Source organism: Osmerus eperlanus, chromosome 9, assembly GCF_963692335.1.
Source record: "Osmerus eperlanus chromosome 9, fOsmEpe2.1, whole genome shotgun sequence".
Classification (NCBI taxonomy): domain Eukaryota; kingdom Metazoa; phylum Chordata; class Actinopteri; order Osmeriformes; family Osmeridae; genus Osmerus; species Osmerus eperlanus.
This window is the reverse complement of record NC_085026.1, coordinates 11,237,647-11,380,345: the sequence shown is the minus strand read 5'-3', so window position 1 is coordinate 11,380,345 and position 142,699 is coordinate 11,237,647. Positions and strand designations below refer to the sequence as shown.

Below are 142,699 nucleotides of genomic sequence, written 5' to 3'. Positions count from 1 at the left end.
TGTTTGTATGCCTGAAGGAAAATTCTAGCTGCTGTTCGAAATAAAGACATTTGATTACAATACTGTTTTGGCCTTTGTTGTTTGATATTTGAATTATATTTGAGCTTCAAAAAATGTATGCTCAATATTAGTCAATATTTTTTTTACTCCAAATATAATTTAAACAATAACCATTGATTTTAATTTCAATTCATTTCTAGAATGCTAACAAATATGTAATTAAAAACTGTACATTTCAATAATCAAATTCGATCAAATGTTATTTGTACAATCCTTTTTACAAGCTGAGTGCTTCATATATGCCTATAAAACTGTTCCTAAACCAATCTAAAACCCCTCAAAGAAGAGGAAGGAAGGAAAAACTATCGGAAAACTTGAGAGAAAAATGTAATATACCTTGGGAGGAGCAATTCAGTGAGGGATCGCTTTCTTATTTCATTGAACCTTTTATTTGTTTTGTTATTATTATGAATTCTCTCCACCATTCAAATACAAAAATTATTTTGTATCATATTCATACGGATGAAATATTTTATATAAATGAAAGCTGAAATCCCGATAAATGTATGGCATACAGTCTATGTAGAATACAACTATAATAATAATAATACCTTTTATTTATTATGCACTTTTATTATACTCAAAGTGCTAACATGTAGAAATATCCTTCTTTAGAAAATAAATACATAAAAGTATCTGAATACGTTAGAAAATGAAAAACCTTAAGAATCTGAATTATGTTTGGCTTGGTTGATTTTATTTTACTTTATGTAATAATGCTTTGCAGCCAAATTGTAGCCAAAAACAGAAATAGTTTTTTTCTTAAGCTAATTAAGAATTTTTCCATCAGAAAACTTAACACGTTTTTGTGATTTATTTTTGTTTCATTTTAAACATAATAAATGTATATTACAAATGTTCACATGGTGCATGGAAATATGTGGCTGCTACAAGAATTTCCCTATTCAAGTTTTAAAAAACAAAGAAGTTCCTTGCCTTGAGTTGTCAATTTCATTAACAGCCAATAGATGTTAACCAATTATGTCTGCGACCACCCACTTAGAGCTACAAGAAGAAGAAGATAGTGATGGCTGTGACTGTGGGCTGGCCATGGACTACCATACAGGTGACAAAGGACAAACATGGCCATGGCTGCAACTTATGGCAGATGACCTGAGAGCCAGGAAACATAAACACTGTGTGAGTGCTCTCTGACACATATTACAATACCACGGTTAGCCCAAGGTTGACACTGCCTGGCGTAATTTGAGGAGCCTTGTACGTTTCAGCTTGTATGACTCACTTGGTCTTTCTCCACCCTTGAATGCTGGGAAAATTGTAGGTTGTACAGAACCCTAAACTGAAGTCCTTAGAAGTCATAAATTACACGGCTGCCGACAACCTTAAGCGGTGTTGAAATGTCTTGAACGAAGCTTTATTTCAGCATCAGTGGAGCGTGAAGCCGAGAGAGATGCCAAACCCAGCAACACCCCACAAGTAGCCTGGCTCACACAGTCCCACAAAATACATTTATTTATACCCTCAATACCTGAAGGCGGACATGCTTGCTGAACAATTGTGAAAGACCATTTGGGCTATTACATATAAAACACTTACTAAACTGTTTCTTAATTAGCCTCTTCTGTTGAGAGAGAGAGAAAGAGAGAGAGGGAGAGAGAGAGAGAGAGAGAGAGAGAGAGAGAGAGAGAGAGAGAGAGAGAGAGAGAGAGAGAGAGAGAGAGAGAGAGAGAGAGAGAGAGAGAGAGAGAGAGAGAGAGAGAGAGAGAGAGAGAGAGAGAGTGGGCTTGCATGCAAAATGTGTATGTATGAGATACATACACATTTACACCATCAATTAAAAAGATATTGTTCATTTTCTCAACTGGGAAGTCCTGGTCCTCCAGTTTCTGCCAAGCAGACTTTGGAAGCATTGCGTCTGAATACACATTCAACCTAGAACTGGCCAATGTAAATGCAAACACAAACCAACAAACCAAAACAATAGAGCACAACATGGATCCTTATCTCAGTCAGGACTGCCATTTGGATTATTTACTCTGCCGTCAACTAACTCAAGTTGGCATAAGGTCATACGGCCGCATCTCATCTCTCACTCAAGGGCCGCCTGCAGCTCTCAGAGGTGGGCTAGACAAGGATCTCATCTTTCTCAACGTCTAGAAAGTGATTCCTGGGTGTATATTCCTGTATTTCAGTCTTTAAGAGCACATGTCCCTTTTTTAATCATGTCAGGATATGTTTTACTTCAAAATTAAGTCTGTTTTTTTGCAAGACATCAAGTGTTCAATTTTTCCACGTTCTCAGAGCACTTGTGTGTTGTTATTGCACCCCACGCTTGACTTGTGCTGCCCCCTTTATGGAGAGAAGAGGGGTCAGGTGTTATCCCCCTCCCCAACCAGTTCCCTGCTGTTTATCGCAGAAAGAGGGATTCATCTCTTAAACGACTGCACATGCTAAGGTGAGCCGTTAGCCACGCAGATACATGGTTGATAACCCATTCAATTAGGCAACAATGTCATGGCAGGCAGTATGAGGACAGATAAATGACCATACAGTACTAGCCTACAATAGGAATTCAAAGTATAGGGCAGCTGGGCCCTTATCTGGCTATGGAGAAGAAACCGAGCAACAAAGGGAAGCCTAGGACTAAGAGGCTTGATGCATGGGAAAGCCATGGGCCGGCCATTGTGGCTGCCCTTCTGCTGAGCAAATAGTCCAAACTGTTCATTCCCCATCTCCCATTCTCTCGGCGGTACATTGTTTGTGTCCTTGCATTTCATTCTGACTGGGGAAGATTGCTCTCAGGGCCAGTGAGCAAACAGTCCAGAAAAGAGCCGGCTATCTCCTGCCGTTCCCAGGAGAACTAGCATTTTTATTTCAGCTCCAAGCTGTCAAAGGATTGGAGAGTTTATGTCAGGATCCTGAATTAATTGCTTTAAGCCTTGGGGCCGACGGGCGTTTTTATCACCAAATGTTCGGTAAAATGTTTCCTAGCAAATTATGCAACCCCCTCCCCTATGCCATGCTGCACATAGGCTTTTAGAGGCCAAACATTTGTTATTGGATACATACTGGATGGTTTTCGGAAACACAAATGATGCATTTAGTTGTGACGGTACAATGGTATGAATGGTGATGGGTCATGGCGTCTGTCGAGGATTTTGTGGACTGCTCATGAATAGAAAACTTTTGTGCTGCTTTTTAAAATCTGTGATAGGTGGTGCACAAGCCACTCTTGGCAGTAAATCGAGCAAGCTTGCAGATGCCTCCATAAAACATAGCCGGTCGGTCATGCTGAAAACCTCAGTCCAAACAGTTAAATCATTCTCGAACCTTCTGTCAGTCTCAGTAAAAACAAAATCACAGCTCAGTTAGTCATTAATTAATGTATTTTCGTATTCTCATGTGCAAAAATAGCATTGAAAAATGCTGTCTTATTATGACAATTAAAAATGTAATGCTCCTGGGTTATTTTTTATAAATGTCTATTTAACAATTCCTCCAATGTAAAGACATTTTTATATCCCACAGTAGATTTATAAGAGGCTTTTTAAGTTCTAAACATTACATAGTTCTTGTTTGAAATTATAAACAGAAAGGAGATGAGACCATGGAATAGCTGTAGGTACATCTGAGTCTCACATCTAAAATGTCAACAGCAGCCAACTATAGTTTCGGCTTCCATCCAGAACCAGTTCTTTGAATAAACCGGAGTGTTTTTCTACTTTTAACTTGATTTGCATTGTTAAAGCATTAGTAATATTTCACCACAGCGGATGATGCAGACCTTTGTATGGATTCATTTTCTTATACAGCTTTCCTTTATGAACCCGTCATGCATGAAATCAATCATTGCGGTGGTCTTCCTCTTTAACTAATACTTTGTTTTGCATGTGAAAGTGACTCCACCTAAACTTTGCATCAGCATAGTAACACAACTGTTAAAGAAATTATGACCTCAAAGATGGGTTGGTTTTGGAAGGTCTAAGAGCACAGCTACAGTGTAACTGTAACCAAATTGATTATATGGAAATATATGGAAATGTGTGTTAAATATCATATATTTAACAGACATATAACCATATATGTCTCAAATCATAAGAAGATGGATTCATGATAAATCTGCTGTCAGATTTCTCAGTCTGACAGGATGTTAGCTGATACAACACATACTGGTACTGTCAGAGTTGAACAGGCGAGGGTTAAATTGTGTGTATCAGGGGACTACTCTGTATGGGGAAACATACACCCCTTTAGTAATCTGCTCAGATGCTCTGCAGACACCATCCAGCTTCTCCAGACCCTTCAACTGAGCATCCCTCTCCTATGTGATGAACGACAGAGGCCATTTATATGGGATTAAATTGGGGATTTATTTAATTCAAGTCAGGGTATGTGAATTAATTAAGTGGTTGACAGTGGTGCTATACATGGGGGGAATTTAATTTGGATCCCCAGGGGAGAGTATGATGGGGCATGGGGGCTGTTAAAAAGATGGAAGTCAAGAGAAAGCGGGGGGAGGGGGGGGACATGACAGAACATGATTGTTCTATGTTCAGTTTCAACAATGACACTGGGTTACAAGCACCGCATTGGCACTTTATCACTTTTGATTGGTTGTTAATAAATGAGAGTGTAAATAGTTTAAGGTAAGGGCCTCACTTTGAAGAGAGAGACAGAGAGAAGCACACCATAGGATGAAAGAGCTTGTCCTTAATGTACCGGTAGTCTATCTTCACAGATCAAAACATCTCTCCACCCTGTCATGCCTGTGAGGATGAACAAATAGAGGTTTTCACACAGATTTACCTCTCACTCATACCGTATTGAAATGAGCACATTATTTGAATGTCAGTGATTCTCATGAATGTTGAAATGGCATATCTGTCTGCCAGCCTTACCGACAAGCAAAGCTGTGTAAAGCAAAGGTATTAAATTCAACATGGAAGCAGATTACAGAATTCACCTCTGCAGAACAGTCTTGGCGGGTGGCAAATTGGAGTCCCATCGTAGGACAGCCTATCGCGAGGCACGTCTGCATAGAAGAACATATGCAAGGACAAAATATTACGTAGTTTGTTATTCCGAGAGCCGCATTGGGGGCACACAGGCTTGTTTGCCTTTGCTGGAATCGGAGATTGGCTTGGGGGTTTAAATGAATCGCTGGCGCACCGCTTTTATAGGTTTCATTAACTTTTAATGAGTTGGGTGTCCTTCGCTGTGACTGGCCAGGGAGGCCCTGTCTCTCCACTTCCAGGGATAGGAGACGGGGAAAGGTTGGCATGCATGTGATGGACATGTGCATGTGAATGTCTTTGCTGGGTTGAAAAACTGATGGGGGAAAGGCATTGAAAAGATGATATGATTCCATGGCAGGGAAGCTACAGATATCCTTCAACACTGCCGAGAACTGTGACAAGCCTACTCTGAGGTCTGCAAGCCTCAGGGGGAATAAAGAAAGCGTGTCCGATCAATCCCAACCAGAGCTGGTTACCTTTACCACTGCTGAGTGGCATATTATTTGATGTCGGCTTTGAGGACAAAGCTTGATCTCTGTGGCTCACGTCAAACCCCACTGGGATACGTGGCTGTGGATTTCCCTACATGTTATAAAAAATGGCAATGCAGGAGTATAAACATGGCACTTATATACACACACACACACACATTTCGTTTTTCTATTCCAACCTAGGTTAGTGTCATACTTTTTACCCCCACTAATCTTGATCTATTAAAGTGTCTTGCTGCATGGTTGATCACACATGTATTATCCTGCCACAGCTCTCCTGTGCTTCGTATACAGTATCGCCTGGAGGAGATAATCTTCCTTCCTAGAATGCTGGAGCCTCCCTTAACCCCTCTCAAGATTACAGCCTTGTCTGTCATCACCACACACTATCCTTTTGTTTTACACAATGTGCAGGGAAAAACTACTGCATATAAACATGGTTTCAAATGGCTGTGAAAGTCTTTGGATGTCCAATATCAAATATATATTTTCATGACACATTTTGAGTAGACAATAGTTGGTCTTCAGTCAGTATTAGTGAACAGAAGGGTGTCAGGTTTCTCTTTTGGCAACGACGGAGCACCTACAGTGCAGTACTTTACATGGACAAACATTGACCATCCATCCACTTTCCAGTATACAAAAGCAGAGGGGTAGTGAGAGGCACCCCGTCCTGCCCTGAATAGGTTGCCTGTAGGTCACTGCTTGTCCCACCAGCTGCTGCCTCTGTAGTCAATGGACATTGTTGACTAGACCCTCTCTCTCTCTCAGTCCTTCCATCTCTCTCTCTTTCCTTTTCATTTTCTCTCTCCTTACTTCTCTCATTCTCTCTATCCCTCTCTCTCTCTCTCTGCTCTCTTTTTATTCTTCTTTCTCTCCCTCTCATGCGGACACTCCCTTTTTTCTCATGCTCCCCATCTTTCTAACTCTATACATGCTTCCACTCATCTCTTTCTCGCCATCTCTTCATCACACCAATCCTTTCCTTCTCCTGCTCCCCCTGACTCCCAGGCAATTCCTGTCAGGACGGAAGGACCTCCAGGTCTGGCCTGGCCTGGCCTGGCCCAGGGTAAGAGGAATCTCTGGTCAGGAATGTATCACAGCAGTGCCAGAGGAGAACAGACACATCAGAGCCACCGGTCATACCCTCCAACCCACATCCATCCTCCGTCCATCTCACACACGTGTCTTTTTTCCCAGCGTAACAGTCCTGCGGGCTGACTCACTGGCCTTCACCCATCCCTCTCTACTAGACAAACATGGAAGTCTGGCTCGCTGAAAAAGGAATGGAAAGTTTGTTGAATGGAGAAAAGTGAATACGAATCATATTCTCCTCCGAAAGCAAGAGCCAACAGTACATAGATGAATCCCGCATTGTTACTCCCCAGTGTCAAGTGGAGAGGTATGGTTGGGACAGTATGGGACACACAACAAGACTCTGTTAATCCCTGATGGTTATCTGTGTGGATGGGATATTTCCCCCAGTATCAGAAGCTTACCACAGATCTTTGTCAGGAGGAGAGAAAAGGTGGGCTCTTTTTTTACCCTGAGAAGTAGGTAGCATATGTGTCTACTTCGGTAGCCTATTACCAGGATAACGGTGACATTTGTAAATGGCCTATACTCTGCAACTATAAACTATATTTCGAAGAAGAAGATGAAGAAAATAAGAAAATAAACGTTTGTTGATAAATAATCACAGTTCATTGTAAGAAAACGAAGTTATTAAGATTATAACCGGTGCCATGGCACCCCTGGCCTGTAGCCACGTTTTATTCCGAGCACAATATCATGTTGCCTAATTTCGTGTCAAATTAGGCAATGCCATTAGGCTATTATGCTATTTTGCTGTTATTAAATAAGCTTCTCACAATGCACATTGTTTACAAGTTTTCTTTCTCAAAAATGCTGATTGAATAGCTCTCAGAAATAGGCCTAGGCCTATTTCAAATCATTTTCTTTACGAATATAGTCGAATGTTTTAGCACTCGGTCTGTCACTATTTATAAAGGTTGGGTCTATTTTCCACGAAATTTATTTTTATAACAAAACAATACAAGCAATATTCTAACAAAAAATATATAGATATTTTCCCCAGGGGAGAGGATGATGGGGCATGGGGGCTGTTAAAAAGATGGAAGTCAAGAGAAAGCGGGGGGAGGGGGGGGATAATAAAGGCTAATAATACCATGGTGACATCAAAACAATGGTGATGAAATACTAGGTTAAACTGCAAACAGGCTAACACTAGGATACTACTAATATTAATAATAAGCTATTGTTTGGATAGTGTTTTACAACAACAATAATGATGAAATAACGTGGCCTAGCAACATTTCGGAAAGGCATTTAACGATCGCATTTAACGATAGCCTAAATACATTCACCGTTAAAGGCGTGCATTTCATTGGTTTGAAATTCAGATTATGCACTGAAAATAATTCAGGCCGTTGTCAATTAACTGAGAAAAATTGACAAAGATAGAACAATAGAATTAGCCTAATTGAAGAACGATTGGTGGACATGATGGCCGTAAATCATGAGAAACTGACTGCTGAGAAGCCATGGGTGGCTTTGAGTTTTGACTTTGTTGTGCTTTAATATACTGTGGGGTGGCAGTTTCCCTTGCTAAGATATGGGATTAGGAGTATTTTTCGTGAAAGGGGAGTTAAGTCGCGGTAGTGTGGACGGTCCCACCCCTGCAATAGGCTAAAACAGAATTACAGCTTGTTAGACTGGTGTCGCGCGGTCACCCTGGAGACCATTCTACTTGGGTGTTCCAGAGCCCTGACAGTTCAACCAAAACTGGTGGCGTGGAAGCCCTCTAGCCAGGACAGACTGGCCCACAAGATCTGTAGACCACAGGCCAAGTCCCATATTTGCCTCACATTTTATAGGCAGATTTTATGAACCGCTGTGGAAAGTCAGTAGCCTACATTGATCAACTTTAGATAGCCAAATAAAATACAGCATTCAAAGGCTGTAATAATTAGCAAATAGTCTTACTCTTAATAGGTAATAATTGTCGAGGCTATACGGCCTAATAAGCTCTCCCACCAGCAAAACTGTTTAGCCAATATTTTAGTTGGGTTTCCAATGGTCAGCGCATAAAATATATTTGCAACAAAAAAAAATGCGATCGTGCCTATGACTGCAGTTTTGAATGATGATTTCCTAAAGCCTAATGATTTAGCTACTATAAATCATTGTACTACAAAACTATAGACCATTCAGCACTGATGACTGGGAGAGAAAAGTTATTCAAAGAAAGACCAGACTCGAGATGGATAAACGAAGAAATCCTGACAGGTAGCCTAGCCTATAGGCTAGGCGAAGGAATTTCTATCAAGTTTGGGGACATCTTACTCCAATGCCAGCAAAGCTAAACGCCATTGTGCGAGTCAGAACTCAAGAAATATGCAAATGGTATGACTGGTATGAAATGTAAAGCAATGTAATTAAATTGAGCTTGAGTAAACGGATCAACAAGCAGCACCATTTCTGATCTTGTTGCTATAACAACTATAAAGCTGTTGCATGTGATGGTGAGGACCATTGCAGAGGCATCTCCCTGTGTTGCTGACATTTGAATCCCCCCCCGTGTGTGTGTGTGTGTGTGTGTGTGTGTGTGTGTGTGTGTGTGTGTGTGTGTGTGTGTGTGTGTGTGTGTGTGTGTGTGTGTGTGTGTGTGTGTGTGTGTGTGTGTGTGTGTGTGTGTGTGTGTGTGTGTGTGTGTTAGCGTGTGTAACGTCTACTTAATTTTTCACAAAAGGTAATGTTAGGTAGTCCCAGCCTAAAACACCCTAGCTCAATACCATGGCAACCTGAAATGAGACCATGTATTTTGCAGGTAGGCCTAATAAATTAAAAAGATAAACGCCAATTGTAGTGACGCGCAATCCCCAAGCACCTTTGGTGAGGGTGATCTCGTGCAGATTGCGACCAGTTACCTTTGAACCAGGTCTCTAAAAGGGCATTCTCATTTCAGTCCGCACTGAAGAATGCTTGACTGGGGTCATCTCCTCCATCAAAGGATCAACGGAGAACAGCGGCGGCATACGCTAGTTTAATAATGGGTAATATGTATTTTAAGGGCTCTATATCTATGTAAGATAGGAGCGAATTAATTATTCAAAAAGGTCCTGGGGGCATCCGCTCAGTTTGGACTACCTTGTTGTATCAAACTGTTTAGGTAGCCCATATCAGTGCTGTTTTATAGTAGGCTAGGCCTAATAAAACATGATTTTATTATTATTGAAGGCGTGGTTTGATAATAAACATTCGAAGTTATAAGCTTTTGCATATACCTACTTCAACTCTATCGGCTTCGATATTAGGCATGTCATTGTTTTAATTAATAAGAATAAAAAAATACAAAAGTACTCTTCTGATTAAAAAACTAGGCTATTGGAGCAGCAATTGACACAATTTTCCATTGAAACATCAACGAATTGTGTGAAATATTCGCTTGACAATCATTATTACAAACAAAGTATTGTAAATCGATTCTTTGCTGCTCGACTAAAATACCAGAATTATAGTATAATGCAATTTATTAAAACAAAGAGCTAAAGCCTTCCACAATACGCATTGGCTTAAAGTTCACTGAAATAATGTGTTTCATAGGCTATGGGCCGGTGCAGTCGTGATCTGAGACCTATCCATCAATTGCGATATATTTCTGACAAGTCATTGAAAGTCACCGAAAATCCAAATCAACCTGTTAGAGAACTTGCAAATCATCTCAGCCTTTTAAATCCTTTGACCTTTTGTCGTGAAATACAATACGGCCTACGCAAGAACCCTTTCTCGTTTTTGAGCCTACTCTCAATCCACAGCTCCAAAGATAAAATTGAAAGCCCATACCTGTAACACAGTCGTTGCATATTGTCAAGCTACTGCAGCCCATGGTACAACCTCGCCTTCATCCTTCTGCACAAGGCTAGAGACATCACGGCATTTATTTGAGCTCAAACTCTGTCACTGTTGACTTTAGCACAAAGCAAAGATTTCACTGCCCCGCTAGTTTAAAAAAAAGAAGATTATTTTACAGAGATATCGATCAGTGAGCTATAAAAAAAATCTGCTTACTTATGTCTAAAATGAATTGAACGAAATTTAATGTCTGTGCAAATTTACAGAGCTGTGACGTCCTCCAAAGTTTGCACTCCCGCAATTTGGTTGTGCATGTACACTTCTTATATGTGGCGGCATATACTTTGTTTACTGTCTATGTTTATTTGCAGATCATGGGTGTTTAAAATACGATTTGAGAGTGAGACTGGAGAGTAAATGCATGCTTTAGGCCTTTACTGTACGTGTTCAGAAGGGGAAGACTACCATTTTCCCAGGCACAACACAAACCCTCTGCCATTTGAGTTGAGATCACCCCAATGATTCAACATTGATGGGGGAGAAAACCCTTGTGATTGGATGTGAGTATTTGGATGCATTTCGGCATATCTTATCTTTAGATTCAATGAGAGGGGAGATTCTGAGCAGTTTAAAAGTAACCCCGGACAATACTCCAACAGAGACAGGACAAGGCATCGCCTGTTCCCAAATCTGCTACTCCATTCTCTAACGCCACGGGAGATCCACAACCGTTCATGTGTGTGTATGTGTGTGTTTTTTGTGTGTGTTTGTGAGACGGTATAGAGAGAAAAAGAGAGATAGATTGAGAGAGATTATCGAGGCACCTAACCAGTCTCTTTGTCTTAATGTTGACACCTGTAGCCTATGATATCAGTAGGCCTACTATTCTACGAATGTATATATTTGAGACGGGACAGGCCATAACTAATCATGGTTTTACACAAACCGGATGTGCAATGAATGCAGGCTATTGTCAAGGGACTTGCACTCATGTAATTGTGCACTTAGGATGTTGTTATTTATGCCAGTATCTTGACCCCAAAGATGATCTCCATGAATCCAAGAAAGCAGGTAATCATGTGTGCACTGTTATTCTTGGTGGGCTACATTTTGTGCCCCAAACTGAGTAATTCTCGGTGTGGATCATATCTCTCTCAAGATCATATTTGTGGCTATTTAGACTTAATGTAATGTGGGTGTATATTGAATCGGTTTGCAACGTGTAGGTGTTTATAGTGAAGTCAATCCAAGACTTAAAGAGTCCCGTTGTCGGGTAATGGATCGATATGTCGGCTATCAGTATTAAAACAACACAATGCATTCATCCACGTTTTTAATTTATATTTCGTAATCTCTCTATTTAATTATCTAAATGATGTTGTGTTGCAAATACTCATATAGGCCTACATACTGATGATTGTGCAGTGCATGATATCATACCCCCTTCATCCATGACCAAATGGAAATAGAAACAGTCTACAGTTATAGAAAATGACTGTTGCTTTTCTGAACATTCAAGTAAAATTGGAAGAATATAAATATTGATATTATTACCTTAATTATCTATATGATTGTTTTTATTATTTTATTATGATATATTATAATGTTGTTACGATTAGGGATCTTTCGAAGTGGAACCATATGTTATAATATTATTTTCATTATTGTAATTAGTTGCTAGCCTACGTGAACCAACTGCGCAGGCTAACCCATGTAAGAAGATTCACCATATGTTCAGATAAAATTCAAATAACACTTTAATATAGATTCTGTTCTTGTTGTCAACTACAAGAATACACATATACAAGCCATAAATAGGAATTACACAAATTATTGAAGAAATCCTGCAATCCATTTAAATTCATTTAGCAATCCAGTTATACAGATGTATTTTACAGAAATTGTCTTTTGGTCCTTTCTCAAAGCCGCCGTTTTGAACAGATTTTGTCACATTATTAACATCCCCTTTTGAAATAATCAGGCTACTAAACAAAATTGACAACTAAATCAAAGGGAAACATCAAAATATCTGAATACATCAGCACAAACTATATTTTTACAAATGTACAAATCGCTTTCAAAAGTCCGTAGATGGCGCAAGGATTTATGAGGAGTTCATGATTGGCCTTGAATATACGCCTTGATAGTACGATGTGTCAGTAGGTATTGATGAGGAATCTAGACCCGCTTTCCCCGCCATGGAACCCATGGACAGAGCCCCAGCCATGGGGGAGCCGTAACCGGAGTAATGCATCACCTGCTCGTACGTCTTTAGGTCCATTTTGTGATGCTGTTGCTCCGACGACATGAGGTTGTTGATGGAGAACGGGTGATTAAAGGAGTAGTGGTGCTCGGGCTTCAGGTGTGCATCGTGCGCCAGAACCGAGTGATGCTGGGACATGAGATGTTGCGCCTGGGACACTGGCGAGGCCGCGTGTTCAGGGCTCATAGCCTGGCTGGACTTCATATTTGACAGTGATCGTTTGTGGTCGTTGGAGGACGAGTTGGAATGGGGAGACTCGTTCCCGTTGCAACTCTCCGAGCTGCTGTTGGATCCACCTTCCGAACTTTTACGGCCAGACTCCTTGCACATCTTCTTGTCACACTTAAACCGCTTTTGCCTTCTCAGATAGCATCCGTTCTCGAACATGTTTCCCGAATCAGGATGAAGGGTCCAAAACGAACCCTTGCCGGGCTTATCCGGAGATCTAGGCACTTTGAGGAAACAATCATTGAATGACAGAGAATGGCGAATAGAGTTCTGCCAGCGTTGCTGGTTCTGCCGGTAAAACGGGAAAAGATCCATTATCCACTGATATATTTCTGCCAGCGTTAGCATCTTGCTGGGGGACTGTTGGATAGCCATAGTGATGAGAGAAATATAAGAATAGGGGGGCTTTGCATGTGTGTAGCTCCTGCGGTATGTTTTGGGGTCCCTTGATCTGTTGATACTGGACTGTCCATACATTGGGCTCATGGCGTTCATGTTTGTGTATGAAGTTAGGGCGTTCATTGAGGGGGGTTGCGCTGTCATAGGGCTCATGCTAGGACTGAGAGCGGCACTCATGGCGGTCATACCCGCGCCCATTCCATTCATGGCTCCGGCTCCGGGTGACATGCCAGTCATGGAGGGGCTCATGCCAGTGTTGACGTAAGACATGTTCATGGTGTTGGCCGTCATGTTGGCAGTTGAGCTCATTCCCGACATACTCATGTAGGTGTTCATGGAGTTCATTCCCAGGCCAGTATTCATGTTGCCTACCGAGGTGTAACACTGAAAATGTCAGAAAAAAACACGTGATTTAATTAACGTGAATTTCATTCGTATTGGAAATAATTATTTTAATTGCAATAGCATAGGCCTATAGGCCTATATACACTATAATTCATAAAGCATTAGAGCGGAGAGATCGCAGGCCTGTGACCTAAAATGTGCCTGAATCCGTGCGCACAGTGCTGTTGGTTTGATTCGTGTCATCTGCGGACATTTCTGAATAAATGTTTAGCTTAGACTATGAAGCTAAATATAAAATAGGTCATCCTATGATATTATGTCGTGAATAAGATAGATAAGACACATAAATTAAACTAAACATTACCACGTACTATGTTGTCGTAAATAGGAAGACAAAATCGAAACAGTTGTTCTTGAGATCGAGTTTGAAGTGACTGTGTGACTGCACCGTCGTTTAAAGTTAAAATATTTGAATCCGTCTTCCTACTCTAAATTGTTTAAATGTTTGTTTAATATAAACATTGGAAAATATTATTCCGTATGGATGTAGACTTAATTATAATCCGAGTTAAAAGTTTCTCCTACATGTCAAGCACAACTTTGTTAGGATAGTGCAGTGCGTAGAGATGGGGGAGGATTTGGAGGCGCCTCAAGTCAATATTTGATCACAAAGTTAATATTATCTCAGGGCTAATATTGAGTTGTATAAAATGGGATCGGCTTTAGACGAAAAAATATATTTAAGGTACCCACCTCAGGCTCTCCGTAGTAGGTGCTCCAGTCTGTATGCTCGTGTCCTTCCATTTTAACTGCTCCTAGCATCATGGAAGTTCCGAATAGTTTACAAACCGTCTCCCGCAGAAGAAATGGCAAAACGTTCTCCAACAGACGGTGACTTGGGACCACAGGGTATTGGGTCGTTGGTGTGTTCCTTAGTGAAGGACTGGTGCATGTGTGTCTTTGAGCCAGCCGTGCCCACGGGCGCTGGAAAGCGTCTGATGATGACTGGAGTTCAAATGACGCTCAGTGGTGGCTGTAAACGCGATGATATAGCTCTCTGCGCCAGGCGAGCCTCCAATCCCTACTTCTTAGCTTACCCTATTTGAATAATCTCCTCACACCTAGACGTGAGACTCCTCGATTTGCCCCCCAATTGTATCTTACACCTGCATCGTGTAAAAAGAACAGTCATTTATGAAAAGATTCATTATTGACTAATCTTAGCTGGAAACAGAATACGAATTCCAAGAACTTTCTTGTCGATCTTTTCTGCCTTTTTTCGTATTTTTTGTGTCTTTGTTTTGTTGTTGCAACTGTTATTGGATGTTCTTATGTTGTTTGGACTATTTACTTGTGGCCACTAATAAGGTTGTCTGAGGTTGAATAACCCTCTTTTTTATGAAATAGCCTAATTATGTAATTATTTTTTATGTGGGCTACATTACATCATATTTCTATATATGCTACAACCTATTTACGGCTGTGACTAGGCTTCAAAATAATATTGATTTTGTGAAAGTGATAGATTGTGAAAACAGGTCTTACACAAAATTCTACCAATGTAGCATAACAAAAGAAGCAATTAGTTAACAAACAATAATTCGCATTGTTCTTTACAAGGCTGGTTTTCATGACATTCGTCTACCAAAAGCTAGGTTTGGCCTTCAATATTATTAAACTGACAAATTTCGTTTGATTATTATTTAGGTTTGAGGATATAAATAGTCTATTTACATGCTGCAAGATGTTTTGTGTGTGAGGGCCAATGTGTGGACTATTGATTATGTATGGTCGCTTATACGCACATTGAACAGAGAGAAATTTGTTTGATCACATATTATTGGCATAATGTTCAATGAGCTTTGATATAAAGCTGAATTGCAGCAGTGTGGATTGGTGTCCAGTGAAATATCTCAAGGTTCGATCAAAACTTTCCAATTCCATGGCTTTTATTATAGTTATAGGATCAATTAAATGTGCTGGTGTTGTATTTAACTTATCTTTAAATTCAAGGCCTTTGTTCTACGTAATTTTTTCAAAAGAGTATATTTATAAATGGTTTATGATCTTTGGCCAAGAATAATTCACACTTAAATTCAAGTTTCATAGCGCCCTCTTATGGTTGTTTTACATTCTTAATATGATTACGGTGACGCAGCACGTGACCTAGCCTACCTTCTTCCCTCATAATATTTTTTTTTTCGGTTTACATTTTCAAATAGACTATAATAATTGTTATACTTAGCATATAAGAACTCAAACACAATAAAGCATTTGGCAACTGCAGAAAGACAGAGAGCGGGGTTAAAACATTGTTGATCTACAACACCGCACCAACATCAAGGTGAGTGTGTGCAGAGCGGTGCCAGCCACGTGCCGTTGATTGTACATCTATTTGACAGTATATTTACGTTTGAACATAACTATGAGTGGAGCCCATTATTTAGGCCGAGTAAACCGTGGTGTGTTGACGAGGGGCTAACAGAGAGTTAACTTGGAAATTAGATCATGAGAACCTCCGAGCGTGCATGTGTTTGAGGTTTGTGAATTCCATCGTCTGGATACATTACAGTCCGTCTTAGAAGGCGGAATGGCCTACATATCTTTATGTGACGACAATTTTTTTTAGATCTGGGGAAGGTAGTGACTAGGCACCACGAAGAAGTAACAATCTAGCTATTAGCGGTTTGCCAAAATTACACTGAAATGAGTAGGTTTATGGTATGGCTAATGAAAGCTTGCGATTTCCGTTATTGTTGGTCAGCTGTTGGTGCGCGCGCATGTGCGTGTGCGCACCTGGAAGAAAGTGTCCCTCATTTGGGGTTGAGAAAGTTGGCAACCCTACTGTGCATCTAAGTTACTATGACCTGTGGGTTGGCATAGTTGATGGCACAATGTTTTTCTATGTAGCTGATATTGTAGTCAATCAGTTACATAGGACATAGTATCCTCACATGTCCATTTGGGTGAAGGTAGCCTGGCATTGCCAGACCAATTCGCAAATTAGTATTAGTATCTCAGTTAATTTTTTATATCTAACGTCAAAGGGCGCAGACCAAAATACATCTGGTTGGCGACGCAATTGTATAGATATGTACAGTTTGGATCTATAGATTCTTTTTTTTTTTTTACGGAAATGCCTTGATGGCGCTTCTCTGTTTAGTCATAGTATTAAACCCGCCTCATATCAGAAACGTTTGTGATTGGACCGGCACTTTGCTAGTCAGAGGGAAATCTGTCTGAATGGGAGGGTGGCTAGATCCATCTGCCATAACAAATAAATCATGAGCTTGCATATTGGTCAGGTTCCCAAGCTACAGCACTTACTCTTTTGACTGTGCAGGTGATGAACAAACATTTAAGCACACAAAATCCCGATAATGTGTTTATGATTAGTCAGTCAGTTCCAGATATAGGTAACCAGAATGATTATGCACTCACATATTTTCTGAATGTATAGAACTTTTTAGGTCTTCTCCGCAAGCAGGCATAGAATGGTCCGTTCAGTTATCTCCAAAAATGATTGATCCAGTTGAGATGGGAGTAAATGTTTCCATTGTTTGAGCTTTTATCCTTTTATAAAATCTTCATGTGATTATATGCAGTTATGATAAACATTCTTTAGGCTGCTTGACAAGTCTCTGATTGTTCCTTGTGTTGCTCAATGGAGGTTGTGCAGAGTGTGTAGGCTTTGCCATTGCAGTGCTACTTCCCAGGATCTAGTTCTCACTTGTCTGCTAGCATGTATGAGGAATGCTGGCTACATGTCATCCACACTATGTTGCACTGAATAATACTAACTACTTACTAACCGAACGGTCAAGGTTAGTAAGTTGTTTATTATATGGCATTTTTAGCTCTTTTCATTTAAAACATGTCGTTTTGTTCAGCTCTCAAGTCTTCTCACGGTGTGTTTCAGGTGTTGCCTATAGCAACCAATCTGAAATCTGAACAACCAAATCTAGCAATCTGCCTAGCGCTTGTCGTTTTTCTCTCTGTGTTCACACTTTTCTGCTCTTTAAGAAAGTTAATAATTTCCTCGTCGCTGTTGATGCCTTCATTGTCATCTGGATAGTAAAAGTCCTCGATATCGCTCATTTTGAAGATGACATCAGAGGGCAATAAGTATCTGCATTAGACCTCAGATGACGTCAGAGGGCAATAAGTATCCGTATCAGACCGCAGACCACTTTCTGCTTGTTGGTACCAAGCATAAACACACTGACAATTACAAGTCTTAACAGCATGGAATAGGCTGATCCTGTGTATGAGGACTGCAATTCCACAAGTTTTTGTTTCAATAATTGATCCATTAATGGCAATGATTCACATGTTGGTTTTCACACATCCTGGGACACATTCCCTGTTTATAAGATGACACAATAATAAGGGCCCTCTAGCCCTGCCATACCAAACATGGGTTTGAGAAGTTATGGAAGAGTTTCACTTGACTATGAATGTGTGAACACGTCTCAGTACGAGTGTCAAAAAGACAAACATGCAATGACAACAGTAAAGACTATAGCATCTTGGGAATATTCCAAGTTTCTCTGAAGCCAGTGCATGGGGGTGCAAACTGTGTGTGTGTCTGTGTGTGTCTGTGTGTGAAGTGGAGCAGTTTGACATTCCTTCAAACACTAAGTAGTTGTTGGCAAGAATGTGTTACTTAAAAGCTTCATTTAAAAAGTAGGTATTTCTTTCCCTGTGAGCTTCTGAAACAAACTCTTAAGATTCACTTCAGCTTCACCTCCTTTTTAGTTTCTGTTTCCGAGTTTCTCTCATCACACAAAACATTGCAGGTCAAAGGGTTAAGCTTGCGGTTTGTCAAAATAAAATAATTAATGAGAGCCCCTTTCTTTTGGAAAGTGCCAAAAAATGTTTGCTGCCTAGGGAGACAGTAAACATTCCAGAGCTGGGGCTGGAGTTTGGACTCGCCATTATCTGACACAGCTGTGACAACGCCTATTGGCTGCAGGTTTGCGGCTTGCCACAGTATGTTTACCTGGAAATGAATCTGAAAGCAACTGGACTAGGAAGGCACACACACCCAGCTAAATAAAAACGAAGGGCGGCCATTACTGTGGGGTGCAGAGGGAGGAGACCTGGGTCTGCAGTTATTGGGCCCACCCCACTGGGTTTGGCTGCAAACACTAGCGTAAATGGTCTAAGGATTTCCTCAAATACGCACCTTTTGATATTGAGAAGGATGGGGCTCAGGAATGTCACGCAGTGTGAGCTGTATCTAGGGCCTGCCATACACATTTTATTTGTCGTACTTTTCTCTTGTCTTGGAAAAGGGCATGACTGACAAGTGGCCTGGCTGTATCAAACAAGACAACCGTCCAAAGGACCACAGGAGGAGAGTCTTGGATCCCAGGTTTTCAGGGGTACTAGAATCAGTTGATAGTAAACAATGTACGGTGTGAATCATGGTTTTAGGAAGTGGTAGCTGAAGCATGGCCCTGTATTGCTAAACCGAAGCATTATGCTGGCCACACAGGTTGTATGTGCGTCTCTTCCCACAGTGAAAATAAATACTTGTTTATTGTTAGTGATTTTAGCTGGCATTTGAAATATAACATTGTGTTGATATGTAAGCTGGGGAGAAGTGTGTGTATGACTACGACTGGTTTCCAAAACTTTGAAGTGATACAATGGTATGTGTATTGGAACTGCTGTAATGCAACAAACTGCCACATGGTTCCCTAAAGTCATGTAAAGCCATCTGAATGGGATGTGTATTGGAGCATAAGGGTTTAATATCACAGAATCAGCACATTGTTATTCATTAGCAGGCCAACTGCAGAGTCAATACACATTTAATCACAGACTGAAGGCAATTAAACTTGGCTGGGGCCAAGTAGTGGTATGTTAATTAAAGTCCTGAGCTCCCATGGGAAGAACTGTGTCTAAATATCACTACAATCAGCCACCACCATAATCCATGATGAGCTACTGTCGTTTGCGCCCAGACATCATGCTCCCACATCCCACTGCTGTCAAGCCCAGACGAGAAGGCAAACTTGGACTTTGAATTAGGCAGATTGGAAATTGAACCAGGGCCTATCTACCGTAATAATTAATACAATTACTGAAACTTTACGTTAATTTTGGCATCCTTGCTGTGTTAAAGGAAGTTACTGGCTGTACTTAATAACTTTCAAATTTTTACAGTTTAGTACATTCAACAGTATCTTTACAAATGAATAATTCTACAAAATCTCAGTGAATGCCCCTACTCCTTACATTGAATCATACAAAGTGCGTTTGCTACGTATTTCTGATCCCCATAATGACAGCATGTCTTTCACACATTCATTGAGTTTAATCAACAATCTTTCCCTCTTGGGAAAACTAAAACGTTTCAGTTCTACATCAGTTCTACATTCCCTTTTCCATCAAGCACTCTTTTCCATTTAACCTTCTGGCACCTGACTACCTTATCTGTATTCCAGTGTGTTGGCAAGTTTGGGATTACCTCTGACACTGTGACAGCTATGCGGTGATCTTAACCTGCCTTAGAGCTCTCCACGATATCTCTGAGGAGGAAAATAACTTTCATCCGTCTCTGGACTTACCTTTTTTAGTGATTATATTAAACACAAGGAGGTAATATTTAAAAGTTGATATGGTTGAGAAGAATTGGTACAGTTTGTATGACTGTCTCCTCACTGTATCCAGGGGTGGCTCCCATGCATATGTAGATGACTAATTTGTAGTGTTTACCAAAGACTTTTGTGGGGGCTGACAGCCCATGAAGAGGGCTCAAAGAGAGTTTCCTACGTGTCACCCCAGGGGTAGAGCCCTGGCCCTCCCATCCAGAGCCACAACATAAGTGTCCAATCTGTGTTTGCTTACCCGTGAACACCCTTGGCAGAGTCTTGGGGAGGCCCCGTAAATTGTGCCTTTTTACAGGCCCTGACAGCTAACAGGCTATTGGCAACCAAGGCCCAATGACACAGCCACTCAACAGATTAGCACCTCATCAGCCTCCTGCAGCTTCGAACAAATATGGCCCCCGGTTCACATAAAACACAATAGGGCCGCCAGCGCTAAACAGCCCCCCGACAGGGGAGCCCCCCCACAAAACTTCCTGGCCCGGCCTTTCTCTGGGCCACAGCTGGCCAAGGGGACCAAATCAGGCCAGCACTTCCCACCAGCCCACCCCAGCCCCAATTGGCAAGATGTGTGTATTTCAGGTGAGCAAATATTGCCACTTGCCTGAGAGTTCAATGGCCAGCCCTTTTCAGGGGTGCGTATTGCCCCTGGTTGCGGGAGTACGAGTGGTGGCCCAACACAGTAACCTAACCAGGAAAGGGGGATGCTCAAGGCACAGCTGGGGTCAGCAAACCAAACATGTCGATATATAGCTCATCTGCATTTCCCAGATGAGGAAACCATTCCAGGTTCCCGACAACAACAATGGACTGATATAATGCCACCCACCTCAGTCATAATCACAAAAAACTGAGTGAAGTAAGATAAGAAACCAACAGTGCATTATGTTACACTGTTTAAATGGCATTAATGTAAACATGGCTCATGTGACCCATGTAGAAATCCTAATTGATCATTTATCCACTAACATACATCTAATTGTATTTACCTAAGTTTTGTTTAAATGCAAGTCCTGAAACTGCTGGTTTAGATGATTGGTAAACAGTGCAGAGAACTGAAAGTTGATCTTGTCAGTGACTTGCCATTTTTTTAAGCATCTTTGTCTCTAATACACATAGGCTATGGTGTAAATATATCTGCTATTGCCTTCAGTTGTCACCTGGGCCTAAATGTGGAAAAAATCTGATAGGAAAAATAAATAATGTGAGCAGAGAGATTGTATTAAAGATAGGAGATAGGAGTTTCTTATGCCATGTGTCCTCAGAGAAAAACAGACACACACAACCAGGACCGAAAAAGTGGAATGTGATGGGTTGAAACTTAATTTAACCACTTTATTTAACCACCATCTAGGTGGTTCTCTTTTGTACATTGATTTATAAAATTGGTCCATCCTCATGTTAGTCACAAGATTGTCACAGAAGGTATGCATTTAATCGTATGATAGGATGATAGGAATTCACCAGCAACTCTGGAGTGGAAGAGTCCTGTTGATAACTTCTACACATTTTTGATCGGGCTTAGATAAATGCCACCCAAGATAAAAGTTAAGGCCAGACTCCTACTAAACCATGTATAGAGCTAGAAATGCACCGTGATATGTGAACTGGGGTGGGGGGACTATATCCCTGTTGAAGTCAAATAGAGTTCCGTCTGAGCAGAGCTGTCCTCAGAGGCCTCCTATACCATCACGATGAAATACAACTGACCCAGAGAGTCAACAAGATCTCTGCCCATCTCTCCCCAAGCCCTGATGAATCTCGTCTGGTGAACCACTTTCACTGTTGTTGTGTTTGTTTGCTTGTTTGGTCTGGAGCAGCATGGGAACCCAGCATGGAACAGGAGGAAGGGGAGAGGAGAGGAGGTGGAGGAATGAGAATACATCACACAGACCTCCCCAAGAGGGGACAAGAGAGCTGCGGTCAATGTTCTGAGCAAAGCTGCTTCACAAATATACACTGACAGGGATCTGCCCCACCTTGATAGATGTCTGTGTGATCCAGAGAAAAAGGGGTCTCACTGTAAATGATTAGGCATTAGACAGTGAATTGTGCATTGAAAATCAACAATAATCATTGTATTAGACAGCAGTGCGGTTGAGAGATTTTACTGTGCAGTCATCATCATGTGATAATCATAAAATTATTATTATGTGATCATGACCTTTCACAACATTTCTGTCGGATACAGCTGTATAAATTCTATTCTATTACTTTTTATATTCCATTTGATGAGATTTTCCATTCTCAAACTGACATGGGAAGGGAAATTATTTAACTGACAATTCTCTATTCAAAACCCTTATTTCTGATGATATAGATTTTGTTTTGTAGATCTTCTAATCCTCTTGTATATAGTGACACTAGGTGGTCATACAGTGAACTGTTCTCCAACAGACCTGAATAAAATCATGGAGTTGCATGTCGGTCGTTGTTCAGTATCTAGCCTGTGGAGGGAGATGGTGTACTTTCATAACACACAGCTAACTGATTGGACCCACATTAGGACCTTGTCTGTAGGCCACAGACTGAGCCCTATGGACCTGTCTCTCATCCATGTGTTACACAGTCGACTACTGCTATAGTTAAGAGGAGGACTTTTCAAGCTCACACCATTGCTACTACTAGCACCACTACTTCTACACCTATTACAACTGAATCTATTAGGACTTCTGCTGCTATCTCTATCTATACTGATAAGGTGTGTGAAATGACTACTGGTGCCTCTCGTCCTTCCTCCCTCCCTCGCTCCCGGCCTCTCTCCCTTTCTTCCTCACTTCCTCTTTCCCTGCCTGCCTGCCTCCCTCCCTCACCTCCTTCCCTCACCTCCCTCCCTCACCTCCCTCCCAGAAGGTCACCGGGGTCAGTAGGCCTTGCGGTGCAGCCAACATCTTGAAACAATTTCAGAGGAGGAGACCGGCTAGAGAGCACTTGAAGATCCCCTCCAGAGAGAGAACAGACCTGACTGCTGCCCCCCCCCCCCCCCCCCCATCAGCAGTTATTAGCAGATGAATATCCAATGAAGCAGTCTTTATGATCAACCCTGGTCAGGCTGGATCTGGCTGATGAGTGCCTTCAGAGTTGAACCCATCAAAGGATCTGCTAAACTAATGACAGCTGACCTTTCTATGAAATGGAGGTATTGAGAATTTAACTGTGCACAATGGGCCTGTTGAGGGTAGCCCTATTGGAATACTTTGAATGTACGACTCAAGGTCGAACATTTGCTACTTTAAGGCTGACAGCATCTACCATGATTCATATCAAAGTCGTCCTAAATCCCCCCACCTTCTTTAACGATGTCATTACTTGCTTGTGGTGAGGCAGGCTGCTCAGCTCTCCGGGACAACAATCACATCCAGCTGCTCAATCTGGGATTTTACTTGGATAACCACTACGTGCAGACTCACATACGTCCACACACTTATATACACAAACTGTACATAAACACACACATACGCACACACAGCATAGACCCACAAACACTAGCATGTGCACTTACATAGTGCACACCCAGTCTCTGGTCAATTTGCATTTACGCTTGTATATAACTTTGTTCTTTTCTTAAGTTGGTACAAACTGTAGCTTCAAACTCGAGCCAGCAAGATCTCCAACTGTTGATACTGTATGGGTCCAAAGCAAACTTGAATTATATGCATAGTTGTAGAGTAGAAATCATTTCAGAATAATAACCCCCCCGCCCCTCCCCAAAAAAGAGAAGTTAATTCAAGAAGTAAAGTTTTTATTCAATTTGTATGTACTAAAATATACAAAACACACCTGCCAATCCAGCGGCAACACAAACAGTAAAGGGATAATGGTGAGAGTACCCTCTCCTTCCTTTCAAAGTACTAAACTTATGCTAGAGCTCCAACCTGGAACTACACAGTATTTGCCCTGGGAAGAGCTTACTGTTACTTACTACTGCACTGTATGTCTATTCACTACGTGATATGGGCCATGGCTTGAAATGTAGTGGGTGGCCACTAGAAGAAAGAAAAGAAAACTGTACTGTTCTGTTTTACAGCTACTTTGGTAATCTCAGAGGAGACTAACAACATTATCAACAGAACACCACACAACATTTGATTCTAGACCTGGAGTCAGTGAAGTGGACACACTCAAGACCAGCGTACAAATATAATAAAAACATGGAAAATTGTAAAAAGATCAGATCAGTATCAGTACATTTAAACGTCTTTGTAATCTATATCTCTCAGCCAATTCCTTCCTAAAAAGTTGCTTAGGTTTTATAAAGTATTTGACTGTAAACCTAAACTCGTATTAGTTTGTGAACCATGAAGGGTTTCCACAGTTATTAACTCCTCACTCAATCCCCTTAGATCCTTTCACACAAATGCACTGGAACGCCACAGTGAGCCTTTTAAGATATACCGTAGGCACTGTGCATGCTTGTGCAATGTCAAACTAAAAGCTTTTCTGTTTGGAATGTATGAAGTATAACATTGTAAATTCAAGTGGATTGAGAGACAATCTTAAATATAGTTTATGTTTTGCTATGGTACAATTTCAGACACGTTGCCATCTTTTGAATACCTTTATATCCTTTTACAGTAATTCTCCTATGTGAAGTACTGTAGCAGCTACAAAATGTCAGTATGTCTTAAAATTGTTAGGCTCAATGATAGTATAGTGCAAAAAATCTACCCAATTAGTAAAATACATGTTTAACACTGACATACAAATGATAGTTCCAGTTTCATGCCATCAAAAGAGGAAAACAGTATTGGGAGGGAAACAAGAGTTAATTAATAGTTAATAGTTGTAAATAACCCACACATTCTTCTCTCTATGGATTTAAATCCCTTGTAATAAGTGCCCTTTCCGCTCCTGGGTCCAGCTCACTATTTCAGCCCCTCACAGATAAACAACATACAAATTATTACTACAACAGCTATGTTTTTGGATTTGAGAGCTGTTGTATTCCCCCATAATGAGCAACAAACGTGACCTTCAAGAAATCCACTGAAAGGTTTAAAAGGTACTAAAACAAGAATGACGTAATCTCAAATGTCCATGTCTCCCATGGTTTGCCGCTGTTCCTTTATGTGCACGTACAGTGCCACCTGTCTGCCCCCTCGGGCAGTACACCTCACTGCTGGGTTCTGGCTCTGTGTCCAAATCTCCCAGTAGGGCTCAGCGACAGGTATCTGGTGTCTGACTGTTCCCACGGCAACCTGTTTTGGAGGCAAGCTATTTTACCTCCCCATGTCTATAAAATCAACAAGCAGAAAGTCCTGGAGAAATGTCCCTCTTATTAGCACAAACGCGGTGCACGGCATCCTCCAGCCCACTAGGGGTCCTCCTCCATGTCGTCCAGGTTGGGGGCCATGATGAAGTGCTTAGGGTAGGTCAGGTAGTGCTCGTCGGCGTACTCCTCCCAGCGCGTGTCGTCGCTCTCGTGGGTGATGTAGCGCTCACCGCGCCGCGTCTCAAACTCCCTGAGGTCCAGCCAGGTCTGGTAGTCCTGGAGACGAGGGGATGAGAGCCTCAGTACAGGCAGAACACTACCTCTGCTCTAGTCTGGAGACGAGGGGATGAGAGCCTCAGTACAGGCAGAACACTACCTCTGCTCTAGTCTGGAGACGAGGGGATGAGAGCCTCAGTACAGGCAGAACACTACCTCTGCTCTAGTCTGGAGAAGAGGGGATGAGAGCCCCAGTACAGGCAGAACACTACCTCTGCTCTAGTCTGGAGACGAGGGGATGAGAGCCTCAGTACAGGCAGAACACTACCTCTGCTCTAGTCTGGAGAACATCCTGACGTACGCTGGTATCAACCATCTTGTATTCCAGTTAACGAGTAGATATGGCAAATACTTTTTAATATCAAGTTGGTATTAAAAGTAACATTCTAGAATCAATACTACTTTAAAGCTGACAGTGACGGTGGACATAGGATAATTGAAGGTGATCAGACCCACTGGAAGTAAAACACTGTCCTGCATGTATTACACTGTAACGTTTGCTGTGCTTGTCCGGCTGGGTGTGTGTTACCTGAAGCCAGGGATGGCTGAGAGATTTGTCCACGCTGTACCGCTTCCTCATCTTCACTTGGAGCAGGTTGTTGATGAGATCTGTCGCTGTGGAACACACCAAAAATAGCTATCAGTGACAAGAACCTGACTACTATAGAAGTCAATCAATATCTTGTGGAATTAACTATGACCAGAACATGGTAGTATACTTTGTTCGTAAGGGCATGTTTTCAAGTAGGCTGAACCACACAGCAGAAAGGTCAGAGAGGGGGTTTCAAACCCTAAGCACTTCAGGAGGTGAAACCACACTGGCAGGCCCAGACGCGTGGGTGGGCAATGAAGCAGTGAGGCTGCATGTCTGAAGCTGCAGTGGCAGACTTACTTTTCCTCCCCAATGCAGTACTAGTGTCTGATATTTCAGTACTGGTCTACCACAGATACATTTTAAACCATCTTCGTCAAGATTTGGACACATTTCTTTAACTATGTTACATAGAAAGGTCCAAGGTGGACTAAAGATTCAAAAAAGGAGGGAAAGAACACTTAAAGGAATGAATGACGTTCTTTCTGGAGAAAATAGAACTGGTCCTGCCTCCATACCTTCAGCTGAGATCTCCTTCCAGGGCGCAGGAGGGTACATGAAGGCAGCGTTCTGGATCTGGTCATTGATGTCCTCGTCCTCGTTGAAGGGGAAGGTGCCGCTCAGGCTGACGTACACGATGACGCCCACGGACCACATGTCCAGCGAGCGGTTGTAGCCTTTGCTCCTGAGCACCTCGGGCGCCAGGTAGGCCGGCGTTCCGACCACCGACCGCCGAAACGACTTCTCGCCAATGATGCGGGCGAAGCCAAAGTCGCAGAGTTTTACCTGTCGAACAAACACATTGGCAACGCATGTGTTAGCACAGATAAGCTGAAGAAGGACAGGCACACAAACGCACTCACACATACACAGTTTACCTGAGGGAAGGGTTCAGCTGAGGCCAGCAGCACATTCTCAGGCTTCAGGTCACAGTGGACAATGTTCTTGAAATGTAGATGTCTCAGAGCCACCAGAATCTACACAAAACAACAATCCAAACCCCTGTTAACCCACTCAAACAGTATGATGTTACATAAATCCTTAATTAGATCGAATGCTAAGGATAACGAGAGTTGCATGAATACTAAAACCCTTTTCAAGTTAACCAGTCTTTTTCCATATGGATGTCTCATCTCAACATCTCATCTTCCCAAACCATATGTATAGCAGGCTAATGCCAGAAGTATGTTTAGCAAGGGCCTGCTACCAAGCCACAATGTGCCTGGCTCTGGCTATGACAGAAGTCTGAAGGAGACCACATCAGAGAAGGGCCTACTGCTGCTAATTGTAAAGTACAGGGTCGTGCCTAATAGACCTGCTCCTGTTTGGCCCTTGGGCCCCTCTCTCTCTTCTGTAATCAGGCCACAGAGCCACCAGAGCACTTCAGGCTGTAACACAGGGTGGGACGCCGCCACAAAACCATCCAGAGCTGGTCCGTCTCGTAAACAGTCTCCCCCACCCCCCCGATGCTTGCACCACAAGAATCAACAGACCCGGGGCTGAGACTGAGGCTCTTATGTAGATAAATGTACCACAAATCGGACAAAGTGAGGAGAGGGAGAGGAGGGAGGGAGGGAGATAAGGTGAAAGAAAACAGATATATACAAAGGGAAAGTCGGAAAAGAGGAATAAAGAAAAGAGAATTAACTAGAGAACGATTGAGAAAATAAAAAAGCCCAGAATTGAGAACTGGGACAAAGAGAGAAAAAGAAAAAAAAGACAGCGAGAGATTAATTTAGAAGGAGATGGATACGGACCTGTGTGACCAGAAACTTGGTGATGCGTTCTGGAAGTTTGCTTTTCTCACTGGACAAGATCATCTCCAGCATATCGCCATGGAGCTTCTCCATGACGACAAACACCCTCTCTGGGGTCTCAAACATACACTCCAGATTGACGATGCCTGGATGGTGTAGGTTCTAAAAACAAACCAAATTAGCCCTCTTTGAGAAAAAAACGATAACTGAACTGATCGTAAATTGAACATTTCTGACTATTCTACGTAACTACCTGTAAAATGGCCACCTCGTTCCTCAACTGGCTCTCTTGCTTGGTGGGGAACCTCATCTTATCAATCACCTTGATGGCCACATCCCTGCCAGTCTTCCTGTGTTTTCCTACACATCGACATATAATATAAGGTTTTATTAATGTCTCATTAATGCAGATCGAAGTGAGGTAATTGTTTAATAGTGCCCTACAGTAAGTGTTCCCAACAAAGCTAGATACATACCTCCATACACAATTCCAAACTGGCCTGACCCCAGCACCTCATCTGAAAAGATCTGGTAGACAGAACTGATATCCTGTAGGAACAAATACAAACCAGTTAGTTTGGTAGGACTTCATGTTTATGTGCAAAAGTTGGCATGCGGACAGCAAAAACAGTAAAGGCTACTGCTGTAGTTGGTTTCAGTCTGGTTTATTTCAAGAAATGCAGAAGTGTAGCAGTCAAAAAAAGAATAATTAATAAGTATCCCTAACTTCCAAAATTTCGTATACACATGTTTTTAAATTTGGTATCTGTATTTGGTATCTGTATTTTATGCTCAAATGGGCATTGGAAAACACACGTACACACAAAACACAGAACACATACATACAGTGTACAGTGTTGGGAAATTGTTGAATATTGTCAGAAAAAAAGTTGTACTCACCACATTCTCCTGTATCTGGCAGTTGGATACAGATATGCTGATTGACAACTCTTCTAGAAAGGAGAAATATGAAAACGAATGTATTTCCTTAACTAATTGCAATAAGAGATTCATAGCTAATATACATTTTCCAGCTTATGCAGGTGTTAGCAAAGACAACCAGTAGCCCAAAAAAACACATTTTCTTGTGTGATAACTACATTTACATTTAGTCATTTAGCAGACGCTCTTATCCAGAGCGACTTACAGTAAGTACAGGGACATTCTCCCCGAGGCAAGTAGGGTGAAGTGCCTTGCCCAAGGACACAAAGTCATGTGGCACAGCCGGGAATAGAACCAACAACCTTCTGATTAATAGCCCGACTCCCTATCCACTCAGACATCGGATTTTCAAATCAATTAGGGAAAATATGTGTAATTGAATGTCCAAAATATGTGTAGAATTTCATTCCAGGGATAATGTATGAGTCATGAGGGCATCCATATCATGAGATAAATTATAATGTATTCAGTTTTATTATTATGATAATTCAAAGATCAAGTACATTCACTTGACAGAATCTTGCCCTGAACATAAATATTAAATTGGAATGAAGACAACAATCCAATAATCTTTTGCATCTCTCCTAATAGTCCAGTTAATATGCATTGATATTTAAAGACCAGTCAGTGGTTGAGTAAATGCTGCATGTAGGATGGCATTAGCTATGAACCTCTACATACAATAAAAGTATGTCACTGAGGAACCAAATGGTCTCCAGTGATATGGTTCAAAACAATACATGTTTTCCTCTCCTTCTCTTCTCCTGTCACAGGTCTCCACAATCCCATCATCTAAAATAAGGTTCACTCCACTAATGATAACAACATTTTGTTGAAAAAAATGCCTATGAAATCCTCTTTGGCTCTCAGGAGAATTAAACTGAGGTGTTTTATGGTACTATATAAAATGTTTAATCATTCAACAGATAACACTACTCAATAGTCACGCTTATGGAGTAGGTCTAAACATCTGACCTCTACAACAGAGAGTGAAAGCTGTGATAAACTGCTCATCACCATCACCATCATTATCATCATTGTCATCAGCTTCAGACACCAGCACCACCATCCTCATCACCATCATCATCACCGTCACCATCATCACCATCATCAACACCTTCCAGAGACTACAAAAAAAATCCTACCACGACTTGTCTCACTCCAAACCTGCATTCAGACCAGTCCTTTCAGAGTGCATCAGCGTTTACTGCCTACTCACTGCAAGCTATCACCTCACTTGACCTACACTTGTAAAAATCACCTAGGACTAAAGGGGGAAATACACTGCTTACTGACAGCAACTTTCAAGAGGGACTCATACGGGCCAAATCCAAGTCTTGCTCACACATAGTGGTCTAAATTCCATGACTCATTTGACCTCATTTTGTGCCCAGTGCTTGCTTCAGTGGTTACTTACATTTTCATGACAAAACCACCCCCTACTTTTTGTCTGATGTTACTGACACATGATACATTCCATTAGCAGCTTCATCCTACTGTATGTCCAACTGTAGGTCTATGTAAATACAGGCTTGAATAAAGGTGTACGTGGACCCTTAATAGAAGTCACTATTTTGATTTATTACTGGGGAATCACATAAACAAGAAGCGAAGCAACACATGAAGTGACCAACCACTAGGACTAGAAACAGAACTATCCTACTCACTGTGATCCTTGCCTTGCCCGGCGGCGGTTGCCACGCTGGGCTGGGGCGTGACAGGCATTAGGGCCTGCCGGATGGCCTTCTCCCAGCCCTGCGCCACCTCCACACCCACGCCGGAGGCTGCCAGCGCCGGGCTGTGGTACAGGCCACCGTTGTTCTCCCCTACATAGTAGACCATGGTGGAGGTGAGGATCTCAAAGCAGTGCAGGTTGCTGCCCTGGGCCAGGCTGTTATAGTCTCTGGCCTGCTCCACCTGGAGGATCTCTGATAGGGGGATCTCCTGAGGGGACGGAGAAAGAGAGTGGAGGAAGGGGGAGAGGGTGGAAAGTTAAACACAAGGCAGGTGGGTAAGTCCTAGTCCTCTTACTGCAGAGAGAGAGAGAGAGACAGAGAGACTGAGAGAGAGAGAGAGAGAGAGAGAGTAAAACAAAGAAAGTATGAAAGGAGAGGAAGAGAAGATGAAGCAACATCATATCAGAGATAACCAGAGGTTGAGACAACCAGATCTACAGAGGTCTGTAGAGTAACAGGAACAAGAGACAGACAGAGCAAGACACCGCTATCCATGATAAAGACGATAACAGAACAAGAAGCCCTTAACCACGAACAAAACCTGAAAATGTTTCGGTCTCGACTAAGACTCAGCCACGAGTCAGCAAAGACACAAACTGAGACTCTGTTTCAAACAGAAAGCAAGCTGAATCAGTCATAATGTCGCAACAGAACAAGGCAGGCATACACAGACTAGCAAAACAAGCAGGAATCATTTGTTATTATTACCTATAGAAATGAAGCTTTTAAACAGGTAGTAGTTTGAAAGTATAGCCCCTCTTCAGAGTAGCACCCATCCAGACAAAGTTGTGCTGTGGAAGAGTGCAGTCTACAACTCTGTATCTGTATCTCTCTCACACACACACACACATACACACACACACATACACACAATCTGAAAGAACGCTCTGAGAACACTTTTAAAAGTCCCCCCTTCTCCTCAGACTCACTCTGTCAAATAAAAGAGGGAAGGAAATAGAGGAGGGAAGTCTCAAAGTCCCCAACCAATAGAAGAATCCCCTTTTCTCCACCCCACTCCCTCTACCAACCCCCTATTTTTGTTTCCTGGTAGCTCAAACACAGGGTATCAAATGAAGTGATTGTGGTTAGCGGAGCCCAGGTCACATGACCAGGGGCTCTGTGCCGCTCTAAAGCTCCAGCATCGTAGCCGCAGTGATTAAAAGGCAGGGAGAGCTGGAGGCCTCATCTGAAACACAAGCAGCCAGGGCTCTCATCAGCCGCAAGACCCCGCGCACACAGCAACAAGACACGGCAACCATACTCTTACACAGTCCCTCGAGAGAGGAGTGTGTGTTTGTGTGTGCTGGGGCGATAATCACCCAGAGACAGAAGGAAGCCCCCAAACCCCTATTAGAGGGTCTTGGAAAGAAACCACAAGTACAGGGGTCTCATCTTCAAAAGGATTCGCCCTTATGGCTTCCAAATGGAGAAAATGGCTGCCATGCCTGGCGACTTTGTGACTACACTGCCACAGCTAATCAAATTAAGGGTATAGAGAAGAGTAGAAGGGAGCCACACGCCAGTCACTAGAGATTACAGAGAAGAAACCCTATATGCATTCTAGTAGACGTTTATGACAGATAACCTACCAGTGTCAGTCCAACTGAATGTGGATGGCATTCAGCTAGCAACAAACTAAAAAGATAGACCAGCCCATGTAAGATTTTGAAGGCGGAACTAAAACACATTTACAAAGAAAGGTCTAGTCTTCAATTAGCCTTGTCAACGTCTTACGCAGTGCCGAGTGCCAAGTTGATAATAAAATACCCTATTACAGAGCCTTTAAAAACACCCTGGAGCTGAGCAAGAGTGCTTCACAGGAGGGTGTGTCACCATGGTAACACTGGGAGACTAATTGAGTTCCCTATGTGACTGTATGAGTACAGTCCAGAACATTCAAAGTAGAATATTGCTAGAGGTAGTTTGACAGGTTCAGTTTCAGACAATTGAATATATATACCTGTAACTACAAAAACATGCAAATAAATGCTAAGTGTTCATTGTCTGGATGACAAAGAACACACACACGCCTACGGAACTTGCTATGCATCTACCACAACACCATCGATAAGACTGTATCACATCTCTGTGCTCTGTGGAGGTGTAAAAGTCAAACAGCCACACACACAAACAAACACACACACACACACACACAGTAGAACAAATACAGATATAAAGAAAATACCCAGCCTAGAGGAACGGCGCACACACACACACACACTTGAGCACATGTGGAAGCATTTACCTAGCAGGAGTGAGGTCTGCTGTCTCCCTCTGTCCCCTGGCGTCTAATTACTCAGGCTATGAAGTCCCTGTGGCAGGATAATGACTAGTTTGGCCACTGGCACAGACAGGGAAGTGTCACACACTCTCAAGTTGAAGTAACAGCCTTGCAAATACCAAATGACACTGCTTTACATTGTGCCCTGATGAAACACACACATAGTAAAATGTATGTAAGACATTTTGGGCTTGACAAGAAGTTGAACCTGTCTTATGTGGGCCATTTTATGTTGATGCAAATGACAGCTTCTAGAACTTGGATTCAGATAACCAAGTCCTCATGTAGGGATTTGGATTTATATTTAATAAAAGGAAGCACTAGACTTTGTAACCCATCTGACATCAATGTCCTCAAAACATCCACCAAAGTGACCATTAAAGGTCTGGAGATCCCTTAATATCAAAATCAGTCAAGATTAACCCCCTTTGGACTTGTTACTGAGAAAGATACTGGCTAACTATGGCAGCAAAACTTTGACTTTGTGAGCTGTTGACTGTGACAGGGCTGTTAAGAGAAACCGCAAGGTTCAGACTGGGGGGTTTTCATGGCGTGTATCACTGTACACTGAGTAGTTTACAGTTGCAACACTCTAGCCTCGCCTAGTCACCTCAGCACGGCCACACTTGGTAGCTCTACGTGCACACCCTTACAGTGACTAACACTGTTCAAACCTCCTCACTCAAATGATGTTGGTTTATTTTGGCACAAAGTATGGTCCTTTACAATATTAGGTTTTATGTACTCTTAATAAGCACACCAGATGCTTACATTAATTTAAGATAAATTAATGGACTATGTATTTGTACAGAATTTTGAACCTCCAGGGTTTGGCATAGAGTCCATACTCTCAGACAGGGTGATGGAAGGTCCTTCTCACCTTGTAGAACTTGGCCCCGGTGTCGTTCTGGAACAGACTCAAGCTCTTACTGTCCAGCCTCCAGTAATGTCTCTTCCTCTGTGGACAACCAGCAGATAGCGTTAAATGTTCAATGTTTACATTTAGTCTTTTAGCAGACGCTCTTATCCAGAGCGACTTACAGTAAGTAAAGGGACATTCCCCCGAGGCAAGTAGGGTGAAATGCCTTGCCCAAGGACACAACGTCACAAATATTGGTTTAACAGCAATGTAAGGTTGTGTTAAATGGATGTGCTGCTTATATAATCATAATAATAACAATGCATTCATTTAGTATTCATCCAAAGCAACAGACAGAAGGGGATTTGAATGTACGACTAGATCTGTAGTCAAATCCTCTACCACTAAGCTATACCCATCTCCTTGTTATAACACATTTGATATATTCATCAAATGTCTCGGTGTGCCAGAGTACAGCAGTCCTACCAGGTTGTCTCTGCTGGTGTAGTGGACCATCCAGCCCTCCCTCACCACCGTGGAGCTGCGTCTCTTGCAGTGTTTGATGGACTGGACCACCCGCATCAGGGGGATGTTGCTGCTGGTGGAGGGGCTGGAGAACACACACACACATGTGGTATGAACGCACACGCACATATAAAACAATATACTAAATGATTGAAATGTACTGTACATTTGACTGAATGTCCCTCGATGTGACCTATACTGCCTGGACAGACTTACCTGATGGTCTTGATGGGTTCTTCGTCCTTCTCCTTGTCCAGGAACGGAGGGTCCATGTAGAACATCTTCTCATCTGGAGTGGAAGGTTCCTCTGAGTCATCCAGACCACGCCCACTGTCCACATCACTGCTGTCCACCTCCATGGTGCTGTCTGAGTCTGGCCCTGGGCTGGCGGGCTCTGAGGACACACACACGTCACACACACATAAACACACAGACATATGCACTGACACACACATTCACCCATACAAAAACACACAGATACAGCTTACCTTCATTGAAGAAAACTTCACCCAAGCACTCTTTTGGTACCTTTGATGCACACCGCTTATGGCAGTTGAATCTACAATCTGGAAAGAAGAGACTTTACAGTCAGTGAAAGAGATGACAACAATGAATCCTATCACATTCATTTAAGCGCTAGGTCTAGAAAGAAATTAATACAGAGAGATATTTAACACTGTACAAACACACACCAACCTTTGCACTGCATGCCCTGTCTGAAGAGGCCTTTGAGCAGGCGTTTGCAGTACTGGCAGATTGTGGGGCGTGTGTAGGTGTGGATGGCGAAGGTGTGTGGCACCTTGACCCTGCCCAGAACCAGCTTCTCCATCCAGATAGGCCGGCCACTCCAGGACAGGATCCGCTTCCCTGCCTCTTGGTGGGAACGTTGCTATGGCGCGACAGGAGAGGAAAGGAGAGGAGGTGAGGAGGAAGAGAAGCAAGAGGATAAAGGAGGGAAGTCACACAGACAGCCATATTAACCGGACTGCACTGTAAAGGAACTGAGTGGTTCTGTTTAGGATGCTCTAGACGGTATTACTAAATCATCCAGAGGTCTGGAAACCATTAACAGCCTGGAGAGCACAGAAGCCTCCACACGACAGTCCACTGTACATAAACATAATCCAGGTTGACCCAGGCCTTAATGCCATCAGACTAATTACTTTTCCTAATGACCTTTCATAAGCCAAGGACACAAAGGAAAATATTCCATATCAAACCAGAGCTTATGCAAAAAGCATTTCATAAGCCATTAGTACTTAGTACTGCATGTGATGTTCATTTGGCTAAATTAAATACTTTGCATCGTTGTGGTATTTCAGAAGATACTCTGAGAGATTTGAGAATCAAAAAAAGTCAGTTACTATTTTGGCTTGGCCTTCCTCAGAATGTGTGGTTTCAAGGGCTGGAAATTATATTTTGTGCAGTCTCAATCGAATTACAGATATCAGGTCAAAGTAAATAATCAACAACAATAGTCAATTTTAATCAACATTTGGTGGACATAAATAAGGTTCTGCTGGAACAGCGTACTTTATTCACAGTAACATTACGAATTAGGGATAAAAAAGCTTGCCTGAAACTATAGATTATTTTATACAATCATACCAAATTCACAAGTAAAATTTACCAATCAGAACTCACCTCCTCCAGGACGACAACAGCATTCTCAGTGGGGATAGGCCGAGGAATGGAGAGGGAGGGTCCAGGTAGAGACACATTGGACAGACGTCTCTTCCTCACCCCGCTACAGTTGTTGGGGATCTTGAAGGCACAGCGCTTATGGTAGTTCAGGCCACATCCTAGGAGCACAGAGAGATGGTCATGCAGCTATTACAAGAGATAACTGCAGCTCATGTTAGCGCCTTTCATTATCATTACGATTATATATTCTCCGGTGTCATTATCCTAAATGGCCACAAGGGGGCCTTATTGATGAGACCTCATCATAAAAAGGGCGTTACTGTTAGGTAATAACACACAGTCAGAGAGCAAACAGTCCTGAAGTTATGGCCAACATTAAAACGTTCAAAAGTCTTCATTCTATCGTTCCCACGTGAATATGTAGTTCCTTGGGTGCTGTGCCATACAGAGCCTCTTCTTTTATATCTGAGGGCTCGCTGCATTCCAGTTAACCTCCCCTGAGGAAGGTTGAGTTGTGTGTGTGTGTGACAAGCTGAATCCACCAGGGCCTGAGGAGTAGCACATGGTCTCTGAGGACTCTTGGAAGGATGAGACCTAGGTTTGGCATGACTACACTAAGCTTCCCCCAACAAGACCATCTTGGGTTTGCACTTCAAAAGGCCTGCTTCAATAACGTGAGGAAGTCACACATTTTCTACTAAGAAATGTGCAATCCAGTTTCCCTTGCCCTCAAAAGCATCTGTCTCCGCACATGCATCTGTCTATGTTTATGTGTGAGGGGTTTTGTGTGCAAACACGCATGGGTGTGTGGGTGTGTATACGTGTATCTACGTGTGTAAGTCTGTGTAAGTGTGAGCATGAGAATATTTACTGTGAGTGTGTGTGTGTGCGCTCGCATTAGCGTGTGTGTCTGTCTGTGTGTGAGCATTGGTGTGTGTCTGTGTGAATGCTTGCGTGCGCGCTCACCTTCACATTTGAGGCCCTGCCTGACGAGACCCCAGAGCATCTCACCACAGTAGTCGCAGAAGGTGGGGGCCTTGTAGGAGTGGACATAAAGGGCGTGGGGACGGATCTGGAAGTCTTCAACGGTGGCTAGAGCTGAGAACCACAGACAACTCAGACCCCAAACATGACCCAACTGAAGGAAAAGAACATGAACCCCAAAATCAAACACAGAGACCCCAACTCAATGAGGTAGGCTATAATTGAGAAAGGAAATCGCACAGACGAGAATAGAACAAACCTAGCTATTAGAAGGCAATGCCGTGCTTTCTGTTGAAACAGAAAAGGAATGTGCGCGGAATTCAAGTCGTTTTATCGTGAAATTACCATCTTCATCTTACATTAAATAATAATAAAATGGGGACCTTTTCAAACATTGCACATGGTTTCCATTCATGGGTCTGAGTGTTATTGCACGATCTTTCAGTAGAGGGCGCCACCACAACAACGGTACACACATGTCATCCTCGTCACCTGTTCCTCCAAGTGATCGGGCTCAAGGACACAGTCGAGACCAAGAAACACACATGGAGCCAGCGGCGGTGGTCCGTCACACATTCAACGATCCCTAGGATCCATTTAAAGTCACAGCTGAAATCCAGCCTTAATACACAGAAGCACATTTCTCCTTCATTTTCCATCCAGAGGAGCACAGACGAGGCCTGGGGAGCAGGAGAGCTGTGCTCCATCTGCTAGTTTGGTTTGGGTCTGGAAGCCCTCTGAGTTCATCCTTGGACGGGACTGTTAGTTCATAATGGGTGTGACTCATGTGAGATGGGCCTGTGTGAGTCAGACGTCTCAAGCGAACCTCTGTGATTGCAGTCTCCATAGAGAGCAAGGCTGGACTTGTGATGCAGGTCGTCGTTCTCACAGTCCTCAGCAATCATTTATTTGACTGCGGGATTCGGTTGACCAACAAGGGAACCATTAACTTTCAAACTTGAGTTTAGTTGGAAGTTTTGTTTAACCGCCCTGCTGTGATGCTATAATTGTTTGTTTATTTGCTTGTGGTTGTATGTGTGATTGTGAGTGTGTGTACGTCTGTACTACATGTGTATAAATGTGGGTGGGTGTTCATTTGTCTTCTTGATCCCAACACCAGGAGGTTATTCTAAACAACAAATGTGACCTCCATCCAATTAGATAGTACAATTGACGTACGTGAAAAGCTCTGTATACCTGTGAAACCATCATCTTCAGGAGAGAGCATGAAGACTGAGCAGAGACAACGAGAGACCCTGAGAATGCGCAGGAGAGTTCCCACTCCTTAGTTGCAGGACCAATGCAGATAGTCAATTGTGAGGTCAATACAATATATAATGGATCCTGTAGTTACAAATGAGAAGTTACAACTAGATATAATAAACAATTTACGGAGGCAGCGACAGTATGTATGTAAATCAAATACAAAATTCTACTCATCTTCATCCTGTATGACAGCTTGTGTTAACAGTAATGTTCTTTTCAAAGCAACCTTCTGTACCATTTACCAACTGTAAACAAGTTAACAGGCACAGACACCCATCCAAACATGAGAAAACAAAAAGCAGAGAAACAGATTTTCTCAATTCAGGAAAATATGAAGGCTGTTGGGCACATTTTGGGTCCGACTTCAAAGTAGGGAAAAGCTGAAGAAAGTCACATGCGATCAAGCTGAGCATAGCTCCATGGCACTGGGACCTGAAAGAGGGCATTCATGTTCCATCCCAAACACAACTGTGAAACAACTGGTCGACTATTTACAGTCTGTACTGCGTGAAACGCCTCAGGAGCTAGTTTGCATCAAACACAAAAAATTGAGTGAATTTCGTGTTTTTCCATAAGCTGTAAGGCTAATATGAATGTTTTCAGTTTGAGGGCAATCCATAACTTCTAAGTTTCCACGCGCTGTAAATGTGAGTTAAAACCTGCATTGTTGAGCAAGTACTGCTGTCGTCAAGAATCTTCTTTAAGAAAGATCGGGTGGGGATTCTGGGATAGTGAGTATGAAAACAGGACACACAGACCCCCCAGCAGGGCCATGGCTATTCAGTGTCTACTCTGCCTCCAGATCTGGCCCCTGCTTCTGAGCCTGTTTACACTCAGTAGGTCCTCCACAATCACTTACTGCAGCGAAAACAAGCTCTCGCCTTTGAGGCCTGTGCCAAAAACAAGCCCCTCTTTCTCCTCCTTCTCTCAGGGATGGAGGTTTCAGATCCAGACGAACACTGGTTCTCCTCTCACACACCAGGCCACAGAAATAAACAACAGGTTCCCCTCAAACAGATGAGAGACAAGCTAAGCCCACGATGAAAGAAGACAAAGTGTTGGATAAGATGGTTGATGTTTGCTGGAAGATATTTTCGGTTGTTTAAGAGCAGAGAGATTCAGGGTCTGCTGTGGCGCTGCACCAGTTTGGCACATCATAAACCCCCCCAAAAAAAAGACATAGGAAAAAAGAAGGCTACAGGAGTGAGGGTGAGATAAGGTAATACTGTTCGTCGTGACTACTGCGCTGTACATGTAAAATCCCACAATGCCTCATATGCAAAAGTGAGGCTAACACCTGTTGAAAGGAGTGGGAGAGAGAGAGAGATGACCAGAGGGAGAGAGGATGAGAGAGAGAACGAGAGAGAGAAAGAGAGAAAGAGAAAGAGATAGACAAACAGAAATACACAGAAAACCAAAGGAAAAGCACAAAAAGAAAGAGGAAACCAATGGTCTCCTGACTACATCCTCTACTTTATGGGATCCAACAGTCATAGTCCCTCCCCGTCTGAATCCAACACAATGCTCCAGTCCCCCAGAGAGAGGGGGATATCCAGAACAGGTGCGGTCAGGTGCCTCCCAATGGAAACCGGAGCAGACCAGACTGAGCTTACAGCCACAACGGGTTAGATGCTGTCTCTAACAGGAAGCTGAATCACGGGTGACAGGAAGTGACTAACTGTCACTAACAGCGAGGAGAACAGGAGACAAGCTGTCAAAGCCTTCAGCTGTGAGGTGAAATAGCTCCGCACCACAGGTTGATGTGAACCACATAAAGCACAAAAAGTCCTAAACACAAAAATACAGTACAGACAATTGAATGAAGAACAGAGACCGGATTGAGGAAATGCAGGAATACTGTGAAATACACAGCATCATTGCTATGTACTGTAGAAAACCAGGGGACACAGACCAGCCAATCCGGCACAGAGGGCTTAGATAATGGGAGGTGATAGGAGTCTATCTGCCTGTTGAAATGCTGCAGCCACTTGGCATATGGCACTGGTCACACCTGCAGCCCATCAGGTGATCAGGGGAGGCATGTAGGGAACCAGCCCAAGGCCACATGGGGAGATAAAGGACCAGAGAGACAACCTTTGAGGAGTGTTGTTCAGCAAAGAGACTGGCTGGAAAAGACTGACCTCTCGCTCTGCTTTTAACCCCCACAGGACCACATGCCATGAAGGCCAACAGACCCCGGACGGGAAGAATCAAGATTTAAAGTTTGTCCCACTACCCTTACCCTGAGATCCGTTATTAAAGGACAATTTATGTAAACGCCAAATGTCTCAGAGTCCTATTTCATTGTGCATCAGGCCTTCAAGTCCCCTGGGTTGCTACAGTACGCGAACAGTAATGGTACAGTAAGAACATATTAGACACAGCCAACGGTCCTGACAGGGTGCAGAACTCACCAGAGAGGACCACCTCTATCAAATCCCCCTCATGGATATCCTCCACTGACATCAGCCTCTGGAGGATGTTCTCAGAGTTCAGGTCATGGCGGAAGAACAGGATCTTGTCGTACATGCCAAAGAAGCCGCACTCTGGAAACTGGGGAGGAAAAGGATGAAGATTACATTACATATGACGTTATTTTCTCCAAGGGATGGTCAAATAGTGCATCTAGAAAGTACAGCAGAAAATCAAGGATCTGTGCATATTTCTAACAGTATGATGATGATGAATACATGGTGATGTATTAAACATGTAAATGAAATTAAATCAAGTTTATTCATCAAATACATCAAATACAGGATGAATACTTTGCAGGATGAAATCCTTGCTTTGCAGCTCCTTCAACAGTGCAACAAAAGTAACATAAGTGGCTTGTGCTAAAGTCAGGAAAATTATCTTTGAGGCCATAGCCGTATGTAGTGCAATTTAGTCATTGTGCGCAAATAGGCAGCAGGTAGTACTGTCAGTACTGTTAGTAATGATAATTTGAGTCATCAACACCACAATGACTACCACACACATGCACAAACACATGCTCACTCCCGCTCCCATTATGAACCTCTTCCTGGTTTACGTCATGAGTCAACGTGGTCGATGGAGAATTCAAAACACACTCAGTCAGGAAAAGAGCTCATGTCCAAAACCTTGTACACCCTTTAAAGGAATGCACAGACCCAAGCTGCAGGAAAGACCATGAAAATGGTCATTCAATACAGGATCACACTTTTTCCGACACACTGCCAAAGCAGTTAGCTGACAGACTGCATTAATTTGATATTTTCCCAGACCCCAAGCTGCCTATTAGAAAGCTGTTACTTAACAATCAACATCAAAGAAGAGTTGTCTTAACATCTCTCACAGACCCTCTATAACAAGGTCACCTGCTTCTCCTCTGCCAGATGGATCTGTTGGAGATTTTTAAATCATGTTTAAACTTCAGAGAAAGCCCAGAGGGTCCTAGTCCTCTATCTGTTGTGTAACGACAGTGACTAGTGTTCTGATTATGAGCTGAGCATATGAGGCCAGTCTAGCCAGCCCCAATTCAGTGGTCTGGAGTGTGGCTGGGCTGCTTGGCTCACAGCACCCATTCTGAGATAACATAAAGAGCTCTGTCCAGTAGCTCTGATGTAACCAGCGGCCAGGCCAGGCCATGGTCGGGTCACTCTGCAACTCTGGGGCTGGGTATGAGGTAATGGCCCAGTTGACAGACACTAGTGTGTTAGAGAGAGAATATGAAAGAGTGGGAGAGAGAGATATCTAACTATAAAGGCAGGAATCTGTGTGTGTGTGTGTGATTGTGGCGCAATTATCTTGAGAACGGGGCACTGTATGAAGTTGAAATTTTCCAGGTATTGCTCAGAATGTGAGCAATAAAGAGAGATTTAGATCACGAGAAAAAGTATATAAATGTAGTAGTGTGTGTGTGTGTGGGGGGGGGGGCATAAACATCCTGATAGATGTGAAGGAGAATCAGTAGCCAGGAAGTGAAGAGAGTCACTTCCTGCTCCCGAGACCCACTGATCATGTCAAGATGCAAGAGTTTTTACCCATGCACCCACACACACTACAGTATTTGATAACACTTTAGATCCAGGCTTGTAATGAGTGTTAGGTAATAAGGCAACACAATTATACAAAATATGTTCATGGTTAATAATACCACAAAAACCCAAAGTGTTTGTGTAGCACTTCATATTACACTAAACTGTGTCCTGACTGCTGGACACAGGCTGGAAAATCCTACCCACAACTCTGTGCCAGGCGTAGCATCACCTGTCTTCAGTCCTCCCCCCCCCTCGTGGAAGGACAGTGACTTTCCTTGACCCACTGTCTGCCAGTCGAGGGGAGGCATGGCTCATCATCATGATCTCCAGCTTGGGGCTCAGATGAAGAGAGAGGAAGCGGAGGGATTAGATGGATGTTTGGATGTTAGGAGGCTATCCTGGGGCTGAGCTTCAAAGGGGTCTTGGCTGCATGACGACACACACACATACTGTGCACACGCAAACTGGAATCAGGGCACACACCCACTCGCACACAATAACATCACCCTCACATAAGACATGATCCTCTCTGTATCTCTGCCAAGCTAGGATAATGGAAGGTCCACCTTGTGCAGCTGTTTCCCTTGCCAGGGTCACGCACACAATGACCGCTGAACAATGCCAGCCGCACCATCATGGCCAATGAGGCCCCTGGGCACAGGGGTTGGCACCAGGACTCAGCACGGGTGATAAGGACACCTGGACCCCCTAAAATGCTGAACCATGGACACAGACTTTGACAGCAGGAAAGGGGGAAGCCAGTGGTGGTGTGTGTGTGTGTGGGTGAGTGTGTGTGTGTGGTTGGGTGTGAGGGGTTACGTCCATTATTTGACAACATCATCGAGATCATATGCGGTCTCTCAGCTACTGATAAAACAAATCTAACCCCCTTTTCTAAGCACCATGCCATATTAATATTTAAAACCTCTATGCCAAAACCTCAAATTAGGCTGCGTCAATAGATCAAAATTGTGATCATGTTGGTTCCCACCAACACATGGCCAGGACTCAGAGTCAGCAGGACTGTGTGAAGCAGCAGTAATTGACCCATTCCAATAAAAACAACACTTACGTCTAAAAAGCCTCCCTTGTCCCTAATACGTAGCGAACATGAAAGACCCTGTTGTGAGGTCTTATGTAACTGTATCCAACACCCTGCACACGGTTCCCCAGGGGCCTGGTGTGTTCGGCCAGGCTGACCAGCCTGACTGCCAGGCCGAGGTGACTCGGGGACTGGAGTTGTACACTGTGTGAGTGTAGGACTTTGGGGGTGAAAGGGTCTAGGACAGCGGAAGGCAAGGACACAGACCCACACACTCACACAAACACACAATTACAACAATGTCCCTATTGTTAAGTTCTCTGCGCCTATGTTCGTGAGATAAGACATGGTTATGCAGATGTCGTCGTAGAGCAAGGAGTGTTGAGAACTACATAGATAAGATTCCAAAAACAGAGAAGCCACTGTGTGTGTGTGTGTGTTTGTGTGTGTCTGTGTGTGTGTGTGTGTGTGTGTGTGTGTGTGTGTGTTTGAGAGAGCGAGAGAGAGAGGGGGAAAGTTGCTTTCTTGTGCTCGCTTCTCCTAAAAGGTCTTTGCTTTACAACTTTATTGAAAAGGACACTGGATGGCACACACACATACACACACACACACACACAATCAACAAGGACACGCGCCTCAGAATGGAACATTTCCAAAACCAACCCCTGCTGCCCTACACACACACATCCTAACACCCTGTCACACTTTGAAGTGATTAATGGTATATGAGTCTGTCCACCACTGTGAGGGGACATCCTTCCTGACACCAGTCAAAACTCATAACAAGGCTTTCCTCTACACATCTGACATGCTTGCTCTCCAAACACACACACACATACTGTACATGCGCGCACATTCTCTCACGCAAGCACACACACAGACACGCACACGCATGCACACACGCACAAACACACACAAAGACACTCACGGAAGCACACACGTGCGTACACACACACGCATACGATATACACGCACACACTTCCCCACTCCTGCACCAGCAACCCTGGCCCAGACCTGTCCAGATGGAGTCACCTCCTGTTGGCTCCCTACTGCAACACTTTCCACCCTACATGGTTCCTCTTCCAGCAGAGGAGCAGCTGCAGGCCAGACAAGAAGACTGAGTATCGGAGATACTTGTTTGGGCTACACAAACATAACAGTAGCAGAGAGATGTGCTTCATTGATCTGGTTTGAGGTAGGTACTGCAGAACAAAGCAAGATCTCAGGATTGGTCAAAAGATGAGGGGAGTGGATAGTGTGGATGGTCTGAGGCTGGATTCCTGGTAAATTAAGGCTGGGCGGGGTTTGTGGTGAAAAGAGTGTTTTACTGGAAGTGTTTTATAAAGCCTTGTAACATGTTGTGTTTATAAACAATGGAGTAGTCCCCTGCTCGAAAAAAAAGTATTGATGAGCTGTAGTGGCTATGTGGACACAAAACACAGTTGACATTTGAAAGTCAGGCATCTCGACATCTCTCTCACACACACACACACAGCCCATAAACACATCCACACACATACAAGCACACTCACACACACATACAAGCACACTCACACACACACCCATACGCACGCGTACACAAATACACACACTCACACACACATTGCTCAAGACCAAGTACCATTGTGACTGAGCAGCACTTAAGTCTTCCCATTTTCAAACCGTAGGTCTAAAGCTCCACACACAACCATTGAGTCCCACAGCAGCACAAAAGAGACACAGCGCGACCACACACACGCCAAAGACATCGGCATGGCCCGTCTGTGTGTGAGGTCCGGGCATCAGGCTGGAGAGCAGAGTGGAAAAAAGCTTTGCAGCGGTAAGCTTTTCTTAAACTGACTAATCTGCCATTGATATGCTAAATCCTGTTAGTGGAAGAGGAGAGGGAGGGTGGGGGCACATGTGAAATATGGGTCCATTTCATTGAGAGCCAAAAACAAATAGGCTTGACAACAGACATGGAAAAACGACTTCTCCCCGACAAGACTGATCTGCCATGAATGAAAAACGTCTGGAGATTTCATTCCTTTTTCGATTGTGAAAAGGAAAACGGAGACTGTGTGTCTGTGAGCGAGACTGCCTCTGTATGCCATGTTCGCCATGTGTGACTGCCTATCTGCGCTCATTGTGTGTGTGTGTGTACATACGTGCGGCGAGAGAGAGGTCAGAAGGTGTCAGCTATCACAGAGAGAGGGTGGGTGGTAACAGAGTAGCTCAGCTTGAGGGCTGTGGTGCGCTTTGACCACACGCAAACACACACACACACAAACGATTAGAGGGAGGAAGGGATGCTGCCTGACCCCAGCAGGCTGACACCTTTATGAGCCTGGAGTCTAGCCAGCTCCACAGTGACGGACAGCCACTGCAACACAAGCTATGTTAACACCATCAAACCAAGACTTGTAACCAGAGTGTGTGTGTTACACTAGGATCACAGGAGTAGGAAATATATAGAAAATGCACTATGACGTCCACAAACTGGTTTCTAGACATTTGTATTTATTTATTAGTGAATGAATACAATGCATTGGAAGTAAGTATGCAAGAATGCAAGTTGCACCATTACTTCCATACAATAAAATGTCTTCAGTACAATCTGGCTTCAATACCAGCAAAGGTCTGGGTTCATCAATGTAGAGTTCTCTGAGCCACACTGCCAGAGGACGGGGAGAAACAGACAACGTCATAAGACCCGGGTGTTACACAAAGTGTGTCTATCCCCTGTAAAAGCACCCATTAATAGATGTGTTGTGTAATTGTTTATCAGGGCTAGGTAACCAGACCACACAGAGCTACTACCGTTCTTGACTGGAGTGATAAGGAAGTCATGGTTTAGGACTACCAGTAAGCATAAATACTGGATACATACCGTCTATCAGGCAGTGAGATCATTCTTGAATTGATGAGGGCTTTAAAAATACTCAACAATCTCACCGGGTACAGATCGTATTCCAAACTTAGCATCAAACTTTGAAGTAGACAGCTGTCGTCCAGAGCAACATGCAGTTATGTTTCAGTGGTGTTAAAGTGTTTTGGCACTCGAAACGAAATGATGGCCATCAATGAAAAAAGAGCATAAAACCAATAGGACAATGGTTTTAATGTTGAATAAAATGTAAAACTTGGCACCACATCTGTGGAAAATGTATTGAACTTGTCCAAACTATGTATTGGAAAAGCTGTTTGAGCATAGGTGACTCACAGGGAAAGTAGGCCTAATTGGTTTGTGTGACGTAGTTAATGTCACATTAACCACGTCTAGCTGAATTTAGTTTAATTTCTAATGTTTCCCTGTCTCCAGGGCGGTTTGTTTTATTCTTCATTAGAATATTAATAAAACTGGAAACAATTGGAAGCAATTGGAAACAGCTTTTCCCTTTGACTTTACATTAACATAAACCCAAAACATATTATTTTCTGGACGTTTGAAAAAATTATAATAAACTATAGGCACTTTGTGATTGACAAGTCCAGCATGTTCAGTATTGTATATCTCTCGCACATCTTACACTCAGTTTTAGAAGAAATGTAAAGAGGCAGGAAGAATGGAAAAACACTTTGAAACATAAACTTATGGTTTGCCCACAAGCAACAAAAATGACTAGTACACAAACTGAAAATATAACATCTCAATTGGCTGTCTGGTTGCCTTGGTCTCAGTTCAGATCTGTTATGCTGCACAAAACCACACCACACAGCAGTCTCTCTACAGTGTTCTGTTGACTGTGCTTTTCTGTCAACCAGAGAGCACCATTTTTCCATATCATTCATTTAAGTGCAACAAGAACGATTACAGAAAAAAATATGTGCACATTCCCTAACATGCACACACACCCGACATGCGCACACACACACGCACACACACACAAACTCAATTATCCTTTGTGAATGACAGGGCAAAACTCTTCTTTCAAAGCTATTCTTTCAACACCATTGTTGACAGGGTACGATGGGGCAGCCATTGTTTAAGATGGGAGAATGTTCCACAATGCACCCTAACACTGGGTGTGGTAGTTGGCATCCTGAACACACAGCTATCAAAACAACAAAAGTCATGACTTTCAAAATCACTCATTCCAGAGATTACTGTCCATTCTCCAAGATAGGTGCCTCGTTAATCTGATAATCACGCATGTAACGTATACGCATTCCGCTTCCCTAGGCAAGGACGTATTTTGTAACAAAGAGATTATCTCCAGAGGCCCATCTCTCACTTTTAACAGATCCTTCCTTCCCTTACTCCATAGGAACCAAGCAGCCATGTTGCAAACCCATATCATCTGCTATAGGCCTGCCCCTCTTCCCCTGAGTCCATGGGTGGAAAGACAGAAAGGCAGGCAGGCTTCATTTGGACACTGCATTACATAAAACGATTTGCTCCCTGTTTGCAGGCCTGGGCCAGGGCAAACACCGTACAGCTGGAGCAGAGAGGCAGGTTGTGGAGTGCACACATGCCCATCTGTGATATACTGTGATACAGGCCCATATGGTTCCTATTTGGTTCGCAAGCTGTAGTAACACTCTCTGGACCTATCCTTTCTCTTCTCTACTTCCAATGTCATCTGTGTTTACTACTCTATGTTGCTCTATGGATTTGACCCTTCGTGTAGTCTCTCCCTCTTCCTCCGTCTCACTTACACAGACACTCTCACAGAAAGACTAGGCCTAAGCAGCTACTTTTCCCCACCAGTGGAAGAAATAACAGAGAGAACATCCATCATGGTACCAGACTGGGTCCAGTGAAGCGATGTGGTGGAAAAGAAACTAATGTCCTGAGAGACTGGCTGTTTCTTTCAGACTGTACCATGAGGGACATGTCTTCGACGTGGTGTGGTGAATCAGACACACAGCTCATATGACCATCTTATCCGAGAGCGAACTGGTGCTTAAATTGTTCAAATCAAAGAAAAAACAAACAAGTACAATATTTGGAGTTATATTGGACACAATAATGTCTCTGTGTTGCTGGGTATCCAAATGTAAGCCTTTGTAAAAAAAAAAGTATTTTTAGAAAAGCCCATCAATTTTGTCAGATAGCACGAGTGCTAGCTCTATTCAGCTGTAACGCTTCCCATTTATTTACTCTTGACAGGACTTGGGGAAACACAACGGGCCGCATTTGCACATTCCTGTCCTCGGAATCAAGGGTCAACATAATGACAGAGTAACTTATTGTCCGACCGACTATCGCCGGCCGCTCTCTCGTCTTCTCATTTTGGCCCCTGGTCCGAGAACAGTGTGATCACCACAACTCCGTCGAGGCTCCTCCTGCCCCGCGTGATGGGAAAAGCAGCCGCACATCTTGAAATCTCGCCAGGATTTCATATGTAACTCATTTGTTGCTGGTGTGGCGCTCTTTACGTTGCAAACTCTAAAAGGTATTAGTACACCAAGCGCTGACAAGGTGAAAGCCCAGCGCTAACCGCTGAGCTTATAGGCCTAGGCCTTCCTCCAAACCACAAACCAGTGTTGTTATAAGGAGAGGCCATACACCTGCCAAAGTGGACCTGCTTCAGCTATCATGAGAAACCATTTGGCCACATATCCCTTACCTCATTTCCATGAGTAAGAATGATACTTTTCATCCTGTTAAGGACCCAATTCCAGTATGTGGGGGTCTCATATTGTAACCTTGTGAAGTACAGTTTTAAAAAGTAAAACCACAGCGCATTTCACCCACATGGATTTCAACTTCTAGCCTTACAGCATGGATATAGACAAAGAGCTCCATACTACTACTGTGGTCTATGAGCTTCCAGCGCAATAACACAGCTCTTGGCAACTGCTATGCACTTGTGATGAGGTCGCCACTAGGTCTTCAGACACTTCAGACACACTTTTGTCTTTACAAAAGAACTCCACTCTTTGGAGTTTGTGTGCGTGCGTGTGTGTCTGCATGTGTGTGTCTATGTATGCGTGTGTCCATGAATGTGTGGATGTGCGTGCATGTGCGAGTGAGAGAGAGAGTGTATCCGGAGGCTGGGAGGAGAGGAGGAAGGATGAGTCACAGGATCTAAACAACTGGCAGAGTGACGGCCATGTGATCTCAGTCACTGCTCCAGCACAGGCCCTCAGCTCCTTGACTTAGAGCCCCTTAGTGACCCTCCTATAGACTCCCACCAAGATGATATACCACTTCTTCATCAGTCCCCTCTGGCTGCAGCAGAGCCAGGGGATCCCAGTCAGGTGGCTGGTCTTCACACAGAGGACATAATCAGGGGAAGGAAGTTTTAGATTTATGCGGCGATGACACTGGCAAATAAGGAGATTTTTCTCCTGGTTTGACTACGCTTCAGGTCATGGGGTTTATGGTGAAGTGTTAAGGCCCAAATTGAACACAGGAATTGGTTTCATTTGTGGGAAGTGACTCCTAGCCAATGCTGTCTTGCTGCTCATGTGCTGAACTACCTGTGATGGCTAAACAGTGTAGCATTTCCAAGGCATGTGTATGTGGGGTTTGAGGCTCTGTGTGCTGAGCGTGTGCATCAGCCATTCACTTTTGTTCGTTCACTCACTCACTCACAGAGGCAGAGGGAAGTTCCTCCTGGCGCTTTGAAAACACTCAACCGAAAAGTGGTCGGCAGAGAAGCCATGTGGACCAAGCCACACAGACAACTAAATACACGACTGAACACACTGTTCTCTTCTACTGACCACAGAGGGAATATTGTGGAAACTGGGAGAGGTTCTACTCTTAAGTGTGACGGAACTTTCTAGTTGGCGGGACACAGCAACCAACAGTACAACTAATCACTCATTGCTCCAAAAATCGTAATGAAGGAAACAAAAAGTAAAGTCAGACAATACCCAGAATCAGAATCAAAATTCGGTTTATTCGCCATGTATGTTATACAAACACGGAATTTACTGTGGCAGGGAGGTGCAAACACTAAACATATACTAATCTTAAATTAAGTAAAGGTACAGAAGTCAACTCAACTGGTACTCAACATATTCTATATTTCACCTTGCTTCTTGTTAAGAGATCGCATCAGCAGTTTCTCGGTGGCAGGTCCCAGCCGTTCCAGGCCCCCTCACTCTGTTCTGTTTAGACACAGCAGGGTTTCTGCTAGCAGGGTACCGAGGCATTTCCTCTGCCGTCTCGTTATCGGCGTGACAGATCACTCAGTGAGCCCACAGACAGGAAGAGGCAGGCAGGGCTGAGAAAACACCTCGGAGCACTGCACGTTCAACCTGCTGCAGGGATCGATCATACTGCCGAAGGCTTTCAGAAGCCCCAGGCTCAGGGGGGGGGGGGGGGGGGGGGGTAACAGCTCCCCCATTGTTGTGAGTCAATGACACTATGACATCTGTAGATTCCCTTCACCTCTTTAGTGAGTTTGAGGGGTATAATATAGTTACCGTGTGTTTCCACTGTAAAGAGATATGGGCATTTAAGGTCAGACTCCTGACTTTGGTCTGACAGAACAGCTAGAAGACCAGACAGGGCGCCACAGTTAAGTACAATAAGTGTCCTCAGCATTAGTCATAGGCTGCATTCCTTTAAGTGAAAAACCGTAACTCCAGACAAAAGGAAATGTCTGTCTTTGCAAAAGATAAACTGTCCAATCTCTAGGTTTGACAAATGTATTTTCATCCATCACTGACCGTAAAACTCAGGTCACCATGTTTGAGTCCAAAACAATGCAATTTGATGTTGATTATGTAGCCGCTACATCAGTGTAATTACATTTTTAACAGATTTAATCTGAAATAATTGAGATTTTAGTAATGCTAGATTATCTCCTTCTCTAGCCACCATTGTTCAATTTTACAGGCTGGTGAAGGGCGTTCCTGCAGCCCCCAGATGCTCCCCATGTGTAGGGAACCCACACTGGTGGTGGGGTGAATTCCACGGCTGGTTTTTGAACCAGCCATACTCCAAGACACCAGCGGGTGTATGCCCACAAACCAGGCCCCAATGCCTTGCCTGCCGCCAGGCTGTCCTCCCTCTCCAGGGAGAACCTCTCCTCTCCGGCCTGTCATTCTCAGCGAGTCTTGTGGCTGAACATTCTGCTCTGCCTTGCCGATCTGCATTTGAAGAGACTGAGTCTCCAGACATGTGAACCGCAGATGGGACAAATGACTCAGTTCATTTTAAAGCTGCACTAGGTAATATTTTTAAATAAATTCAAATGAGAGAAACGGCGCCCTGCAATTTTTGTTTCAACTACCGCACTTAGCTCAAGTTTGATTGACAGTGGTTTCACAAAATAAGCCAAGGAGGAAAGCCCGCCTCACCGAAGGCGGTTGGCTGAAACAGGATTGCTGAAGCATAATTGGCTAGAAAGTAGAGGGCAGCTACAAAAGAAAAATATATATTCCACTTCAGCACTGACCTATCTGTGTTGCTAAACAACTCTCACAGTGCCTCATTAGCTTACACAACATGAATAGGGGACAAAACATTTTCTTACTGAAAAGATCTTACCTATTGTACCTTTAAAAGTAGAGTTTGCTTTTTTTATATATTCCTCCTCAAATTATCGACTCACATATGTCCTTATAGCACAAACAAGCTCATAAGCCAGCAACATACAGTAGGTTGGCAAGTTACTTTGCCACGGAAAAACAAAATTTCTTGTACAACTACTGTAGGTTTTTCAGATACATGTGAAAGCATCTTACCATACATCTATTACTGTGTTTCTATATTCCCATACTGTAACCATGGCTTCTACATGAAATATGTGAATATGCTGACATATGAACTCTTCACACGTTAGGCAGAAAAATGAGCAAATCCAATATGTCTTAACGCTGACACTGTTCCGACTCGAGGGTGAAGCTTTATATTCTCTCTGAGAAGAAGCTGAATCTGCTTTCCAGGAAATGTCTGGCCTCATGTATATCACACATAGGGCTCAGAACGGCCGGGTCCCCAGGGAGAAATATGGCGGCTCCATGAGCGTGCAGATGTGGGCTCGGTTGTCCAAGCCTATGTGTGGAGGAGAAGGAGGTGATTTATTTCCTGTGTGTTTCAGTTAGTCTTGGCCAGTGGGAGCCTTGTACTTGCCAGTTTCCATCTGTTCTCCCTCCACAACTTCTGCTTCACCCTTTCCTCCTTCAGCCAGTCCTTATTCACTCTCTCTTTCATCCTCTCTCTCTCCCTCCCTCCCTCCCTCCCAGCAATCAGTACCAGGAACTAACCTGTTCCCTAGTCTCCGTTACCAGGGCAACAACCCAACATGTTGGTATCTTTCCCCCACATGACCTTGTAGGATGATCAAGTGCACCAGAAAAGTGTTTTAACATCCTCACAGCAGTGTTTCTCTCCAATATTTGTGATCATTCCTCTTATATGGTCATTGTGGTAAATGAGGTAATTAAAGGTGATTAACTTTCAAAAGCATACACCAAAACACCAAAATAAACTGTTTGACCACATAGTGTGGTTAGTAATGTTCCCTTAAAGCAAAATACAAAAAACATACTCCCTAACAAACAGATCAAAACCACAACTAACTATAGATGTTTGTGCTGACCCACTTTACTGACTGTAATCTGTAAAAGTACCACTTAATGCTACTAAAAGGTCTACTTTCTAAAATCTTCAAAATACCTTGCTGTTTCATGTTGCGCAGCTCTGAGGTTAAGGTATTTTCCTTTCTCAAAAGGTCTTTGTTTTGGTAATTACAGAGACAGCTGTGCAACCCTCAGTCCCAACCAGACACTGGGAGTTACTGCACTGACCAACCAGACCCTGGGAGTTACTGCACTGACCAACCAGACCCTGGGAGTTACTGCACTAACCAACCAGACACTGGGAGTTACTGCACTGACCAACCAGACCCTGGGAGTTACTGCACTGACCAACCAGACCCTGGGAGTTACTGCACTGACCAACCAGAAACTGGGAGTTACTGCACTAACCAACCAGACCCCGGGAGTTACTGCACTGACCAACCAGACCCTGGGAGTTACTGCACTGACCAACCAGAAACTGGGAGTTACTGCACTGACCAACCAGACACTGGGAGTTACTGCACTAACCAACCAGACCCTGGGAGTTACTGCACTGACCAACCAGACACTGGGAGTTACTGCACTAACCAACCAGACCCTGGGAGTTACTGCACTGACCAACCAGAAACTGGGAGTTACTGCACTGACCAACCAGACCCTGGGAGTTACTGCACTGACCAACCAGACCCTGGGAGTTACTGCACTGACCAACCAGACCCTGGGAGTTACTGCACTGACCAACCAGACCCTGGGAGTTACTGCACTGACCAACCAGACCCTGGGAGTTACTGCACTGACCAACCAGAAACTGGGAGTTACTGCACTAACCAACCAGACCCTGGGAGTTACTGCAATGACCAACCAGACCCTGGGAGTTACTGCACTGACCAACCAGAAACTGGGAGTTACTGCACTAACCAACCAGACCCTGGGAGTTACTGCACTAACCAACCAGACCCTGGGAGTTACTGCACTAACCAACCAGACCCTGGGAGTTACTGCACTAACCAACCAGACACTGGGAGTTACTGCACTAACCAACCAGACACTGGGAGTTACTGCACTAACCAACCAGACACTGGGAGTTACTGCACTGACCAACCAGACCCTGGGAGTTACTGCACTGACCAACCAGAAACTGGGAGTTACTGCACTAACCAACCAGACACTGGGAGTTACTGCACTGACCAACCAGAAACTGGGAGTTACTGCACTAACCAACCAGACACTGGGAGTTACTGCACTGACCAACCAGAAACTGGGAGTTACTGCACTGACCAACCAGACACTGGGAGTTACTGCACTAACCAACCAGTAGGAAAACATGTGCGAGGCAAGCCTTCCACATTACAGTATTTGCAGCTGCAGTGAGTATGTTCAAAAATGTGCACAGGAATATCCTAGGGACAAGGAGTAAGGTAAAAATGTTCATAAAACTGCCTTTTGAGGGAAAAGTTTTATGTTTTTTTCCAAGGCCTTTGCCAAAAGGACTTCAAATTTCCTTCCTTCTAGCAAGCTTTATCATCCCCTCTGACAGAGAGAGAGCACTGTTAACTTGGAGGCCAAGGTAGATTGTAAACTCTCCATTTTACATCAAACACTGAAAAGCTTCAACCAGTTACCAACCCTTGCCCAAACCAAAAAACTCCACAAGCTATTTAATTGCACCGTTATAGGATGTAAAGCATGCCATAAATGTAGAATATGAAGCTATGTGGCGCATGCCATGAACATTACAACATCCTTTAACATTTGGCAGATGTTGAGAATTGCAGAAACAGTGTTATGTTTCAAATATTTTAATTTCATGGCACCACAAATCCACCCCATCCTCAAACAACATCACATCATCCTCCAGAAATGCCTGGGTGAGGAGTAATGTCTTCTGGCTGGGCTGGCCAGCTCATTGCTGGCTGGCTGATCTGGAGTCATTCTCAAAAAGTCGCGAACTTTTGTCCCACAATTGCTCCCTCTCTGGCTGCACGAGAGGACTTGGGCTACACCAAACAGGAAATGTCGGCGAGCGGATGCTATCGCTGTTTATCCCCAGCCATTCATCACACAGAGAGACCCCAATTCAACAGTATCAGCAGGGCCAGCAGAGTCGGAATCGGCATTGCAGCCTGAGCTGGATGGGTGCCATGGAAGCTCATTTCTGGGCCGACAGGTCCCTTTCTGGGTGTGTCTCCCTGTCCCACTGCCATGACCCCCCTCACAATCTCCATTGTCGCGTGGCATGACACTCGCACACCGTATTGGCCACACGGGTCATAGCCTGCATGGTCTGAATCATTCTGAATCAATCTAATTCCATGCATTAGTTCAGAAAACACTGTAAGATTTCAGGAAAATCACAGTAACCTGAAGTTGAATCAGAGCCCTATTGTGGATTTAAACCTTCAACCACTGGGAAGCAGAAGCCATCCAAACCTCTGCAATCAAGATGCTTAACAGACTGGCCAGCCTGTCACAGTCACTGTGACTGTGAGGAGGGGAGAGGGTCATCCCACACCAGAGTGGAGGCCAAGTCATGAGGTCTAGCCGTCAACTGAAAGACAAATGAGCAGTATGAAGTCCATACAAAAAGCGGCTATTATAACGCACACAGCATGTGCCCCCATCAAACAATGAGTTGGGTTCAACATGGGAGGGTTCAGCCAGAAGATGACATGCCAACAGTGAGACATTGAGGGGTTATATGCAGTACAGTGTGAGACCACCCACTAAACCCCTTCCAGACGTCTGACGAATTCTCCAATGTATATCTGTGTTAGCGCAAATGCTTCATTCGAATGTATAATTTGGCTACAAAACTATACTGAAACGCATTTGTCATAACTTATGACAAATGCGTTTCAGACTGTCTACTTACTACCTTACAGTCTGAACACACAGGAAATGCCAACATATCAAACAAACCTCAGACTAAAGGCTTGGAACTGAACTAGGACCAAGCACAAGATCAAGACAGCTGAAAATTCATAACTGGGAGTTCAAAATTTGCTGATGGTGGGAAAACGATGTGCTGTACTATCATATCCAGACGCTGACATCCATCCATGCTTGTTGCATGGCTCAGTGGCTGGTGAATCACTTACCCTGCAGACCCTCCCTGGGCGGAGGAAACACTAACTACACACAGGACCACAGTTCCGCCATGACTCCTTCTGCTGAGATATGAGCAGATAAAACCATGTTCCTGTCCCACTCCCTGCAGGCACACAAACCCGCCAGCTTCTGCTGAGTGGAGGAGTTCTAGGAAGGCCAGAGTGGGGGTCAGAGCAGCTCAGCTGGGAAAGCTGGCGAGGGCGAGGGCCAATGGTCGTCATGCATATTTCAGAATGAGAAAGAAGATGAGGATGGAATGGATGGGGGAGGAAAGAACACAGTCATATTTTCCATTAATATCAATGCCATATGGGAGGATCTATTAAGAATTATACAGAGCGGTGCACTGCTCATGTTTGCAGTCAGGCAGAACCAGTTTGAGTTAGGAAGAAAATACTGAAAATATTTATATAAATATTAAAAAACAACTAGATTAATATTGTAAAGCAATTAGTCTATTAAGTAGACTGATGTAAATAAACTGTAATTAGAGGTTGTCATGGTATCATTCATAACAAAGTTGTAACATGAGACAAATAATAAATGTGACCCAATTCTGATGCAAGCAGCTGATACAAATTCCTCAGTTTAGAGCACAGATAACTCAACAATTTTCTTCAAGCATTTTCTTCAAATTATCATATTTGCAAGGTTTTTCCCAGCAACTGCTTTGTGTGACCAAGCCAGTACATTACGAGATCCATGTCAATATCAGCGCTGATCAGATTTTCTGCTCTCTAAAAGCAGAGCAGCTTATAAATGGCTAGCGAGGATCAGCAGACCCCATAAAGAACAACAACATTACCCTGCATCCCAGGAATGTGAACTTGGCCTACACTGAACTAAAGGACACAAGCAAGGCACGCCAAATGAATCCCACAGTGTTTTTCACTTTGTGGTACTGCTCAATTAGCAGATAGTCTGAAGCCTACAGCAGGCCAGACATTACAGCATATAACCTGGTTATACTACTGCTTAGCTCTCAGTATGATAATACAGTAGGTCATGACAGGTTCAGTTTGACCACGTCAGCTGAGCACATTGTAGCATTCCTGACTGTGCTTTCTGTGCACTAGGAGAAGAAACAAGGTTTGCATCACACATAAATAGTTCCAACTGTACTTTAGTTCTGGGTTTCACAAGTATTTCATCAGTGATTCCCGCTGCATCTAATCTGATCCAAACAACTGATCTCACCTGTTGGACTCTGAACTTCCATGTTCATAGTCCATGTTCTCTTCATTACTACTGATGGAACAGTGCATGTGAGATCTTTAATCTAGCCCCTCACTATATTAATGCTGGACGCAAATAGACCCATTTCATCATTATCTACTGTACATAAGGTGATTACGTGGGGGTGACTGACGAGTCAGATGAGGGAGATTTATTTGACCATAATCAGTAGTTTTATAACCTAATTGGGGGAGGGGTATAGCTCAGCTGTGTATTTGACTCCAGATCAAGAGGTTGCAGGTTCAATTCCAGCCGTATATACATCCATTTGAATAAAACCATCTGCTAAATGAACACATTCTTATTATTATTGGATGGGGCTTTGGGATCTACAGTAACAAGCAGTCCACAGAGCAGTGCCAACTATAAGCTATCTTAGGACATACTGTTTAGGGCATACATGTTGCTGTTACAAGACCAGCTGGGAAATATGGATGGTCCAATCCTCTTAACCATCATTGTGAAGCAAGTCCCATAGTCTCTGAAATGTGTTATTTTACCCTTTATCGCCACACAATCGTCTCATGTATTCATTAAGACACAGACACACACACATGGTCTGTGTACTAATATGCACAGAAGGCACACACAAGGCACACACATGTAGACACACTTGTAATCTATGATAAACATGCATAAATTAAGTAAACAAACTGTTGTTTTCTCTACTGGCATGCCCTGGGATTCATCTTGTGCTTATTTTTGCCAAATGGTATACTAGAGACACGGCTGATTAATAGTCAGTCTGAATATGAGTGGTCCAAAGCTTCCTCTAAAACAAGGGTTAAATTCCACTGATGTTACAGCAGCCCACTATTGTCATGGAAAATAACCTGGATGGTGCCTGACATCATAGATGGCTTACAGCAGAGTAGACCACAAAGTGGCTAAGTGTTTGTCTCCCCAGTGAGAGTGCACCACAATGTAAATAACTGTAACAACTAGACCATGCCCAGTAACTGGAGTAGGCTTAGTGCACACTCCTGTGGTGCTGAAGACCCATTTTGTGCATGAAACACAGATGTTTTCTGCTTTGCTAACTGCTGCTTTGCAAACAAATAGCACTGAAATGACAACTTGAATGAGAAAGAATGTCATTGTTCCAGTTCTATTAACAGTTTAATTTTGACTTAAAATGACAGACTATCTTGATGTTTGCAGTGAATTGTTTGTTGAAAGTTATCATTTTTAAATATTAATTTTAGTAATTTTATTTCAAATCCATTGGGCCAGGTGTGGATCAATTACCTTTTGGTCGACTATGGAGCAGACAAGATCTTTCACAGCAGACAGCGACAGGTCATTTGCCTCCAGGTTAACCGTCTCCCTGGTGAGGCCAATTTGAAGAAGAAACGACACTCCGTGGAATGAACTGCGGGAGTTAGTGGGACTTGGCGCGCTGTGACTGCCGTTTGACAGTCGGCTGTAAATCGGTGCTGGCGGGCTTGGGGACGGGGTCGGTGGCGCAACTGGGTGATGTGAAAGGAGGTAAGCTCTTGGGAAGGACGGAGGAGAGGAGCTGCTACAGGCAGACATTAGGTTTCTTCCAATGATACTCTTTACTGCAATATAATTCAGACAAATATGTCAGTGATGCTTCGCTAAAGAAGGCACTATTGTACCACTATGAAATAGTTGGTACTCAGTCAAAGGAAGATGTCCAGAGAGCATCAAAGGCAATGGTCTTGTTCTTCAATCAATCAAACCGACATTTCTTTCCAGGAATTTTTGCCGCAATCCAAACTTCTCAGTCCGACGCCTGACGGCCCATCAATGCGCACAGGTTGGCGGGTCCAATAGCGGAAACTCTGGCCTAAGAGGAAGCCAGATAATTTGACACTTAGAGCAAACGACATCCCCTCCAGATTTCATATTCTTGACGGATCTCAATTCGCCTTGTTAGACGTCTCGGACCCAACCGCAGGAAACCTGAACAAGAAGACAACTGTATTATTGGGTGGAAACATTGTTTGAAACCGGCCTAAGAAACAGTAATCCATTGTAAACTATTTCAAAGAATCGGATAAAAGGCTCACCTTTAAGTTTTACTTCATAGTAGACAGTAGGCTACATTAAATATTCAGCTAGGCTATGCACATGAAACAATCTGACCGTTGAAAGCAAGCCAAATTATATCGTATTATCCTGCACTTGGGAGACCTCAAAATCAAAAAATGTGGGGACCTGTTGTAGTTTTATCTGCGTGTTATGTTTACATATCCCTGCACAACCAACCAACATCTGGATTCAAGGCTTCTCAACATCTGGACCCTCCCACTTTCAATTGGGATTTCTGGCAGAAGACTGTCCACGAATGCCAGCAAAACAAGTTATACAAGCCCAGATTTTGAAAACTGCAAAGCTGTTTGAAATATTCTTAACTAGTTTATTTCAAACTCAAAGTAAGTGAAAATGGTTTACCTTCACTGTCTGCGATGAGTGGTTTTCTATCCATGGCAAGTGGACAACAAAAACTTTGCAACTCCAACAATCGAAGAGAACGTACACTGGAGTTCATTCACAATTTAAAACTCACAAAGCAGCGCCAAAAATGTAGCTAAAGAAATGTAATGGAAACATTGTGCTGAACGCACTGTACATTGCTGTGTTTCCTGCGCTTAGAAACTTTCTCTCATCGTTTAGATAGTAAATTCATGCGCATCTTATTATCCCTCCAGCTGTGACTACTCCCCCTGTTTGACGAGAAAAGAGAGAAGTTACTGGGCTTTGGAGTTTCATTAGCTTCGCTAAAAGGAGTTTTCATCAGTGGAGATTCTTGTGTGAACTACAGTCTCACAAAGGCAATGGCGCCTCCATCAGACTTCATTCGTTTGCGCATGCTCTTTTTTGGCTGTACTTCTTTTCCGTTAGACGGCTTCACAAAATGTAACCTCTGATGTTGGTTCTGTACGTTATTAAATGTGAAGGAAAAGTTCACTCTGTTGAATAAATTCATTCATGCGGTCATAGGTCTAATGTGAGATGGATTAGGATCTTTACAAACTGTAATCATGTCAACTTTTTGTAAGATTTTGGTAGGCTACTGTGTTACTGCCAACTCCGTATTCCCTATCGACCAAATTAACATTTGGCAGCGGCAACCCTAATCAAAATCAGGGAACGGCACCTTAAACCACGGAAACACTGTTTTTCTAATCACGCCATATCTAAACAGGTATATTACTGTCAGCTCCTGAAGAATGCGCCCAGATGTTGCCTATTGTCAACACATAGATTCAACTTGTGCTGGCTTTTCTACTAATAGCGCTGCTGATGACACTTGGCATTTTAAAAGAAAGATTGCAGTTGCACACACATTAACGAAAAATAACTTGGAAGAAGACAGACAACTAGTACGAAAGAAGAATACTTTTATTAGAAAAAATCATCCCAATGGAAGAGCAGAGGAGCTTCAGCTGAGTTAATACTGAGGAAAGGTGGGGTCCATCTTCTGGGCCCAAGCCATCAGGCCTCCAGAGATGTCCTTCACAGTGATACTTTCCACCTCAGTGCCAGACATCTTCTCCAGGACCTGCACAGCCTTCTGGGAGTCATTACCCATCTTACAAATGACATAGACTATGGAAAACAGAGAGGAGAGCGAGGTGTATGACGCTGAATGACGATGAATTTGACTGAGGTCTCTAATTATGATGTCTGGACTACTAAAGGCAATAAAAAGCAGTTGTGTTTTACAATGAAACCACATGTATTTTTTTAATCTACAGTAAAATGGGTTTTATAAATAGTTATTTTGGACATCTCAATACTGTATGTTAAAGTTTTTTTTGTTAAAGGAGACAGACTTCCCTTTAATGACATGCAGACACACTGAATATACACTCTCTGTCTGTCCTAAAATAAAATCTTGAATATTAAATTCTAAAAGGCTGACCAGCTGTTCACAATGACAATACTTGTTTTGGAAAAGGATCGCTTAGCAACCCCATCACCTGCAGTCATTGGCTGTCCAAAATAAGCGAAGACTCTGGGAGTGCAAGACTACACACTGACCTAATCAGCACTCAGATTACTCTTCTTAGTTTAGTGAATATGAATACCTAGTTATATCTAGCTGCTAAGGGCCTGTGTATGTGCTGACCTGGCTACATATGCTGGACACATATTACCTGGGACCTGGGATCCACTCAACGTCTGCTGCTTTACTTGGCTAATTTTCTCTTTTAACAGCTGAACGTGTTCACTTTTTCTGTCTTCTAAACTTGAGAGAGGGATGTCTTACAATGATTTAAGGATGATAAACACATAGGGATATAAACTTGAGTTAATAACAGTACATTAACATAGGTGACACAGAGAGCAAGCATATCAGTTAAATTGAACACGTCATTCACTGTGTTAGGAACCACTATTAATATAACTACCTGGCAAGTAAACAAGCTTAAATGCCAAAAGGGCAGTCTGACATGTAAAAGGATACTGATAGAAAAGGGTAGATGGCACATATCCACCTCCACAAGAGGGCGGACATCTAACAGGAGATGGGAGCATGGACTGTCCAATATGGATTTATATTCCTGAAATTTGATAGACTAGATTATATACAACAGTTGATACATTACAGAAGACAATAACATAACTGCTCATTTAAACCTGAGGTACAGTAAAGAAAGAATAAATGGCCTGTAATAATAATGTTAAATTGCTTTGGATGTCATCATATCAGAATATTCTGAGGTATACTTTAACGGGTTATCCTTTGAGTTGGGAAGGGGCTAGACGTTTTTTGTGCCGCTTCATTTAAAGGAAATAAAAAAAAACAAAATGACATACCCTCTGTGACAGTCCAATCAATCCTGATTTACATCTTATGCCTCTAAAAGGACTAATTTCTCATTAAAGTTCCAATTCAGCACAACACAAACGAATCTAAACCACCGTCATTATAGTCAGTGCCAAATAAAAAGACGTGTTATTCTTTCACATAGAAAACCTTACAAACAAGTTTCTAGTCATTTCCCATTTAGGGCTGGGTCCAAATTGAGATATAATCTGAGTTTTATGAATGTGCACAAATGTTGAGAAAAACCAGAGCAATCATGCAATAATCATCATTATAAAGCAGCAAGTCACGACATGGTCAGTCTCATACTCTACCTGCACTGTGATTCTCTGGTCACTGGAGAGGAGGCTCAGTCTGCGGCACTGGGAAGCAGAATGGATTAGGTAAACATAATAGACTAAATACTTAGATTTTTATCCTATAATGAAGGGAAAAATCAAGAAAACCTACTTTACTGTTAGACTTAAGAATCTGCACAGTATATTTTGCCTAAATAAAAGACAGATGGAAGTATTTATTGGGGCTGGCAACATCATATGTAGAAGAATGTTTCACCAAGGTGAGAGGAGACACTGTCAGCTATGCAACCCAGAGAACACAGATCTCCTGATGCTGCAGTAAAGAAATACATTACCCAACATGCTTGAACCACAGTCTGGTTTTCCTAGTTCGACTGACCTTGTCAGTGGCTACAGACCCACAAAAGGCCTCGTAATCCGCCAGGTGTGTCACGGTGGGGGTCTCCCCACACACATGGCAGCCTGCCTGCCTGGGCCTCAGCCTGATGGAGCGAAATCTGGCCTCCTGGGCATCCAGCATCAGCAGCTGCTGCCCACAGGAAGCTGTCACACCCTGTCAAGGAAGGGACTATTTCCTGGTACGTTTCACTGTGCGGAAGGACTCAGAGACGCTGCACTCCTCACAGTCTCGTAGATGTAGCCTATATTTCCTTTGACTTATCAGAGGCTCCAGTACTAAAGATTAGATTTCTACATCTTTCATATGCAGAGCTTTATCAGATGGGCATGGCCATGGAGAAAAACACCCCTTCCTTCCCTTGCTTTGCCACAATCGAATCTTACAGTCTGCCTGCTTAATTCAAGCTTGCATTCATTGATTCAGTAAGATGACTAAGCAGAAAATGCTATTTTAGACTGACTAGCTTGGCCTGACAAGGGGTTGGAAAGACGAAGGATACAGCCCTGTCCAGAGGCGATCTTTAGAACCTCTAAGGCCTGGAAGCATCCCATAATGCCTGGTACTGTGACAAAAGAGAAAACAATCCAATGAACAACCAAATCATTTACATTACCTTCACCCCATCTTGAATAGGACTAAGATCTAATGGACCAGATAGGACGTACCCACTCCAAGGACCCCTCCATCAGAGCAGTTGGTCACAGTCTCTGGAGGAGGGGGGACTGGGTACAGACACCTGTAGCAGGGGCCTCCACGGTAGTTATATACAGTCAGCTACACACAGAGGGTAAACAAAACTACAACTATTGTCAGTGCATCACTTCACATCCTAATAAATAACAAAGTCTGAGATGTTCATTTGCTTTTTTCAGTTATGGGATAAGCCATGGAAGTCCCATGAAAGAGGATGCTTATTACCTGTCCTTCCATTCTCAGCGCGCTGGCAGACACCAGGGGCTTCCCACTGAGCACACAGGCATCGTTCACCAGGTAACGTGTTGGAACGTTGTCTGAGCAGTCAGCCACAATGTCATACATGAGGAGGATCTCATCAAGGAGTCACAACTAATCACATGGACACATTTTACCAGCAGTTCATTGTCCCTGAGAATTGTAGTCACAACCCGGGTCTGGAGGATACTGTTGAATTAGTTGCAGTGCATTCTCTGAGGACAGCTGAAGGTGGTAGGGAATGCATTCTACTGTAGAGTTCAACCTTAGGACACACGTTAGCACAGACCAAATAAATAACCACAGCACCAAATGAGTACACTATCCTACTTGTCTGATGTAGACACAAGGACAGAAAATAACATTTATCTTCAAGGTGTTAAAGCCAGCAATGTCTTGGGCATGTGACTGCATTATCTTTCATGTGTTTTCACTCAAACAAACACAGATAGTTCTAGAACTGGTAAAGAGGTGATGAGGGTATGGTTTTGCTATTTAGAGAAATGGCACCACCAAGTGGTTTTGGCTATGCTGTGGAGGTTAGACACAGTTTGGCCTACTATTGGTAGGCAAGAAAACAGATGTTTCCAAATTATTGCCAAAACTAAATATCTGTAGACGTAAAATAAATAAACTGCAGATAAAACGTGTCAATTCTGAAGAGCACTTTTACAGAAAAAGTAAAGTGACCCCAGTATTCGTAGGTCATGTAGTTCTCAAGACCCAGGTCACATTAACATCCTACACTATATGGCTGACACACAATGTTACTTCCAGAAACATACTAAAGCATGGAGCCTACCTCCTGATAGCCTGTGCTGCAGACTGGGCCTTGGCCTGTCCACAGCTATCCTCCCCATGGAGAACCTGTCTGTGGAGGTTACTAAGCTCCACCTCATCAAAGTCCAGCAGACCCAGACGACCTGGGTTTACACATACAAGGACATGCTGTTACACAATGTACACAAATACTGGGGGAAGGTGGGGGTCTATCCCCTGTCAATGTATATAGGGCAAAAAGGGTTTGTGAGTGACTTTAGCTAGCTAATTCTATTGGAGAGGGTACTATGTGGTTATTTGACACTGTTGTATTGCAGAATTGTAGAATTGCACATGTTTAAAGCATCTGTAAATATATGAGATATCAGGTATTTGAGTGTATAATCGTTTATTACTACTACCTTTCTATATATTTGTATATAATGAGAAACGTAGTGCAGTTCTTCTAGGTTGACTTTCAACAAGAACGCCATTGTACCTATTCCTGCTGCGGCTAGGTACTGAGCCAGGGGGCAACCTAGTCCTCCACACCCCACCACCAGAACTGAGCTGCTGGCCAGATTCAGCTGACCTGCAGGGCGAAAGAGCATGCTGCCAACATTTAGGCTACTTTATCACGACCACTGTGCATTGATGAGTTGTTCCTATTATTGAACACAGATCAAATCAAGTCTATTGTCGTCGTTATTACCTTTAACTCCAAACTCTGGCAACAGCAGCTGTCTGCTGTATCTCATGACGTCGTCATTGGAAAGGGCTGTCTTGGGTTGCGGAGGAGACAGGTCAGTCACTTTCTCGTGTAGTTCCAACCCTGCCACGTTGCTCTAATTCCACATGGAGAGAGAGAAGAGCACGTGAAGGAACGCACTTTGACTTAAACGTGTTGCTAAACTAGAATTTCAATTGTTAATTACATGCTAAACTAGAATTTCAATTGTTAATTACATGAGATAAACGCGCAATACCTTGTCCAATTGTGCTAGTTTATTTTTCAGTTCAGCTATCTCATTTTCTTTTTCTTTGAGTTTTGCTTTCAACCAAAGCACCTCCTCCGCCATTGATGCAGGACAATAGAGAAATTATTACGATACAAACTGTTCTAACCGATATGATGCTACAAAATACGTAAATGTAGATTTCAGATTCTATAGTTTGTTGTCATCTGACTTGTAGCAATGGTTACTTCCTGGTCTACCACGGCGGAGTAGCAAGACCACGTGTTTAGATTGTACCAGCGACCTCGTGAGTTGATTGAGGAAAGTGCACGCGGTGATCCTGTTATTCGATTATTTTACAATCCATGCGGATTCTGCCATTAAGTGGATAATGGCATCTACCGAAACGTGCAATAATCACTGACATATACGGTATATCATCAACAGATGTTCTTAAAATTATATTCATGGAGCTGCCAACAATTTCTTACGCTATCTGAAAAAAGTAATGACATTTTTATTTAGATTAAAATCCATGAATTAGGCCTACTGGCACGGACTAAATATTTGAAAAACATGTAGACTTTCCTATAACAGTTTTAACAGGTGTACTGTAGGTCATGAACCGATCGGATAAATGTGGCCTTGAGGTAGGCTATTTCATAAATCAGTGACGCGCTGTGAACGCCTTGGGTCCTCCCTCATGTTCTCTCACATGATTCGTTAAGCCTTTGCTGAGGAGAGAGGTAGGAATTTTCATAGCAAGAAAAACCTCAGGCTCAGCGATGGCTGAACGTCGCCGTGGTCCGTTTGTGCATTTCGTCTATGTGCTGGGGATTTGTGTGGCATTAATTGACTTTATCAATGGACAAGCAGAACAGGTCCCATGGACCCATGAAAAGGTAGGCTATTGGATTTTTCTTCCAGCCTACTTGTAATTACAATTTTATGAAAGCAGCATTACATAATTTTTCCACACGATCTTGTCTTAGTTAGTTATTATTTTTTATACATGCATTTAGATGGTTTCACCAATATAGTGTACAATTATAGCCTACTATATACTGTTGCTACTGTGAGTACTGTCGCAAGTATTGGGTGTTGATTTTGTTTACCAATGTTTTAGCTACACTTCTTTTTAAAGTCTAGTTTTGTCAATACTTGTATGTGATTTGTCACAATCTTCTTTGAAAAATCTTGTTTAACTATTTCTGTAGAAGGCTCTCTAAGACACAGTCAGATGTAAATTCTCTTTGCATGCACAATACTTACAATCCTATTTATTTGCAGGTATTTTTTGCAGGTATATGTAATTCCTCTAAAATGTATTATTGAGACTGATAAGTGGGAGACTGTTCATCCAAGTCCCCATGTTGTTCACCCTCTCTCCTCTTTATTTGGTTGCTATGACAGCACAGCCATCGTCATTGATCCACCAATTGCAGGTCTTGATATTTATAGATCAAAGTAAACCCCTTTCAATCTTATCTGTACCCAGAGTTAACCCATTCCCCCAGATTGAAAGCCTTGGAGTATGATTGTTAATTGAACCCACGTAATTGGTCTATTAGCCAGGTCTCTATCATCAAATCACAGTCATCAACAGGTCACTCATCTACATCCAGTCCTAGTCAAATGTTATTCATTGGTTGTTTTGTTTTCCCTACTAGTTGACAAGCCTATGGAGTGGAGTGTCACGAGCATGACTGAATGGGGGTTGGGATAAAAAGCATGCTATGTTCATACTGATGTTGACTGATTCAACACCAACCTGCACAATGACAGTGATCTTCTACTCACAGTATCCCTTATACCCCATATGTAAAGTGTAGGGGACATTACAATAGAGAAGAATAAAGTACAGTAGAAACAATGTTTCATACGGAGATGTGTTCTCATGTTTACCCTCTGCTGGATTCTCGACAACCCCTGGGCATCTATGCTCCCGGCTCAGTCAGTTACCAGGACAACCATGCGTCTCTTTGCAGGAGGAGCCGGACTTTGAGATCAAATAAACCTGATAGAGGTTCAGGGAAATATGATCAATAATGTTGTGAAATTGCTTTTTTGGGATCAAAACAATGGTATTGAAATGTAAATGCTACTGTAAATCAGTGTGTTTGTGTAAATCTGTTTGGGAATCTGAGTGAGACAGAGAGATAACATGTTCACAGCAACACATTGTGTTTCTTATCAGCCTGCTGGCTCATTCAAGACTGGCATGCGTCTAATCATGATACAGCAGCTCTCCAGTGTATCTAAACCTATTCAGTCATGTTTCTTTCTCTCATGTGGATTCTGATTATCTATTGTGTTCTGTGAAAGTCTCTCAGAAAATGTGCCTGAGTGCATTGCATAAATCCACTCATTATACACAGACAGTATTTAATTCTTTTGCATGTTTAAACAAGCTTATTGCAACACTTTGTTTTTTCCCCGACACATAGTCAGTAGTCAGTCACCACACATTTCTCAATTTCAATGTCTCAATATATTTCCCGGTTGCCCTAAGTAATTTGCTTGTTCAAGTATTTCAACAGACAAGAGTGATGACAGCATTGATGACCTCAATATGAGGTTTACGAAATAACGGGTAGTGGACATTGGCAGTGGTACCTGGCAATTTTCTTTTTGTTCGTATGGTTGACTTTGCCATGTAAAATGCTTAAATATCATAATCATGATTAATTATGTGGCTTGAAAGTTGGACATGCTGCCTGTAACTGGATAAGCTTGGATCAGAACTGTATTTGCTTTCCTTCCTCTGTTTTCTCCTTGAACCCTTCTCTCCTACCTCTACATTTTCCTTGTTTCCTACCTATTTGTTCTCCATATTTGCTGTCTTCCCCTTGTTTCCTCTGTCCGTTTCTTGTTTCTCACCTCTACTTGTTTTTTATATATCCTCTCCATATGTCCCTCCTTTGTCTCCCTTTTGTTCGAACCTCTGCTTGCGCTTGTGTCCCTCCTTCCTCTGTCTTCTCCTTATTTCTTCTTTCTTGGCCTTGTTTCATTCCTCTGTCTTTCTTGTGTACCACCCCTGCTTCCCCAGCTCCAACACAAGGCTGCCACCCTGAGCAACAGTGACATCACCAAGGCTGTAGCCCACACTGACGTGGCCCAGATGTGGCAGAGGGATCTGAGGCCCTTGCTGGTGACCAGATACCCAGGGACTGCTGGGAGCCTGGCCGTGCAGCAGGTCACTACCCGCAGAGGGAATGTATTGACGTCATATGGGGATGATATGATTCTGATGATTTAATTGCAAAAGAGAATGGCTATGTCATCAATGTGTGTGTGTGTGTATGTAATCCGCACATTTGCATTTCTGTCCCCAGCACATCAAGTCCACATTAGGTTCCCTGGGGGCAGGCTGGGATGTACAGGAGGACAAGTTCACGTCCCAGACACCCTACGGCCCAATGACGTTCACCAACATCATTGCCACCCTTAACCCCTCTGCCAAGCGTCGCCTGGTACTGGCATGTCACTATGATTCCAAATACTACCCACCACAGTGGCACGGCCGTGAGTTCCAAGGTGCCACAGACTCAGCTGTGCCCTGTGCCATGATGCTGGAGCTGGCACGTGCCCTGGACCAGGAACTGAAGATCCAAAAGGTAGCAGCAACGATTGGAATGTATTTTATTTTGTATACACGAGACAACCACATTCACATATTGTGTGGAGTAGTTATATTACATAATATAAAGATATAACACATACAAAAATGCTTGGCATTCCCAAGTGAAGTACAAATAAGTATGTGAAAATACAAAATCAGTACATTGCAAGTACTATATATAGATATATTAGATAGATATATTGAAAATCTAAAACATTCTCATTTAATACATTTAAATTACATTTAAGTGTGCTCTTTTTCCGCTTGGGTTCACAAAATGTTTTTATGCTGATTCCTCTACTGGTCTGTGGGTTCACTGACTGAAGGGAGAAGTGTGTGATTGACAGAAGCTGTCACAGGAGCAGAGCAGGAGGCACTGCAGTCTGTGACAAAGGTCACTGTGAACACACTGAATACAAATGAATCTGCACAAAAGAGCCATGAACAGTGGATATTCTTTGAAATGTATAAATCATCGTATCACCATGAGTTAGCCTTCTGCCATAACTATATCCACCTATTAGAGCATAACCCTCCAGAGCTACTTCCACGGAAAATGTTTTTGGGTATTTTGATAGCCTTGTTTAATTAAAATAAGAATCACTAGGGGGCAGCAGATGACTGTCTCTCCTTCTCCTTCGATCTTTCTGTACCTCTTAGGGCTCCAGTCCAGACCTGTCTCTGCAGCTGTTGTTCTTTGATGGGGAGGAGGCTCTCTTCCAGTGGACGTCCACAGACTCTCTGTACGGCTCTCGCCACCTGGCACAGAAAATGGAAAGAACCCCCCACCCACCCGGGGCCCCCGACACCAACCTATTACATGGCATGGTGCGTCAACGCCACAACAACTCTCTAGATGACCCATGAGAACACATACTTTCACCCCAGTCAAGAAGTTCCTGAAGGGAGGCTTGAGAAATGCATATTTAATCATTCATTACACTGTCTACTACAATAACAATATGTCAGATGAATCCAAAGTGTGTTATTTGGTATCCTAGCTATTGTGAGATAGCAGAACTTTTGTGAAACAGATTACTTCTGCCATTTGAAGGTGATAAAAGAGATAAACAGTTTTAAAAACAGTATCAGTATTGTGTGTATGTGTGTTAAGAGATTCACTGGGTTACACAGTGGAACACATTATGTCATTCCTCACCTCAAAGCTTTATGGGAGTGTACTGGAAGTTCAGAGTTACTTTCCCATGAGACCAGGCTCACACTAAGCTGAAGGAAGTTTATCTCTCTCACTTTTTCTCATCCTCTTCTTCTGTATCTCTCTGTCTCTACTCTCTAGGACCTGTTTGTGTTGCTGGATCTTATCGGAGGCCCCAGTCCTCGCTTTGGCAACCAGTTCCCTAGCACAACCCGCTGGCTCACCAGGATGCAGAACATTGGTATATAATCACACTCAAACTCACTGTCTGTCTCTCTGCATCGCTGTTTGATCCTGAATCTCAATCCTCAAGGTTGCCCGACCAGTATGAAGGGACGGTCGATCGAACAACATTAATAGACCGGTTGACAGGTATTACATTGTGGCTGAAGGTTGATTGTTTTTGTCCTCTGTGCTCAGAGCGTCGCCTGCACACTATTGGACAGCTTGTGGACCATCCCAATGAGATTCAGTACTTCTGGCCTAATCTACCTGTGGGTCCTGTGCAGGATGACCACATGCCTTTCCTCAACAGAGGTGCGCATACACGTACATACACAGAGAGACACACACACACAAAATACACATACATACAAACATGCATACACAGACATCCAGTTTTGATTCGGAAGATCTTTGTATTCTTGTTTCCTTTTAGGTGTGCGTGTCCTCCACCTTATCCCCAGCCCGTTCCCCTCAGTCTGGCACACATTTGACGACAATGAACAGAACCTGGACCGGTCCACCATCCAGAATCTCAACAAGATCCTTCAGATCTTTGTCCTGGAATACCTAAATGCCAAACCCGTTGACCCCTCAAACCCCCAAAATGCCCCTTAGAGGCTCTCAGTCTTCATCTGTTCTGGTCTTTGAAACCCAAACACTCCACAGACTTTTCCTTCAGCCCAGAATTCACATAATCATTCGATCTTTGATTTGCAGAATTATGCATCAGGGTGCCCGGCTGAAACCAAAGTTTGCACACCGTTTGGGTCTGTAGAACCAGAGAGACCTCAGCACAGCTTCTTTTCCCTCCCTCAGGCTCTGTCCCCCAACAACTAGAGAGGTACACAGGGCCCTCTGTGTGTCTCTCTCCACAGTGCTCTTTTTATCTCTCCACATCCCCTGCAAGCTCTCTCACTGAGGAGCCATCTTTGTGCTCATGCTAATGTCAGGGCTGTACTAGCCGTGAAAGGAGGAGGAAGACGAAGGAGAAAAGATAGGTCAAGAAGATAAACCATAATCGGTGTCTTCTTTGTTGCTTATGAATTATTGTGTTTGTCTTTCTATTTTTATACCGTGACTTGCTCTCTCTATTTCTCTCTATCCATTCATCTTTTCGCAATGTTGGAGGGTCTTACAGCTGATAATCTATATCATGTATTCAACCGAGAGTAATAACAGACTATAGCTGAGTGTGTTACAGTAGCCTTACTTGCCGGACGGATGGTTCAAATATAAATACTGATTGGGTTTAGGACCATCTGGCGCATGAAACAGCAGGTGGATCATGTTCTTGCATTAATGAACAGAAGCTAAATCCTATCCTAGAAAATGGCCTTCAAAGGAAAACCACTGGGGACGTAGGTGTAATGAAGAATGACTGTCTCTGAAAGTCTTAACTGTCTAGTTTGTCTATAAAGATAACCTGTTGAGATAAGCATGTGTGCTTATTGATAAGATGGAACATCTGTAGTTCTTCATATGCGGCCATGTCAGATATGTAGGCCTGTTTAGTTTCATGTTCACTTGTGTTTGTTTTTTATAACAATATTAGTCCCATTTTGATGTAGCTCCTGAAATAACACACACTGCCAAAAATGTACTTCCTCTGCCTGAAATAAAATGTTGATCCAGAAAGTTAGGAACCCCACTCTGGATCTTCGGAATACACTGCTTTGAAGATCTTGTTTTTTGTTATGGTGTGACTGGTGGGTATTTTGGGGAGCTGTGTTTGAGAGCACAAGCAAGGATAGTTCAATCAGCCCAACATACTGTGGGTGGACCTCTGTAGGAGGTAGAGTGTTTGTTTATTGAAATTATTTTGGTAAATAGGAGATGACAAATCTTGGCTTTCCTCCTCAGCCAGTGTGGTGTGGTCCCTGAGGCCGTGGGTAGTGCACGACGTCTTATCCAACATCCTTGGTCGTGAGTTCTCTCACCCCTCCTCCGCCTCCCTCACCCCCCGCCGTGAAGCCTAGAGGGCCTGCCCTCCTTGGGCCTCCCTAGACACACACAACAATCCCATGATTCACTAATCCTGTCAGGACCTCCCCAGAATTCCACGGTATACGAATACCCCTCGATTCACCACCCTTCCCTGGGAAGAGAATGTTTGACTCCCTTCTCTCTCTTCTGTCTTTCTCTCTTCTGTCTCTCTCTTTCTGCATTCTGACATGTTTGGGACGCCTAGCAACACAAGGAAACACATGCTGTGATATGTAGCAGATTCAAAGGTATAACTGTTCTAAATGCCTACTTGTCAAACCACCTTATCTCTGGCTGAGACGTGTTATCGTCTCCTAAAGTAAGCAAATATAAACACTGAATTCCTTGAGTTGCCATTTTAGGGATTTTTTGCTTTGAATCTGTTACATGTGATACAATTGGCCAATTCAGCACCTTCATTGGAAGTTATAATGTCAACATTTATTGTGAGTAACCATCTTACCTTAACCTAACTCTCATGTCATCTGGTTGACATAAATTTTATCATCGTCAATAGGTTAATGATGGCGTTGACGTAAATCATTTGTCATTCTATGTCCTGGGGGCTTGGACCTATGTGTTTTCTCACACACTAATAGTACATACCGTGTCTGAGCAGGCTTCACCACACCCTGACAGTTCACTGTTCTGTTGTTTATCCTGGGAGTGTACCGATGGAACTGTCATGCCATGATTAGACCAGCCTTGATTCACCTGCTCATCATCACAGTCTCTCTTGGTCATGCTTTTGTGACCATTTCCCAGAAGCATTATCATCTCCCAGGATGGCCATAATTACCACCTAAACTAAATAACTTTCTCCAGCTTAAGTATTTCTTCCCCTATTTTTCCTATGCCCAATTGTTTTTACATATATGGGATACACCTCAAACAGCAAACTCCCTTAAATAGGATAGGCATTTCTGACTTTACTCCCCCTCCCCTCCCAATACCTTGGTTTCCAAGTCCACAACAGCAACAACCGCATTAATGGAGTGAACATATTCATTTAGTATGCAACAACTGCAATTAATTTGTCTCTAGAAATTCCCTTTTAAAGTTCAACCATACAGGTAGTCTAGCCTGTACCTGTAAACTTTGCCTGCTTTGTGTCTTTATTCCGTTTGACGTGCAAATACACCAGCATGTTCAAACAAGGAAGATGGGAGAAAGCAGAAGTAATAGCACGTTCTGCTGTATTGTGGTTTCCACAATTTTACTGCCCGGCAGCCAACTGATATGCGCTTAGGTGTAATCACAGCTGAAGTCTAATTTGGGGATGATTACAGTGCAGTTGTACAGTGGCTTACCAGCTGTGTATTGTAGGCAGGGTTAGCACTGGAGACTCTCCCTACCGAGGTGTGTTTAACAGTTTAGGAAGGGAGTTGGGGAAGATGGTACGTCCTACTTCTGAAGGTCCTATCTCGCTCTTTAGAACCATCTTTATACATCAAACTAAATTCAGCCAATTGTGGGAATCAGTGACCATTTTATTATTCCATGGCAGTAAAACAAACATATCATGCCTGCCCTTTGCCTGTACATTTCACTGTCTGAACCACTTTGCAACCAGACATCCAATTATGTTGACATACAGGATTGGAGCTATTGAATCAATCCCGGATCGCTCTTAACTGAATTAATGATATTGAACTGTATGCCGTGTGTGTGTGAGTGTGTCCATGCATGTGCATGTCATATTTTTCCCCAGGGAAATGGGAAAAGCATATAAAAGTCAGGAGGCAACACCCAAAACATGAATAGAAAGGGTTCAACCAATTATAGCCCACAGCATCTAATTATGGCCATTGGAACACAGAAAAAGTGTACTCATAAACAGAACACTGCCGAGAAAGAGCATGCGTGGCTGATATACAATAGTTCGCCAACAGAGCGCACTCGCGTGTCATTCAAGTTAAAATCAATTGAATTATGAATTATGTGTCTACACATCGTGTCGTTTATATTACGTAAAATATCAAACTATGAACAAGAATCGAAACCATCAAAATGCCACCAAACTCTGCATTATAAGCCTTAACAACAACTTTATTTAAAAGCCTAGGTGACTGCTTAAGAAGCGTGACAAAAAAGTATGGTATAATGAAGATTATGTTTAATGTATTTCTATTATTGAACGACTGTGGCTCCGCCTCTTACAGTAGTTTGATATGAGTGCGGTCAGGAATGAACAGTAGAAACTGCAACTCGATTCCAAGCCCAGTGACGAATAGATGAGGGGGTTTACACTTCTGGCCCTGACCATGCGTGTGAAAGTGTTCCCTAGTGTAGAGTGAACACGAAACAGTTCTGAAGATGAACACGGGAAGAAGACAGCTGTTGTAGTCAAAAAAGAGCAGACATGCGACGGTGATTTTGAAAACAGGCTTATACATCGTGTTACATCGATAGCACTACGTGCTTTGTTATTTAGTAGACTTCGATAGATTAGCTGTGTTATTGAACACTGTTGAACATGCAAGCGATGGATCCAATAACCAAGTGGACACCAAAGCAAGTTGTCGACTGGATGAAAGGTGAGTTTGGTACACTTTAGACACCAGTTTCACAACCATACTTTTGAAACTTCTGAAACTGTGCTCTAGTTTCGTGGATAGCCTACTGTAGTTTCGTTGATACTGCCCTGCTGAACTGCCAATATCGCCCTTAACGTAACAGTTGGTCAAATATACTTAAAATATACATTAAACAGTTGCCCGTTCCGATTACAGTTAGCCTAGCTGCTTTGCGTGAGACAATTATTAACAGTTAGTCGTTGTTTCCAGGTTAGTACCCTACTATGCCTATCTAAATTAGTGCAGCATTTGAGGCGCGCGGTATTGTTCTTTTCTTTGCGTCGGGTTGACAGGTGACGGTTGGAAAACAATCTGTCTGACTGTTAACGAAATCTTGTTTTTTCCATCAATTAAACGATAGCCTACTTACGATAAATGTAGGCTATTATACTTTAGTTGTATGATTTATCCGTTACTTCTATTGACTAAAAGTATATTCCCCTCAGGCATGGTGGATCATATCATCAAGCATATCTGAGCCAGAGAATTCAGCAGAATTCCGTCAGAAAACGTAATTTTCCACTCAGAAAGTACCTGAAAGTAGGCATGTAGACTACTTGTTCTAAACCTGGAATGCCGGTTAGGAAAATGACATCACTGAACAACTATTCTTTAACGAACTACCTGCACCCGTCACAGCATTGGCATGTCCTACTTCGAGACCGCAGATTGTGAGGTTGTATCGACAGAAATGCTGTCTCACCTTCTGTAAATTACACCTGTTGAACTGTTTTATAGGCTACATAGGGCCTACTGAATTTAAAAGGACATGATAGATAGCATGGTCCACAAACTCATGTTTCAGATAAAACTCGCATGACACCTGTTCCGAGTTAGTCATTATGCTTAGGGGCAGTTGTCTAAAGAGCTTAAGTAACGTTATACCATACAATGTCTAAACACTATCAATGATATACGGTTGATCCAGGACCCTTTTGATCATTATCTCACAATTGCATCTGTCTGGAATACAACACAGGTCAAACGATGTTTTTAATAGTTGCAGAATGTGTTTTAGTGACAGCCAGTGCTGAGTTGGGGGTAGGGGGGAGGGGAGGGGGGGTTACCATGTGCTTCCAGGGAAAGTTCAGTGTATGGACAGAGGATTAGCAATGTAGACTGGCTCTCTGATGGGCTGTTTTACGGGTCTCGCTGACTCTGCAGTTCTTCTCTGGTGGGTCTTTCTAATGGATTTGCAGAGAGCCCTGTGTGCCATTGAATACCAACATGCAGTTTTAACTCTGAAAACACACTCCTTCACCTTTTCTCTGACACACATTCCCTCAGATAGTTTTACTCAGAGATAATGGCAGTTTTTTTGTGTGTCCAGTTTGTTGGTTGCTACATTTTTAAAGCAGCATGACCCCTTTATGTATACATTGCTGTTGAAAGGACTTTGTCCTACCGTGACTCTAGTTCTGTCAATTAAAACACTATTTTTTTGTGAACATTTGTTTTTGTTGTACTTAGTGACCTGAGGCTCCCTCCTTCCTGCTGTAACTTGCGTCATATGGTGTGTGGGTCTTCTATGTAAGGTGCAGGACAGTGTTCCCCAAGGCCACTGATGCACTTTTCCAATTACATAAATGGCCAACTAGATAATATAATGTTAAAATAGGAACATGGAAAATAAATGGGATTATTTTTTCATTGCCAATTCACTTTTGGATCCACTCAATGTGGATTCCGTCAGTGCAAATTAACTCAAATGAAGTTAAGATTTTGAATAACACGAACATGTACCCAATGACAAGTAGGATATATTGTTCTGCCACACACAGACACAGACCCACACAGTAGAAGTTGACTAAAATCAGAGTGACTACTGTAGTCATGCTCCAAATATAGTCCTAAACTCATGCGTAATCCCTCAACTGTGGAGGGTAGAAGCTATTTAGGGAATGCTTTGCTCAAAACCCTGCCGAATAGTTTCACACTTAAAGGCGTGCTTTCTTTTTTTTTTCTTCTACCTACTCATCCACCTCCTACTTACAGGGGAAAGGGTGCCAAGTTTTCTGTGGCATTCCAAATGCTCGGACATGTACAAGAACTGTACTGCTGAAGTGAAATTGACTGTTCTGTTTGGTGACTTCGTTCCAAACAGAACAGAAAAACTCTTAAACAGAAAAACTCTTAAATATCTGTAATAATTGCATTCATACTATGTTTAGATTGATATCCGGTTGCCTGCGCAATATTGGCAGCTGCGATCTTGTGCCACTTAATCATTGTGAAAAATTAAGGTACATTTTAAATTAAGATTAGGACGCAGAGGATTTAGTGGCCTACACCTGTTGCTATGAGGTCAGGAAAGAAATGTCAAAAATATAGTGTGTGTGTGTGTACGAGCGAGAGACCGTGTCTGTCACCTTTCAAGTAGCGTTGCAGTGTCAATGGGGTGATTAGCTTCCATGTGAGAAAGGGTTGTGTGTGTGTGTGTGCGCACATGCATGGTTACTTTACTGCTGGAGCTCTTTAGAGGTCTTAACCTAAGTGGCGATAGCAAGGTGTTGGAATTGATGGTCCCAATAACAGAGTCACTGAGGCCCTCCAACTGGCGTGTTAACCGACGTAACACAGAGAGCACACACCCTAATGAAGTCAAAATCATATCTTAGGCCTGTGTCAGTCAAGCGTCCAAAAAGGGACGTTTTCCAGTGCACCAGCATGGCTATACCGTCAAGGCTTTATTAATCTCCATAATACAATACATAAAACAGACACGTTTTTAAATTCACCTGAAAAACACTTGAAATACAAATCCCACCTCGACCCCCCCCCCCCCCCCCCCACCACCACCACTGTGCCCAGTCCAGGAAACGACAAGACGAATCGGTAGATCACTCAAAGGTTAAACCACAGCCGTTGTCACCCATGACTTCCTGTCATCCAGCCATCCTTCCTTCATAGGTGACCCGGTTGCATTCTATTGATGAGGAGATATGTGGTTGGTTTCTATAGAGATGGGCTTGAGCTGTGTAAGAGGAGTCTCCCCTGGGGGGGGGGGGGGAGGGGGTGGGGGGAGGATGAAAGACAGGGTGGGAGTATCACCCCTGCCGGCTCTGGTTCGTCCTGTTTCTCACACGCTCTTGTTTAGTGTCAGTGTGGCGGTGACCAGCTTGCCATCACCATATGGGAAAACGTGACCAAGATGATCAATATTAGTGTCTCTCCATTGTTCTACTGGATGCTGTTGGTGTAAGTGTTCGCCCCAGCGCAGACTTTTGTGTTTTCCCAAAGGGTGAAAACATCTGTCTTTTTGTGTACTGTAGTGTTTGGGTGTTATACAGGGATTCTTAGAACATGGCGAATATCGTTTTGAAATAGCTTAGCTTGCCGTAAAGCCTAGCATCAGTTTTTCATTTACATACCAACGTACATTTCATTTACATACCCTTTCTTTATGATGCCAATGCAAGGTGAGAGAGGGTCGCATCGTCGCCGAGCCAACCTGAACCTGGCCATTTTGCCTTTCATTCAAATCCAAATGTGCATTGCAAATCTCCCCAGATCATCTCAGCTTAGCAGCACTGGCCCCAGTCTGTCCTAAGAGTATTGGCCTGTGAAACAGCAAGCTTAAGCCATGGGAATAAACCTCACAACCTGTGGTGGCACCAAACGCTGCACGCGGGTCATGGCAGACGCAGTGCACTCCAGTGTGTGTGTGTGTATGTGTTTTGTATAGTACACACATGCCACGGCATGGTATGAGTTGGTGCAACGAGGGGCGGAAGTGTAGAGTTTTGTTGATAGTGTTACCAAAGCATTTTGAACTCCAGCTATGCTTAAACAACTGTCTGCTATGACTGGAATGCAGCCGACTCCATCGCTTCTGCTACCAAACCTCGACACAGTGAATCAGCAATACAAACACACATCAATGTCCTTTTATGTACTTGGGCCACCAGTTGCAAAAGGATTTAAATGGCTGTGATATTTCTGCGTCCCGAGGATAAAGACTCACTGGATGAATGGACAAACAGGCAGTCATCATATATGCAGACATCCCAAGTCTCCCAAATCCGGGAGTCTCCCGCATTTCAGTAGCGGGTACGTGCAGGTTGAGGGGGTACATCATGCGTCCGGATTGCGTCCCGGGGGGGGGGGGGAAGAGAGCTACATCCCGGAAATGAGTCTCTGCAGGTTGGGATGTCTGTATATGTCATATATGTCGCTCCACTTCACAGTCAGCCATTACATTCTTCAGCTGACTTACTGTGATTCGTGTCATGCTGCAAAAACAAACAAAAAAGAAGTGAACCAGTGAATCACTAATGACCCTCACTGTCCTTAGAGCATGTGTAGAACAAGCCCCCTTCCCCACCTCTCAGCAGGCTGGATTCCAGTAGTGGGGTCCTTTATTTTCTTTTGAGGGTCTGACTCAAAATACTTGAAGCACAACCCTTAGCCATGATAGCCTTCTAGATTTATTTTATTTACATTTATTCCAATTCCTTTGTGGTGTTTACACAGTGATGGGTGATTCTCTTTAGATGTTGTCACCATCTCTAGTTGGTTTTCAGTGTGCTGATATACAAACCAGCTGTTATCGACTGGGGTCTGTTTCTGCATTTAGGCTGGGGGATGGTGGAATGAGTCGCCATGCTCCTAAGTGTGTTTACTGTGGTGTGCACCCCCACTGCCCTGGTGTCCAGGGTGGTGAAATGATGGATGGATGGATGGATAGAGGCCTAAACCATTATCTACTAGGATACGAAAAACATCTGGAGGACTCCAGGGAAACCCCAATAACTGCCGTAATGAATGACTAGTTATGTGTCTTTATGACCAGACTTTATGGGTCCTAGATAAGGCACAGTAGCTGTGCAAGCCTTCTGGTATCATTGATGCAAGCTATCTACTGTTAAATCAATTCAGTTTTAATAAGATTGTGACCCAGGAGTTCCCCTTTTGTGTTTCCATCCAGTTCTAGTCAAACATCCCTGTCAAGTCCTTTCCAACAAATGACTGCTTTGAAGGAAACTAGACTTTACCTAGACTTGTTGCTTCACGTTTACTAAAGGGCCAGGTGACCTACTCCTCTTGTGTCAGTCTGCTCAAGAGGATTTAGCTCCCCTGCTAAAACTCATGCTGTACAGCTAATCCTCATCCAAGCCCTAAACCATAATTGGAAAAACCTTGCCTTTGAGTTTCAAACAACACATTTGTCTCGGCTTGGTCCTCAATGATTAGGAATCACTACAAAAGAAAACGGAGGAATACTTTGTGTTTCTAAAGGTCACGTTCAAATGTTTAGCCACACTGCACCTGCATTTGTTTAAGGAAATAGGGGTGTGTATTCGCCGTTGACAAAAGTCTAGGACACTGCTGCATTATGGGAGATGCTGTATTCATCTCTCAGTGCTGTAGTCTGGGATGTGGTGTAGTTTTATCACCTATTCTACTTCTGTTTGCTCTGTCCCACTTTATCTCAGTTCTCAATCAACAACTGACTCATGTTGACTACCATTCATGGCAAGTCTCATTCTTAATCTGTCAAGACTGTGTTGTGGACACAAAGCTTAGATGCACAAGCAATTACTCACCTGGAAAAGGTTGTGTGTTTGGGATTATAATATATATATATATATATATTTTTTACAATTATATCATAACTGATAACTGTGACCATGTTTGTGTAGGTCCCAGAGATGAAATAAAAAGTGAGTACGTCATTGATTAGAGCTGTGCGTGTCTATGTGTGTACGCTGCGTCACAGCATGGACTGGTGTCGTGCCCTGAGGGTGTCTCACTGCCTGGTCACGCTGTCGCTCACAGATAACGTCCCCCTGAAGATGACTCACAGACACACAAACACCCACTCCCAGGAGAGAGGAGGAGAGACTCATCTCTATGCCTTGCTTTGTTTCATTGGTTCTGTACTGTATGTTTCTTGTGTCTCATGTTACATTCATATGACGATTCTATTCAGTTCTACTTTCCTTTGTGTAATTCAAGTATGGAAAATTTGGATAGCTGTGAAATGGAATCAAAAGCAATTCAATCCTGTATTGTGTCATGTCTCTGTTTACAACTTGTATTGTGTCAAGGATCTTTCACTCTCCTGTGTATATGGATGTTGGATGTCCCTACAGGAAGGTAGGCAGTTACGATTCCCTCCATCTTTTTGACCCCATCCTCTGTGGACCATGACCTGGATGCAAGCCATTCGCAAAACTTTTGTCAACCATTCTCAGCCCTCTCCCTCTCTGCGTAACCCCTCCCCCACTCTCCCCCTTTCTCTCTGACCCTTCATCACCCGGTCCCCTTTTTTGTCCTCTGCTCTCGTTTACCCCTCACTCCTCTCCTCTACCCTCCCCCCGACTCCCATCGTCAAGGCAACCCTAATTGTGTTTGTTTACAACTGACTAGCCTCTGTAGCCCTTGGTTTAGCGGTGCACAGCCTGTTAGCCATGGGTAGGGCTAGAGAGCAGGGTTAGTGCTTACGTCTGGGTAGAACGCTCAATGGATGGCGTGTGGGTGCCCTGGTTAAGCTGGATGATTTCCGGCGTAGAAAGTGAAAGGAAGGAAAGGAAATCAAGGAAATCCTAATAGTTAGACAGGTTATATGTGGTGTGCTCAGCCACAGACCAGTCAACTAGCACGTAGACCTTACCTAATAAGAGACTGGTAAAACAGGATGTTGCTGTTGTTGTGTTCTTCTTTTCTCCTGTGGCTTTTTTTTACGCCTAGTCTTTGATGTTGGGAGACGTTAAGCCCATAAAACCGGTTGCCATTTTCCCCCAACCCCTTATTGTGCCAGCAGATATTCCCATTCACTACTTTAATGCCTGTGTTTGGGGTTGAACCAGAAGGCTCCCATAGAAGTTCTGGTTGGTCCATAACAGTCTAAATAAGTGGGGTTCGTTTCCTCCTTGCAAGCCCGCTGGCTTTGTTGTGGTCTCGGTAGGCTTCCACGTTGGTCCCATTAGCTGGTCTGTAATCAGCATACCAGGCCACCATGATCCCAGAGCAGAGGAGTACAGAGACCGCTGATCCCAGACCAGGCATCACCTACAGACAGGTCTCATTGGGAGACACCATGGTAGGGGGCTCAAGTTGATGATTGCCTTTTCTTTCTTCAACATTCGCTCCTCTTTTCTCTTTCTCTCCTCCACCCTCTTTCTATCTGGAGAGACTTAAGAAAGAGCGACTGTAATTTTGGTTTCTGCCTCAGGGATAGGCTGGCCAAGTGTCAGGAGGGTGGTATGTTTGAGTGACATTGGGATAGACACTAGGCTCTCTCACGCCTCTTCTCTGAAACAATGGTTTTCAGTTCTCCCCCCACAGCGACAGCCTCCATTCCAACACTAGCAGACCAGCAGCAGGACTGTAAAGCTCTACGCTAAACCACTGACCACAACTTTTCTCAGTCTTTGGCTAACCTAGAGGAAACTGGGGAGAGAATATATGAGCGTAGAAGCCTATCTGGGACATTTTTTTGCAGGCTTTTGTTGCTTTCTTAAGCAGTTGTTTATGTGACGCGTAATGAGCAGCGTGGCTGGAGAATGATGACAATGTTTTTATTGGAGTGAGATGTAGTTCGAAAGCCACTTGCATTACACAGCCTCAGTCCCTGTTCAAGCCCTTGCCAAAGCACTGTCTCAGACCCAGGTCCTGCTTCCTCCATAGCCCCGGCCGTAGCTGTCAGCCCCAAGCCCAGCTCCCCCTAGCCCCAGTCTAAGACCAGAACAATGCACGTCCAGCCACACCAGCCAGGGGTTTTATTATACGGTTGTTGTTGTGGTAGACCAGTCCATGCTGGGTCTGTCACCTTCAGGACGGAAGACTTAATAGGAACCCCAGCAGTAAACTCAGAGGCACAGAACTGGTCTTTTCCTTTTTCAAACTGTCTTTTTACAACTGCAGTTGACTGACGCAGTGGGTGTGTTGAGATTATGACAGTTTGCCTATGCCTGTGGCAATATTCACTCTCTCTTTCCCTCTCTCTCTCCTCCCACCCCATCTCTCACAAAGGTTAATGGAACCAAGAATCTAAGAGCCAAAATGCCCAAACACCCCTCCCCCCATAGCCCTTTGGAAACTCACCTTTCTGACCCAGTCCATATCAGTCAAGTCAGCACCCCATAATCTGGTAATGTAGGCTACATCCGCAGGGTGAGTGAGGTTGTCCGAGGTTTGGAGACCCAGAGCCCTAGGCCTGTCTGTGGATCTACTTGGCACAGGATGGTGGTGTGAACTCTGACCCCATCTGCCTCATCAGTCATCATCCATCTCCGCCACGTCAGATTGAGCTGCACCGGAGAGCCTTGGGTGTTTTTCTTCGCGTTTAAGTCAAAGTCAGACTTTGAAAAATATTACCTGGAAGGCTTCCTCTGTTTTAATTGATCCATTGATGTCCACAATTGGCTGGTACCTAGTTATACCTGAGGCCTTACTAGATCAATCATTGATTGTATTACAATTGAACAATGTTTTGTGCTTTCAGTGGTTGCTAACTAGAACAGGGCCTTAGAATATGGCCTTTCTGCATGTTTTGAACAAGTTATATCTGCTTGTTCAGTAGACTACACATTTAGTGTTCAGAGAGAGGGGTGCTGTTGAGCCTATTGTGAAACTGTCGCTGTAAGGCTGCTGTACACAGCCTTTGTTTTGCTTCTGTGAAGTCATGCATCTGAGAAGGCCTTCACACTCTCATCTCTGAGATGGCCGATTGTTTCTCTCTGTCTCCCTTTCTCTCTCTTTTATTTCTCTCTCATTTGCTCTTTCTCTCTCTCTCTTGCTCTCTTTTGCTCTCTCTCTAGCTTTCTCTCTCATTTGCTTTCTCGCTCTCTTTCTAATTACAGTCCTGGCCCGGGCTAGGGCCCCATTGTGCCAGATTGCTGTGAATTCCCACAATGGAACACCCTTTGAGAACAATGGCGCTGGAATTCCCTCTGATTCCCCACAGGTTTGCAGAGCGGGTCTAAATAAGAGAGGGAGAGAGTTACAGTGGCGCTGGCCGTTGTACTCCCCGCTAACTTGCCCACTCGCCACCCAGGGTTTTAACAGAGCTCAGAGTTGGAGAAGAGTGGGGGGGCAGTGGGGATAGAGAGGAGGGGGGAGGTGGCGGGTGGGGGCAATTTTCTTTCTATGGGAGGTGAAAGAGTGTGTTCTCTCTCATGTAATCAAATCCCTGGGAACCTTCTACTGTTGGTAGCCTGGGTGAATACACCAGGCCTGGTAGCCGAGATCCTGGTTTTGGTGGGTGTGTGCATCTATGTGTGTAAATTGATTCTGTACAACATTTCAGCTGCCTTCTGTCTTTACGTTTAGTTTTCTACACCAGCACTTTTCACAAGCTTTTCCAAAGCCCTCTAGACTCCTCAGTAGCCAACCAGACTCTCATGCCCTGGCGGCATGACAGGAACCTGATGTGTTTTGCTTCTGTACGGATGTGATTCAGGAAGTTTAGAGATTATGACAGGAATAGCAAGACCATTTGCAAGAGGAAGCACTCTGTGTTTGTGTTGCCAGAAGCGTGTGGGTTGTCAGGAGGCTGGAAGGTTTCAAGGTCTTGAGCTCTAAGAGCGTCGGACAACACTCAAGCGATCCTTGCTGTCCCAGCTGGCCTGAAACTTGCCAGGCTTGCACGTCAACTGGACTTGAAGCTGTTGTGTTGATAACCTGTTTTACAGAATCAGCCCAAAATGAATGGCTTGTTTGTGGGTGGCATTCAGTAAGACCCCACAGTAAACAGCAGGTGCCACAGACACACACACACACACACACACACACACACACACACACTAAAGCAGATGATAATTTCAGGGCTGGGACATCAGGCTAAGGTTTGTCGATCTCTGTTGAAAATTGATCACTTGGTCAAAGTGCTTTGCCCTGTAACCTAAGTAGTAGATTTCCGTTTCAAACCCGGCCTGTGTCCCTGAACCATATGGGGCTCTTCACTAACAATACGTCAATTAGGACTCTGAGAGTGTGTCTCAGCTGTGTCCTGGTGACACTAATGTATCCAACACACACAAACACACACACACATCACTGGAAATAGTTTTTTCTATACTCCACACTTATTGCACGTGTGATTTTAGTGTGCTGCATGTTGCACAAGACTCTTGTACTTGTTATTGGTGTCTGTTGCTGTTTTCGGTATGGCAGTAAAACCTTTATTTTTTACTGAGCCTTCCTTTTGAAAGGCTTTCACAGACACACACACACACACAATGTACAATACACACACACACTCCATATAATTCACAATGATGTGATACCCTTTCTCCCTCCCTTGTTTTATTTCCTTAATTCAAACCGTTAGTCCCACCCTCACACCTTTGTCCATTGGCCCTTATAAATGTTCCGCCAGCCTTCTGTGAAAACCCCCCTTCTTTTGACCAGAAGGTGCCAATGGTACAGGCTAGTCCCCTAAGGGCCCCTGCTACCTACAGAAGTGTGATACACTTTAATAGGGGGAGCCAGTGTTCCCCAGTGTCCTGGTGTGGGATCCATTCAGTTAGTCCTATGAGAGGGGAAAGGTCCACACACATGGTGGCTTTTTGAAGTAGCAGACTTCAAACTTTCCCAATTAGACACTGAGGCCTGCGAAGCTGGACCCCTATGGATGACCTGGAATTTCGAAGGCGAGCTGGAAAGGAGGGGTTTGATTGTGGGAAGTGTCTGGGGAAAAGAAGAGAAATATGTGAGCACTTGACAGTGAATTAAATGGGAAACGGCATGTTTCTAGCCTCGGCATGTTTCTGCTAAATGGGGCCTCTGATAAGTAGTCTGTCTCGTCTATCTCTTTGCTTGAGTTAAGGTTGTTAATGTTTTCCTTCTTGTTGGCAAAGCTACACGGTTAAAATGGAGGCATCATTCATTCCACAGGAAATGCCTTCTTATCATACAAGGTAGTACAGGAAAGAGAAACTGAACCCTTTCTCTCTTATGCCACTGCCTTGGTTTCTTCCTAACCCCATTAAAGAACTGGGTTCTGTTTGTGTTGGGCTGTGTTCAGTCCAGTACTGTTAACCTCTCCTCTGAGCCTTTTGAAGTGAGTTCACCCTTCTCAGCCTGAACTCTAACCAACGAAGGGTTAAGGCTGAAGCCCTGAAATGTCTAGCCTGGGAATTCTCAAGCCAAGGAATGGGAAAAATGTTATTTTTTTTGGAGGTTAAATGAAATTGACTAGCCCTAGACCTTAATCGTTTTATAGGATTTCATTTTTTTTATTCAGTAGAAATTCCTGTAGTATATTCCATCTTTTTGCCTTTCTAGAGCTTCCAAAGTAACAGTTACCAGAGAACTTAAAGGCAGTAAAGCAATTTTAGTGGTCTGATAAGGGATTCTTTTGCACTTTTTTTGGTTAGTTGAAATGTGGGAAAGTGTGTGTGGTTGCACACTTGTGTGTGTGTGCGTGCGTGCGTGTGTGTGTGTGTGTGTGCAGATCAAGTCCACATGTCTGTGGCAGTGATTCCGAGGCTCTGGTAGCCCTAGATCCTCTGTAGGACACACAGATTAACAGTCTGCTCCGATATCTGCAACACGATCTCCTGCAGCACGGAGCCATTCACTAGCAGGCTAACACACACACACACTCACTCTCTCTCTCTCTCTCTCTCTCTCTCTCTCTCTCTCTCTCTCTCTCTCTCTCTCTCTCTCTCTCTCTCTCTCTCCCCCCACCACATGCATGTAATCATGCACACACACATATAGTCCTCTGCTGTAGCAACAGGAAACCCCTCATACAGACACACACAGCATGTGTCACATAGGCGTGAAGATATGAGATGCCATTCACAAAGATGAGCACAGAACACACCCTGTCTGTGTGCATGTACTGTATACAGTCCTGGCAGCTCCACATAGTGGATTCATATAGGGAGCACCCGGATGGCCACCGTTCTAGATTTAGGAAAGAATGTCAGGAAACCAAAGCTCTTTTTCCTCTACTTGGCTGTCAATGTGAAAATTGATAGATGGATGGGTTTTGACGCCAAGATTCTGTGTCTAATGTGTGTGTGTGTGTGTGTTAGGATCTGTTGGGGGGGGGTTGAGGGGTACGGGGGTTGTGTGTGTGTGTGCGGGGGGGGGGGGGGGCAGGGGGTCTTGCAGCTGACAGGTCTTTCAGAAAACCAGGGCGCAGGGCCATTGCTCCGCAGCTGCCCTCTCTCAGTGCCCTCTTTGATGGGGGAGGGCGTTCACTCCCCACACCGCCAGCCCGCCCGTGTCCCCCGCACACATACACACAGACTCCTTCTTCACTCTGTTTTCACAACATGGCTCGCAGGCCCCACGACTGGGGGCAGTGTGTGTGTGTGCCCTTCATTGCTGTTGCAGTTTAGAGAGTACTGTGTGTTTCTGAACAAAAAGTCTTTGTATTGCGCTGTGCGGCCCTATTATTGACAAGTGCTCCATGCCTCTGTAAAGAATGCGTAGAATCATTAAATCTGTACTCGCACAACATGTGTGACTGGTGAAAAACAAGTAGTCCCATACTCCTGTCAAGAGACACTCTATGACTACCAGCAACATTACACTGGACCAATGGATGGAACGGATTGCTTTTGTACGAGGATGTGCGCCGTAGTATTGTCTGAAACACATGTCAGTTGAGTGGGCAGGGTGGAATTGTCATACTTAAGATCATCCAGCACATTGCAGACATAAATAGCAGCAAAGGGACATTATATATATACACACACACACACACACACATTACTATAATGAGAGGCCAAGTGAGCAGTGAGCTATCTGTTGTTTCACTGGGCCAACGGACTTAAACAGAGGGTTTAACAGTTCTCTGATTATGGTGTGTTTATCTATGTGTGTTTATCTGGGCTCTATCTGCCACACCTGTCCGCTCCACACCTCTCTGTTGGGTTGTGTACACACAGATGGGGAGGGGTCACATACAGGGTATTACTAGGAAACTTGCTTCCCAGTCTGTTAAGCAAATGAACGTAAGGGACCCAAACGGCAGTTTATTTGGATGTTCTTCACTAAATACTAAAAGGTGTTGCCATACAATGTGTGTTTATTTTTCTGCAGGTTAGTCTAACGTTTACCCCGTCTCCCCCCTCCCCAGGTCTGGACGACAGCCTGCAGCAGTATGTTCCTAACTTTGAGAAGGAGAAGATCAGTGGTGAGCAGCTGCTCAAGATCTCCCACCAGGACCTGGAGGAGCTGGGCGTGGCCCGCATCGGGCACCAGGAGCTGGTGCTGGAGGCTGTGGACCTGCTGTGTGCCCTGGTCAGTGACCAGAGACCCTACACCCCGGCCCAGCTTACCTGTCTGGGTCTCTGTCATCTCTCTCTTCTCTGTTCTCTTTCGCTCGCTCTCTCTCTTTCAATCCCTTTCTCATTCGCTCACTTTCATTCTTCTCTTGTTCTGTGTTACTGTATCTTTAGTCAGTACCCCCCCCCCCCGTTTCCCTCTCTTCTTTTCTTTCTTCCTATTTCTCTCTCGCCATCCCTTCCTCTTTACCCCGTAGAGACAGCGAGTTTAAAAAAGCCCCAGACTGCAGTGACTGGTCTGCCAGCCAACTGAACCGCTGATGCAGAACAAGGCCCATCACTTCCCACAGAGACCAGTGGGGTGTGGAACACAAACAGAATACCCAAAACAAATAGAATACCCAACGCACAAGAGAAATCCCAGCACACACACACACAAATGCAATATGGAGAAAGCACAGCCCTGGAACATTAGCAAGAAGCTAGCTAGGGGTGAACCAGAGGCAAGATCAGAGATAAAAGGAGATCAAACTGTTGGGAGCTTGGTGGAGAGTGAGAAGACAATAAGCTCGACCTGTTAGACAGGATGTGTAGCGGATGGAGAGAGAAGGGGGGTTGTGTAGATGAATGAAACTTCTCTTTTTACTATGTATACCTCTCCCTTAAATTTTTCTCTCTTTTTCTAGCTACCTCAAATAAACTCCAGCTGATACGAGTATACGTACACACACACACACAGTTGTCAGGTCAGCATACATTCCTACAGTAGTCCCTGCGTCAGCCCTCCATTGCGCCCCAGTGGCTCATGGGAAGGCCCCATACGGCCCTCAAGCTAAGCAGGGACCTGACCAGGTCACAGGCTGTCCATCTTAGAAGATGGAGCTGGGGCTTTACTGTAGGATCAACACTACTGTCTACGGGTCAGGCTCAGAACAGAGCTGTGAAAGAGAGAGAGAGAATAAAGGAAACAGGGAGTGGTAAACAGAGCTGGGGAGAGGTGGGGGGTTTGAGAATGAAAGAGTCGGCTGGGAAAGAAAGGATTTTGAAACGGAGGAAAGAGAAATACAGGGTTGAGGGAAAGAAAGGAGCACTGTGATGGAGGGAAGACAGAAATGAAAGAGAGAGTGAGACCAACAGGAACCCTACCAGGCAGCAACTGAAACAGGACCAGGTTTGGAGTCCAGATGGGATAGGTTTGGAGTTTTATCACTTCCTGTGTCATAAAATACCAGATTGCGGTTGTGGGTTTGATCACTGTCAGCACTTTTTACTCGGATCCTCATGCGCCTTTAAATGGTTGAGTTTTTTTTTTTTTTTCAATCTGAGATGCTTTTCAAGTTCACAAGTACCCTTCTCATTTCAAACTTAAACAAAGTTTCTCCTTTGCATGCCAAATGGAATTTGTTCTGGTGAGGAGCAGTCAGCTTATATCTCTAGAAGTAATCAACCAACCAGCTCATGCAGACAAACTGATGTAATTGGGCAGGCAATGGACCACCGCCTAAGAGCTTGGGAACGCCGCAGTGGTTTTGTGGGTAGTGGAGTTCAGATGTTGGTCTGCGGTTAAACACAGTTGTCAGGCCTGGCACATGGTTGGGCTGCAAATACAATACCTGAGAGGTATCTCTCTCTTGCTCTCTCCCTCTTTTCCTCTGACTCTCCTTCTCTGTCCTGCAGCTGAACAGTTTAAAGCCTCACTGCCCCTACTCAGTGACCCCTACTGAACACAAACACACACACAGTCCACATTCCTAGAGGAGTCACACAGTGCATGATATGAGCATCATGAGCTAGTTGCCTAGTATCTCTCTGTGAAGATGAGGCGCTGTTAGCAGATACCAGCTTGCAGATATTGCCCTGAGGCTGCTTTGCCTGACCATTAGAAACACACACATGCTATGACACATGGAAACACTTGTAAGGGGAGGACACGGGCACCGCGAATGCTTTGATAGATCTACGTGTCATACCTTATGTACCATACCATACATCCTATGGGGTCCAACATCCTCCTTTTTTATGGTCACGGTAATTGGGCCCAGATTTCTAGCCGTGCCCCCCGTTCTCCAAACCTTCTGGATCTAGCGAAGACTCAGATTGTTTCCTCACGATGGGCTTCATCAATTTGCCCATGTGCACCTCCCAGCTTGTGTTGTCTTTTAATAAATCCTTTTCCCAGCGCAAGGCCTTGCTCCAGTCAGATGTGTGTGTGTGTGTGTGTGTGTGCTTGTGGGCACATGTGAGCCTTACGTAATTCATCTGGACAGAATTTTCAAAGGTGTTTAGAAGCACCAATGTCCTCGTTTCCCCTGACCCTGACCCTGTGCAAGGAATGCCCTGGCGTCAGGGGCAAGGGAAATGAACCTCACACCTCTGACTGAAGAACCCTGGGTAAATGAGTTTGGCCATTTAGGGCTTTCCTTATTAACAGGAGAGGGCCTCTGTTATACACAAACACACACTCGTACACACAGACACACACTCATACACACAGACACACACTCGTACACACAGACACACACTCATACACACAGACACACACTCATACACACAGACACACACTCATACACACAGACACACACAACAGCACCCACGGGAGGAAACCAGACCCCCTCGTTTCAATTAGTTTTAACGGTCACAGCTTTTGAAGGTGACACACAACCGACTAACCCCAGACCCCCCCCACACACCCAAGCTCTTCCTCTCACACTCACAACCTACTAAGCTGCCCCAACCTCTCTCTGTGCACACAGAGGTCAAGCAGTTCCTCTCAGAACTGCATTCTGGGCAGTGTGACCCTTCTCAGACCCCTCTCAGGGGGCTCTGACAGGATATCCTCCTTGCTGCTAAGGGCGTCTATACACGCCTGGTGAGGCAGGAGACACCCAATAACTTGACCTTGACGTCAGCCTGAGAACATATTTGCAGTGTGCAGATGCAGAATGAGCATGGAGATTTAACGTCTTCAAACGTGCTGAATTACAAAGCTTTGTGGTGTGGCTTACATACTGTAGCAGTTGTTTAAACAAGTAGCACAGTTGTTTAATGGTGGAGTAGAACCGTGTGCTGGGTTATCATCATTTGTCTCCTTTCCTCTTGTCGAACGACTCCAGTAGATGCTTGCATTCCCAATTCCCCGCCAGGTGAAAGCTAACGGTGCAAACTGCCCTCTTGAGTCAATGGGAGAACGCTTCAATGAATCATGCTGGGACTCCCTGAACAGAAACGACTTCTGCAGAGTCCATCCAGAAATCTGACACATCTGTGTTTTCTTTCCTTCACCTTAGCGGCCCACTAACAGATCCCCCACTGTCCCACAGCCAAATGGAGTAAATATTATTAAAGTGACCCGAGTTCACGTGTGTTGTGTATGTTTTCCAACAATGGATCTGTCCTCCAGGTGTAATACACCAGACTCGAAGCTTATCAACAGTGTTTGATTACCTCTCGGCTCTGTCCGACCCATCTGGAATAGGACTCTTAATATTTGATCCCTTAAACCCGTGTTCATTAATTAATCCCCCCTCCTCTCTCTTTTTTTCCTTAGATGTTGTGGTACACTAACCAGACAGGGCAGGTGACATCATGGTGTTAAAGCTTTTCCTCTGTCAGTTTCAGGTGTTCATACCACTCAGCCCCTGCAAATCCAGATCTCCTGGACAGTTATCCATTTTGTGACGCCCTAGAAAGTTCTATTCAGAACAGCTACATCCAAGCCATCTTGAACCTAGCTTAGAGAACCAATAAAAAGTGTGTGAAATGATGAGAATTTGATTTCAAATGGAGTTAACATGAAGTGAGTTCTATTTCAAACAGATTCAGGACACTCCTGGTCTGGTTTTTGGTTCAGTTTCTAGTCTGTGAGACAAAGGTGTTGGACATCTGTGCAGGCCTTTAAAGTGTGTGTGTGTGTATGTGTGAGATTAGCCCACCACTAATGACAAAGCCAGGAGAGCTGTTGGATCTTAATTGGTTCTTTTAAGCTTAGTGTCAACTGTTTTTCTTTGGCTTCTACAAAATTGTTGTGGGTCCCTTTGAAGATGAATGTCTGGAGCAGTCGTGTTCTCTATCTCCCACATCTCCTCTCTTGGAAGAGACTGTGTTAGAAGTGTCCCATAAGGACTTCCTATGATGCATCAAGATGTTTGATTTATCAACGGAGATTGAGAGAAGAGGGTGGATTTACAATGAGCTATGAACTCGTCCATAAGCCTACTGCATACCCTTGCTCCTCAGGGACAACTTTAGGCTGACATAATGTACAGGCAGCTGAATGAAGCTAGCCAGTGAGGACTTGCAGGTGTCCTCTGAAAGGTGTAGCTGGCTGGCTGGCCAGCTAGGCACAGCCTATTTTCTGCTCCTCACACAGCGCTTTAGCGGTTAGCACGTCGGGGAGGGCAGTGTGAAGCTGCCAAGATGACAGTCTAGGCTACCCCTGCTCTCTCTTTTGGTCTCTCTCTCCTTTTCTCTCTCCTTTACTTTCTCTTCTCCACACCCCTCCTCATGTCTCTGACCCACTCCAGTCCCCCTGTATTGGCACAAGGCCCCAAACACATTCTTTCCGAGATATTTATAAGCGGAGTCGCTTGAATTAACGACTAAAATTAAGCCCCCCCCCTCCCGTCTCTCTCTTTTTGACCCAAAGACTTCAAGTTTTTCCTTAAATTATGTGAGACACTAACCAGATGGGGCAGTTGATGTCATGGTCTAGAAGCTGGGCCTCTTGACAGGAGTATTACGGTGTATGAAGTTGACCAGAGAAAAGTTACCTCCCCCCCCCCATCCTCATTCTGACGGACATAAGCCAGTTATGTTCTTAATACTTGCATAGAAATGTATTCTGCAGTCCCTTAGGTGATAAAGCAATCATTTGACTTACAGTCAGCCAGTGTTTTGACAGGACAGGCTTTGCATGGCTCTGTGTCCACCTAAAGGAATGCAACCATAAAGAAATGCCGTAACCCATCGCTGAGGTACATGTAAGGCTGCCATGCCTCAGAATCCAAGCTATGTGGTTCTGTTTAGTGACGAGATAAAACCAAAGGCATATTTGGAATGTGTGTCTTCGGAAGCAGAACATTGTTTGAGTTGTTTAAGAACAAGACACCAGGAGGGATGATAAAGATAGTCCTTTGGCTATGAGAATCAGTCTAGATATTTTTCCGGTACAGACTGTGATCTGTAGAGCCGACAACTGATCTGGGCACTTCATTGATCTATGGTTAATGGTTTCTCTCTCGGCGGCCACTAGCTCATACACATGAGATCCACTGGCACAGAACAAACATTCACCTCAGAATTCCCTCAAAAGTGATTCCTTTACGGTCGGTGTATGACCAGTCCATGTCCCTCTCAAACCCCCTCTCACATCCCCCAGATCTTAACAGTTATTACAGCACAGCATGGCTCATGATCACACACCCATGGTGAGTCTTGAAGACAGGAGCTAAGCTCTGCCTGTCAAGGGCCTGTAGACAAGAGGAATGTGCCAGGAGGAAGGAGCAGGGGCCAGGAATGCAAACTTTGCCTTGGCTGATCAGGTGATGGGACGGGCACACCTCCCCTGGGTCGGGCCAACATTGGATGATGGAGGAGGGTGAAAGATGTGGGGATTTCACCCCCTTAGGTGCTCAGACAGACCATCTTAAATCATGTGTGTCAGCGCATATCACAGATTGATAACAGCCATTAACTCTGCAGGAAGCAACATGTATTTCCAGGGAATTCGGGCCAACAACTTATTTTTTTTTTATTTTATTTTTTTTAAGAACCCGTTTTTGCTCTTATCCTTGGCATTGACTTACAGTTCCTTTTGTAATGATACAAACCAACAATTGTTTGGTGTAAATGTTTACTTTTTTACTTTTGTGTGGAACGGTGGATGTGAACCAGTGTGTGGGACAATAATAATGGGACTGAACCAAACCGAAAATATGGCCCAACTGACAAAGATTTCAACCTTGTTCACTGCCATTCTCACCTTCTTTCTCTGTCTCTTTCCAGAACTATGGCGTGGAGAGTGACAACCTGAAGGCACTGGTGGTGAGGATGAGAGCCGCCACCAATGGTCTGCACATGTCCACCTCGGAGCGCCGCAAGAGCCCCTCTTATGACGGCAGCACCTCGCGCAAGCCTCCCAACAACTTTCTCACCTCTGTGGTGGAGCTCATTGGAGCCGCAAAGAGCCTGCTGGCCTGGCTGGACAGGTATGTCCACTGCATCCTGGGAAATGAAGTCGTAGCATAATTCACTTCACTGATATTCGAATTTGTTGTTTGCGCATCCATCCTACTCCATTTCCCTTTAAATTATTTTGGTGCAAGACAACGGAAAAATATCATAGCTTCAGATAATCTGCTAAACTCATTCAAGTCCATGGAGTACAGCGCAGGGGTTTCAGAAATGTGATCATTTCCTACACATAAGAACTGTTACCGCTCTGAATAATCTTACATGACCATCAGAGAATGCTTGGGTAACATTCAACTAGCCCTGGTTTCTCCTCAGACATAGGAACTATAGTTGAAGCACAGCTTTCTCCTCTCCAGAGAGCATGGTAGAAGCACTTCATGGACATATGTATGATATTGGATACAGTCTCGTTGGTTTCCTTTAGTGTGGAGTACTGTCCAGAGAATATCCACATGAGGTCTTAGAAATCAATCATTGAGATTCTAAACTACACTTGAGTTTTGTGCACTACACTGATTTCTTCCCCAAATGTACATTTCAAAGATCACTTCCTTCCAGATTGTCAGTGACATCCAAACCAAATGTAGTATTTTATTAAGTCAACACACAAAGCTTCACAGTTGAAATGATTTTGATGTTGTTTCTGAGGTTCACTTTCAGATCAAGTGTAATAAGATCTGTTCCACCAACATATTTGGGTACCGTGTAGCGGTCTAGAGCGCATTAAAGAACTCTGTTAGAGTTCACAAGTGTACGTTTGTGAGGATAGGGATGTAAAAGAGCAGAGAGAGGCGCCGCTTTGGCGACACTGAGTTCTATCGCGGCTGGCCACAAACTGTCACCTAGAGACAGCTATCAGGGCAGGGTTCAGCTGGCCTATTGTGCGACTGCCTGTTAGTGTCTCCCGTGGGCCATACAATGTCACTTGGTTGTCCCAACGGGAGGTTTTGCCTTTTCCAGCCCCATTCAGAATTTGGTATAGATTATCTCAAATATGTTGTATATCAGATGGAGTGCTTATTACTTATGTCTGGAGTTTTTTGGGGGGTTGAAAGTTCATTATTTAGTATTGTAGAAACAGCAACATGATCAAGGACTTTTTGGGGATGTTATCCTAATGGTCATGTAAATGTTCCTTATGTCTGTCTCTGTTTCTCTGGCTTGGTCTCTGTTTGTCTTGATTTTCATTTTTATGTCTCTTTCTCTGTCCTTCTGTCTGTTTATCTCGTGTCTCTGTGCTTTTCCTTTGGTTCTCTGTTTATTTCTGTCTGTCTCCCTCTGACTCTCTTTCTCTCTGTCTCTCTTTCTCTCTCTCTCGTTGCAGGACACCCCTGACAGGGATCAGTGACTTCACTGCCACCAAGAACAAGATCATTCAGCTTTGCCTGGATCTCACCACCACAGTTCAACAGGTCAGCACGCTTGTCAGCTCAACAGCACATGTATAGCTATCCCTGAAAACACGCAAGCACACACACACACACACACACAATCCACTACTCTTTTCCACTGTGGGAAGAGTGACCCGAGGGCATAAACATGTAGGATTAAGTGGCGGAGAGGGGGGTTGTGGGAAATGTGGCGAGGCAACCATGACATAAGCCTGCAGCCAGCAGTCTGAACACATTATAGCCTGTGGATGGTTTGTTTGGAGCATGTTATTTGGGTCCTTGGGTTAGCTAATGAGGAGAGCCCCAACTGGGAGGCAGTTTCACGGAAATCGTAGGCTTCACATTTACAGTGTTTTTTTTCTTCTTTTTAACTGGCGTTCTTTAAAAAAAGTGGTTGCCAACATTCCGCAGGCAGCCTTATTGGCTTAGCCCATGTGGTTCCTGTGGTTGCTCCTGCAAGATGTTCCCTGCCGGAGACCCCACTGTCTGTGTGTACTTCCTGTTCACAATCCACTATGTAGGAGATGAGAGGGGGAATAGATACTTGCAGCATGAAACCCTGCCATTGTCAACGCGTGTTTGATTGGGCATTTGGCTTTGACGCCCTGAAAGGTTTCATCAGGTTTATGCAAAATTGGTCAAATTCAAGGTTATTGTTCTGGTTATAAATATGTCAGGTGCAAAAGGGGAAAAAAGAGGCCCGGGTGAAAGACTTTTGATTGAGTAACAAAGAACCAGTTTTATAGGGTATAGTGGTTCTCTTCATCCTCCTGTGCCCCCCCGCCCGACAGACCCGTACTGAAAATCACGTAGTTGACTGCAGGTGCCATTTTTGAAAGGACTATTGCGTCAAATAAATTATTTTCCCAGAGTGCCGATTGCCTTGCCCATGTCTGTGATTTCAGCGCCTGGTTGATTTACTGTGAGGGGGTCTTCACCTTGGTGTCCAGGGGAGGTGGGGGCGAGACAGTTCCCACGCTGGCGTTTGAATTTAGGTATGGGGTAGTGGGGTTGAGAGTCTGGTTTTGTGATCCACCCCCTCCATCAAGACCCACCTAGACCTGGGACGCAAACACAACATCCTCTAGTCCTGTCTTGTCTTGTACTAGAGAATACGCTTCTCACTCTACTGGTCGGGAGGGTCACCCAGAGTGAAGGCTTTTGAACGCGGCATCACACGTGAAACCAAGCAGTCAGGGTCTGGACTAGGAGGCTAGCACGCCCAGCAGCCCGCTGGAACAGCCTCTCTTCTGCCCCATTCCACATCCTGCAACACACTGATAGATGGCAGGGCTGATCTGCAGGGAGTGACACACTGATTAGTTTTACTGTGGGGGAGGTTGGGCGGCCTGTTCATGAACTTCAGCCAGGAACGGTGCCTTTTCAGCCCTGGACAATTTATGTTCCCCGGCTGAATGAACACAATAGAACACAGCAATAAAACAGTGGACAAGCTGCCTTTACGGCCGACCCAGGAGGTGAGGGGTCACAGTGAGTATGAAGAGTAACGGGGGTCAAACGAGACGCAGCTCACGCCTTGTGTGATTGGATGAAGATATCCGAAGATGGAAGATATAACGTTTCTTTGGGAACTATCTGATGGGACTTCCTCCACCGTAGGCTAGGTCCTCACATGTGCTTTTGATATGTGCCTTTGAGCTCCTGGTGGTTGTCCCTCTCTGGTGGCCGCTGCCTCAACAGCTGAGCGTCGGGATGTTGTGCCAGCGCTACGTTTTTCCACTTCATCGCACGGCGAGACAAATCCTCTTTGGTGTCAGATCAAAGGAGAGCACAGGCCGACCAGGGAGTCATCTGATCCCTGCCCCAGTGTGGACGCATGCAAGGCTGTGTCATGAGGGATCAGTCTATACGCTGGAAACTCTCTCTCACACGCTGGTCTTAGTTTTTTTAAATTTCGTATCTGGCTTCTGTTAGGATGGCCTGGGGTCTGCCGCTGATGGAGTTCTGGGATTAATTTCAATGGCTCCGACAGATCGTGAAGGGATTATCTCTGAAAGACATTATAGTCTGATTATGTGAGGACGGGCTGTATGTGAGAAGAACAAGTCATTGCATGTGATGAAGTCTGGAGCTGAGGTTCGGAGTTGGAACTTGGAGCCTGCAGCCTATAGCTCCTTTTATGTTTTTTTTGTTTAGTCCATGTTTTTGTAATGTGTTCACTTTTACAAAGTGTCTTTTTTAGCATAGCTCTTTTTGGCGTGAGCAGCAATGCAGTCATCCAAACATAGACATGTTATTTGTCAAATGTGTACTGGTGTGTTTGAGACGGTCTTGCCAGATTCCTTCCAAAACCGCCACACGTCCTTGGCCGTTTTTGGAAAGTAACTTAAGTAACTCTAACTAAGGGGAAAACAATGTGTTCTGGTCCCCAAAAATGGAAACTGAGACCACTGCTGGTCTTTCCCTCTTATTAGATGGGCCTCAGTGTATGTTTTGGCCTGACGGATTTGGTATAAGTATGAGTAGCACACTGCTCCTAGTTAAGCTAGCTTCTGTGGCTTCACTAGACAGACTAGCAAATCTGGTTGGTTCAAACACAACAAAAAGCAAACCAGGCAAGTTAACTTGCACATAGACCCCCCCCACCCCCACGCCCGGAATGTGCAAGCTAGGGGAATATGGAAATGCTTGGCCAGCCTCCATACATGATGTGCACAAATGTATTTGTCAAGAGCAACTGAGCCAGCTTTGTAGATATGTCTATGCGCAACACATTTACCACGGGGGCTACAAATTACAATCTTCTTTCACCTTAACATAGAGCACAACTGTAGCAATGACTTAAGTGACTAAAGGTGTTTTTAGTCAGATAACCTCTAGATGCAGTCTTTGTCACAGAAGGAGACATTACACCTGTGACAAAAGAACGCTGCTTTCTGGCCAGACCCAGTGTAGAGGCCAGTCAGGAGGACCTCACAACAACAGTAGCCCGAACCGGCTCATCATAACCAGGTGTCAACTCAACACCAAACCCACCTCCACTATCACACACCACACACAGATGCACACCAGTCCTCCCACCAGTCAGACAGGCCTGGTACCTCAGCTGTGGTCTGGGTGGACTCAGGGAGATGCGGAGGGAAGAGCAGGGGCAGTTCTCTCTCCTGACAAAGCATTGATGGCTGTCCCCTCCTGGTTCTTCTGCTTTTGTGTCTTTCCCTTGACGACAGCAACTGTTGCAACTTCCCACTTGCATACTATTAGACGCCCTTCACATAGGTCACTTATGTGTATTGACTGGCATCTTTTGAAGTCTCACAAAGACATTGCTTTGAGGAAGCAAGAATGCTGTGTTTAGGTCTCTGTGTGCTTGTCTGTATGGAGGTCCTAAATGTGAGTACTGTAAGTCTAGATGCAAGGCGCCTGTCTATAAACTTCTCTATGGTTTACTGTAAACCCCACGCTAAGCTGTACTGCAATTACACTCTCCACTGAGTTTATAAACATAACAGACAGAGATGTCATCTGACTCTAAAAGATGTTTATTTGTGGTGGCCTTCCATCTCCCTCCTCTGCTGTATACGGATTTCTGATTTACGTATTTGATTACATATCTGCTTACATATTTACCGGGCCCCCTATACTTAGTTTGATTACTTTCCTAAGAGGAAGAAGAGCCCCTTTCAGACTGTTGATGTTTACTGTTCAGAATGTGCATGTACAGTATCTAACAATGCTGTCCTCTTTGTCACAGGACTGCACCGTTTATGACATGGAGGAGAAGATTCTGGAAGTTGTGAGTATATCTCTTTTCTCCTTACAGTACGAGTTCCCAGAGACTTCAAGAGAAAGGTCACCGTGGACGTTTAGGGTCAATCGACCGTCTTTTACATGGAGATTAGGTGACATGCTTTCAGCACCGATTCTGGGTTTGAAGTGAAGGCTCTCAGAAGGATCCCCCAGACTTCTAGTTGAGCCCCTCCTGCCTTACCCCCCTCACTATCCATCAGTGTTTCCTGTTGCTGACACTTTCCAGACTTCTAGTAGTGACACTGCACTTCCTGTCTGGCTCAGTTTGTACTCGGTGCACTCTGTCCACCGCGGCCAGTGACTGACTGATTAGCAGGGGCCTCTCCTTTGTATGTGTGTCTTTCTGTCTGGCTGTTTCTCTCTCTGTTTCTTTCTGTCTCTCTCTATCTGAATGTCTCTTTCTCTCTGTGCCTCTGTTCTGTCTCTCCCCCTCGCTCCCCCCTCTTGGTTTTTAATGTTGGCCTTAAGTGTGAGTCACGCCTAATATGCTCAAATTGAATAGAACACAGAATTTGCTCTAATGCAAGGTTGTTTAATGTCTGCGTGGAAGCATCAGTAGGAGTGGCGAGCGACATTCAAGTGCGCCGCTTGTTACTTTTATCCGAGAAGAAAAGGCCTTTTCTTCATCAAAACGTCACCAAAAAGGCCCCCATTAATTATGACAAATTGTTTAGGTTGTCCTTAATGGCGTGTGTGCGTGTGTGCGTGTGTCTATGGGTCAGGGGTGCCCAGAGGTTCCAAAGCTAAAGACCTAGCTAATGGCACTCTAATGACTCCCTGACCCTTCATACCCATGCTGGTCCTACCCCTGGGACATGGGAATAATCACCTCAGTGTGAGTGACCGCAGATGGGGTATAAGACTGATGTGACCCCTCCTCTGTCACACAGAAGACTGCCACACAACACTTTCTTGAGAAGACGAGGGCTAGATTCATGGTCTGATTGGACATTTGCTATTGTGGAATCACACACTGTTGTCAAAAGTGGGCAGAGGGTTGTGAGACTGTGTTTTCACGTTTGTGGTTCGGTCAGCTTTTGTCTGAGTCGCTGACGGCTTTCTTTCTTGTTTTTTTCTCGTTGCAGTCCAAGGTCTTGAACAGCATCTGTGACCAGACTGTGAGGACAACCTCTGACCCTCTGATGAGCCAATCAGCGTGTCTGGATGAAGTCCAGCTCTCTAACATTAAACCTGGGGAGGGACTGGTGAGGAATGCTGGGAGTCTTAAATCCGATGTTACAACTTTCTAACATCACAAGTTCAAAGCCTTTTGGTTTGTCTTAAAATGATCTGGCTTGTTAATTGAGAGTTTAATGGTTTTCTTTTCAAATGTTAAATCAAATTCCTTTAGGGTATGTACATCAAGTCTACATATGATGGTCTACACGTCATCACAGGGACAACAGAACATGTAAGTTGGCTTCTTTTTTCTCTCTCTCAAGTTAAGACTGAAAGGATCCATTAGTGAAGTCAACCCTGATTGGCACCTAGAAGCAACCTGGTGGAATTTCAGTCAAGTTCTTTTCAGTTCGGTCCATGTTGGCATCTTCACAAATCATTAATGGGGTAGTTCTGATCCTATCCTCCCATGCTCAAAGCAATTGTAGAACACTAAATCAGGTATTCATCATCATACATCTAGACTCCAAATGTACAGTTCAGAAGTGTGTCTGGAGAATCCCAGTAGACTTCTGCCACACCGTTGAACCTCCCACTCAGGCAGGGTGACTAATGGCCAACGGCACAATCGCTGCCACAGTTTGAGGATTCTCACGCCTCCATTCGTTAATCGTGGACCGTGCTCCTGGATTCATCATGAAATCGTGACTCATTATTCAGTTTGATAGTTTGCACGCCCAATTCAACCACCCATTCTTAGAGAGGGCGTTGTGTTTGTAAGAATCTGTCTAGATATATATTGTGTATGGTTTGAATAGTTGGCTTAATAAGAACGTTTTACAACTAAACTCGTGAAGAGTTTAAATTGCGTAAGCATGCGCACGCTCTAAATATGATGCCTTTATGTAGTTCAGTGGTAGTTAATTGCCTCTGTCTTCTCCTTGTCTCTTTCCCAGTCTCCAGCTGATATGACGCGGAAGATCCACGCCGGTGACGAGGTGATCCAGGTCAATCAGCAAACAGTGGTGAGCACCACCCTTCGGTCGGGAATCAAGTGACCGCTTCAAATCACACTTCCTGGTTGTCCCGCTTGGACGACATCGTCAAAGAGTTGTGTTCCTGTGTGGTTCCCAGGTGGGCTGGCAGCTGAAGAACCTGGTGTGTAAACTGAGGGAGGACCCTAAAGGTGTGGTGCTGCTCCTGAAGAAGAGACCCACAGGCACCACAGGCTTCACCCCGGCCCCGCTCAAAAACATGCGCTGGAAGCCCCCCGTAGCACAGGTAAACCCTCACGCACACACACACCTCCAACCCCCATCATCTCATGATCAGCCGTCCTAACTCAGAGTTATTGTTCATCGAGTTCATATAACTACACCAACTGTCAAACAAACCCTTCAGAGGGAGTTTGCTCTGAGTTCACAACAAGCACAGACAAGTGTTGGCTGGAGAACCACCCTGTGTGTTCTGCCTGGGAAGACAAAGTCGACTTGTTCTCTACAAACTAGGAAGAGTAAACAACTGATGATGTCACTCCATCCAGGGTGTCACGGTGTGTGTGTGGTGGCAGTCAGAGACAGTACTGGATGAGTCTACAGAGATGGAATCTTCTTGACTGGGAGGGACAGGATATGAGTGTCTGATACAGAAGTGAATATATGAGATATGCAGATCACCATCTAATTGTCTGGATGGGGATCCCCATAGGGCCAGGTTGTGTTGATTTGCTCTTGCCCGCAAGGTTTTCATCTCCAACAATAGTTCCCCAACAATTTGGGTGCACCTGCTTTTTGAGAAGGTCAAAATATGTGTCTGGGTTGTATAAAAGGAGAATAAAATCAAGTCTCCAGACAAATCCTATGTTAATAAAGTTATGTAATGTGTGATCATGTTCAGCTCTCATTCCAGTGTGGACAAATTAGCCCTGGCATAGTTCTTATCCACTGACTTGCACCTGAGGCCTAGCTGGGTGACTGGGATTCAATGGAGGAACAATGAGGCTGCTGTAACCCTAACCGTCTCAACTATGGGCTCTGGCATCGCCTCGTCATGCCTCCAGAGGCTGTTTATACCCTGGGAAGGCCAGATGAGACGATAGCAGATCAGAGTGGGTTTCGCCGCAGAACAAAGCATCTCTCGTCATAAAGGAGAGATCCACTGAACTCGTCCGGCTCGGCCTTGTTTAAACAAGGTGTCAGGAATCAAAGTGTTCCATCTCAGGTTTTGATAAGATGGGCTCCAGGTTGGTGAACAAAGATGATCACACACAGGTGATTCATACAGGAAAGATTTGTAGACTGTTCTACACCGTTGTTTCCCCAGTTACTGGGGAGTTTGAATATATAGAATTGCAAGGTTTTCTTCTATCTCTTTACTTTGATCCCATATCTTTTAGTTTATTTAGGATTCAGGAACTCTGTTGGGAATTCTGTGGTAAATAGGAACTGGTGCAAAAGGGAAGGAAGGAGGATGGATTATTCTGGATTTTATGAGATCAAAAAATCAAAATCACATAGGCATGAGGTTATTATAGAGGACTTTACATATGTAGGGAGCCTCATGTATCCTTTCCAACAAGTCTGTTATATGTTTAGAACACTGAAAGACATGTTAGAAACAAACTCGTCTTGTCTTTCCCAGAATACCTCGTCCCTGACCAAAACACAGTCTCCCGCCAGCTCGGCTAACGGTTCAACCAAGAAGGAGAAGCCCGCCATCTTGGACCTGTACATCCCTCCTCCTCCCTCAGTGCCCTACACCCCACGGTGAGTAGTTGTAGCCATAGGAACAGAGTACCCAACACTTTCAATGATCCAAAATGGCATTCATGCTAACATACAGCATCCTTGATGCCCCGTTTCTGTCAAAGTTCGATTGTAATATCAAGGCAGCCCGAGGGCGTACCTGAGACCCTGGTGTTTGTGAAGTATGTGTGAGTAGTTGTGTAGTTGACCAGGTGAGAGGGCAGCTAGAACCTGCGGTTACAGTGAGCTGCTCAGTGGTGCTCACCCACATTACTGGGCCCTGGTCTTGAGGTTCTGGGGGATAATGAGTGTGTTTCAGCTGTCCCTCTAATGGCTCGCCTGCCCCTTGGATGTTAACCCCCCCCCCACACACACACACACACACACACACAAATCATATGCCCGCGCACACACAAACACACACACCTCCCCACAGCACATTCTGTTCCACCGTCCTCCTCTCACTCACGCCGCAGACGTTATGCAACTGCCTGCCTTTTATCTGCCTCCTCGCTCCGCTTCTCTCTCTCTCTCTCCCCCTCTGTTTTTCTTCCTCTCTCTTTGGAAGAGAGGAGAGCCGATTCAAACTCAAATTCATTTGTTGATACTAGCTCAACATTAATAACTGAAGGCGGTAATTGCCTACAGTTACAGTGAGTGGATTGGCACATACAGGAACAATGGTCTTTCACTATACCCTCTGTTCTCTCTCTTTTCACCCATACTGAAGTGATATTGTGTTATAAAAGGCTGTGTCCTCCTTCCAGAGAGGGGAGGACCACTTCATACATCAGCATCAGTAAGAAACCAAAGGGTTCAGAGTCACCCAACTCCTTCCTGGACCTGGAGGGTCGCAGGCGCTTCACCGTCAGAGACCACGACAAGCTGGCTGTGGTTTACCCTATCGAGGCCAACGTGGTACAACCCAGGATGAGGGAGCACAACCAATCTCGTGGTCCGTACCATCTCAGTAGTCACAGAATGGAGGGGGAACATTTTCCTCATCGGGGAAGGATGTGCGTTGGTTCATCCTGCTCTTGCTTTTTAGGGAAGCAACGTCCTCTCTCTATGCCCGTGGACACCTGCCTCGGAGTGGGGGATCCCTATGCCAGGCCCTTTGCACAAGGACGGAAAGGTACCTCAAACACACACAGACACACACAGGTGTAGGTCCATGGGCGTAGATTTAGGGGGGGACGCTAGGTACTAGTCCCCACCAATATTTTAAGATGACAAAATTGTCCCCACCAATATTTTAGCGAACTCCTTTGTACTGTAATTTGGATCGATTCCCCAAAAATATTTTGCACAATATATTTGCAAAACTCATTAGCATTATTGTTCGTTGCCCAGAAAAGTGAAAAATAAATGTTCAAGTTATCCAATGCGCCCTCGAGCCTGCGAGACAAGATGATGTAATTTAATTGGCTGAAGTGGCAGTCAGGAACACTTCGTAAATCTTGACTTGCAGAAAGAGAGCTGTCAGTAGTGTGACACGGTAAACTACTAAATACGCCAGGAAATAATAAAGCCTCATTAGTATTTTGTTTGGTCTCAGCATTGATATTTTTTACCCTTTTGTGCTTTGTAGATAGGAAAATGTCACCCAAAAAGAAAAGATGTATCAGAAGTTTTTTCACCACCCAGAGAGTAAGTAGCTATCAAGGTCGTTGTTAGTTAGCTAGTAGGAAAACTACCCACACAGTGCAAACCTGCTAGCTTACATCGCCACCCATTCTACAATGGAAACATGTTTTGAAAGTTGTTAGTGTAGCATGTCACTTTTGCTTGTATTAAATCTATCCCTAGCGTCTGCAATCTTTCGACCAGTGTGTTAGCAGCAGCTGGTCTTGTTGAAGCCAGAAGGATAAAGCTAACCTACCCACATAATGGGGCCGTGCTAGTTTAGCCTAGTACCAGCAGGCTAGCAACTTAAAAGTGATATCAACTGGTAATAAGTAGGCCTATATAATCCCTTGGATAGTAATATGGCTATCCCTGTAATCTCGACCAATGTCAGCAGTCAACTAAGCATGGTTAGTGTCTGTATTAAATTGATGAATTACTGTGCAGGAAAAACAGCACTCTGAAGCTACAGATGTAGAGCAGGTTGGTGATGAGGTTGGGGGGGGGGGGGGTCAGTGTCCCTACCAAAGCTGAGACCAAACCTACGCGCTTGTGTAGGTCACGTGCAGTATTACAACTTAACCACCAGAAATGTCATTGCATAGAATCAGATGATCCAATGCATACATTTAGCAAGAGACCAGAAACATTTGCCGAAACATAGGATCTGCTCTGTATGTTGCCTTGAGACTGTCAAATCTGATAACGTCACTGCTTTTCCTCACCTGGTTCATAGCTACTGTAAAAAAATGTCTCTAGTCTTACACGTTGGTCTCCTTGGTCTGCTCAGAGGCAGAGCTAGCTATGCACAGAGTTCTCAAACAATGTGTTTCTTCTGGTGGTCCAGTAACTCTGCAGTGAGATGTGGAAGAATTCTTTAATTGGCCCAGATGCCTATGCAGACCTCTGTCTCTCCATGGTCAACCTAACCAATAGAGAAAATGTCTTCCTTTATGCTTTATAGCCATTCTTTAGTGAATCCTGGAGGTCATTTTAGGTTAGGAACATGTAAGCTACCTGTATGTTTGATGTTTCTTTGATGTCTAACATCTACTGTATAATGGAACAATAATTGATGTATTCGTCATTTATCAGACACTTTTATCCAGAGAAACTTGCAGATGGGGATTAGAACCTGCAACTTCTTGATTCTCAGTCAAAACAAAGCCAAAGTCTTCAGCTTAGTTAACTCTTATCAACTAAGTAGCAACATTTCAAACAGCTTAAGATATGAGTATAACATATAAAATGTAACTAAGTGGAATATGAAAGGTAACTAACTCAAGGAAGAACATAAATATATTTACATAAAAGTGAGAAATAAGCCATGTTTAAAGTAAGGAACAGTAGTAAGTAGTGCAGATAGATGGTGCAAATGCTGCCCACTTGTCCAGGCACATTGTAACTCTGGTACAGATAATGTTGACTAGCTCCCTGAGTGTGTGTGTGTGTGCTCTGCAGGTGAAGACCTCCTGTACAGATACCTGAGCAACGAGCGAATCCCAACCATCGCCGAGGAGGTATCGTCAGCAGCGCACCCCTACAGGCCAGCCGGGGAACGACAGCTGGTCAGGGGTGTGGACCACATCCGGGGCAGCCTCTACCTGGCCAACGCAGACCTGCACAACAGCGCCACCATCCCCTACCAGGACACCCCCGGCAAAAAGACCCCAGTAGCCTCTGCTACCAAACGCCCGCCAGCCGAGCCCTCGCTACTGGTCAGTTGGATCACGCGGCTTAAGCTATTGACTCACTGATGATGCGCTTCCTGCCCTTGGGCTTCCTGTATCCTGTCTCATGTCTTCCTCCGTGCCTATTTTTACTGTTGGCTGTTTTGCAGTGGGCTCACACTTCTCTCTCACACCTCACCCCCCACCCCCCACCCACCTACCTACCTGTTGTTACAACTACCACACCTCCTCAACCAAACCTGCTTCATTAGAACTCACTGTGTTACATTGACCCTTAACCTTGCCCTCAGTCTCCCTAAGGTGCCAATCCCACCTCAAACCTGCCCCGTCAATCAGGAATGTTTCACAGAAACTAAGGAAGGACTTTTCAGTTTGTAGGGAGCTTTTGTTATGTGTGTTTTGGAGGTAGTTTTACCAAAAGGAATTGTATTTTTATGAACAGACAGGAGGAATGATTCAGGTTTAGGGCCGGAAGGCCTTGTACGGTTTATTTTGTACATTTTTTATACCTTCGTGTCACTGTTGAGGTTCTCTCTGCTCCTTGTTTTTTGAGTTTCACTAGCCAGTGTTTTTTTTCCTTTTTTAGATAAATATAATATTGCTCTGTTTCAAGTGCTGTGCTACATTTGCTTCAAATAGATTATCATGAAAGAGGAAAAAAACACCTTAAGTTTTATTCAACCATTATTTGATTGTAGCTGTTGATTTCTTATGTAACGCCCTTTGTACTAGTCAGTTGAATGCACACTGCCAAAGGTTGCCTCTTTAACTATGCATTATACTATTGTGGACTGTCACTGGGACAGGTTGATGCTGCACTGCCAGGTATAGAAGGGAGGTGACATGGTTTGTCCCCAATACTTTGGGTACACAGCAAATCTATGCACTCTGCTTTCCCTGCTTCTTTCTACTGCCTCGTTTGTCAAGCTTGCAGACAGGCTGCTCTGTGATCAGAACACGCGCACACAGAGCAGTTTGACACTAATTAGCCCTTTGAACCATGGATGTGTCAGAGCTCTCTTTAGAGTTACTGGCTAGGTCGCTTCTCCGTTAGCTACATGGTTAGCGTAGGATGCTATATTTAGCATCTGTCTGGTGTTACAGCTCAAGAGTTAGACTGACAGTATTATACAAAAACACATGTCAAGAGAAATGTCAATAGAAATACAGTTGTACCTTTATATGCCTTTTGTAATTTGAATAGTATTTTATTAAAGGTACAGTTGAATCCAGTGCTTGTTTGTAATGTCTTTATTTTTCCTTTAATATTATAGGCTTACATATGTTTTAGGGTTTGCATTCCTGTGAATGTGGGGTATTTAATAGATTTACAAATTATAGGAATCTCAACCAGACATGCAGCACATTGGTGTAAAAATGTATTATATCTGAATTACTCCAGTTTCCAGGCAGTTGGTGAATATGCTTTGCCCTTTCAGAGTGAACTTGACTTTAGTTTTTGAAGTGTATGGTGAAACTGGATAGCTCAGCTCGGGTTACCTTTTCTCTGTCTGCAGGTAAATCTACTGTCACCCTAACTAGACTTCTCACTGAACTTTCAGTGAAAGCAACTGTATGGTTTAGATAATTATGCGGTACCGATATCCTTTTGCTTGACATACAATCCTGTCTTTTAATTCTTTTGGGGGATTTAAAGATATTTGTTGGAAAAGATTATTGAAAGACTATTAGACGTTCAAGACATTTTGAGAAGACAAAAGTAATTTTTCCACATGAAAATTAAGAGCCACAACTCGTCAGTCTGGCTCACTTTATCCCTCCAATGCACTTTTTCTCTGTGTTCATGCATGAATTGACTGGGGCCTCTTCTCTAATCTCCCTTCCCTCCCTTCCTCTCCTCAACCCTGCCCTAGCCTACCCTGCTATAGTTGCCTGTGGTCTGTACTTATCTGCATGTGCTCACTCACTGCGGTCCTAAACTAAACACAACCTGTGCTCTGCTTTACCCTTCCCCCACGCTTGCCGGTTCCCTATAACGCCACAGGTCTTGCATGCTGAAATGTAAAGAAAGACGTTCTGTGCTGAATGATTTGCTTTCATTTGACTGAATGATGTTGAATGTGTCGAGTGATATTTACTGCTTTTAACTTTTTCCTAAAGCTTTGGGGAATGGCAATTTAGCCATGTCTAAATGAGAAGATACTGTTTTTTGAAGCGTTCAGCTTAATATTAAACATCATCGGATCACTCTAAACATGATAGTTACCTAGTCCCATTATGGTATGCACTGCATATTGCTAGTGTTAAAACATAATTAAAAACTAAAATTGGATGATTTGAGCCATATAGACAATGGTTAGCCATATAGTATAGACATCTGTGTTGGATAAAGGATATACTGGATTGAGGATATGTTAACCCATCACGCTCTGTGTCCATCTCAGGTGTCTAACTGGCGCTCCAGCAGTGACATCATTAACAGGTGGGTATGGCCAAATACGGCTATATGACGTCACACAACATTTGCACTTGCATAGTTTCATACATTCAGCAGATGTACAAATGGTGTATACACAGAAAGTACAGCAAAAGATCCAGGATCACAAGTGTATCGTTCTTACAGTATTACACTTGTAAAACCAACAGGAAACAACACTAGTCATACCACTAACAACCCACACTAGGTGAAATGTCTGGAGAGTGTGAGGTTTGAGAGGTCGTAAACAAACAGTCAGTTCTGGTCATATCTGAGGGATCAGATGGGTTGTAGGAAGATCATATTTAAAATGAATGGTGAAGCTCTCCCCCATACCTATCCAACCCCCCTCAGATCTACATTGGTGTATGGCGCTAATTGAAAGGACATGCCCGTGGCTCTAACACCTTGTTAAAGACAGCTGTGAGGCAGGAATCTCTTTAAAGGTGGTTAGTAAGGTGGGTGGCCTGCAGACCTGGGTCAATTACACAGATCAATTACCTGAAAGTATTTGAAAGTAATTAAGGTGTGTTAGATCTCCCACAGATGGCACTCAACAAGTTTGATCTATGGGTTTAAGTGAGATGTTTCAAGAACACTGAAGGATCTGGCTGTTCAAACAGTTCTGGGCAGAGGTCTGCTGGCCTGGTCTTTATTACCAGGGAAAGTATGCAGTCAGAAATGATCCTCTGTGTCACAGTGTCAAATGCAAGATAACAGACAGGTGACTTGGAAGCATCATGCTAAACCATACACCTGACATCTAATAGCATGCCATCCACAAGCATAGCATTCTTCAAATGAATGAATGAATAGAAATAACAAACCCAACCTTACTTTTGCATTGGGTCGAATTTAAGTATCACTAACCCAGTCATAAACCCTGTACTTTAACCACTCTCACCAAAACTGGTTAAAACAACATTAAAGCAATGTCGGTCTTCAAATCATGATGCCCCTCTTCCCTCATAAATCTCTATAAATAGGACCAACCCATCCCCCTCCTCGCCATTGTGGTGGTGATGTCAAAGGAAACGGCGATCGCCCCCGTCCTTCCGGTGGGGTCTTTGCTTTCTTACCAACCCGAGGGGGGGTGGGGGGGTGAGTCCCCTCATTAACGCGTTGATTGATGACTAAACGCCACCCCCATCCATCTATTTTAAGACCCCCCCCTCTACTCCTGTCGCTATCTCTGACTATTTGTCACACTCTTGAACAAGAATGACATCTGCTGTACGGACAAAAGCCTCTGACTGCTACAAACAAAACCTGAATGCAAGCACTTAAAATTACATTGATTCACAACAGCAAGATTTAGATGTATCATATCAATTCAGCTTCTTCGCATTTTATCATCTAAAAACGGTTAAAGGTAGGTAAGATTGTTGAAAAAAAATAAGTTTCCCTTATAAACATATTAGGTAAGCTAATGAGGCCCTCTGAGAGTTGTTTGGAACTGAGCTGTCTGTGTTGCTAATGTCAATTTCTAATTTTGGAGCGGCCCACTACTTTCCAGCCAAATATGTTCCTGCAATCCTGTTCCAGCAATTCGCTTTTGGCGAGGCGGCCCTTCCTCCCTGGCTTATTTGGTGAAACCACTCTCAATCAAACATGAGCTAGAGGAAAGAGAAGTTCAGACAAGAATTAGGGGTGCTGTTTCTCATATTTGAATTGATTTTATAATGTTGCAGCTTTAAGAGGTTAATAAGTGCCTCATGAGAAATATTAATGGGTAGACACAGGACTGCCATAAATGTAACCATCCTATCTCCTCTGATAACATAAAGCAACATTTAAAGGGTTCAGTGAACTGCATGGATGTATTGACGAGGAATGTAGAATTTAAGGAATCAGTCAGAAGGGAAAAAACAAACTCCAGATGACTTTGTACTCTGAAATTGCAGGGTGAGGCCAGACGTTTTCTGACGTAAATCTAATGTATTTCGAGTCAGGCAGGCTTTGCTGTGAAGCTCAGCACCACAGCATTGTGGCTGTTTGCCCAATCATCAGTGTCTCGACAGAGCACAGGAAGAATGTCTGTCCTCCAAAAGTATCCACAACGTTGGTTTTGTTTGAGCCAAATTACAAAGTGGACTGAAATGAAACATAGATAATATAATGAGAGCCTGTGTGTAAGTTCAGGATGCACTAAATATGTGTCTGGGAAGTTTTGCTTTACCTCATTTACCTCAAAACCTCAGTGGTTATTCCCTTTGTAATGCAGGGGGTCAATAAAGGGGGTTACAAGCAACATTGTTGTGACTTGTGAAGGGTTTTATCTGTGGACAGTGAATATTATCACACTAACACTACAATTTAGACACCTTGGTGACCCTGCCATTGGTTTATTTTTGATCAAGTGTCATTTGTCTGGGATCTAATTGGTTCGTCTCTTTCTCCAGATACAGCCAACCACACATCCGTTCCTGGTCCTTCTCCCAAGCGGTAAGAACCTCTCTCCATGATCCTGTCCTCATACTGTGGGGGCGGATTGTGAGATCATAAGGAACAGTAAAGATGTCACACTTTTTCGGTTCTCTGTGGCAACCATTGTGCTTCTCTCTCAGCATATTGTGGGAAAACAAATTTGTGCATCACATTCTGTATTATCTGATTGGACAAATGTGTTGTTGTTTAAGAACAACTGGTTATATACTCAAGGGAAGACTGGATTACTTTAGTGGTTGGGTCCCTCCCTTTAACTCTAGGCTCTGGTGCATGGTCATAAACGCACAGGAAACAAGAAAGATATCTATATTGCTATGCAAGAAATGTGTGTGGCCTTGAACTCTACACCTCTGTCAACCATGACAATCCCTTTATTTCTTTTTCCTATACACTACACACACTTATCCATCTCTCTCACACACACATCTTATACTGTTTTTCTCTCACACACGGACACACACACGTCATCCTCTGCAACTCTTTAAAAGTCAATCATATCAGTTATTAGGTACAATAAAGCAGATAATCTAAAGTATATTGTCAATAGAGACATATTGGTCTGTCTAAACCTCTTTGGAATGTGCAGTTGTGGAAACCTATTCAGTACTTATTGGGCAAGACGTGGGGATTGAATTACCTGGCCCTAACCAACAACATGCAGTGAGACATGAGATCCCTTCCCCACCACCACCCCAAGATCCCAGCGTGCCATGAATTAATGTCCGCCCCTCAGTCACACATGGCGGTCATAGCACCTCCACCGAGGTCAGATAAATGACCACATAGTCAATAGTGACAAGGGAACAAATCACTGGTATACTGGATGATGGTATGAAGAACTTATTACTGTGCCAAACGAGACAACCTTGACCCCAACCCTCTGTACCAAACCTGATCAGATGGAGGGTGGGTTTCAGAAAGATGAATGCCGTTCTGTTTTTGTTTTGTGTCAGTGTATATTCATTGGGTTTTATATGTGTCTGTGAGTGTGTCTGTGTTGGTATTCATGTGTGTACTTACAGCCAGTTGCACATGATTAACATATCTCTCAAATTACTGTATCTCAACTTGTCCACGATGACCTCAACAGGGGTTGTGGCACTGCTGAACATAGGTAATTACCACAAACAGGCTTCCTACAGCGGGCATGGAGGAGAAGAGACCATGCCAGTCTCCCTGCAGTCCCATAGCACTGGGCAGCAGAGAACCTGATACCATCTCCCCCTGGCCCTGCTCCCCCTTGCCTAGTGTGAGATGGACACAAAGAATAGCTTCTCTGTGTCTACCAGTGAGAGCCTCCTTGCTCCAGAGCAAGACCCAGGGGCAATATTAGCTAAGTGCCGTGACAATTCCCAGCATGGAACGTGATGGGAGACTTAGCCTACAATTGTGTGACCAATCCACATTCTCATGAAGACTACGGGGCTCCCACATGAGCTGTGGTGAGATTACCTCATTTCCCCTGAGAGAAGTCTTTGCATGTACCTAAAACACAGTCTGTTAAATCTTTTGTAATGTGACATGCAGAGTCTTTTGTTTTAGAAAGAATGAGGAGACCAGAAACAGCATTGAGTGTGAAGCTTCTGATTCCTTCGATATATCCATGTGAAAAGGCAATGCCCTGTTTTATTGTTTTTGGTGTGGACAATAGGTTTACTTGATATGCATATGAGAGAGGGAATGGGGTAAGAATAGGAGATGGAAACAAACCAGAAATGGAGAGAATGAGAAAGTCAGGAAAGAAGGACAGGGAAAGTATATCGCTATGGGATTCATGTGATATGAAAAGCCCGGTGAGAAGCCTTCCTTCCCAGCTCCAAGATTCAGGAATGTGCCTGGTTACCACAAACTGTCCCAGCACAGGGAGAGCCTGCCACATCCGATTCACGATGCAGATAGCTGCTGCCCTGCTTACACACACAACCTGCAGCCCCAGAGCACTCATGCACAGACTGTGTTATGGCTAGAACTACAGCTCCCCACAGTAGAAGCGGAGGGGTGTTGATAGCCATGCCGCAGGCTCCGATTTCTCAAATTTCCTCTCAGAAAGCCATAAGTGGGCCTACAGGACTCTCACATTGATGTGAACATAATTTCTTCTTTCGTCTATTTCGTCTATCCCGAAGCACCTCCGTATCAATATATTTTGTAAACTATATCACTGTATTAATGGGTTTAGCAGATTGGAATATTTTCCTGGTAATGGAAATGTTATTGAAATTGTTTGCACAGATGATTGGTCGAAGTTGCCACGGTGGGAGAAATAACTCACAAACTTAATTAGATTTTAACGTGTGGAACGTTCAGATTGGCTGAAGTAGGTTTTAGGCGGTGCGAAAGTGACATCTTGTGGCCAGTACAATTTGCCACAAAAAATCGTTATCATTATTTGAGAAATTGTGATTACATACTGTATGATACATAACACCGTAACAGAAACTGATACGAAGTGTCGCTCCAATGCCACTGCCTGAGTCACTCCCCAGGGAAGTTCTTGTTTATGGTGTTGCAGCCAAACGTCATGTTTACTAAAGTTTTGGATAACCTACGCCAATGCATTTCCGTCAAAATCGGCGTTTTCAGAACTTGGTTGCAGGTATGTTTACTCTCATAACAAAGCAAAGTTGGCCTAGTTAACAAATCTATGTAAATCGAACAAACATGTAATTTGGGAACTTATTTTGAGGCTAGTGCTAAATATTTGAGTCAGAATTAGGCTAAATCACTTTCAGAATCCATCTACAGACATTTAAGGTCAATAACCTAAATCACGGTTGCTTCTATTTGCTTCATTGCCAGTCTGGCATTGCAATGTTGAAGCATGGACTGTGCTAGGCTATCTGATAAGTAGTAGCCTATTCCCCTCTCAATTGTCCTCAAGGCAATCTAGGTGCTTTTTCATTCACATTAAATATAGTTTCCTGAACCCCACTTAATTGATCGGATTCTTTATTCATAGTGTTTCCTTTACACGTGCAACCCAGTAGCTGAAACAGTAGCGACCGCCATGGGGCCACAGTCATCAGTGCTTCCGTTAACAATACACGTGTTGAGGAATAATGAGAGACATGGGTGGAGGCGAGATAATACTTCAAGCCAGTGGTTGCGTTTAGGCTGGGAAGCAGTGAGACGTTTGTGGTTATAACTGAAATCAAGAGATTGGAAGTGGGCGACATTGTTTACTTTAGTTTGTTTGAGACACATCCCGATCGTGTAGATTACAGCATTACTGCAGTTGGTATTTTTGGTGTGGTGTCCCCTGATGCTACTTTGGGTCTTAACTTTTTAACCATCGGAGGAATCGTAATTGTATGGAGACTGTGACTCTCCCTTCATTGATACCCATAGATGAAGGACTGCGGCAGAGCACATCATGACCATGTTACTGGCCATGTATGAGTGGATGTTAGCCACTCACTCTCTAGAAGCTCAGATATGAGTCATAATATTAAAATCCCCAGAAAAGTATGGGCACAACATAAATTCATTGATTGGGTTATGCTATTGGTCAAGACCAGGGTTAAAGGTGAAAATATCTGCTCAAATCAAGAATTGAAAATTTAAGGTACTAGACCTGTGGGTGGATTCCGGGTTAGGAATGTCATATGAGTGGATGAAACATGAACATTGTCATGAATGACAATGTTCATGTTCAACATTTCCGCTCACTCAACTGATCTTTGAGGAACAGTGACAGTTTGGGTTAGCCTTCACTGGGAAATTATTACAGAATTATTTCTATTGTCACATTTGTAGTTTGGTTTGATAGATTCTCTGAAGGATTATATCAACAATGTTTTAAAATTGAGTTGAATTGAATGTCAAGGGAAGTTTCCATTTGTAGATTACATGTGGCTGGCCCCATAAGGGGAAAAATACACAGGCAGATACATTTCTATTTATGACATCACATCCTGCCAGTGTGTTGAAAGCACCAACTTAAAGGTTTATACCAACACAGATACACATGCTACAATGTGCAGAATTGGTTTAGATACTGTGAGTTCAAGGAATAAGCTGAAATAGCTCTCTTTCAACAGGCTTCCTTCCCCATATCTCTGGCTCCCTCTATGGCTACTGATGACTACAATCCCGTAAGTAACATTTGAATGCAGGAAAACAATAAAAGACAGAAGTTTTCCTTTTGCTGTCTATTGTGCTCTTGATTTATAAGTTGTTTTACTTCTGGAATATGCTGAGCTGGTGCCTGCCTCTGCTATGATGTTTGGCTACTGCCAATTGACATAAATGAAGCAGGCTGACTAAGGTGACGGTTGTTTGTAGACTCACAATCAGTGTGTGGACATACATGTGTCTGTGCTCATACATATTTTGTGAGAGACAGAGAAAGAGAGAAGGGAGGGGGTGCACACAAGCGAAAGAGGATGCTGTCAGCGAGAGAGATAGAGGCAGAGAGAGCTGAAAGAGAAGCATTTGACACTTGGGGTGAGAAACAGGATGTTCCAGTCAGACTTTGTTGAAAACTGCACTGAGGTTAGTAGAGAGAAGGACTCTATCAGGCTGTACTTTCTCCAATGTCCTGTCATAAACAAGCCAATCCTGATAGCATCTGCTAACTGCTAATCCTCTGACCACCTGCTTTATCCTCCTACTATTCAAGGTTTCCCTGAGACAGAAGTCCAGAAGGAAAGCCAGAGGAGGTAAGTTGTCACCTCAGTCCTTATTATCTGCTGCTGTGCTGTCTGTGGGGGCCTGTGGCTGTGCCCCCGACTGTAATTTGCCCTTATGTGGGCGTGTATTAAGTCACATTGAAATGAGAGTGCATGGAGCCTTGTGTTGAAGATGCATTTAGTCAACAGAAAGCAAGCGTCTGGTATACTGGTTGTGGTTAATTTGGTGCTGATCAGGCTTGTTTTATTTTGTGAATATTGACACATTTCTTGGAAGACTTGGGGTATATTTCAATGTTATCAATTTACACAGGTAGGTGGAATTTAACTTGAAGAGCTTCTGTATTCGCTGTGTTTGGTAGCATAGTCATATGTGTCAGTAGCTGTGTAGGCACTGTCAAAATGAGTAAAGATGATGTGTCTGCTGTGCGGTTTGATGTGAGCATGGTTATTTACAATGTAGAGTTATCAAAAGTGGATTCATAAATTAATTTACGCTATACTTACTTCATTGGGTGTTGTATTTGTTCCTATGCAGCCTCTTCTCATGATGAGCAACTTATGATAAACTAAAAAATGCTTAAGTTAGTGTGTGCTGGATCAGGTTTGGAATGAAAACAACTTACATGGTATGGTAGCTCTCCAGGAACAGGGTTGTGCAGCACTGTACTGTATATGTGCTTTAAGGACCATTTCAACTGATGAGTCTAGCCAACATTTGTGAACTACAGTAAACTGTATTAGAACTGATGTTTGAAAAGATACAAAGCTGATATTGTATCTTGTGCATATAATGTTTAAATGTATCAAATGTATATGTGCAGGCAATGTGACAATGAGCAGGAGAAGGATCTCGGTCAAAGAGCTGGGCCAGCCCGACCACCAGGGTTGGCTCTACAGAAAGAAGGAGGGCAAAGGCTTTCTAGGCTTGAAATGGAAGAAGTACTGGTTTGTCCTGAAGAAGACATCTCTGTACTGGTACTCCAGCCAGCTGGTGAGTACCTCTGCTAGGCTAAATGCTAGCCTAGCTCATGATCAGTCACAGGCCCTTATTGCTTCAGTTGTCAGTTCCACTGCTATCTTCAGCGCTGCTGGAAAGGAATCAGGCTGACATGTGGTCATTTCCTGCAACTAGATGTGTCAATGTTTTCTTCCTGAGTTACTGAAACGGATGCCTACGGATTACTGTCATAGATACACAAATATAGCCAGGGTTTTGTGTGAAAATGTATTTGAAGGCATTTGAATACAACCTTAACATTTCAAGTAAATACATATATTTCAGTCATATGAATGTTTCGAAAATGTGCTTTTTGTTTTTCAGGCAGAGAAAGCAGAAGGATACATCAACCTCACAGACTTCATGATAGACAGAGCTATGGAGTGCAAAAAGAAATAGTACGACTGAACTCTCATATCTGTCCTATTTTTCTGTCATTTGCTATTTTGTTTGTAGTCAATGATACATAAGATTACAGGAGATTGAAAAATCTTGTTTTATAACCACAAACTGAAACCGTGGTAGTACCTCAAACAATTACAGGAAGTAGTTTCACTGTCAAATATCACCTATTCACTGTCTTACAGAAAAAGACTGTTCAATGGTTAAACACAACAATCTACAAAATATAAACTTGAAGATGTAAATGTTTTCAAGTTGGAATGATCTCCTCTCTTACAGTCAAAGTGTAAATTAATATTACACAGTAATCTTAGCATTGATCTTGGAACTTTTAATACAATTCTGTCTAATTCTAACCCCTGTATATTTCCAGTGCCATCAAAGCCTGTCACCCACAAGTCATGATGTTTTACTTTGCTGCAGAGAGCAATGAGGACATGAATATGTAAGTCACATGACAACAATGAATTGCTGAGTTGTTTGTGTAAACAAAGCCTTAGAAGTACAGTAGAGTGGATTATTTTTTATTTTTTTGCAGTTGGTTGAATAAGCTTGGACTTGCTTCAATTCAGTATGAGTCAACAGAGAGCAACACTGCTGCTGGTAAGGCCTCCGCTTTGTGTAGACATCAGTCAGAACACTGGTTTTATTAGCTATGGGCCATTCTGTTGATTTTGACAGTTTCATTGACTGATTGTGCATGCGTTCGTTTGTGTGTCAAGAGTGTTACAGCGAGGCCAGTGATCACGAGGAGGCTGAGACAACGGAAGCCCCCCCACCCCCCTACTCTGAGGAGATGAGTCATCAATCTATGGATGTGGGTGTTTCGTCTGGCCAGGTCAGTTGACACGAGTTAACTTTGCTCTATCACTAATGACTAATTCTTCCCAAATTACATTTCAGATCTAGTTTCAGAGACGGTGTTTGTGGCTACTGCTGACGTACAATACTTGTGTTTCTCTCAGGGCACTCTCCCTCCTCCTTACTCCTCCCCCCTTCCCAGTGAAGCCAATGGCTCCCTCTCCTCACCTGTAAGCACCATGACATCGCAGAGCTCCGCCTCCTCGCTGGCCAAGCACCGGCAGTCATGGCTGGACCTTGTTTCGCAGGCCTCCCCTGTTGCCGGGGAAACGCTGGTGTGTTCGGTCGAGGTCCACAGACATGGCCCTCCACATGAGGAAGAAGAAGAGGAGCCTCTGGAGAATGCAGCCAGCGAAGACCCTGCCATTCCCGAGGGTCAGACTCAGGTGCCAGCACTGAATTCAGGAGAAGGTAAGAATGCTGGACACTTAGGAATAAATTGTTGCTGTGTTGAATTTGTAGGAGAAGTTGTAGACTAGAGGGATAATACCATTAACCACAATTGGACTTACTTACTTGTGAAGAGTGCCTGAGGCATTTGACTGTTATCAGACTTGTAAGGAGAAGCACAAGCACACCACACTTCCTGCTTGCGTAATATCACAGCTTCTGTTTTTAAGACCAGGAAAATGTCTGTTTTGTTTGCTTGCAAATTATGGATTGGGCAGGGACCAAAACGGACAGTTTTAATTCTAGAATCAAGGAAACCAAAATAATTGACTTTTTTGTGTTAACCTTATTCTTGTACTGTTATTTTGTGGGGGGGGGTTGCATTTGGAGACCATAATGACACTTCCCTGTATACATCTACTCCCAGAGTGTGAAACCAACTCAGATGAGATGGAGAGACTCTACATCCATCTCAAACAGGCCAGTCTCTCCCCAATTGGAGAACGCAAACCATCCACCAAGAGGGACTTCAGAGCCTCGTTTATAAAGCGTTGCAAGAACCAGACCATTAACGACAAACTGCACGTCATCAGAACACTGAACAGCACACTCAAGGTAGGGTTGTCTGCATGGGAACTGTTATCTTCAAGTATCACACTTGGTAGCATTATTTAGTACCTGAAGAATGTAGATGCATGGTTTCTGAGTGTGCATACAATGCTTATACATTCTCTCTACTATGTTCTCTCTCCTCCTCCTCCTCCTTGTTGCTATCGACAGTCTAAGGAAGCAGACTTGCAGACACTTGAGCAGGTGCTTGCGGACCCTGAACTGACATCAGACAGATTCAGGGAGTGGAAAGAGGCCAACAACCCCTTGTTGCAGGATATATGTCAAAGCCATGGCCCCCAGAGGGCAGCAGAGGAACATGCTCCAGCAGCAGCAGCCGCCATTTATGTCCCAGTGGTGGAGACCAGTTTATAAAGACTGTTAGAAACCATAAAGATCGTCAGACTCACTGCCATAATCTGCCTGGACCCAGCACTAAGGTCCTGAAGTTGACACATATGTGGACAGTTGATCTATATGAGCCTATTTTCCCCTTAGCTGAGATGGTGCAAGCATTTTGGTGTATTAATTTATGTTTGAGTATTATTTTTTACTGTTGAGATATAAAAAATGTTTAGTAAGATACACAAATGTTTTCAGGCTGTATTGACACATTTTTTATCTGAAGAATATGAATTCCTTTGATATTTTGAATTGTTGGACATATTGGGAATATGTATCCATCATTCACTCCATTTGAAAACACTTTTTGTTCTGTAGAGTAAGTGTTTTAGTACTAGAAATAACAGCGTTGAACAAGGTTCTGACTTTGTATGTTTATATTAACACCTCAGACGAGCACTACCACCTTATGACTTATGTAGCTACGATTCTCTTTGGAAGTACCCTGGCTTTAACTTGATGTGTCCACGTGTTACCATTCAGGACAGCTGGTGATATCTACATTTATAGATGTTTCATGCAGCAAATACCAGTTATATGGACAAGATTGCAAGTTGCCTGTCTAGTATAATCGAATAATGAAGCCTGGGTATGTTTTAGCTTTGATGAATCTTCTACATTGTTTTAGCATTGTAAATAACATTGTAAATAATTGTAAAGTGTGATGTAGCCTGTTACAACGATTCTGTTTAAATGTTTATACTGCGGGCTCTGTCAGTGTCTGTAATTAGAGAGTAATAAAGGAATGCATTTATGCATAAAATATTTAGGAAGTATCATTTTACCGTTTACTTAACAGCTGGATTTTCCATTGGAATACATTTAGCGGCTCATGTGAGTGACAGTACAAACATGAAAGAGATATGAATATTGTTTGTTGTAATGTCTGTTTTTGGCCACCCGTCGCCGCTCGTTAGGGACTTGCAGTGCGTGTGTGTGTCACTTGGGTTCGCTGGTCTCCCTCGTCTGTTTGTGAATTTCGTTGGAGTTGTTCGCCATATTGGCAATCTCCTCCATCTCACCAAAACCCGAGCATGCATGCGTCAAGCCGGTTATTGAGGAGAACTAAGTAAACATTTCTCAGCCACCAGCGAGACGAAAATTAACATCATGGAGGCCGTCAAAGCATTTAACGGCGAGGTTTGTTTGAATTTCCGCCGAGATTTTGAATGCAATCGATGCTTATAGCAGAGAACGATGTGCCTTCTCAGCCTTGCCTTTATCGTTACCAGAAAGGGAAAAGGGCAGCCAGACAAGGCCGCATCATAGCCATGTTATCTAGCCTAGCTAGTTTAAGTTGAAGGCAGGGTGTCGTCAAATGTTATTTTCTTTTCTGCCATTATGTTGCACAAATCTTGGTTATATGTCCAATGGTCTATAAATAAAAGAGCATAGATAGCCAGGAAAATCTAAAATTATTCGTTACCAGGTATTAACGTTATTCAGCAAGCTAGCTAAGGCTAACAAGCTAAGTCAACACCGTAACAACGACGCTAGCTAGCTTGTAATTGTGTGTACAATTGTGTAACCTCTCGTCCTTATTATTACGTACCCCAACTTTACCAAACTAACTATCTACATTAATTTGTCAATATTGTTTCAATGGTGTCAATTTCTTTGTCTGAAATCGAAAGCTAAAATCAAGGGAGCTAGCTAGTCGATGACATTAGATTTAGCTAGCGTTAGCTAGTTTAGCTAAGTCAAGTGCTCGCGAGGCAAGGCATTTGTTACAGCTATCTGCAGGCCAAGTTATACTGTCGCAGAACGATTGTGGAATTGTGCAGCTCCCATATATTTTATCCATACAGTTTATTACTTACTATAGTAGTTCGGGCATGGAATTGCGTTAGAAAAAGCATACTGTAACTCTTGCTAAATATTTTCGAAATAATGCTGACATTCCGAGGTGCTAACTTGTCCTCGGAATAGCGTGAGCGCCAACCAGGTTGCCACTGCCATCTCGCCTGGCCAAGTATTGAAATTGGATGTGTTATATTAGCCCCAGCTTTACCGATGCTATATGAATTTGCAAAACCAATATGGAAACATCAGCTACTGTAAGCCATTTGATTAACAATAATATACCCCTGCTAAATTCTAAATGGTTACTCCGTTTAACTGGCGTTTAAATATCTTTTTTTGTGCTGTTTATCTTTCAGCTGTATTCGCTCAATGAATACAAGCCTCCCATCTCCAAGGCTAAGATGACCCAGATAACCAAGTCTGCAATAAAAGCTATAAAAGTAAGTATGTAGAAAGAGACCATGTTGTACTGGTGAAATTAACTGGTCTAGTAAAAGAGAGCTTCTCTCCCTTTTTCTCTTAGCGCACACTCGAAAATCAGTGTCACATCTCGAAGGACTCTGAGCTCTTTCCCACTTATTTGCCTACATCGTGATTAGATCCTCAATGAAGAACTAAAATCTAAATGTCAGTGTTTTAATACTAGGAAGCACTTTGTTATTCTCTTACTCAAAGGTCATATTTAATACTACTGACATCATAGTGAAGTATGGGACTGTAGCAATTGTTTTCAAGCAGAACAAGATGTCAGAATCAGAATGGGTTTTATTCGCCATGAAAGTTTGCACAGACAAGGAATTTGCTTTGCCAGGAAGGTGCAACATTAAACATATAGGAATCTAAAATTTTAAATATGAGGACTATGAAGACAACTATCATTGTCTTCTCTTTGCTGCTTGGAGAAATTGTTTTATTCTGCAAATCAATAACCTCACTTTTTTAAGTGAACAAATGCTTTAGTTCAGCCATTGTAATACAAAGTGTAAATAAAACCGCTTATATACACTTCATTTTTACTTGACTACCTTCTGCAAGTCTACCGCTTTGGGGCATACTCTGCTTCCATGTAGTTTTCCTTGTCATTTTGCTCTGACAGCCTCTCGAACCTCAGTGAGGTAACTCTAGTCACTCTGCTCATGTTCTATTTTCAACATGGCCAATCTGCTTCTCAAGTAGCAATTCTAAAGATTTTACGTTTCCACTAGCTCCTAAATTATCACTTGAATCGTTACAGATAGACCACTGACTATGCACAGATGCTATGAAATAAACCTATTTACAGCAAAAGCTCCTGTGCCATCAATTTTGAATTCTTAAAAGGCCTATTCTTGTGAGCTTAGAACCTTTGCTGAACATGTTTTTGACTACAGACTGTTGCTCGCTTCCCTGAAGCTATACCTTGAAAGCTTAAATATTGTTACTGTGATGATGTGAGCCTAACACACTGTGTACCTGACAGACTCAATTTCAGTTTAGTGTCGGGTTAGGCAGCAATCTCAAACTGTGTTGGTTAGGAAAATTTCAGTTCATGAAACAAATATCATCGATTAAATAGGTCTAGGCCCACTTTTTTATTTTAAACTGGGGTGTCACATTCCTTCACAGAGCAGACTAACTTTTCATCACAAACTTCTTTCCATATTTCTGAGTGATTAATTACTCCCTTTCACAAGATGCGACGCAACAAGCAAACCAGCCTCTCTGGAGTTCTTAGCGCTTTTATTTGTCTTTTATGTTCTTGTAATTATGCCTGTGATGTTTGTGTTTCTCCCTCTTGTGTTTCCTGTGAATAACACTTCTTTCCCCTTGCCTCAGCAGCTCTCCCAGCTCCCCCAAAGCACTGAAAGTGAAGCAGGAGGATGGGGTGGAGAGAGTTACAGGGAGATAAGAGAACCCCTAACCAGCTTAGGTAGGAGGATGGGTTGTTTCACAAGGAAGATGGACGAAGCCAAATCAATGAATCTCAAATTGCTTCCACATGCAAAGAGAACAGGGTTGGCTGTTGGGTATCTTTGGCCAACCTGAGTCTCCTGGCTTTCTAGTGTCTTTGCACATCAAATTTGTCTTACAAGAATGGCTAACGATGCTACTTGCTTGAACACACCAGTCGGTTTTGGTCTGCGATAAGGACAAATGGGTTTTGGAGGTTTTTTTGAGAACCTTTGAACTTCAGAAGGCCATCCCGTCATTGTTTAATGAGTAAAGTCGATTAATGGTTGTTTTGGCTGGTTTCAGCCGTAGTCTGGAAATGTGGACTAGCCACCTCTCATTTAGCTATACAGCTAAGCAGGGTATCTTCAGTGAAATCCTCTTAGTCTGGATGCTTATGGTGGTAGACACATAATTAAACACCTTGCGGTGCAGAATAGTGTTTCTCACGGTAGGAATGAGAGTACCACTTTACATTATTGGCCTTTTTTATAATGATGCAGTTCACTCAGTTGGATATAACTGAACTTTGAGGTAAATGGAATACAGTGTTGTTACCATGGTAATTACAGTTGTCGGAGAAGGGGTGCACAGGAATGTGCAGAATAATTGTTTAGACAGATTCAACGCTTATGGTGGTTTCTTAGAAGTTGTCAGTGAATTGGCTTGTTGTTGAGGGATCGTTTTCTGAATTTAATACACCTCTGACTCTTCAGTTGAGGGATATACAAGGGTGGCTGGGTGCTGTACCAATGCAGTATGAAGCTTTCAGCATAGGACCCCTGTGCACGTATCAGGATATATATGTTGGTCAAAAAAATCCAACATTCATCCAAATGATAAAGTTGTGTATAGCCTAACGTTAGTGCACTTGTAACCTCCAACTGTTGGCAATCCGTTTTTCTGTTATGCGCTGCTACTCTACTTGGTTTTCAGCTTACTGTACCGCTCAATGCTATTCGATTCAGTAGTAAGAGTCTTTAGACCCTAGCCTATGTGCTGCATCCCAGGCACTTAAAAAAGATCACTGAATAATCTGTTGCTACAGCAGGAGCATCATAAGAGACATAACGCCTGTTTTATTTAGATGAGCAAGTGAGTCATGCAAAGCTTCTCCTTCAAGAACATCACTACAGCCGTCGTAGATTGTTATAAAACACCTATGTAACTTGAGTAACGTCTTGCTAGACAATTTAGAATTGCAAAGGTGGATCAGAAGAAGTTACAGAAGACTCTTCTGTAACTTCTTCTGAAGTTACTCTTCTGAGAAAAGTAACTTCATTGACTCAATATTATTGAAAAGACGGGGTAAACACAATTCTACAACATTGTTACTTTTAAAGCTGCGACACCCAACCCAACAGTCGGCCACAAATGATGGACCAAAGAACTGGTCATAGTCTCGTTTGGTGTTTGGAGGCTGTGTGTGTCTTCTAGCGATTCACAAATGTAAAATCGCAAAAAAACATTTTTAATCGATTTGTGACCCCAAGAATAGAATCGTGAGGTACCAAAAGATTCCCACCCCTATTGGACAGGCTCTATCTGTGGCAGTCATCGTTGGAATATTCATGCCAAGTGCATCTTCACTCACTGTCTTTTAGTCAGTCAAAGCTGTAAGCTCAGGTGAACTCCTTTAAGTAGCAGTTGGTATTTACTAAAAAGGCAACCTTTAAAAAAGAAAAGAAAGAAGTGTACTGTCCACGCAAACCAGGACATAATTTAGGTTTAGAGATACATTGGTTATATTATGAGGTGACACAAACATTTAAGTTCTGAAGAATACATTCGATTTCGAAGTAAGTTAACAGACATTAAAAAAATCCTTGTCCAAGCCTGAATATTCATGATTATAAGGCAACATTGTAAAATAAGTTTCGGTCCAATCAGTGGAATCGCTCCTTAATTAACTGAACTGATGACAAGCATCTGCTGTCACCCTGAACCCATATTCACTTCTGTGCGAGGGACTTTTTTGACAGACAGGCCAGCTGATGCTCTCTGGACCTGCTGGATGCAGTCTGGAGTTCAAGTGTTTCAATCACAGCCTGTGTGTGGGCACTGGAGGCTAATGCTGACTCTTAGTCAGGAGAAGCCTACTTAACACCACGGCCCCATTCATGTCTGATTTTCTCCCCCTCAATCTTTGGTTAGGACTCCCTAGACTGCTCATTCTGAGATACAAACACATTTTATGTGGAGATTGTTTTTCAGTTCGATTTCATGAGTAGTTTTGATTATGGACAATTAACCTTGCCTCATTAGTTTGTCCAATTAATCTTTGAATGTTTTGACATTCAGTGTGAAGTTATATTTTGTCATAATACAGCCATAACTAATAAACAGTTTGAATCCACCAAATTAATTGAAAAACAATTACATCAGAAGAATCAGTCCATTGCAAACCTTTTTGAATGACCTAGATCTGCATCGTCCATACAAAACTGCATGAAAAGAGAGGGAAAAAGTGCTACTGTAAACTAGCCTATTATCTGTCAGGAGGACTTTGGCTCTCATCCTCTTGAACTCATTACTCACACTGCAGATTGCTGCAGTCAGCAAACCCTTTGGAAGTGTAGAATAGGTGAGTGGTTGTGTAACACCACCTGGGTCCCAACAGTACACAGGAGACTTAAGAGTCTGGTCTGTTGTCGCCGGAGGTAGGATTGCCTCATGAGAACGTATCAACATCCCAAGGGTTCTTCTAGTATTACACTGCTCAGTCGTGTTGACTGGAGGACACGTCCCCAGATAGCACTGCTATTATTTTAACAGCTTTCAATGTTAAAACTAAAATATTTGTGTTATACAGACATTTCCCACACAGTTTAAGTCTGTAAATTCACTGAAGTCAGGCTTTCTCAACTCAGAACATGCACAGCACTTTTGAACCGTATTTAGCCTTCTCATGACTAAGCACGTTTTTTGGGGGTATTTAAACCATGTAGTAACCAAGTAATTTTTGTGGGTGTGAGGATGAGACGAGAAGGGTTCCACATCCAGAAGAGTTTAAGTTCTGCAGATGTCTGTTGTTCAGGATACAGTGTACTTGAGCACATTGTAAAGGCACATAACACACACACTTGTTTTTTCAATTTTATAGTTAAAGCTCAATGTGTTTCACAGCCTGCAGTTTTTCTAGCTCTGTCTTTACCTGGATGTCAGCATGCACTGTAGCACTGCTGCCATGTTAATGGTTGATTTTGGCCAGTGCAGGCATTCACGGATCAAATGCTGAGTGCCATTTATATTTGTGTTCTGTAGTTTCAGCTGATTCAGTTAGTACCATAGAATTACCATGCAATGCTGCTGGTAAAGTGCCTCTCTTCATGGCTGATTAAGAATGGTTAGAAAGATTACATCTGTTTAAAAATGAATAAATTAATTGTAATCAAGCTTTAAGTGACCTTTTTATTAAAAAAAGCAATTGAGAAATGGCTCAATTCAGGACCAAATATCTTCAATCAAAAACTGTCCAAAACAAGTTTTACATGTTACTAGTCGTTTTGCGAATTTATGTTTCCTAAAACATTTTGCGATTTCAGATGGTATTTTTTCCTTTATAATTTGTTACTAGTTATTAGATTGACTAAATATTACTGCGTTCCTATTGACCTCATCGGAACGGTTTGTCTCAAATTCAGGTTTTGCTGTTCACAGTCAAATACCACTGCATTTAATTGTCTGCCAATAGCAGCCAGTACATGTGTACAGTGAAAAGGTTTCAGCAGGTATAATGATGGTGTCACTACCCTTTCTTTGCTTTTCATAACTGTTAATCAACAAACATAAACAGTTTGCAGCTGGTGTCTGCTATAATTTAACATGAGTTAACCAAGTGAGTAAGTTGTTCTTATCACCTTGGGCAGTCTTCCTGGTGGTGTTTTGGTACAGTAGTCTTGCCTTTGAGAACATGAACCTTCAACTATGCTTTTACGGATAGAGCAGGATGTAACACTAACACCATTTAACATTTCTTTGAACTAGTTGTCCAAATGTACTTATAGCACTGCACCGATTGGTAGGTTGTGGCTTTCACACATTCGGAGCACACTGACCTTGACGCACAGAGGACAGCTCAGCACATTACCAGCCTGTCAGCTCTCTCCCCCTTCACATACTGCCTGTCTGCAACCTGAGCAGAGCTCAACTGCTGGAGCTGTTGCCTGGAGACATGGAGACAGCTTACTCTTTTGGGGTTTGGGCTGGTGCTGTGTGCTAAAGGTAAAGGATAAACTGTGTATGCGCACAGGGATTTATAGTGACGGTGGGTTTGGCCCCAAGGAGTGTTCTCACTGTCGAGGGCAGTCTATCCTTCTGGGGAATGCAACAAAGGATACATGTGTGTGTGTGTGTCAGTGTGTTAACAGGCTTACTGGTAGATGCTTAAATTGTGTGTGGGGGTGGGATCGTGCAAATCATTATAGAGTTCATAGTTTTTTTTTTTTACTTGTCTTGCTGAGGGTTTAGGTGTTGTTCTATGGGCATACGTAAAGCCCTTTGTGACACTGCATACAAAAAAATGCTACACGTATAAGATTGGATTATTCCCCCCCTCCCCCCATGTCAGAACACCCCTCCCCAGCCAGGGTGTCTCCCTGCCAGTCTGCCTCCCACCTCTCTTCCACCCCTGAGATCAGGCTCCCCCACCCTGTCCTACCACCTCTTCCTGTCCTCTGCAGTCTGTCTGCCTTCTCTACAGTGTCTCCTGCACCAGGAGCTGTGTGCAGCAGCCTGTGAGCCAGGGCATATTAGTCAGAGCACACGAACAGACCTGGAGTCAGGTCGTGTGACGCAGGCCTTTCTGGATCTGCCTCCACTGGTTCTGCAGCATCTACTGTGCTGGCCAGTCTAGCTAGGCTATGCAGCATGTTATTGTGCTATAAGGAGAATCTGGCCATGGGCTGTGTCTTATTGCTGTATACATATCATTCTGGTCTTGGGTTGCATAACTAGAGCACTAGACTTCCTTATTTGCTTTTCATTACATTACATTTCCTTATAGCCTTTAAAAGAGAATAGGGATCTTGGCTTAAACGCTTCCGGAAAACGCAAGTCTGTAATGTAAACAACACAATGCAAGTCCTGTTTACTGTGTAAATCAACATTGTTGTGTAAGTCAATTTTGCCATCATCTCTCTTTTGAGAAAGAAGTGGATGCCAAGACTACAGTCGGATAAACCATTTGTGAGTGGTGTGTTACAGGGGATGTTATCATTGGCAGTTTCTGTTTTCAGCTGAACCATTTTTCATCCTGGCACACGTTGCTCTCAGACAGGTGGCATAGTGTTGATCTTGACTGGAGATGTTTCACACATTAATAACATGTTTTTACTGTTATATTCTTTATTATTATACCTGCATCCCAACCCACCAGTGTGTTAATTGCTTCAGAGCAATCTGTTTATCTCCCTGTTGTTTCCCTATCAACCTCCAATGCTAAATATAATGCTGTAGCGGTCCTGTCTGGCTCATGAGCAAGCATCATAGACCTGTAACACTGTAGGACAGACACTGCATGTGTGAGAAGTTGGACAGTGAATCCAGTTGTTGTATGCTTTTGTCTCATATGGACTGTAGGCTAGTTTGATATTCAAGGTTGGTTGCTGTCATTGGAGTGGCATTGTTTTAGTCTGCATGTCACAGTTTAACTTTCAAGTTTACATTGAATCAGCTTCCATGGCCGATAAAAAAAACCTTCTTAAAATTACTGTTCAGTCCAACAGATATGAATGCATCACCAATACAAAGTTGGGAATAGTTCCCCCAAAAATTGTGCAGGGAACAACAGCTTCCATTCTGTAAGAGTGTTTACACCATTCAGACTGTGTCATATAGCAATAGTAATGGGACAGATGTTTCTTTTGGAAACTTTGTACATTGACTCACTGATTGAAGCAGTGTTTGTTTGAAGTTCCATTCGCATCGTCTTTCTACCCACATGCACACACACACACACACTTGACCTTGCTCTGAATTGAGCAGTCTTTGGTGGAGAGGTGCTCTGGACCTCAGTGCCCAATGCATTTCATCCAGTTCTTCACAATGTATCTCCTTGGTTTCCTCTTGCGTGCACACACTCATAGTAAAGCATCTGCTGATGCAACATGATGGTACACCATACCTTAACCTAGTTCAGTACAGCTCCAGATTCTCAAAGTCTTAAAAAATAATGTTCAGCATACTCGGTCAAGGAAGACAAATGCTCAGCTCTGTGAGCTATTCACGATCAATGGTGTTTGGGTCCATCTGCTGGTGGAGGAAGGCCAGGACTTTTGCAACGCTAATCAGGCCTGCTGGCTGCACAGCACACCTCAATCAAGAGTTTAATGCCTCTGATTTTGTCCTCGTAAAAGAGTGTCTTTGGTTTTGTGACTATAGTGTGTATTAGGCTAATATACTTCATCAGTGATTGGTACCATTAGTTATATTTGTTGCCATATGTTCTAGGCTGTAAGAAGTAATGAATCCTCTAAATCAACTGATGAAAATGAGTTAGCTAAATGAGGAAAAACACAGTATAATGTCCAAGTTAGCCTCATAACTCTTCATTATGGGTTCCTTGCCCAAACACATGCTCTTCCCCGTTCTCCTCCAGAATAATAATCCCAGTGAAATTATTCTGCACATTCCTCACGCTGAACGGTCTAGGTTGTGCCTCGGCTTTTCAATTACCTTCCCTGTCAAACTGATAATAGAGATAATAGCATAATGTAATCTCTAGCATAGCCATTTTGGATGGAAAATGTGCTCTGACTGTTGGATACCCGGCTTTCCTTCCCTCTCAAACCATATGAGCACCCAATATGTGTGCATCTGTACAGCTCTCATGAAATGCTAACTTTCAAGGCCAATATCTACAATATAGAATTACACCTAATCAGCATTCTCGAAGCTAATCAATGGATCCGCGAGCACTGTAATCCTGAAGTTCATTTGTTTATTGTGGATCCACAGTAGCCGCTACAAATGCTGCAACTATTCCTTTAAAACAACTAAATAACTTTTAATGTAAAACAGAGAAGGAAATATGTGACTCAACATTAGTTCAACTTTTTAGCTGTAGGGGTTCATTTTTCAGCTGTCTAGACAGTGAGTGTGTACCTATGTGTTACAATAGTTAGATCTGCAAAATCAACAAATCCTCCAAGAAAATGAGGTCCTGCACAAACTCGGTTCTCCTATTGTTCAGAATCAGTCTGTTCTATTTAGAGGGAAACCCCAGGATGGGTGTGCTGTTTTTCTGTGCATTGTTGCAATTTTAGCTTTTTTTCCCACTGGATACATAGCATTTTGCCCCAGCCAAGTTGTGAGATTTTCATTGCTGGTGCATAACAAATGTTTTCCTGTCTGGATTGTTGTGTATCGTTTTGGCCTGGGTCTGTTTCAGGTTCCTTTACCTCTACCTGACCCCAGCAGCTGTCTGTGGTCTGTCAAAACAATCCAGTCAGGTTTCACTGGTCTTGAACCAGTCTCAGAACTCTCCCCTGAGAGACAAATGTGGTTGTGGTTGAGATATCACAGTGTTTGTCTTCTTGTTCTTGTGTCTTTCAGTTCTACAAGCATGTCGTCCAGAGTGTGGAGAAGTTCGTACAAAAAGTGAGTCGCTGTGCTGTTCGCCCTGAGGTTTCAGTTCCACTGATTAGAAACTGAGGAAACTAGAGTTGACATGCAACAGCAGTCTGTGACCCGATGATGAGATCATGAAGCGCATAGAGGATTCACAGGCTGTGGGATGAGTGGCTCTGGCTTGTTCTCCCTCTTTCTTACTCTACCTCTCTCTATCTCTCCTCTTGTTTTATCTCTCTATCCTGTCCACCCAAAGTCATTCACTTCCATAGTGCTGTCCCAATGAGCGGTAAGATTATGAGATCTGAGGGTTCCTTAGAGAAACATCAGACTACTGCTGTTATCTGTCCCAGGCCTGTTCAGCCTTGTTCCTCGAGTGAACATCTGGAAAGGCCAGATTAGTAAACCTGCTCATTTCCAGTGAGTATACCCCTTGATGGACTCCCTCAATGCCTGTGTGTGTGTTGGCAGTGCAAACCAGAATACAAGGTCCCAGGGCTCTACGTCATCGACTCCATAGTCAGGCAGTCACGGCACCAGTTTGGCCAGGAGAAGGACGTGTTCGCCCCACGCTTCAGCAAGAACATCATCGGAACCTTCCAGAATCTCTACCGCTGCCCGTCAGATGACAAGGTAGGTCACAGATTTCCAGCTGTTTTTGGTTCTTGATTTTCTTATCGTCAGCATTGTCCTGATTTCATCTTCCTTACCCAAGTTCTTATTCCCTTACTAATGTCTTAGTCCCTGCTAATACATTCTGTATTGTCTGTAGCTTCATTGGCAGACAACAGTTGTACTGTTGTCTGATTATTGATGGGATTGTAATGCCTTCTCTGTGTTACAGAGTAAGATAGTTCGGGTCCTCAACCTGTGGCAGAAGAATGCGGTGTTCAAGAGTGACCTCATCCAACCTCTGCTGGACATGGCTGCAGGACTGCCCCCTCCCACCGTCACCCCTCTGATGTCCAGCAGCTCTGCCCCTGTCAACAACACTACCCCCGGTCAGTCTGACCACACACACACACACTCATACACACCAGACAGATAAGAGAAACATTTTTTGATCATACTCGTGAAACGTGTGCAGGGCTGCAGTCGCCACATTTGGAGGATTCAGGGGTCAGCACAGCTGAAGTGTAATGGCCTCACCTTGGATGAACCTTTTACGTGATCAAGGTGTCTCCCCTACCAGTGCTGCTAATCACTGCTGTATACTGACACCCTGTGGTTCAACTTTTGAATCTCTTACCTTGAGACCTTCCCCTTTGTCATCTAATTAGAGGCCTTTCTCCGCTCAGCTAGATTTAGCTTACATTACAGGTTAGGTTCATGTTCTAATGACCCTGTTTCTGTGTGTCTGTACAGGTACTCCAGCCACCCCTGCTACTCCCGCCAACCTGGTCCAGGGCCTCCCTGACTGGGCCTCCCAGATCTCCAACACAGACACAGTGGCTGCTGTGGCCCAGATCCTCCAGAGCCCTCAGGGGCAGCAGGTGAGCAGCACCTCCCCACACAACCCCTCCACACACAACCCCTCCCCACACAACCGCTCCCCACACAACCCCTCCCCACACAACCCCTCCCCACACAACCGCTCCCCACACAACCCCTCCCCACACAACCCCTCCCCACACAACCCCTCCCCACACAACCGCTCCCCACACAACCGCTCCCCACACAACCCCTCCCCACACAACCACAACCCCGCCCCACACAACCGCTCCCCACACAACCCCTCCACACACAACCCCTCCCCACACAACCCCTCCCCACACAACCCCTCCCCACACAACCCCTCCACACACAACCACAACCCCGCCCCACGAAACCCCACACAACCACACCCCACGAAACCCCTCCACACACAACCACACCCCACACAACCCCTCCACACACAACCACACCCCACACAACCCCTCCACACACAACCACACCCCACACAACCCCTCTACACACAACCACCTTGTCAGCCTTTGCTGTTAGTAGCAGTTGGATAATACCACCATGATCAAGGATATGTCTTTATTGGCTCTCAGTTTGACCTAGTTTGTGTCAATCTTGTCTGTTTGTGTGTGCGCGTCTGCATATTCATCCGTGTGTGTGTGTGTGTGTGTGTGTGTAGCTCCAGCAGCTGGTGCAGAGTCTCCAGATGCAGCAGCACAAGCCCCAGCCCTCCCTGCTCCAGGCTCTGGACGCTGGGCTGGTGGTGCAGCTGCAGGCCCTGACCGCTCAGCTGACGGCCGCCGCCACCGCCAACACCCTCAACCCCCTGGAGCAGAGGGTGTCCTTCAACAAGGTGAGGCAGCACTCTCCTCCAGCACTTCCATTGCATACACATCGGTTGACTGGTTTTCAAGTTGGACTTCTCTTGAAATATTTAGCATTCCTGCTAGCTCTATTTTTTTTGCACGACTACAGCTGATTCAGTAATTAGGACCACTATCACATCAAAGGATTAGTTGTGGGTGTTATAGGATAACAGTGCAGCAGCCTGTTAAGAATACCTTAAATGTTGGTTTGGATTTATTTGTCTTCTTCTTCTTCAGGGGCTGCAAAGTCATATTTACAAAAAGTGTAATGTTTTGTAATCTACAATTTGTTACAGAAACTTTTGGGTCAGTTTGACTTTGGCAACGATTCGGAACGAGTCGAGGATGTGAAAAAGGACACCTCCTCTTCTCAGATGTGAGTAGAGTTTCTAACCCCTCCAGTATCCTCATTAAATATATCCACTGTGTTTCAGTCTGCACTGTAAACAACAACCGGCGGACCTAGAAACGCCTCCGCTTTCTGTACTCTCACCCCCCCGCCCCCCTCCTCGACTAACGGCTGACCCTTGTGTGACCCCTGTGTGACCCCCCGTGTGACGCCAGGCCCATGGTGTCCGAGTCCCTCAACAGCTCCATCTTCCACCAGCTGGCGGAGCAGCTTCAGCAGCAGAACCTGGAGCAGTTCCAGAAGCAGCTCATGGAGCACCAGCAGCACCAGCAGAAGGTGAGGCGGCAGGGCCGCACACACACACATATACACACACACACACTGTCTGAGTCACTCCGGAGTCCCGCTGTCACTCACACACAAACGTGCACGCTCACACTCATGCATGCCCCACAATCTGGTATGGGGTCAGCAGACACAGTTGCCGGGGAGACTTGAGACTCACTGGAGTCCAAAATGGATAGGCTTCTCATTGTAAACTTTGTTGAAGAAGAGTCCATGGTTACTGTTCCGTCTAGTTTATCCTAGTTTCCCCATGAAAAGCTAAATGAATAAAAAGCTAAACGGAGAGCTCAGTGTCAAATTGACCCTCCCGCTCCTTCCAGTCCATGAGCATGGAGAGCCAGGAGGCCATGTACGGGATGGAGAACTCGGCCACGCCCCAGAGCAGCAACCAACCACAGCTCTCCCAGTCCGACAACAAGATGGACGACTCCGTAGACAACCAGCAGCAGGTACAACCTCAAACTCGGGTTGGTTTTGCCGGGGCATGTTCTGTGCGGGGGCCCGGGCTGTGTGCTGACGGCGGTGTGTGTTCTAGGACATGGACATGGACCTGGACGAGGGGCCCGATGGGATGGAGGAGGACATCTTTGAAACAGACGACAAGAAGGCGGCCAGCACGCGGTCAAGAACGCGCTCGCGCTCACGCTCCAGGTCTGAATTGATGAGTGTCGTCTTGAATGTGTTGCCAGTGTGAATAAACGTCATGGAGTTTAGCACCTCCATCAGGTTAATAGGTTTTGATAGTTACACCTACTTAACAGAGATTAAATGGCGTTAATTCTAAATAGGCCACAGTCTCCACTTATGTTTTAACAACCAGGCCAGTATGCTGATTAGCCGGTTCTTACTGTGGAGCAATCCTCAGCAGAGAATGAAAAATGCAGCTGCCAGCATAAACCTACAATTAAGAGCCTGTGGTTTGCAAGTACTTTTTTAAGGCCTTTTAACTGATTCCTATGTGGCTTGGTTGTTGTCCCCACCTCTCCAGATCTCCCAAACGGAGGCGGTCCAGGTCACGCTCGGGCTCGCGGAAACGCAAGCACCGCAAGCGGTCGCGGTCGCGCTCCAGGGACCGCAAGAGGAAGTCGTCGCGCTCCTACTCCAGCGAGAGACGAGCGCGGGAGAGGGAGAAGGAGCGGCAGAAGAAGGGGCTTCCTCCCATCCGCTCCAAGACCCTCAGCGGTAAGGAGGCTGTCGTTGTCACACACCCTTGATGTCTGTCTTCAGCCATGACTGCCAACGCTGCTCAGTGAATTCTGAATCTCCTGAACATCTTGATCATCATCGTAATATAAACCCTAATAGTGAGGACTCTGTATGGTGTTTCTTTGTGTGTACTTTCCACATGTTGTGCTCTGTGTAGAAAGTGTAAACACATTAGATCTGTTAATTGTGTAAAAAAAGAAGGTTGAAATTGTCGTTGGTAGACATGTAGGTGTTCTTTGTTTGAGTGTGGTGTTTCTAACCTGCCTACCCCTTTGTGTGTGTGTGTGTATAGTGTGCAGCACTACTCTTTGGGTTGGCCAGGTGGACAAGAAGGCCAACCAGCAGGACCTCACCAACGTGTTTGAGGAGTTTGGCCAGATAGAATCCATCAATGTAAGGACCACCTCACTGTCTGACTCTTTTTCGCAGTTTCTCTCTCGCTCTCCCCCTCTCTCTTTGCCCCCCTTTAAAATTCAGACCTCTCCCTAACTGCATGGACCTCTGGAAAATATTAATCATCTCCGCTGAGAGGCTGGGAGTTTCTCATTACTGAGGTCTGACCCCCTGGTGTTGTATTAACTCTCCACTCGTTCACGCTCTCCCATTCCCTGCACTCCTCTCCTCTCTCCCATTCCCTGCACTCCTCTCCTCTCTTCCATCCCCGTCTCCTCTGCCTTCATTCTAAACCCTCCCCATCCTTAACTCCTTTTTCATATATTTTTTTCTCCTCTACCTCACCTTCTCTCGTCCTCTTCCAGATGATTCCTCCCCGAGGCTGTGCCTATATCTGCATGGTCCACCGGCAGGATGCCTACCGGGCCAGACAGAAGCTCAGCACAGGCTCCTGTAAGATTGGCTCCAAGATCATCAAGGTACAGTACCCCCCCCCCCCCCCCCCCCCAGCGTAATCACATTTACACGCGTGTCAAATCAAGGTCCTCTTTTTTTTTTTTACTCAACTAAATGGAATTGTCCACCCGCTGATATAAGGTCCTATTTGAAATTCTCACAGGCATCCAATGTACCTTACCCTTCTGCCTTTGTTCTATTAAGAATCCAGTCACATATCCTATACGTGTCTCCAAGGGCGTAAGTACACATGCATACTCACTTTGATCCGTCCTGTCCTGTCCAGATTGCGTGGGCTCTGAACAAGGGCGTGAAACAGGAGTATAAGCAGTTCTGGGACGTGGACCTGGGGGTCACCTACATCCCCTGGGAGAAGGTCAAGCTGGATGACTTGGACGGCTTCGCAGAAGGGGGCATGATCGACCAGGAGACCGTCAACAGCGGTGAGCGCACAGGACCTACACACACACACACAGCGTCTCCACACAGACTCCAAGCACTGGGATTATTGGCTCAGTGCTAAAGCTCAGCATGTATAAACAGGACGTAAACATTCTCCAAACCCCACACAAATATCCACACTTCCTGGCATTTCTGCACTATCCATGTGGATTTGTCCACCACATTCATTTACTGAGTTGTTTAAAAGCCACGCGTGCAGGAAGTCACAGAGAAACCCAACACTTGAGAGATAAAGAGGGGCTTCACCCACTAAACCCTCTTCCATGTGGTGGAATGGTTCCTAACTCTGGTCTCCTTCCTCTTTCTGTCTCCCCCTCCTATATCTCCCTCTTTCTGTCTCCCTCCTCCTATGTCTCCCTCCTCTTCCCTCTCCCTCCTTATGTGTCCCTCCTGTCACATTCCCTCCTACGGTCTCTCTTCACTTCACCCTCCTCCTCTCCGGCTGCAGAGTGGGAGGCAGCCAAGAACGCAGAGCCCGCCAAGGAGCCTCCGAGCCAGGTGGTGAGTGTGGAGCCCCTGCCTGCCAGCAACGCCCAGACAGAGGCCTACAGCCAGCAGGTCACCATGATGCCTGTACAGGTACACAGAAGACGCACACTTCAAACTAAGCAGGAGGAGGAATAATACAGAATAATAATTCTGGAAAGAGTTTGCCATCAACCTGCTCAGTATAGTCATATTCAGATGTGTTTGTGTGGTTAAAGAACTTGGTAACAGTGACACCCCATAGTCTTTAAACTGTGTGGTCATGTGACACATCACCACAGTTCAGCTTAAACTGGACCTGTATCTTATTTATATCTTATAAGTCACATAGCCGCTGTACAGACCTCCTACTTCCACTTATTGCCCTGCCTTCATTAAGTCTCATTTAGAGTTGCTCAGCAATGTGAAACGCAACACCAGAGGCCTTCCTGTGACTGTCCGCCTGTCTCTGTCAGCCCCAGCTGTACTCCTCCTGGCCCCCCGCGGTGCCTGGCCTGCTGCAGATTGTTTGTTTGTTCCTGGGTGGGCCCTGCCGAGCAGATGGGTCTCTGTGGGACGAGTGTGTGTTTAGACTGCGGCTTCAGTACGCTTCTCAGAGAGCATCGGTCCGTATCTGAGGGACACATGCCTGTCCACGTCAACGCGCTGTAGGGTCAAGACCTCACTGCTTCTCTGACCCGGTGTCACTGCCGTTTTTCACAGACTATCACTCATGATGTGTTGGTAATGCTTAATAAAGTGAAGTTTATTTGTACTAATTTTCCACTTTCATCCCCCTCTCTCCTTTCCTCCTTCTTGTCCCCCTCTACATCTTTCCCTTACTCCCTCCCTCCTTCTCTCCCTCCAGCTCCCGGTGGCCCAGGCTGTGCCCTCTGTGGGTCTCGTGCCTCCATCCTTCCCTGTGTCCATGGCGATGCCGCCGCCAGGCTACGGCCCTCCACCGCCCTTCCTCCGGGCAGGGTTCAACGCCTCGCAGCCTCCCCCAGGTAGGCACCCTGACGCGCTCCAGAGAACACCCCCCCAAACCCCCAAATCACATGGTTGTTCCTCTTGGCCTAAGCGAGACACTGATGCAGCTCTGCGTTTCCTGTGTTGCAGGCTTCATGCAGGCCGCAGGCGTCCCACAGACAGCTGGCATGCCTTCCGGACCTACATGTAGGTTTCACCTCACTGACTCAGTAAACTGGGGGATGGGTGTAGCGCAGTGGTTGAGTTTGTCTGATCCCTCACTGCTGCTTTGGATCAAAGTGTTTTGCTAAATAAACACGTATTTGAGTTGTTAGCCTGCTAGGCTTAAGTGGTCACATCTCCCCTTCCCACTGCTCCTCCAGCCCTGGTGCAGCCTTCAATGTCCGCGAGCCAGGACGGCGTCAAGGACAACCCCTACGGAGCCATGATCCCCCCCGCGGGGACCATCCCTGGCAGCTACATGCCCTCCGCCCTTCCCGGAGGAGGGGTGTACAGCCCCGCAGGCCTCCAGCCCCAGCAGAGCGCTAACGACAAGACGGGCCAGTCAGCCGACGGCATGGATGCCCAGGCCGAGATTACCCTGCAAGGTCAGGAGATGCTTCTTATATCCGTTTTGTTGGTGTATGACTTTTGTTCATGATAGTATTGTGCTTTATACGGGAGCTTGCTGTGTACTGTACTGGTATATAATGTCTGTTTCTTATCCTCCAGGCATGCAGAATGCGGTACGGAGTGGCATGGGTCTCTTGGGCATGCACCCCTCCGCCTCCCTCACCCACCCCCTGCACCAGTCAGGCCTGGCCAGCCAGAGGATGCCCAACCTGCTGCCCATGGACATGCGTCCCACCCTGCTCCAGGGGGCTGGGGCCCGCTTCCCTCTGCTCATGCAGCAGGGCCTGCTAGATGCCTCCCTCCAAGCCCAGGCCCGTACCCGGGCCCCCTTCTCCCAGATGGACCTCTTCAACAGGGTCTCCAGCGCCCCGGCAGACAAGGCTGAGGAGGAGCCCTCCTCCGGGGGAGACAGCAGCCAGCAGGAGGGGGATCAGGACTACCGCTTTCCCCCACCTGAGAAGCCCAGCACGGGCCTGCTGAGGACCCCTCCCCCCGAGCACAGGGAGCCCCTGGGTAGTGCTAGTGCTGGTACTGGTGGTGGCAGTGGCAGTGGAGGTAGTGGAGGAGGAGGCAGGCCAGCCTTGCTCCAGACCCCTGTCAGCCAGCCAGCCAGAAACAGCCTGGTGGGCCGTCTCCAGGCCTTGGCAGGCTTCACACCAGACAGCCGCTGGAGCCAGACCAGAGGGGACTTTGACGAGCGGGACAGCATACAGAGAGGCCAGCAGGCCGTGGGGTCCAAGGGCTTCCAGCAGGAGGAGCGGCCCAGCCCAGGACAGAACTTCCCCAGCCGCTTCGAGAGCCGTGCTGGGGGAACAGCGGTTAGCGGAGCAGGCGGGGCTGGGGCTACTGGGGCGAGTGGAAGCGGACCAGCTTGGAATCGCGGGGCGCCCACGGCCACTGCTACCTCCGCTCCAGCGGCGCCCTTCGACCCCGACGTTCACCAAGACCTGGACGACCGGCGGCGCCCTTGGGACCGGCAGAGGGATCGAGACGACAGAGAGTTCGACTTCCGGCGAGAGCTGAACGGCAACCGCCATAGCCGCGAGCGGGAGAGAGAGCGAGAGCGGGAGAGAGATCGAGGCCGTGAGCGCGGCACCAGGGAGAGAGACCGTGAGCGGGAAAGGGACCGAGACCGGGACAAGGACAGGGAGAGAGACCGCGAGAGAGAACAGCGTGAGCGTGGAGGCTGGATGCCCCTGCTCCCGCTGCCCACCCCTCTGCTGCCGACCCCCACCCTCAACCCCAACCTCACCCTCAACCAAACCAAGCCTCTGACGCTACTGAAACTGCAGCCCCAGACTAGACCCCCACTGTTGCCCCAGCCTTTAGCTCAAACCCCAACACCAACCAAGACCTCACCTCCATCCCTGACCCTGTCTCCACCCCCGTCCTCAGTCCACTCCGCTCCTCCAGCCCAGAGCCAAGCCTCCAAGCCCCAGTCAGAGACGTTGGTCCAGGACCTGGCTCCAACGCCACCCCAGGTCCACACCACACCTCCCCAGGCTCAGTCTCCGCCCCAGCCTCAGTCACCCCCCCAGGCCCAGACCCCACCCCGGAGGGAGACGCCACTCCAAGACCATGTGTCCCCTCAGACCCAGGCTCCACCCCAGGTCCCATCAGAGACCACATCCCAATCACCGTCCCCACCCAGGGCCCAGTCCCCATTCCGAGCCCAGACGCCACCCCCAGCCCACGCTTCTCCCCACCACTCCCCCATGTCTGCCAGCCCCCCCGCTGAGACTACAGACTCCCCTAGGGAGAAAGACCCCCCCCAGTGGGCCAGGGAACCAGAGAAGGCCTCAGAGGAGGAGCCACAGGACGAACCAGAACCCCACTGGGGCAATGGGAGCGCTGGGATGGACACTAAAATAGTGGCAGAGCCCACCCCAGAGCCTTCACCAGAATCCGTGCCTGAGCAGGCCCCCACCCCCACCCTCTCCCCCACACCAACCCCAACAATGTCCGCGGCCCAGTCCCCCACCCTGGAGGAGCCCCCCAGCCTGGCGGAGCCCCCCAGCCTGGCGGAGCCTGCAGACCGGCAGCAGCAGGAGGAGGAGAAGGAGCGCGGCTCCTCCAAGGACGTAGACAGTGAAGTGGGTGAGCCGCTGGAGGAAGCCCCTGCTGAGAAACAGCCAGTGGTAGAGCATACAGACACTGAGCGGACATAATCATCACTCAGTAGGTAAAAGATCATTTTGTAAAGTTGTCTCTTCTCTCTGTACTCGTGTTCAGCAGCAGCATCAACAACAAAAACACAACAAAAACAAACTCCTGATGGGACCCGGCTGGCTAGTCGATCTCACACATGATACTGACTGATTAACCCGACCATTTGATTTTATCTCTTCTCTATAGCAGTGCTCTTCAGGAAAAAAAAATAGTTGACTCGCTAGCTGATTAAATGATAGGGGATTTTGTTTTTATAATTTTATTTTATTTCTCTTCATTCACTTTTCTTTTTTAGTTTTCAATGCCACCCCCAGTTTTAAAGCTTGATATATTTTCATGACAATTGCTTGCCAAAATGTTTCAATAATTGTGAAGTGGGGTGGGGTGCGCAGAGAGCTTTGGGCTTCCTATGGAAGACTGTAAGGATCCTGGCTGTTTCGGATGGATTGACTCCAGATATGCGGAATACTTGAAAAAGAAAAAAAAAGGCACTCGTTGGCCTGTTGTCTCCTCTTCTTTTGAAATGCTGCTGCAAACGTTTTAATCGAATGCCTTTGTGGTGTCCTATGCTTCTTGTCTTTAAAGCAGAATGCTAATAGCGTGCGTACAGTGAGACCAGTACAGTTGCTTAAAAAAAAAAAAGGAACATTTTAAAGGATTAAATATGACCTGTTATATTCCCCAATAAATGTCTGTGATTTTCTTTGCCATAATGCAGTTTATTCCACAAACAAATTTAATCGTAGGAACAAAGGGGTCATTATGGATGGATGGATGGACGGATGACTGAAGGGTCCATTACAATTTAGTTTAAATAAACATGTTTTGCTGTTTAATCCATGCTTAAGAACGACTCCCTGAACTAGGATACATAAAAGCGCCTAATTGACCACCAGGACTTTAAACAGGCTATATTTATGGTGGTGAATATAAACACCAGGATGACTATTGTAGATCGTCCGTTCATTTAAACCCTCATAACACTTCAAACCCCTGCTTCAATATCACCTCCCACAGCTCTCTAATGCTCGTTGTTTGCAACCACAGGACCTAATGCTTTGTATAGTTTCTGATCATCTTAGCCTGTAAATATTCCTGTGCTTTTGGTGTGGGGGGGGGACTACTGCGGATAGAATTGTGCCTTTTTGAATTGATTATAGTTTAGCATGATGCCACCTAATACATACATGCATACATACATGGTCCACCGTTCTGTGATCTGACACAGGCCAACAATGCACTGTCACAAGCTGTCTGCATCCAGGTTACCTCCCCCCAGACACAGCTGGCAACACTATACAGCTCTGCCGTGATAGGGGGATAGGGGGGGCAAGGCTTATTTACTCCATAGTTGTTCTGTGCATGAAGGCCTGTAGCCATGTTCACACTTTTTGTATCTTAACTACATGAATACTTCAGTGCATTTCTGTTGAGACATACCAGGAAAGGTTCTATAGTCTGGAAGTTCCTTCAGACAAACTGTTCTCTCTTACTCACAGTTGTGAAGTCAAATAAAGGTTGGTGCATCAGCTTTTTTCTCTTCTTGTCATGAATCCTGGCCTGGGCTGGCCAGGTACTTTTGAAACTGGTGTGCACACACACACACACACACACACTGCCATTACCTCTAGTAAGACCTGAACAAGACGGTAGGATGAATACGTCGTAAGACTACTCCTCTGCCCTGACCCACAATGCACTTGTGGTCATCAGAGGGGATTCCATCAGCTGTAGGCCGTGTGGTAAAAGCTTCAACTTGCCCTGTGTTTGGTTGGTTGGAGTTGCTGCCATGTTGCGTACACCTGTACAATCCTCTCAGGTCCCTAC

The 142,699-nt window shown here is 44.2% G+C and overlaps 7 protein-coding genes and 1 long non-coding RNA gene across 14 annotated transcripts in view; 4 read left to right on the top strand and 4 right to left on the bottom strand.

Moving 5' to 3' along the window:
• LOC134026742 (uncharacterized) overlaps window positions 1-10,454 on the bottom strand; it is a 14,293-nt gene extending 3,839 nt beyond the window's left edge. The window contains exons 1-3 of the long non-coding RNA XR_009931376.1: window positions 10,394-10,454; window positions 4,985-5,053; window positions 4,741-4,787 (exon numbers count right to left, since the gene is read on the bottom strand). This is a non-coding gene — a long non-coding RNA (uncharacterized LOC134026742). The remainder of the gene's footprint in view (window positions 1-4,740; window positions 4,788-4,984; window positions 5,054-10,393) is intronic.
• Window positions 10,455-12,141: 1,687 nt separating this feature from the next.
• foxa2 (forkhead box A2) lies at window positions 12,142-14,648 on the bottom strand. Its single transcript, XM_062470315.1, has 2 exons — window positions 14,391-14,648; window positions 12,142-13,676 (listed from the first exon to the last, which is right to left on the bottom strand). Exons 1-2 carry the CDS (start codon window positions 14,460-14,462, stop codon window positions 12,507-12,509), a joined length of 1,242 nt encoding a protein of 413 aa, XP_062326299.1. The 5' UTR covers window positions 14,463-14,648; the 3' UTR covers window positions 12,142-12,506.
• A 9,331-nt stretch (window positions 14,649-23,979) lies between these two features.
• On the bottom strand, window positions 23,980-59,887 carry prkd3 (protein kinase D3). Of its 2 annotated transcripts, none has more exons than XM_062468687.1 (19): window positions 59,602-59,887; window positions 58,429-59,109; window positions 40,743-40,881; window positions 37,045-37,176; window positions 36,079-36,236; window positions 35,131-35,323; window positions 34,923-35,000; window positions 34,651-34,828; window positions 34,396-34,519; window positions 33,931-34,008; window positions 30,701-30,977; window positions 28,992-29,044; window positions 28,568-28,640; window positions 28,345-28,451; window positions 28,092-28,253; window positions 27,213-27,311; window positions 26,853-27,120; window positions 26,272-26,357; window positions 23,980-25,742 (listed from the first exon to the last, which is right to left on the bottom strand). In XM_062468687.1, the coding sequence occupies exons 2-19, from the start codon at window positions 58,714-58,716 to the stop codon at window positions 25,569-25,571; spliced, it is 2,667 nt and encodes an 888-aa protein (XP_062324671.1). In that variant the 5' UTR covers window positions 58,717-59,109; window positions 59,602-59,887; the 3' UTR covers window positions 23,980-25,568. The 2 variants fall into 2 exon arrangements, with proteins under 2 accessions (XP_062324671.1, XP_062324672.1); XM_062468688.1 differs by lacking the exon at window positions 59,602-59,887 and adding an exon at window positions 59,217-59,417.
• Window positions 59,888-60,534: 647 nt separating this feature from the next.
• Window positions 60,535-65,896, bottom strand: mocs3 (molybdenum cofactor synthesis 3). The gene is made up of 13 exons (XM_062468689.1): window positions 65,380-65,896; window positions 65,106-65,238; window positions 64,893-64,985; window positions 64,437-64,557; window positions 63,825-63,899; window positions 63,602-63,719; window positions 63,349-63,457; window positions 63,183-63,245; window positions 62,663-62,826; window positions 62,299-62,346; window positions 61,622-61,718; window positions 61,311-61,418; window positions 60,535-60,759 (listed from the first exon to the last, which is right to left on the bottom strand). Exons 1-13 carry the CDS (start codon window positions 65,470-65,472, stop codon window positions 60,602-60,604), a joined length of 1,380 nt encoding a protein of 459 aa, XP_062324673.1. The 5' UTR covers window positions 65,473-65,896; the 3' UTR covers window positions 60,535-60,601.
• A 176-nt stretch (window positions 65,897-66,072) lies between these two features.
• Window positions 66,073-72,022, top strand: qpct (glutaminyl-peptide cyclotransferase). The gene is made up of 7 exons (XM_062468690.1): window positions 66,073-66,251; window positions 68,399-68,545; window positions 68,685-68,966; window positions 69,632-69,799; window positions 70,269-70,368; window positions 70,548-70,664; window positions 70,786-72,022. Exons 1-7 carry the CDS (start codon window positions 66,135-66,137, stop codon window positions 70,965-70,967), a joined length of 1,113 nt encoding a protein of 370 aa, XP_062324674.1. The 5' UTR covers window positions 66,073-66,134; the 3' UTR covers window positions 70,968-72,022.
• A 2,494-nt stretch (window positions 72,023-74,516) lies between these two features.
• LOC134026308 (connector enhancer of kinase suppressor of ras 3-like) lies at window positions 74,517-107,868 on the top strand. The gene is made up of 13 exons (XM_062468941.1): window positions 74,517-74,872; window positions 87,954-88,117; window positions 94,105-94,307; window positions 95,618-95,705; window positions 99,400-99,441; window positions 100,541-100,660; window positions 100,807-100,866; window positions 101,531-101,599; window positions 101,709-101,855; window positions 103,215-103,339; window positions 104,086-104,273; window positions 104,367-104,453; window positions 106,406-107,868. The coding sequence occupies exons 1-13, from the start codon at window positions 74,812-74,814 to the stop codon at window positions 106,699-106,701; spliced, it is 1,650 nt and encodes a 549-aa protein (XP_062324925.1). The 5' UTR covers window positions 74,517-74,811; the 3' UTR covers window positions 106,702-107,868.
• Window positions 107,869-112,745: 4,877 nt separating this feature from the next.
• Window positions 112,746-120,579, top strand: LOC134026309 (interactor protein for cytohesin exchange factors 1-like). 4 transcript variants are annotated; one of them, XM_062468942.1, is made up of 11 exons: window positions 112,746-114,116; window positions 115,561-115,614; window positions 116,142-116,181; window positions 116,976-117,145; window positions 117,476-117,549; window positions 117,927-117,998; window positions 118,092-118,156; window positions 118,276-118,391; window positions 118,519-118,825; window positions 119,232-119,419; window positions 119,585-120,579. In XM_062468942.1, exons 1-11 carry the CDS (start codon window positions 114,021-114,023, stop codon window positions 119,786-119,788), a joined length of 1,386 nt encoding a protein of 461 aa, XP_062324926.1. In that variant the 5' UTR covers window positions 112,746-114,020; the 3' UTR covers window positions 119,789-120,579. The 4 variants fall into 4 exon arrangements, with proteins under 4 accessions (XP_062324926.1, XP_062324927.1, XP_062324928.1 ...); XM_062468943.1 differs by having other exon boundaries at window positions 113,033-114,116; window positions 115,547-115,614; XM_062468944.1 differs by lacking the exons at window positions 112,746-114,116; window positions 115,561-115,614 and adding an exon at window positions 115,644-116,014.
• A 191-nt stretch (window positions 120,580-120,770) lies between these two features.
• Window positions 120,771-141,578, top strand: scaf8 (SR-related CTD-associated factor 8). Of its 3 annotated transcripts, none has more exons than XM_062468937.1 (20): window positions 120,771-120,955; window positions 121,975-122,058; window positions 131,102-131,146; window positions 131,588-131,749; window positions 131,961-132,117; window positions 132,482-132,609; window positions 133,239-133,412; window positions 133,722-133,801; window positions 133,990-134,110; window positions 134,440-134,568; window positions 134,655-134,770; window positions 135,108-135,301; window positions 135,618-135,718; window positions 136,084-136,197; window positions 136,461-136,617; window positions 137,085-137,215; window positions 137,970-138,108; window positions 138,221-138,277; window positions 138,454-138,678; window positions 138,803-141,578. In XM_062468937.1, exons 1-20 carry the CDS (start codon window positions 120,926-120,928, stop codon window positions 140,869-140,871), a joined length of 4,413 nt encoding a protein of 1,470 aa, XP_062324921.1. In that variant the 5' UTR covers window positions 120,771-120,925; the 3' UTR covers window positions 140,872-141,578. The 3 variants fall into 3 exon arrangements, with proteins under 3 accessions (XP_062324921.1, XP_062324922.1, XP_062324923.1); XM_062468938.1 differs by lacking the exon at window positions 120,771-120,955 and adding an exon at window positions 123,437-123,527 and having other exon boundaries at window positions 121,978-122,058; XM_062468939.1 differs by lacking the exon at window positions 120,771-120,955 and adding an exon at window positions 123,434-123,527 and having other exon boundaries at window positions 122,043-122,058.
• Window positions 141,579-142,699: the final 1,121 nt, after the last annotated feature.

Excerpts from the sequence above, each read along its gene's own strand:
- mocs3 (XM_062468689.1), bottom strand. The coding sequence starts at position 65,472 with ATGGCGGAGGAGGTGCTTTGGTTGAAAGCAAAACTCAAAGAAAAAGAA. Across the intron at positions 64,986-65,105 it reads GCCAGAGTTTGGAGTTAAAG|GTCAGCTGAATCTGGCCAGC; the intron begins GTAATAACGACG and ends TTCGCCCTGCAG. Across the intron at positions 62,347-62,662 it reads GGTCTGTAGCCACTGACAAG|TGCCGCAGACTGAGCCTCCT; the intron begins GTCAGTCGAACT and ends TCTGCTTCCCAG.
- scaf8 (XM_062468937.1), top strand. The coding sequence starts at position 120,926 with ATGGAGGCCGTCAAAGCATTTAACGGCGAG. Across the intron at positions 122,059-131,101 it reads CTGCAATAAAAGCTATAAAA|TTCTACAAGCATGTCGTCCA; the intron begins GTAAGTATGTAG and ends TGTGTCTTTCAG. Across the intron at positions 135,302-135,617 it reads CCGCTCCAAGACCCTCAGCG|TGTGCAGCACTACTCTTTGG; the intron begins GTAAGGAGGCTG and ends GTGTGTGTATAG.
- LOC134026308 (XM_062468941.1), top strand. The coding sequence starts at position 74,812 with ATGCAAGCGATGGATCCAATAACCAAGTGGACACCAAAGCAAGTTGTC. Across the intron at positions 74,873-87,953 it reads AGTTGTCGACTGGATGAAAG|GTCTGGACGACAGCCTGCAG; the intron begins GTGAGTTTGGTA and ends CCCCCTCCCCAG. Across the intron at positions 95,706-99,399 it reads TCACCACCACAGTTCAACAG|GACTGCACCGTTTATGACAT; the intron begins GTCAGCACGCTT and ends TCTTTGTCACAG.
- qpct (XM_062468690.1), top strand. The coding sequence starts at position 66,135 with ATGGCTGAACGTCGCCGTGGTCCGTTTGTGCATTTCGTCTATGTGCTG. Across the intron at positions 70,369-70,547 it reads CACCAGGATGCAGAACATTG|AGCGTCGCCTGCACACTATT; the intron begins GTATATAATCAC and ends CTCTGTGCTCAG. Across the intron at positions 70,665-70,785 it reads CATGCCTTTCCTCAACAGAG|GTGTGCGTGTCCTCCACCTT; the intron begins GTGCGCATACAC and ends GTTTCCTTTTAG.
- foxa2 (XM_062470315.1), bottom strand. The coding sequence starts at position 14,462 with ATGATGCTAGGAGCAGTTAAAATGGAAGGACACGAGCATACAGACTGG. Across the intron at positions 13,677-14,390 it reads CCTACTACGGAGAGCCTGAG|TGTTACACCTCGGTAGGCAA; the intron begins GTGGGTACCTTA and ends TGACATTTTCAG.
- LOC134026309 (XM_062468942.1), top strand. The coding sequence starts at position 114,021 with ATGGTGTTGCAGCCAAACGTCATGTTTACTAAAGTTTTGGATAACCTA. Across the intron at positions 117,146-117,475 it reads ACTGGTACTCCAGCCAGCTG|GCAGAGAAAGCAGAAGGATA; the intron begins GTGAGTACCTCT and ends TTTGTTTTTCAG. Across the intron at positions 117,999-118,091 it reads AGCAATGAGGACATGAATAT|TTGGTTGAATAAGCTTGGAC; the intron begins GTAAGTCACATG and ends ATTTTTTTGCAG.
- prkd3 (XM_062468687.1), bottom strand. The coding sequence starts at position 58,716 with ATGTCTGCCTGTAGCAGCTCCTCTCCTCCGTCCTTCCCAAGAGCTTAC. Across the intron at positions 29,045-30,700 it reads CGGGCAAGGCAAGGATCACA|AAGAGTTGTCAATCAGCATA; the intron begins GTGAGTAGGATA and ends TCTCCTTTCTAG. Across the intron at positions 28,452-28,567 it reads GTTTGGAATTGTGTATGGAG|GAAAACACAGGAAGACTGGC; the intron begins GTATGTATCTAG and ends GTCGATGTGTAG.